At 37.2% G+C, this 120363-nt stretch overlaps 7 protein-coding genes across 12 annotated transcripts in view; 2 read left to right on the top strand and 5 right to left on the bottom strand.

Moving 5' to 3' along the window:
* Positions 1-329: 329 nt before the first annotated feature.
* On the bottom strand, positions 330-6024 carry ube2c (ubiquitin-conjugating enzyme E2C). The gene is made up of 7 exons (XM_052130449.1): positions 5925-6024; positions 5227-5345; positions 1306-1333; positions 1123-1209; positions 813-1017; positions 611-670; positions 330-489 (listed from the first exon to the last, which is right to left on the bottom strand). Exons 2-7 carry the CDS (start codon positions 5325-5327, stop codon positions 452-454), a joined length of 519 nt encoding a protein of 172 aa, XP_051986409.1. The 5' UTR covers positions 5328-5345; positions 5925-6024; the 3' UTR covers positions 330-451.
* Positions 6025-6372: 348 nt separating this feature from the next.
* On the bottom strand, positions 6373-16424 carry LOC127646658 (deoxynucleotidyltransferase terminal-interacting protein 1-like). The gene is made up of 13 exons (XM_052130451.1): positions 16048-16424; positions 11345-11415; positions 10915-11011; positions 10720-10818; positions 10572-10640; positions 10422-10478; positions 9370-9431; positions 9246-9291; positions 9086-9144; positions 7908-7968; positions 7753-7824; positions 7285-7340; positions 6373-7179 (listed from the first exon to the last, which is right to left on the bottom strand). Exons 1-13 carry the CDS (start codon positions 16120-16122, stop codon positions 7062-7064), a joined length of 942 nt encoding a protein of 313 aa, XP_051986411.1. The 5' UTR covers positions 16123-16424; the 3' UTR covers positions 6373-7061.
* A 4915-nt stretch (positions 16425-21339) lies between these two features.
* Positions 21340-44616, bottom strand: LOC127647044 (mRNA (2'-O-methyladenosine-N(6)-)-methyltransferase-like). The gene is made up of 16 exons (XM_052131109.1): positions 44119-44616; positions 42370-42512; positions 42022-42146; positions 41756-41893; positions 40063-40202; positions 34902-35056; positions 31618-31765; positions 31432-31515; positions 31097-31196; positions 30856-31018; positions 28740-28915; positions 28513-28599; positions 28197-28381; positions 25436-25529; positions 25147-25322; positions 21340-23104 (listed from the first exon to the last, which is right to left on the bottom strand). The coding sequence occupies exons 2-16, from the start codon at positions 42491-42493 to the stop codon at positions 22837-22839; spliced, it is 2163 nt and encodes a 720-aa protein (XP_051987069.1). The 5' UTR covers positions 42494-42512; positions 44119-44616; the 3' UTR covers positions 21340-22836.
* A 7286-nt stretch (positions 44617-51902) lies between these two features.
* On the top strand, positions 51903-71823 carry LOC127646084 (phospholipid transfer protein-like). 4 transcript variants are annotated; one of them, XM_052129540.1, is made up of 16 exons: positions 51903-52107; positions 55379-56374; positions 56499-56598; positions 56710-56835; positions 61843-61998; positions 62098-62161; positions 62500-62563; positions 62680-62771; positions 63962-64138; positions 64227-64286; positions 66466-66630; positions 66740-66807; positions 69559-69601; positions 69692-69755; positions 71170-71246; positions 71343-71823. In XM_052129540.1, the coding sequence occupies exons 2-16, from the start codon at positions 56347-56349 to the stop codon at positions 71412-71414; spliced, it is 1356 nt and encodes a 451-aa protein (XP_051985500.1). In that variant the 5' UTR covers positions 51903-52107; positions 55379-56346; the 3' UTR covers positions 71415-71823. The 4 variants fall into 4 exon arrangements, with proteins under 4 accessions (XP_051985500.1, XP_051985497.1, XP_051985498.1 ...); XM_052129537.1 differs by having other exon boundaries at positions 51913-52107; positions 55379-55502; positions 71343-71820; XM_052129538.1 differs by lacking the exon at positions 51903-52107 and adding an exon at positions 52230-52329 and having other exon boundaries at positions 55379-55502.
* A 178-nt stretch (positions 71824-72001) lies between these two features.
* ctsa (cathepsin A) lies at positions 72002-84690 on the bottom strand. The gene is made up of 15 exons (XM_052131173.1): positions 84581-84690; positions 84052-84212; positions 83732-83843; positions 83135-83185; positions 81740-81826; positions 80789-80944; positions 80393-80484; positions 80217-80301; positions 80037-80128; positions 78901-78979; positions 78678-78826; positions 76803-76878; positions 76630-76719; positions 74949-75050; positions 72002-72841 (listed from the first exon to the last, which is right to left on the bottom strand). The coding sequence occupies exons 1-15, from the start codon at positions 84602-84604 to the stop codon at positions 72758-72760; spliced, it is 1440 nt and encodes a 479-aa protein (XP_051987133.1). The 5' UTR covers positions 84605-84690; the 3' UTR covers positions 72002-72757.
* Positions 84691-87398: 2708 nt separating this feature from the next.
* LOC127646899 (nuclear receptor coactivator 5-like) lies at positions 87399-104376 on the top strand. 3 transcript variants are annotated; one of them, XM_052130851.1, is made up of 11 exons: positions 87399-87545; positions 93229-93491; positions 93693-93800; positions 96030-96087; positions 97578-97787; positions 97903-98015; positions 98210-98339; positions 98450-98649; positions 99533-99737; positions 102376-102461; positions 103506-104376. In XM_052130851.1, exons 2-11 carry the CDS (start codon positions 93329-93331, stop codon positions 104078-104080), a joined length of 1848 nt encoding a protein of 615 aa, XP_051986811.1. In that variant the 5' UTR covers positions 87399-87545; positions 93229-93328; the 3' UTR covers positions 104081-104376. The 3 variants fall into 3 exon arrangements, with proteins under 3 accessions (XP_051986811.1, XP_051986812.1, XP_051986813.1); XM_052130852.1 differs by lacking the exon at positions 93693-93800; XM_052130853.1 differs by lacking the exons at positions 93229-93491; positions 93693-93800.
* Positions 104377-107243: 2867 nt separating this feature from the next.
* slc12a5a (solute carrier family 12 member 5a) overlaps positions 107244-120363 on the bottom strand; it is a 217604-nt gene continuing 204484 nt past the window's right edge. The window contains 5 exon segments of the mRNA XM_052130177.1: positions 107244-114013; positions 115612-115745; positions 116171-116361; positions 118480-118605; positions 118706-118813. Coding sequence (XP_051986137.1) covers positions 113922-114013; positions 115612-115745; positions 116171-116361; positions 118480-118605; positions 118706-118813 — 651 coding nt within the window. The 3' untranslated portion in view covers positions 107244-113921.

The raw sequence follows: 120363 nt of genomic DNA, 5'->3' as shown, positions 1-120363 counted from the left end.
TAAATATTGTCAAAATGTTTGAGTGTAAACTCATAAATCTACAGGTTTAAGTCATATTTGGATCCCATATTATGGTCTCAAACATTTCGACCCCACAGTAGATTATATTAACAATTAGCATAATTCAACTCTGATTTGAAAACCATTGAAATATATATATATATTTTTTAAGATACACCAATATATTCTGACATGTGCAATAACTACCTACACCACAAACCCATTATATGTTGAATGATCCTTTATTTTGCATATTTACAATTTAAGGAACATATAAAAGGAAATATGTTTGACACAATAAGTAACCAAGCCTAATTTTTAATCAGCATTTTATTCAAGCAGGTTTAAGACAACATAGAAATAATGTACATACACAGACCCATTATCAAATTTACATTATGAACAAGAAAAGACATAAAACAAGGAGGCAGAAAAAGTTTAATCTTTATGGTTAATTCTTATATGTTGCACGCAAATGGGCTTTGAAGGCTGGAAAGAAAGCAATTTAAAATGCATTAGTTTTTGCACAACTCAAGAGACCAAACCATGAATCGATAAGAAGATTAAGTAACAAAATGTTGCATTTTTAAGAAATGGCGAGACTACCAACCTTCCTGGTCATCCCATAGTTCAGCAGCTGCAGAGTTCAGTGGACTATCATTGTTGGGCTCTAAAACAAGGAATCATAATAACCACCATTCCAGACAAAGAAATAATTTACACCATGCGATCACAGTTGTGCAAATCAGACATCTTGTTTTACATACTAAGAGAATGTAGTTCACCTTTGAAAAGTCACAATCACAGCTTACCTCCTAATAAACTCTGAATAGACAGTAGTATGGAGCGGACGTCATATAGAGCAGACCATTTGTCCTTCAAAATGTCTAAGCAGATGAAACCATTCTCATCAACATTTGGGTGGAAACAAGGGGTGATGAATTTCACCCGGGGGGCATTGTAGGGGTACCCGCTAGGAAACTCAAAAGAAAGTTTGTACCTCAAACCTTCATAAACCTAAAAGAAAAGGGGGTGTGGAAAAGGTAGATTCGAGCAGGATATATTTAGCATATAAGGATCAACAATCCCGATATCAATAACAACTGTTGTTGCAACTCTTACCGTTGCCTGAGCGCCATCTATTGTACCAATCCATTTAAAAAGATTGTCAGACTCTGGAAACGCTGAAATCCCCTTGTCTCCTGACATCTGCATTGTAACAAAGCATTTGAGTCAACAATGTTGCGCTAAAGTTAAAGACTAAAGTCAAAACATCATAATTCCTTCTGTATATAAAGAGCTCACCATTAGCGTCATCAGCTCTTGTTGAAGCCTATGGAGGAAAATAAATGCATAGAAAATGAATGTATAGTCCTCAAAAGAAAACCTTGAAATCAAAACTATTGGAGAGATACAAATATTTCCAATCATGGTTTAAAATTCCCAGTTTAACTATTCAAAGTCCAGAAACAGAAACTAGAACCAATTCTAAAAAGGATCCAAATTTGTTTATCACTCAAAAGTAAACAAATGTCCTGGGGGAAAAAACTAAATGCATTGGTACAATTTATTAATGGTGATTAATTTCAAGATATAAACTCAGCAAAAAGAAATGTCCTCTCACTTTCAACTGGTTTTATTTTCAGCAAACTTAACAAGCGCAAATATCGGTATGTAAATGTATGATGAAAAAGATTCAACAATTAAGATGAACTGACTCATGCCTCCATGCAGCATGCCTAAGGCACGTTCACACGGATGAGCAGGGACCCTGGGCATCTTTCTTTTGGTGTTTTTCAGAGTCAGTAGAAAGGTCTCTTTAGTATGTTAAGTGTTTATAACTGTGACCTAGTTTGTTCAAAATAGGCTATTTTGAACAAACATCTAAAGTATCATCATCACAACAGCATTATGTCCCACAACTTAATAATCAACTGAACTTGATTGTCATCTAAAATTAATTTTAGCATCATAATGCAATTTATATTTTGTGAAGAAGCTCAGCAAATGCGATCCGAGGTAAAGAGGGTTAGATTTAAAAGTTTTAAAATGTTCAAAAGCTCGTTTTCTGAAAGTAAACTCAGCATATAGTTTACTATATGACAAACAATAAATAGTTTTGATTTATTCAAGTTAATCCTGATTTAAATTCAGAACAAAACAAAAAAAAAAAAGTGCAGAACATTCTGAGAATGTCATTCAGCCAACCTTTTTTGTCTACAGAACAGGGCAAGGATAATTTAAGTTTGTGTAAAGAAAAGACAATTTTATGGTGGCGTAGTGGCTAAAGCACAGGTCTGTTAATCAGAAGGTCGCTGGTTCGATCCCCACAGCCACCACCATTGTGTCCTGGAGCAAGGCACTTAACTCCAGGTTGCTCCGGGGGGATTGTCCCTGTAATAAGTGCACTGTAAGTCGCTTTGGATAAAAGCATCTGCCAAATGCATAAATGTAAATAGGCCTAAAAATAAAAAAAAATCATTTGGTGATTAATTGGTTTAATTTAATGCTTTTATTTGTTTGGCAATTTATTTTATTTAATACAGGGAATTTTGCCGGCATTTTTTCAAATGTTAGCTAAACGATAATTTTATAGAATTGGGCTGTTGGTGCTGTTCCAAAAAAAGCACACTGAAGCTTTTCTCCTAGTATTTATTTACTAGTGCATTTATTTTTAATTTAAAACATCTTTTTGCACAGAAACTATATGTTGTTTGTTTTGTGGGCCAATTCCATGACTGCTGTCTATTATTTTGAATGGTGTGGAAAAGCAACTTGGCTACCACAATTAATGGATGGCTACCCAAATTAAATTAAATCGCATAGTGTGGCCATTCATTAGTTCTCCTTGTACTTGTCGATGACAGGTGCATGATACGAGATCAGTGTTGGCACTCCTGGAAGTGTCTTGACACAGATATGTTTGCAGCATCTGATCTGTGCAGGTATGCCATTAAGACCAATCCATAACAGTGTGAGTAATGCTTCACGCACAATAAATTGTCTTTCAAGGATGTATATAACTTGTCGTCATGTTTAACACAGGCTAACGATTGGGGTAAATTCTGTCATGTGACACTATATTTTTGCGTTAATGGCAATTTTCTCATAAAGTGTTTCCAAATTGGGTTTATTTGCGACATTTGAAGTATCGACATATACGTTTATGTGCAAGAATTAAATGGAAAATGTTATGTCTACACTTGTGAAATTTTAGCGATAATTTGTGTTTCCATCAGCTTTATTGGTAAACTTTTTGATGCGCTATGCTTTAATCGTAGTTAGTGAGTCGGTGTCATTTACTTGACGCCATCTCCTGGTGGCCATTTGTAACATTGTGCTTCAAGTGGATTTAATGATCTATGCCTCCCATTTTATGTTCAGTTTATTTAAGCAAAACAGGGCATATATGTATGCATGTATAATACATATACACACATACTGTATATAAGCATAAGCAACACAAACATAAATGTCAGTCATACTTTGCTATTACTCTGTATATTTTTGTCTGCGAGTAAACAAATAGGCTGTTTGTATTCTACTATTTGAGAGTATAGTAGCTTTCCAACAACATATGACACACGGCTATTTGATGAGTTTGATGTTTTTACTGATTGCAATAGCATGTACAGTGAAATATTTTTCATAAATTATCAAAGCGGACATGTCTGATTCGTCTGTAAATTTCAAAGCACTTATTCAGTTTTGGTCATAAGCCTTCGTGCATTGAAACGTACGAGTTTCTAAGCTTTAAAACAATACCCAGTTTGTGTTGGTCATGGTCCAGACTGTAGTTATTAACATTTTGACAATTATTTTGCTTGTGTGCCTGCCGGCAAGCACATCCAAGCATAAGATTTAATCAACTAGAGGTGGTGGTGGTGGTGTAGTGGTCTAAACCACAGTACTGGTAAACTGGTAATCAGAAGGTCATTGGTTCGATCCCCACAGCCACCACCATTGTGTCCTTGAGCAAGGCACTTAACTCCAGGTTGCTCCGGGGGGATTGTCCCTGTAAGAAGGGCACTGTAAATCGCTTTGGATAAAAGCGTCTGCCAAATGCATAAATGTAAATCTATGGATTACTTTTATGTGATTTTTGAAGCTTCAAAGATCTGGTCACCATTCACTTGCATTGTAAGGATCAGAGATATTGAGCAGAGATATTCTTCTAAAAATCTTTGTATTCTACTGAAGAAAAAAGTAAAACATCGGAGATGTCAGGAGTAAATAATGAGACTTTTCATTTGGGGGGAAACTATTGCTTTAAGCACCGACCACAGAGGAACATAAAAAACTATCGGCAACTATCGGAATAGATTTTTTTGCAGATAACAACCATCAGCACTGTTTAATCGGTTAAACCGATATATCGGTCTTGTTCTATACCTACAGAGGTAAGTTGTATTATTTTTTTGTTCCATACAATGAACCTGAATGGTGACTGAGTCTGACAGTCCCCAACATCTCCTTATTAGAGGTAGATCGATATCTTGGTTTTACAGATTAATCGGTGCCGATAGTTGCTTTTTGGCAAAAATCTGTGCTGATTGTTGTCGATAGTTTTTATATTGCATTGCTCATCAATAGCCCTCTTCTGCACGCACACACACACACACACACACACAAGCTAAAAAAAAAAGCTTAATTTGGTAAATACTTACATACAGACTAACGTAACGTATTGCAACGTAGGGAAGTCTTTGTCATTTCAAAATAAGAGTACTCCGTGTATTTGGGTCTAGTTTATAGTTAAAAGTCCTGCGTTTACTGCAAATCTTTATTTTTCTTTTGTTATTGGGTTTCTGGTTGCACAAACTGCTTTGTGGTGTTTCTTAATTTTGGAGCCTCAATATCCGTTCCCTTCATAGTAAGGAAAGACTAAGAAATCTATCATTCTATAAATCTATTAAAAAACAACAACTATTGGTTACCGGCCTGTTGCACTACCTTAGTTATCGGTATCGGCAAAATGCACCATCAATCGACCTCTACTCCTAGATTTTATTACAATGCAACAGAAAGTCCTGATTTAGGCTACACAATAGCCAATAAAACTAAATAAAATCTGTTTATCCATCAGGATCTTATTTGATCCCAACAGGACTGGTTGCATTTATGATTCCAATATAAATCCTATACACATTGCTTACTGAGAATGGGGCAGATGTATGCGTATAAATGCGTACAGTGCATTTGAAGGGAATATTTGGAGGATCAGACCTTTTTGAAACGGATCCTTTGGACATACTTCCGGTTGTCTCGCTTCCTTTACGCGTTGCTGTTGAAGAGGATGCGGCAGGATCCATATTCTGGGAGGCCATCGCATCAGATCTGCGGTACTTTGACAGATGTGGAAATAAATTATGTTTAAAAATATGCAAACACGCTTTATTTATATCAAGCTAAAATACGACATTGAGTTATTTTTATATGAACGAACCACGCTCCATGTCCATCTGGTTAAGATAACTAGTCAGTTTAAATCCCAAGACTCGAGCAACTAGTTTTATTGATTGATTGATTATTTCTGTCCGGTTAGTTTTTTAAATCGTTAGACAGATTTCGTGCTTTAAAGTGAGATTTACAGATGTGTCAATCAAAACATTTGGATGTAGTTTAAATGATAACATGCCTATTTAAAAGCATACATTACGAACCTGGACAGAACTAGATAGATAAAGAGATTAGATGGCCAGGAATTCACACCTATGCCACCTACAGATGACATTTATTCTACGGCAACATATAAAAACTAGTCAGCCGACGCATTGAGTTAGCAAATGCGCTAACAATCGTATCTTTTAAACATATATAAACAAATAAGTCAAATCACTTACAATTCATTAAAATAATATGTTAATAAACCATGTTTAAATATATAATGTAAACGCTATTATTTGAAGTGATATGCATATTACCGGTTCTGTTCAATGTAGTCGTCAACACTCAATGATTACTGAGAGAATGTTTTAAATCAAATCCCGCCCCCCTGTTTAAACTTACTTTCCCAAACCGAATTCACCGCCCACTTACCCTTCCAACCAATCACAAACACAGATTACGAAGCCAGTTATGGTATAGCAGCCAATGAGAACTGACGCATGATACAAACACTTTGATTTGATTGGTCGATACAACCGGATAGGCTTGTCTATAACCGTTGACTAATTTTAGTCAGGCGCAACATGTCTTCTGTAGGTTTTAATAGTTTTTTAAAAGAGGAAAGTGTTGTTATTATTAATAGCCATTTAAAAACGCGATATTCCAGAAAACCTTCTGGTAAATGCATCTACAGCCGCTGACAAAAAAAATAAACAAATAAAATAATATTTTCAAAGATATAACAGTCAGTAAGTGAGTGTAACAGCCATGGAATTTATTTAGAAAATATAATTTAAAATAGATTTGTTCAAATGTATCTTTTTTTAATACGACAAATGATAGCATACTGTAAGGTAAAAGTAAAAAAGGTGCATTGTATAACTCTGCTGCTTGAGGAAGTAGCTTTATATAAAAAAAAAATTAAGAATAAAGCAGAATATATTTCAAAATACAGAAATAACAGAAGAAAAAAAAAACAATCATGACTAAATAAATTTCCCTTTAAAGCAGACATGGCTAATAAAATTCATATTTTGCAATTCAAGTCATCCTGGCTACATAGTATCACAAGCACTTAAAAAGAAAGGAAAACCACAATAAGCCCATTTCTAAAAACCACAGCATACAAAACGTAATTCAGGCTCTATCTGTGCCCCATTAGATATTCAAGTCTTTTAAATTCATGACGCCAAAAAAAAAAAAAGCACAATTATGTTTGACAAAGAAAACAGGAATTCAAATTGTTTACCATGTCAGGCCATGTGAATACAAGTTAATGACATGTAAAATTTGGATTGGTGTATTTAAACCTCCAAAACAACCATTTCTGGACAGTTTGATCATAATGCTGCCTGCGTCTAACGTGAAGATCGCATTCAGCATATAAAAACAAACAGTTACAATTTAAGTAGATAACACTCAAGGGTCCAATGACTTTCCTGATGAGGTCAGCATCAAATGGCGAGGTCATTTTCCGATTTCTGCGATTCCATCGTCTTCTGCATCTTCTCCACCATCCATATGGGCACTAGAAATGGTTTCAGTTCATCCAGCTTCAATTCAGGACAGTCCCTAGAATTTAGAGACAGCAATAATGATGTATGCATGCTTCACCATTATGGCTCATTTATTTATCATTCATGTGGTTTGATTTAGTAAGAAAATGTGTTTATTAACTTGTAGTCTTCACTTCGGGCAAGATCTTGAATATCTTCTTCAATAAGCAGATAAGCCTGACAGGGGGGGAAAAGAAGAATCTTTATCTATCACCTTGTGGAATATCATTGGTTTTCATAGCTTTCACTATCTCTTAAATAAAAATACTGTGGAAAAACACACGCTTAAGGCCGAAACATACTCTACGCAAGTACGTAAACGCAGATGCGTGCACTTCCAACGTGTGGTCCAGATGAACATGTTTAACGTGGGCTCTTGAGTTACTGTGGTGGAAACTGACTTCGGTACTCAAGGGGGCGATAGAGTTACCTTAACTAATCTCGCCAGACCGCCCCTTGTGGCAACATTGAGAATGCAATGTGTTATGAATTGTGGTTTCACATTTCAAAACGCAACGACGTGTGAAATAGAGCTTGCGTTGCAAGACACGTCTTGCTTAGACTATGTTTCGGCCCTTAGTTTCCTCACCATCTTTCCACCTGTGGCTCTCATGTGCTGTCTCTCTGAAAGCCAGTGTTTGTCCTGAGCATCAGCTGCATACTGAGACATACAAATGTATAGCTATTACCACCCCATGAACACAGAAACAGCATAATTAGCACTCGAAAAATGGCAAAAAATACCTTGAAGAGCTCTGCATGTTTGATATAGATTCTTCCTCTTGTTCCGCCCATTCCCAAAGCCCTGAAATGAGATCCACTACCAGTATTAATTGAACAAATAGCAAAACCGAATGGTGCGTTCAAGTCATTATGGGAAGTTCGTACTTACGAATTAGAAAATCGTAAATACGATGTACTGACCCCATTTTGACCTGCTAGCGAAGACAGGAAACTTTTATATTAGCACCAATGCAACAAAATGAAGAGCAAAGCCACGCATTAGGTGTGTAGTTAATGCTTTATCTCACGATTTTATCATTCTTGTGCGACCACATTAATACATTTTCGTTTAAAAATGCCTCTTTTTCTCTACGTTTTGGCTTTCCATCCAAAACAAAGCTCTTCGAAAACGCTCTCCAAAGTGGAAACATTTCAAAATACCATCTTTACGTCGTACTGTGGACAGGGAAAACTGAGATATTCAAAAACTATTATGTTTTTGTTGTCATGTGATCCATTCAACCCAAAACAATCAGGGTGGCGGTCCATGTTTAGGGACGTTATTGTGTCTGCTATCCAATTTGATAGCACTGTTAAAGATAAATGTTACTTTGTACAAAATTAACTCGCAATTGCATTTCAGATTGTACCTGGAATGCCGATTTTTCGCATGCGCAGTAAGGGGTTTAAAGCAACCACTGTTTTCATATGTATCCGGAGACAAAACCTTAATTTTGGGCAATGTAGTTTTGTTGCAAACCCTTGTTGCTGCATTAACTAGCTAAATGACTCTTCTGCTAGGTTTTATCGTTATTGTTCACAGTACAAAACATGCATACAAACTAAACTGCACAGTCAAAATTCTCTACTAAAACAAATTACCAATAATAATTTGCTTCCACCATGATTATTAAACTGACACATCCCCAACTCGGAAAGTCGGGACTCAAGTTACTACTTTGTTGTGGCGTTCTTGTGCGCTCAACTCGTAAATAAGATAATTCCGACGTGACGTGATCGCACCAATAAAATGAAACTTTAAATCAACCGTTGTTTAAATGTGCTCCAAGATAAAGCGAGTAGAGTCACGCAAGTTTACGCCATTGTACACGTATTTTCAAAAAGTTTCCATTTCTTTACATATAAAACTTTTTTAATGCAAAAAAAATACTTTGTGCCCCTTGACAGCAATTACTTACTTATTTGCCCTGGATCCTAGAACAAATGTGCTGTTCTCGGTCAACCGAGCTGGGTCCCACTATACACACATTAACAGACATATTAAAAGGCGAAATCCACAAAACCATCATGTCGAAACTTCAGTGTTAATAAATAAGTCAAAAGGCACATGATCATTACCTTGGGACCTTCTCGCTTTATTGGCTCCGATGTTTTAGGTTTAGCTCTGCAGAAAAAAAGTTTTTGCAAATTTCAAAACCTTACAACTAGAATCTTAAATATGTGGAAACGCAAGAAAACTTACGGAGTGCTGTATGGGACCGCTCGGTCATATGATACAACTTGAGCAGGGGGGCGACCCTTTCTCTGGAAACAGATGAAGATGTCGTATTTATATATTCTTTTTTTTCCCCTCCCCTTTTTCTCCCCAATTTGGAATGCCCAATTCCCAATGCGCTCTAGGTCCTCATGGTGGTGTAGTGACTCAGTTGCCTCCATGTCTGAGTCAATCCACACATTTTATCACATGGCATGTTGAGCGCATTACCGCGGAGACGTAGCGTGTGTGGAGGCTTCACTCTGTTCTCTGCGGCATCCACGCACAACTCACCATGTGCCCCACCGAGTGCGAGAACCACATTATAGCGACCACGAGGGGGTTACCTCAACGCGACTCTACCCACCCTAGCAACCGGGCCAATTGGTTGCTTAGGAAGCCTGACTGGGGTCACTCAGCACACCCTGGATTCGAACTTGCGACTCCAGGGGTGGTAGTCAGCGTCTTTACTTGCTGAACTACCCAGGGCCCTCTATTTATATATTTATTCAAGTATTCAAGGAGTCGCAAGTTCGAATCCAGGGTGTGCCGAGTGACCCCAGTCAGGTCTCCAAAGCAACCAAATTGGCCCAGTTGCTAGGGAGGTTAGAGTTACATGGGGTAACCTCCTCATGGTCACGGTTAGTAGTTCTCGCTCTCAATGGGGCACGTGGTAAGTACTGCGTGAATCGTGGAGAGTAGCATGAGCCTCCACATGCTGCGAGTCTCACAACGAGCCATGTGATAAGATGCGTCTCAGAAGGGGCGGCAACTGGGTCTTGTCCTCTGCCACCCGGATTAAGGTGAGTAACTGCGCGCCACCACCACGACCTACTAAAGTAGTGGGAATTGGGCATTCCATATTGGGAGAATTTACAGAATGTACATAAAATAGTTATTCAAATTATTGCATGTTAAAAATGGCAATGTTGATCCTTAATATAAAAAAATGACCCCCATGTCATTATATATTATCTATTACATACACATCTAAACATTGATATTTTATAGCATTCAGGATCAAACTTTACGCAAGTCACCTTTTTAGGTACGGGACTGTCTCTCTGGCCCGAGTTGTCATCTGGCTGTCGTGAACGCTGTGAGAATAAAAACTATTAGTACTGCAATAATATAGAGTTGAACACCAGATATATTTGTAGTTTTTCAGACAAACGCTGAATAAAATGTACCTTCACTGTGGGGTCGTTACTACTAGTTTTCTGAGCAGTTTTCTCGGTATCAGGAAAAAGCTGCTTTGCCTGAAATGGAAGTTTTTCAAATTGCTTAATTTGCCACATTTTCAGTGCACTTATTTGTATAAACCGTATTGTGTTTTACATGTTCCAGGCAGTTTCGACAAGCATCTCTGATCAGCTGATCTGGCTGGACGTCCCCACCAACGTTCTCTTTCACATTGCTGGCTGCCTTCTCAAAAAACTGTGCCACAAATAGATGAATAAAACAATCGATCTTCAGACAAGATCAGAGCAAATTAACCACAGTTATAGGTACTAAATATGATCTTTTGCTCACCTTCATATATTTTCTGAACACAGCAAGGATGTCTTCATTGAAGCTGGGCTGCAGTACCGTCCGCAAAAGATCCATGGAAATGATAGGATCTGTATAACTACAAACATCGACAGTGACAGCACATTAAACACCACATAAAATCAGAATAGCCACTCTGCGTCATTAAGTTGAACTTCTGAAAGTTGACATAATAAACCTTTAGCAAATATATGCACATATACTATATATACACTGGCAGCCAAAAGTTTGATCCCGAATGCTATAAAATATAAAACTTTTGGCCGCCAGTGTGTATATATATATTTTTCCCTCTATACATCATATTAAATGCCAATATTTTTTAATGCAAGTACATTGTAGTTAAAAACACCCGATTTAAAGTTTTCATAATTACAAATTTGTCCTGCTTGAAATACACACGTGGACTTACCTGACAGTCATCTGTGAGCGTCGTCCCCTGCGATGCACCTGTCTGTGTTTGATCATAATGTTCCAGGGATTCTGTCATTCAGAGAAACAATATATTTTCACAGCATTCACGTACAATTAAATTGTCATGCTCTTGTTTGGAAGGCCACAAAAACATGCAACAACCAGGAAGTGGATATCATAAACCAGCAGCTGCATTCTTGCACAGCATATTGATGCTAGAATGGTTTGACAGCTATTGAAACAATTTAGAACAGAAATAATAAAGTTAAAAACTGTAAAAGTGGAGTAACCAGCTGGAGATATTAAAGCTTAAATTGTTGGCATAAGTTGTTTGTAAAAGCCTTTTATCGTTGTTTCTTAAACAAAAATAAGCAGTGAAACAATTTTGTTTTATAATTGTATTTATATTGGGAAAAATTTGTCAACCAAATTAAAGTCCAAACATGTAACCAACGTGCAGACTGTGTTGTAATGTGACAAAAACCATAAAGCAGAGAGGAAAACCCCTGATATTTTGACATTTTTATGAAATGGCACATTTTGGTCAGGTTGAATGAAGTAATCCTAAGAAAACGTATTGTTTTTGTTGACTAAAAATACATTTTTTACCTTAAATATTATGTTTAATTGAATGATTAAGCTGTGTACACGCGTGTGTATTTAAGTTGCACAAAGTTTTTTAACCCTGTAAAGCCTGACATATGAAACAATTGTCAGAAAATTATATATATATATATATATATATATATATATATATATATATATATATATATATATATATATATATATATTTACATAAAATGGTTTTTAGTAAGACTATAAATATAAATCAAAAAAAAAAAAAAAGCATCATATTTGATATATTTGGCTTTATAATGTATAATTCATTTTTGTGTGGGACATTTGTTATGTAAGTTTTTCTCAGCCCATACATGCTACAGTGGTAAATCTTTAGGTATAATCAGAGGACTCCCTGGGCTTTTCAGAGATACCAAAATTTGATTTTGAGTTTGGCCATTACAACTTCCTCTCCTTGCTCTATAAATATGGACAGGAATGTATCACAGTTCAATTCAGCACATCAAATACAATATGAATAAAAAAAAAACTGTTTTTATATTTTATGCACCAAACACAATATTGACTTTTAAAAAAAGGAAATTGTGAAACTTTTTTCACTGGGTCTCGGGAACTTATGGTAAGATGACATCATAATAGCTTTTAATGTAAAATAATGAGACATTTATAAATGGCAGACCATGCTGCATGTATAAAAATACACAGAAATATTAGTTCATACTTTAAACGTATCTTATAAAAAGTACGTCAACATTTTCAGTTACGTGATTTTTTTGTTTGTTTGTGGTGGGCATGAATGTAATCTAATGGTGATTGAGAGATATCCCTCAAAAGCCTGTTGTATCATATTTAATATATGGATTTCAAATTAGGGTTTTCAATAAAATAATATACACAATTTTAACCAAGCACAAGTTGCTTATATTCAGCAAATACTCATTTTATAATCATATAAATAAAAAGTAATTACATTATTTTTTAAATAAATAATAAATACTCATCAGTAACATCATATAATTATTACTGTCACTTTTCCTTTATTTAAATCAGCAAAGATTTCACATAAAAAAAACAAGTGGATGCATTTTGAAAATGCTTAAAAATATTTCTCCAGCAAGAATTGCCCGGTGACGTCCACCAGGAAGCAGCAGACATCTAGTTCATTGCAGACAACAGCATTTTCTGCTAAATATTTATTACCTTAAAGATGCAGACTTTAGAAAATAGCATATCAAAGTTGAATGGCAGCTTTAGAGGGTTAATACCTTTTACCTGATGGTCACGCCACATGACGTTTAATTTTTCTTGGTAGAAAAGTTTATAAATAATTCGTATCATCTCGGATAATCTTATTTGTCAATGACCCATATGTGTAATTTATTGGTGCGCAAAAGAATATTTAAAAAGTTTATTTATTATTCTGTGCCAGATTTCTTAAGTGCAAAATGGTTATACCAATGTTTTGATGGTTATAAAATAAAAAGATAAAGCAGTATGCTACAGATTTATAATATCAAATCAGTTATTAACCATAACATGTAGAATCCGATAACAGTTATGAGCCTAAACATTCAATTTGGAAAGAAAAATGAAAATATATTTATATGATATTTACATATACAGCTCTGGACCAAATTAAGAGACCACTCCAAAATGATCAGTTTCTCTGGATTTACTATTTATATGTATGTGTTTGAGTAAAATTAATTTTTAGTTTTATTCTATACAGTACTGACAACTTTTCTCCCAAATTCCAAATAAAAATATTGTCATTTAGATAATTTAATTGCAGAAAATGACAACTGGTCATCATAACAAAAAAAGATGGCGTGTTTTCAGACCTCGAATAATGCAAAGAAAACAAGTTCATATCCATTTTTAAACAACACAATACTAATGTTTTAACTTAGGAAGAGTTCAGAAATCAATTTTTGGTGGAATAATCCTGATTATCAATCACAGCTGTCATGTGTCTTGGCATGCTCTCTACCAGTCTTTCACATTGATGTTGGGTGACTTCATGCCACTCCTGGCGCAAAAATTCAAGCGGCTCAGCTTTGTTTGATGGCTTGTGGCCATCCATCTTCCTCTTGATCACATTCCAGAGGTTTTCAATGGGATTCAGGTCTGAAGATTGGGCTGGCCACAACAGGGTCTTGATCCGGTGGTCCTCCATCCACACCTGATTGACTTGGCTGTGTGGCATGAGGATTGTCCTGCTGGAGAAACCAATCCTCAGAGTTGGGGAACATTGTCAGAGCAGAAGGAAGCAAGTTATAACCTTGTACGTGGCTTGATTCATGCGTCCTTCAGAAAGATGAATCTACCTTATTCCAGCCTTGCTGAAGCACCCCCAGATCATCACCGATCCTCCACCAAATTTCACAGTGGGTGTGAGACACTGTGGCTTGAAGGCCTCTCCAGGTCTCCGTCTAACCATTAGATGACCTGGTGGAGGATTGTGATGATCTGGGAGTGCCACAAGCCATCAAACAATGCCATGCTGCTTGAATTTTTTCAGCAGGAGTGGCATAAAGTCACCCAATAGCAATGTGAAAGACTGGTAGAGAGCATGACAAGACGCATGAAAGCTGTGATTGAAAATTAGGGTTATTCCACCAAATATCGGGCCACCTGTGACTCAGGTGGAAGAGCAGGTTGGCAGCTGATCGCAGGATTGGCGGAGTGGTGGTGGCGTAGTGGCTAAAGCACAGGGCTGTTAATCAGAAGGTCGCAGGTTCGAGCCCCACAGTCACCACCATTGTGTCCTTGAGCAAGACACTTAACTCCAGGTTGTTCCGGGGGGATTGTCCCTGTAATAATTGCACTGTAAGTCGCTTTGGATAAAAGCGTCTGCCAAATGCATAAATGTAAATGTAAATTCCTGGCCCACATGACTGCCGAAGTATCCTTGGGCAAGACACTGAACCCCAAGTTGCTCCCAATGGTAGGCTAGCGCCTTGCATGGCAGCTCTGCCGTCATTGGTGTGTGAGTGTGTGTGTGTGTGTGAGAATGAGTCACAGTGTAAAGCGCTTTAAAACCGTTAAGGTTAGAAAAGCACTATATAAGCGCAGACCATTTATTTATTTCTGAACTCTTCCCAAGTTAAAACATTAATATTGAGTTGTTTAAAAATGGATATGAACTTGTTTTCTTTGCATTATTCGAGGTCTGAAAACACGACATATTTTTTGTTATGATGACCAGTTGTCATTTTCTGCAAATAAATTATCTAAATGACAATATTTTTATTTTGACTTTGGGAGAAATGTTGTCAGTACTTTATAGAATAAAACTAAAATGTTCATTTTACTCAAACACATACCTATAAATTATAAAAAAAACTGATCATTTTGCAGTGGTCTCTTAACTGTTTCCAGAGCTGTCTATATAGCATTACAGAAATTTAAATTAATGTCTAAATATAAAAAATATTGTGTCCAGACAGGATCATTTTCATTTTCTAACGATTATTTCGATGAGTCTTCAATTATTTCTTCAGTTAATGAGATAAAAAGCCAAATTTTATTTAAAATTTTCTTTATTAACAAATTATGGTATGCTATAATTTGTGTATTAAAAAGGGTAAAAAATATAAATGTTTATATATATATATATATATATATATATATATATATATATATATATATATCTCTATCCTGTGGTTATTTATTATATATGATTAAATGCCACACTTAAAAAGAAGTATGCTAAACATAAGGGCAAGTACAAAAAAGGACTTTAAAGTCTTTTTATAATATTTTATGCCAAATTTTCCTTACTGTAAAGCGAAAAATAATGTTAATGATTTAGAAAGTATAATATATATATATATATATATATATATATATATATATATATATATATCATGGTAGTATTTAATATTAAAAAATTCCACACAGGATGATTTTTATTACTGTACTGAATCACTGAATATAATGAGAATTACATACGATTTTAAAGATAAAACATCCAGATACAGTACATTAATGAAAATGGGAGGGTGGAAAATTCATATGAAAATAAAAGCTGAAATGAAATAAAAACTTGTAATACATGTAAACAAATAAATACAATTTCTTCATACACCCAGTTGGTCGAGATGCACGAGTTTGACTCACCACTGACTGCACCTGCTGCTCATTGACATCCTGCTGCAGCCATTCTCTGCGTCCCTCAATCCTGTGAGCACCCATCACTCACAATCAATATATTATTAAACTAGATTTGATCAGAAGCTCCAGGGATTCCTGATGTTGGTCGATCAATGTTACAGATCACTGTCGCTGTGACAGACACTCTATGCAGTTACTCCAGATCAGTCCCTTGAACTTTTACTACACATCTACAGTCAATAGTCAATCTAACGGCACATTCTTCGATGCGGCCAAATGGTTTAAAAAGTCGCTATTTGTTAAAGTTCATGGATGAATTCAATGAACTGTTTGTCGCTTCCTGAAGATTGCAATATTGCTTTGACGTAAGCAAGATTTCAATCGCGCTTTCTGTCGCGAATTTCAAAATAAAAGTGTGAGATTGACAACACGCATGCGCACGTGTATTATGGGCGTGGCCACACGGCTGAGTCACTTGCACGAATCAAGCGGCCATCATTGTTGTGGCACTGAAGATGTCGCTCATGGATGTGCGGTTAAAGCGATGATAAACATTAATTTGCTTGAAATTACTTGAACACATCATACCAACTTTTAGTCCCCCACGGCACAGCATATTTTTAATTTGACATGGCTCACTGACTGTCAGTGTATACTTGACTGTAGAGTGGTACAGTGACTGTGGTAACACCATGGCAATGAATGATTTATATAGTCAGGCTAAATTAAAAGGTATAATAAAAACGAACAATGTATACCTGTAATTTAAATTTTTTCACATTCCAGTTATGAGAATGATATTTATTTGCATTGCAGTAGGCTGCTAAGTGTAATGAAAATAATGTTACAAGGCAAAAAGTCATAATGGTCCTAAAATAGATTTTTCAGATTCACCAGGTAACCTTGGTATTTTTTGTTAGTGCCAATGTACAATCTTTTCAATCTTTTTGCAGTTGGACATTTTCGTTATTGGAAACTCTGAACATTTGTGTGAGGGTCAACCTATAGTGCCTTGTTTCCACCATGGAAAAGGGAATTATGTCTTGATATCTCACAATTGTGACCATCAGAGATTATAATTCACAATTGAGACAATTCCTCTCTACTGTGACTTTGCAGTTATATCCATATCTTGCAATTTTGACTTTCAATTACAAATTTTACGTTATTTCTCTTCTCACAATTGAGACTATTCCTCGCTATTGTGACTATATATGACTGTCACCATTGAGACCATTTCTGGTAATTGAGACAATTTTTCCGCTACTGTGACTTTATATGTTACTTTGCAATTGTGACAATTTCTTGCAATTCTGACTTCATTTACAAACGGTTACATTATTTCTCGCAATTGCCATGTTATCTCTTGCAATTTTGACTCATTGTGACTTTATAGCTCGCAATTGAGACAATTTCTCACTATTGTGACTATATGCGACTGTCGCAATTTGACCATTTCTCGCAATTGAGACCATTTCTTGTTATTGTGACTTTTTCTGGTAATTGAGACCATTTCTCGCAATTGCTACGTTATTTCTTGTAATTTTGACTCTTAATTGTGACTTTATAACTTGCAATTCAGATTGTTTCTGGTAATTGAGACTTTATATGTAACTTTCACAATTGTGACTATTTCTTGCAATTGCTGCGTTATTTCTCGCAACTGTGACTTTATAGTTTACAGTTGAGATTATTTATTGCAATTTTGACTATTTCTCACATTTGAGACCATTTCTCGCTACTGTGCCTTTATATGGGACTTAGTTGCAATTGCAACATTATTTCTCACAATTGAGACCATTTCTCGCTATTGTGAATTTATTTGGGACTTGGTCGCAATTGAGACTATTTATTGCAATTGCTGCATTATATCTCGCAACTGTGACTTTATAGCTTAAAATTGAGATGGTAATTGAGACTTTATTTTTTGCAACTGAGACTGTCTCTTGCACTTTTGACTTTTTCGTAATTGAGACCCTTTCTATTGTTAGTTTATACGTGACTTTGTCGAAATTATGTCCTGCAATTGATATATTTTTATTCTATTATTTTGTGGCAGGATCTGGCCTCCAATCAGCTATATTATAGCGAGAGATTTATATAAAAATCTAAATAATAAAATGGCAAAAATGCTCCATGGTTTCAATATTTTACTGAGCTTTTCTTATCGAGGAAAATCTTTATACCACTTCAGGTGATGAGAAATGCCACAACACTGATAATATACAGGTAGAGGAAACAATGATATAAGCACATACATATTTACATTCACTGAATCTTTGTCTTTATCAGAATAAGATAACAGGGGAGACATTCATGGCATTTTTAGAGGACATAAGAATAAACAAACGCAATGGCGACCAAATATAAATCAATCAACATGACTGATAAATGCAAATCGGTTAAAAGCCCAATATGGCAAAGCTTAAAACTAATTGAACAATTACAGACCTGTACAATTTATCTTCTTTTGTACTAAAAATATCAGGTCATGCAAAATAAAAAAAATTCTGATATATTTTTGTAAGATAAGAAAAAAAAAAAAAGAATTATAAAAATAAACTTATGGACAAATGGATGTTTTTGCTGGTTACACCTTATGCATTACCGATGCAATCGTACACAATTCTACTTTAAGATGCAAGATATATTCCTCTTTTAATAACACTTTGGTTTAGTTTAAAACAACTTCTATTTCATAAATTCTGTAATTTGTAAGCGGTTATTTAGAACCAAAAGGTTAAATTAAAACATTAAAAAAAGCATGGAGAAAAAGACATCTTTTCTTTTCAAATAAACTCGATAGCCATGTAGAAAAACAACAAACATCATACCCACGCTCTGTACAACATCTACAGTTTTGCTGGTGACAGAAAACACTCTACAGGATTAAGAAATCCAACAAGTGCCCGATGCTCAAACTAATAGCAATGTGTGATTTTTAAAATGGCATGCTGGGTGAGTCAAACCACTGGTTTAAAACTCAATACAAAAGCTATTTCTAGACTTTGCTCAAAGACCATGTAGTCCAGTGGAACTAAAATAAAAAATAAAATCTATATTTATATACAGGCGGAAGTGACAGGGTTTAATATAGAGATATTATACAATACGAATTTCTACATGCGTATAAGCATGGCAAAAAAATCCACCATTGTACTGGAACTAATTGCAACATTTAAAGCCCAATTGTAGTGAAAAATGAATAACTCTAAAAGATTAGCAGAAGTAGTTTGACACCTGCTTTTCCTGTTTTGAAATGTACATTCAAAATGCTGCCCAGTGATGCAATTTAATCTCACATGAAATGTTAACAAATTTGTATGATTAGAATACAACACCAAAACTCAACTTTGTAAGCACTTCTCACATATGAAACGGTCTTCGCTCTCAACTTGTAAAACACCTGAAACGAGAAGTAGACTAGCGGGAGAAAAAAATGAGGGGCGTATGCGACTTTTAGGAGCCAATTTGTTCGAAAAAACATCAATGAAATAATGTTTTTAATAACCATATCACATTTGAACTGAGCTAAACACATGTGAGACTTTTTGTTTTCTTCTTGCTAGACCTAAATGCTACAATTGATGTTACCCAAAATGCCAGTTTGACTGTTTATACAGGCAGAGAAAAGAACACAATAAATGTAGAAATTCTCTACAGATCAACCACTTTAAATTTGCTATTGAGTTTAGTACAATATTTTATAAACTGATCTCCTTTTACTCTTATGACTAGGCAGGTAGGTTGAAACTAGATAATAAATATTTTCCAGCTTTGTTACTTTAGCTTTTTATAATTCCATTATTTTTCATAACTAAAAAAAAAAAAGCGCTCTCTAAAAACGAATGAGTAAAACAGGGTACAACTAATGCTTCAAGAAGCCCTAACTACTAATGTATGTCATAATAAAGGCTTTTAAACATAGCTGCCCGATCACTGATCGTCTCACACCGAATCATCTAAAAAAACAATATGCATGTCGCTGACCCTCGACATTTGTGCGTCGACCCTTTGACAGCATCTTAATCCTGCCAGTGACAAAAGCACAAGGTTACAAGGTGAATCTCACGAAACCCGTTTAAAAGATGTCCGGTCATTTTTCATTTTTCTGGGTCGATTTTTTTAATATTTATAATAAATTAGCTTAAAAGAAAATGAAGCAAAATTTCAAGAATTATTTTTTTTTCTTTTGCATTATTTTCATGCCAAGCACATTTCTACAAAAACAATGATTATATATATATATATATATATAATCATTTGTAGAAATGTGCTTGGCATGAAAATATATATATATATTAATTAAAATGGGGAAAGAAATTATATTCAAAAGTGTCCAGACGCATTATAGCAATAAGAATTTCATGGGAAAATATTAAATTTATATGTGCTTAGTTGTCAAAAAAATAACACCAATGTCAAAAATCCTAAGGTCCTAAAAATTCATTTTAAGCAATAAATAAGTTTTATGTATACAAGTTATTTGTAATAACTTAGTCACTACTGTAATACACACACACACACACACACACACACACACACACACACACACACACACCATTGAGGACTTTCCATAGACATAATGATTTTTATACTGTACAAACTATATATTCTATCCCCTAAACCCAACACAACCCCTAAACCTAACACAACCCCTAAACCCAACACATCCCCTAAACCCAACACAACCCCTAAACCTAACACAACCCCTAAACCCAACACATCCCCTATACCCAACACAACCCCTATACCCAACACAACCCCTAAACCCAACACAGCCCCTAAACCCAACACAACCCCTAAACCCAACACAACCCCTATACCCAACACAACCCCTAAACCCAACACAGCCCCTAAACCCAACACAGCCCCTAAACCCAACACAGCCCCTATACCCAACACAACCCCTATACCCAACCCCTAAATCCAACACAACCCCTATACCCAACCCCTAAATCCAACACAACCCCTATACCCAACACAGCCCCTATACCCAACGCAACCCCTAAACCCAACGCAGCCCCTAAACCCAATGCAGCCCCTAAACCCAACACAGCCCCTAAACCCAATACAACCCCTAAACCCATCACAACCCCTAAATCCAACACAACCCCTAAACCTAATGCAACCCCTAAACCCAACACAACCCCTAAACCCAACACAGCCCCTAAACCCAACACAGCCCCTAAACCCAACACAGCCCCTAAACCCAACACAGCCCCTAAACCCAACACAACCCCTAAATCCAACACAGCCCCTAAACCTAATACAACCCCTAAACCCAACACAGCCCCTAAACCCAACACAGCCCCTAAACCCAACACAGCCCCTAAACCTAACCCTCACAAAAAACTTTCTGCATTTTTACATTTTCAATAAAACATTGTTTAATATGTTTAAGCTATTTAAATTATGGGGACACTAGAAATGTCCTCATAAACTATATTTATAGCATAATACCCTTGTAATTACCAGTTTGTTACCTAAAAAAAATTGTCCTCATAAACCACATAAACACACACAGACACACACAGACACACACACACAGACACACACACAGACACAGACACACACACACACACACACACACACGCCCATTAAATGAAAAAAAATAAAAATAAAGAAATGGTATTAATAAAAAAAAAATAGATAGTTAGATAGAAAGATAGTATATGTTAAACTGCCTTTAAAAGGTGCACTCGGCCATTTCTGAAAAACACAGTTGATATTTGAGCACAACTGCCAAAACAAACACACCCCTCCCCTTCAGTGCTCCTTTGGAAGCTCCGCCCTCGACTTACCATAATCTTTCGTTTTTTAGTTTATATTCGTCTGTCCTTTTTCTCTTGGTCTGTTTCTCAGCCATTTGTCCTCGGAGTTTAGAAAGTTTGCATCAGCCGTCGCTCTTCTAATGAATTTCCCTCTCGATCTGCCCCCATCCGGTGTATGTGCAAGAACCACCCCTTGTTGCTGATTGGCTGGAGTAGTGTTGTGTGAATCGGAACGATCCATTTTGTTTTGTCCCATTTACAGAGCCAGGGCTGTGAACAAATACTAGATTTTGTTCAGCCCACCCACAGAAGAGACCTCTAGAAGACTGTGAGGAGATATTTGCAGAATTTGACATAAACTGTATTGGATTCGAATTACTGAGTGCACCTTTAAATTATACGTTAATGTATGCTGACTTACTGTAATACAGTAAAAAATTATCTAATAAAAATCAGTATTGAAAATGATGGGAATTACGAGTAAACTAAAAGTGAAGCTTTTTTTCTTTTAAATTGTTTACGTGTCAAACGTCTCGTCTCGCAAAACATTTCCAGACGGATTTTGGTAAATAGGAAATGTTGTGGGAAAATGTTCCTAGTTGTTAAAAAAAAACCTAAAATCTTAAAGGAACTAAAATTCATTTTCTGTATGTTTTTTGTATACAAGTTCTATATGATGTTTTCATGAGATTCACCCTAAAAAGGCCAAAACAAGAATCAGAAACGTATAATTGTATAGCTACATTTACCAGCTCTTAAAAAGACAATAACAAAAGAGTGACCAAACTATCAATACATTGATATAAAACCCAACAATTTTGATACCATAAGTCAAGAACCTAACACATTAAATAATAGATGCAGAAGAAAGCAAACACATATGGATCTTTCTCCTTCTCACAGAAACATTTATAAGCCCAGTGCCAATCAAAGCCAACAGCGCAATATTATACCTCTCATACAATCATAGACTTTTTCCCTTGAACATACGTACATATCGCCACACGCCCAGCGCTGCTTTCTAAATGCTTGTTGTGTCTGGTGCAGTCTTGTCAACAGGACTGCTGTTGTCTTGACTCCTAGCGGAGCGTTCCTGGCCCGGTTTGGAGTCTTTGTCTCCGGTACTGGTGGAAGAGGGACCGGGTGAAGGTAAAGACTGCCCGGAGACCTTATAAGCCGCCAGGAACTCTTGGATTCTCTCCGAGGTGGGCTCCCATTTGGCAAAGCCAGCATTATTTTGCAGGAAAATGACTGCCGTTCCATGGACGGCCTTGTAGTACATTTCTTCTCTGAGAGATCCAAAGAGGAAACAGATATCACATATAGCTACAAGCATGGCCAAGCACACCAATGGCAAACATTTAGACTGAATATGGAATTCTGGTGGTGATTTTTAGCAGAGTGGTGAAGTAAGATATTCCTTTTATTACTTAGTGTTATACAAATGCTTTTAACTTTTGAACTATAGGTGGTGGGGTCAACAAATTGAGATGGTATTGTTAGGTCATCACAATGCCATATATGAAGTTTCATGTAAATACACCAAAGCATTGAAGAGATACAGCCTTAGATCCTTATTGGCATCTTGCCATTCAATTCGTTGATGTGTTACATGAGAATGGTTTGGTCTATCAAAAAGCATTTAATAACTTTTTGTCATGAGTGTCTATAGATGATACATGCAAAATTTCATGCAAATCAGACTTACGGTCTAGGAGGATTTTGAATAAGTAGATTTATTATTAAATTCAAAATGGCGGACAGGAAATATGGCCGACCATGGCAAATTTGGCATCACACAAAGAAGGTAACTACACAAGTCTCATTACAATAGGCCACATTAATCAAAGGTTACAAATATTTCTTGGTATCTTTTGATGACTAGGTGGCGCTGTCCCCAAACTTTTTGAGAACCTTTAGGACAAGGCCCCAATGACACATACCAAATTTTGCAATGATACGGCAATGCGTTTGTAGTGTAAAGAAATTTAAGGCTAAATTCACAATGGGGTATTATTCGACTTGTTATATCTCAAATAATCTAAAGAGACCAGTCTCATGATTTTAGGCCATACTATTCAGAAGTTATAAGCAAAAATATAAATCTTTCATATTTCTTGACCACTAGGTGGTGCTGTTACAAAACTGTGGAGATACCCTCAGGACATGCTTGTGATGAAATATACCAAGTTTCATGTCAGTACGCTAAAGCGTTGCGAAGATACAGCCTCGTGTCCATTTTGGTGTCCTCGTTGTCGAATTCATTGATTCGTAACACAACAACGGTTTGGTTAATCATCTGAATTTGCTTACACTGTATGACCCAAGGAAAATAGGCAAAATTAATCAAAAGTTAGAAGCATTTTTTGTATCTTTTGACCACTAGGTGGCGGTGTAAGGACATGGCTCCAATGACACATATTCAATTTCGTAATGATACGGCAATGCATTTGTGGTATACAACAACTTAAGACAAAATTCTAAATTGCTGATATGCCAACATGGCCGACATAGGAAAATTGGGTACCATTCAACACAGTATATCCCAAGGATTCTAATGAGACCATGATTTTAGGCCAACTATTCATAAGTTATAAGCAAAAATAGCAATTTTCATATTTCCTGACCACCAGGTGGCACTGTGCCAAATCTGTGCAGGTACCCCTCAGGTGACGCTTGTGTTGACACATACATCAAGTTTGATGTCAAAACGCTAAAGTGTTGCTAAGATACACCATCATGTCCATTTTGGCATCCTCATCGTTACATTTGTTGATGCGGTGCACATGAACAGTTTGGTTTATCATCATATATCACCACTAATTTTAGTCATGAGTGTCTCTAGATCATATGTGCCAAATTTTGTGCAAATTTGACGTTTGAAAAAGTAGGTTTAAAAAATTCTAAATGGCGGAAAATGGAGTGGGCGGAGATGAAAAAACGATGCAATATTTCCATCAAAATGGGGACGCCTTGATGAGAGAGGTTAACAGAGATATGTGGGGCATGACCACATAAAGGTCAGAGGAAAATATAATTTTGTTTCTAGAAAATCCCTGAGTACAAAAACTTTTTTGACTATGCATAATAATGGAATCTGAAGTAAATCAATTAAAACTTCACTTATATTTAATTGAAAAGACCAGCATGGATGTTCTGCATAACATCCCCTTTTGTCATTCAGGTTTGGAAGGACAGAAGTGCAAGTAAATTAATTGGCGTGTGAACTACTGCCAAAGGGTTTCTGGATCAATGTTTTTTTTTTCTAACAGTTAACAAGGAACAACAAATCTTTTGACTCCAGAGAATGCTGGTCTTGTGTGCGACTGACCTTTTGCAGATGTGCTGCGAGCCGCTGCGGTACTCGTGCTCAAATGCCGGCACGTTCATTTGGTGCCTGCGGAAGCGACTGGCCTCCATCCGCGTCAGAGCTGGAGTTGGGGGGTCACGCCACTCTGGCACGAAGATGACGAAGGACAGAGGCTCACTGGAGTGTTCCAGAAGTTCCTGAGAATGATGGCCACAATCCAGACAAATTTAGTGACATTTGAGACTGTAATGCCACACTCTCTTCAGAAAACTCAATGCTCCAGAATGAGTTGAACATCAAAGTCGCTCACCTCAATGTGTGTCACCATGGAATCCATGAACTCCTCACAGAATGGAGGGTTTGCCTCAAATGAGCCACTGGCTGGAGAGAAGTGGAGGAATGGCCTGTGAAGACAAACTGGTGATGACACTAGCTTTCATGAAATGTAGCAATAGCTGCACATAAGGCTATTTTGCAATTGAATTCATCGATCTGTCTGAGGGCATTTCTAAGGACACGTCAATGTACACATTTGTCAGACAGATGCTTTTGAAGCATCTCACTTTGATTGAGTTTAATGTAGTTGAAACACGTCTTGAGATTCCTGCATTCAGAATTGCCTTATGGTCGGGAAGGGGGACACGCTTAATTCAGTAAATGTTTTACACGTTTTTTAAAATAAATGAATCACACAGAATTAATGCGTTAAATCGACAACACTAATATAAACATTGTATTACCATAGTAACAAAAACATGGTACTTTTTGGTGCTTTCTGGTAGGGCTCGGCGACATATTGAATATTCACGATATAATCATGTTGATTTTGCTGACGATATAAAATTAAGCAATATTTTGAATATCGCGGTGATTCTTCATGGCTGCACAATTAATCCAACTAACATAAAAATTGTGATATGGTAATATGTGACGAGTAAATTGGAAAAGGCTTTGATTAACAGATAAACATGGTCTGTGTCACTTCAGAATAAGCATGTGATGCGCGGTTCTGTACACGCATGGGGCTTATGGGCTCGTGGTTTTAGTGCGTTTTTTGAGCAGTTCACATGCACTGTTAAAGGTAAGCGGATTCAAGCATACAAGTTATTATTACAAATCTGCACTCTCACTTAGTGTTGTCAAAAATAACGGTACCAAGTCGGTACTCAAACAAAAAATTATTTACAATACCAGAATTTCTGAAGGCACCGGGGTACCGAGTACCGGGTCTACCCGGTACCCATGCAGAGGCGGGAACTTTCGAACGCTCACAACAAGCAAAAGATGGCGACAAGCAAAGCTGCTGCGGAGCCTCAACTGAATCATGGCGAAATGAAAAGTGGAAAAAGCCAGGTAATTTGAGGCTGATGAAAAGGGAAACATCACAGATCAGCAAAAACCTGTTTGTAAACGCTGCTTTCGCAATTTTCTGACGATAGGAGGGAACACATCAAACTTAATAAAGACAGACACACGGATTTATACAAGCAAATAAAGCAGATGAGTTTAAAAGCATATTATCATTTGCATTAGGGCTGAAACGTTTAGTCGACATTATCGACATCGTCGAAAATACAAAATTGATGAGAAAAATGTTCGTTGTCTAATAGTCGTTTGATCTCATTTAACGTAACATGAAATCACATTAAACTGTAACGATATCGCGTGAGAGCAGCAGTTCACGCCTGAGGAAGAATTACACAGATCAGTCCAGATGCACTCGAAACTTTCACAGTTTATTTTATGTAGATCCCAAAGTATTAGGGAATGATAAAAAAAAAGCATGTACCGTTGTGGAATAAGCGGAGGCGGAGTTCTTTAAAGGAAACATCCCGGCGTAACATCTTAAATGCAGTAAAATTGCTTTATTAAAGTTCAAATAATACAGAAGCAGGTCATGTTAATAACTATAAACTCAGAAACTGGCATTTCTCTGTGTGGTCAGTGCCTCTTCTATGAGTTGCGCGAATGTCCCGATCTGGGGGGAGAGATTGAAACTGTACCCGGCTGAGAGAGACTCTGCCTTGGTCGCTCCTCCCTCGCGCTTGCACGCTAAATGCAGCTAGATTAGAATGCGGTTGCTCGCGACTTAATCATAATATCTACATATGTCACTATGCATTTCTTATCATGAAGAAAATTGGCAATATGCAGCTTTATTAATAAGAGACCACTTTGCACATTAGTTTGTAAATTGCTTTTTATTCATTCTATTGTATGCTTGTTTATTTAGGCTTTTTTTTAGTACTTGGTAAAAACTTAAATTAAAAGTTGCAAAAGTTGACGCAAATCTTATATAAGTGTTCAAAAATACTTTAAGCATACATTGTTCAGTTTTGTTATAATTAAAAAATAATATATTTAAATTAAAGTTTTGCTCAATGGCATATTTTTGTTCTTAGTTCTGCTGCTAATGTTTTGTTAGACTTTGTTAATAAAAGAGTGTTGTTTAGTAACATGTTTTTGTTTGGTACTGAAAATGGTATCGAGTACAGTGAAATTTCACTGGTATTGGTACAGACTACTGAAATTTTGGTACCGTGACAACACTACTCTCACTGTCAAAATAAAAGTTCCAGGTGAAGTAAATAGGACAGAAATATATTACGTTCATATAAAACAAATCTAATCCTTAAAATAATAGCAATATTTCAGTAATATATTAGAATAATAAACTTGACTGGGTCCAACAGTAATAATTTAGTATTAAGCAATATTCAACCTGGTTTCAAAAAAACAAGTTCAGTAGTTTTTTAGGAAAATACATGAAGGTAAATAATGTCCAGTTTTTTTAATATCTTTAAAATATTGAATCTGGCTGTCTGGCATTGTAAACAATGGTTCCTCTAATTAAAAAAACTAAACTTCTGAGCCATTTCAGAGCAAATATATAATTGTAGAGATATATATTGAATATTGTCAATATGTTAAAAATGTCAAGACGATGAAAGTGCCATGGAACTATTCCTTTTACATTACATTAGAAACTTTTGACATTTTAATTATCGAATTAACAAAAATAGGCAACAATCAAGTTATAAAATTACAAAAAAAGCTTTAAACAAATATACCCTCGAGATCCAAAGAAGCCGTCAGTATCTGCAAATGCGGAGCAAAACTGCTTGAAATAGCAGTTGAGAGGAGAGGCGAAGCACTCAAACGTCACTCCAAACTGTTTATTAAGAGCCTCGAAAACCGGAACGGGCAGCGCCCCTTGTAGACCGGACCCCTCATTCACACCAGAACCAAACATCACCTGAAATTCACAGAGAAACATGATATGACCATGACGCACAATCAATGCTGGTGCAATATTGATTACAAATGATAAAACAATAAATTGTCATCAAATTAAGAGCAATCCACAGATGCTCATTTGAAAGCTACCTGGTATCTTTTGATAAGGCACCACACACGAGACAGAAACTTTTCGAACTTTAGGTCATCAATACAGCTATATCGATATAGAAGCTCCTGAGAGAGAAAGATGACAAATAAGAAATAATCCAACCATATGAAGATGAAATCCACAAACAGACATGATGGAAATATTTGGTTAGGGAAATCAATAAATCTGTTGTAAGGCTTGTTTGATTGCATTTAAGTGCACACACCAGTTTGTTGAAATGGGCGCGGTTGACCTTCACCATTTCTCCTTTATACCGCAGGCAGGCGATGTCGTTCTCGAAGTGCAGCTCCACGCGGGGTTGAGGAGGGGACGGCACGGACAGTCTGACGGGATAACAATACACCAACCGGTCCTGAACGACTTTCGCCTCTGTGCCGTCCACTAGAACACAAGGACAATATTACTCAAAGTGGCTCTAAATTACTTAAATCTAGTGTAAAATAGAGGGATAGTTTCAAGAAAACAGATTTGCACATCTGACAAAATTAGCAGCTTTTAACTTGACTTTGTATTTTTTTCTCCCCAATTTGGAATGCCAAATTCCCAATGCAATCTAGGTCCTCATGGTGGCGTAGTGACTCGCCTCAATCCGGGTGGCGGAGGACCTCAGTTGCCTCCGTGTCTGAGACCGTCAATCCGTGCATCTTATCACGTGGCTTGTTGAGCGCGTTACCGTGTAGACCTAGCACGCGTAGAGGCTCACCCCAATGTGACTCTACCCACCCTAGTAGCCAGACCAACTGGTTGCTTAGGAAGCCTGACTGGAGTCACTCAGCACGTCCTGGTTTCGAACATGCGACTGAAGGTGTGGTAGTCAGCGACTTTACTTGTATCTTTTACAATAAAGGCTTTTATGACTGAACAAAAATGACTACTGAAATGCTCACTCATTGACTTCATGTCTTGATGCAAGTTACCACACAGTAACGCAATACTACCCTCATGTAAATTAGATTTCATGACAGTTTAGAGTATTATAGAGTTCGATTACCCACTCTCGATAAACATCTGATTATTTATATCCATCATCCCAGGAAACATTCAATGTAGTAATCCAGACATCACTTTATTTTCTGTATAGTCACACAGTATAAACAGTACAGATGCAATGAAAACTCAAAGCGTTTCTCCCAATGAAGTCTCACACACACGCACGTAAAACTGGTGATCTTCTTTGTATAATTTGTTGGTTTTATTTTATTTCTGTTAAGGAAATGGTAAAATTCTCTAAGTAGCTGGCTAGTTGTTTACTAATGGTGGCTCAATGGTTTGTGTGTCATAGGTAAAATCATAGACCAATCACAGGCTGCAGCACCTCCAATAGTCTCCCACAGTCCCTATACACCCCCAAAGTACCTACTCCAGAGTAGGAGCCAAAAATCTCCCAAAAACGGTTCAGAGGAACTCCAGTTCCCTATGCCTCCAACACACTACACGACTTTCAAAGATGTCGGATCGTGGTACCGTTCATATTACACAACTGTCTGTCTTGTCATGGAAGTCGTAGCGTTTTCAAATTACACAACGAATTGGCGACCAGGGTGAACACATTACAAGACATTTCACTATTGACGAATCCCCGACGACTCTGTCGTGAAACATAATTTGGAGTCCAGGCAGAGTACACGTGAGAAGTGACAAGAGATACGAAAACAAATTTTCATGCTACAATTCAGATGAAACATCAAATAGAAACTGGTGCTCCTGCCAATGTTCCACTAAACTTTCCTCCATTTCTTTGGTCCAATGAGACTTTCTTGATACCGCAGCCATGCTAGTTGATGTCCTGTTGCAGGTACATCAGGACTCCTCCCACTGAAACTTCCCATGCCCCGTTTCTTGCTCTCTCATTGGCTGTAGGTCACAGCTGCAGTTGTATTCAGTCATAACATATTTCACATTGCACGTTTTGAAATCGCAGGCAGGTCCAGATATTTAACATTCTAGATATCTAGCTGACAACGGCGACAAGTCTGCGCTTTTCTCAAATCGCTTGTTTGATAGTTCATACATTGCGATCGTCGCTCACGGGAGCGAGCTCCGATTTGCCTACAATTTCAGGCTTTTGTCGGCGATCTCCACAAAACTGTCGGCGAGCAAATATCGGGCTTAAAATCGTGTAGTGTAAACTCGGCATTACATGCGAATGCAACATAAACTACTAGTCCTGGGGAAAAGTACCTAAAATGGGCTTTAGTACATGCAGTGGGAAAGGCCTAATGACAGTTTGCTAAAACAATATTGGTTAACATTAAACAACAGGTCTTGAAGACAGCTGAAAAGTACATTTTAGAATTTAAGCTCCAAAGAGGCGGTCCTACCAGAGATGTTGCAGTCTTTAAGAAGAGCAAGGTGAATTTGGCGGATTCGGCGCACATATTCTGCAGAGATGTGATAGATCTTTGAACAGATGCCTTCAACGGAATCCTTCGCCACACTCGTGACGTGAGGGCCACACTGCTTCCGTAAGTGCTCGAGTCGATCCTAAAAATTTTAAAATGAGTTTAGACAGCACACAGATGTGAAGGGTACATGATAACATAAGAGACATTGAGTGTGTACCATGTAGTCCTCTTTGCTGGCAGAGTGGTCTCGTCTAAGCCAGTTCATGGTGTCCTCAACGTTCCATTTGACCACCTTTCGACAATCAGGAGTTGCGTTTCTGTGGGAACACACAGTTTATTTTTGTCTCAAACTCTTAGTCAACATGAAACCGCATTCACAACCCGGTAGTGTGACGCATTTCCGAAAAAACTATTTTTCGACCAAGGTGACTTCAACCAAAGAGTAGTTTTTCAGCCAACATTTTGAGGAAAGACTACACCATGAGCATGTATATATAAAGTAAACAGGGTCTATTTTGATTCCATGTTGTTTTGGAAGTTTGGAATAATTACCTGGAGTCTATCATTTTCTTTGCCGCCTCTGCATATTTGAACAAGAGTTTTCTAGCCTCTTCCTTATACTTGATGCGAGACAGCCTGTAGTTTGTAGAGAGGAAAGATAGAAAATATTATCATAGAATCACTTGAAATATATAACTGGGACTTGATGGTTTTAAGGTACACAGATGTAATTATGACCTGATTGGGATGTCGTTCATGATCTCTCGGAACATGGATGGGGAGATGACCGGGTCGCATTCACTGGGCAAGAGCGGATCACCCCCTTTATCCACCACCTTCCTCTCCAAAAGCCAGCGGTTGAAGGATTCTCGTGGCGGCTCTATACCTAAAAACAGACATTCAAGCGCTCAGATTCTGACACAAACACAATAACTGTACACAGGTTTCCTTGCTGTATATGATTGTTTGGTTTAATTGCAGGATAAATGCTAGAGATGATAGGTAATATTGTTTAACTTGTGGATGAGACGGCCTGAGGCTGCTATCACCAACGTGGTGTGTATATTTTTTAAATGATCTTTTTGAGACTTCCTAGCACATATTACATTCCCAGTCTCTGATGTCCTGTTTAACATTTTAAGTCACTTTTATCATGACTATAACATAAAACTACATTTTAAAAAAAAGGTATAAAGGAAATGTAAGTGGTGCTTTTGCCTTCGACATAGCTCAAGTGCTTCCTTCAATGGAAGTCCATGTAAATTTTTCATGCATTTTATCCTCCGACAGGCCAAAAGTGTTAGTCAGATCACTTCGAAAAAATAATAGCACGCCTCTGCTCAACATGCCACACGATTGGTGGTAATCATTCATATCTGTAGCAAAAACAGTGCATGACAAGCACGCTCCAAAGTTTAATACTTAGGGTTAAAGGTTTGTTCAAATAATAGAGGAATATTTCTGGTTAAAAACAAGTTAAGCTCAAACCGCATTTGTGGCATAATGTTGATTACCACAAACATTTAATTGACACATTTTCTTTGGAAAAGGCAGAAATCAAGGTTTTGGTGAGGAACTTACAATGGAAATCAACGGGGCCAATTCTTTGAGGGTTTAAAAAAAGGCAGAAATGTGAAGCTTATAATTTTATAAAAGCACATTATTTAGTTTACACGGGTATTATTTGAACTGTAAAGTTGTTTAAATAATCGTTTAAAGGTCATTTTTAGGGTTTACGTGTTATGTTGTTGTGGCATCCAAGTTGTCAAAATTAAAAATAACTACACAGAGGTTAGTGGTTTTAGCACAATAAATCATGTTAACGCACATACCGTTCACATCTTGTGACTATACTTTTGAAACATTAGTTGCATCCCAAACCGCACACTTCTGCACTATTAGACGTCATTTTTAAGTGCAAGTAGTGCGAGTAGTACGTTTACGCTGAAAATGCCGCAAAAAGAAGTGTACTTTAAGTACCCGGATGATGCACTTTTTCAACCGTCAAAATGGTGTGTGGAATGTTGGACACTTCATGCACTCAGCGCACCAGGCTTGCCGTACATAGCGGAAGAGGTGGAGTTACAGGCAGCGATGGTGATCTGGCAAAACTATTGTAAATTATGGAGAATATGACAACTAGCGAAACTTGTGAGGACAGCACCTTACAAAAGTTAGTTAAACGCTTAACGATCATACCATGCAGTGTGAATATGTAATAATATATATATATATATATATATATATATATATATATATATATATATATATATATATATATATATATATTATTATTTTTTCTTTTTCCAAATATTATAGATTTTTGAGTCATGAATATAAAGATGTTTTTTTAGGGTTGCTCCATTTGTCCTATATTTGCTCTATTTGTATCAACAGAAAATACAAATTTTAGACTTCCAAACATTCTTCTCCCTGTTCTTCTATTTTATATAATAAAATAGAAGAACAGGAAGACCTGCAACAGATGTCATGGCCCCCACGAACCCTCCACTGAACATCGTGTCAGTCTGAGATAACAGAGACAGAAGCATCTGAGACAGGCTAAAAATAGATAGTAGAACTGTGGAGAATTCTCCAAATCTGGCGGATGACACGTCGCGTTCTAAAATTAGAAACAATTATTTATTTTCAACAAAAGGTACAAAAACACCGCCAAGGTGCCAACGCACAGTGTCAAAATTCTGAAGTGCCATGGAGCTCAGCTGGCATAGTTTTCCATCAAATTTGACCAAATAATTATCAAATGGGCACCTGCAGGATTTAATCTGAGGGTACGCACAGAAATCCACTTAATACACTTTTTATATCTAGGGAGATTCGGGGGCAAAAAAAACAACAAAACGTTCAATTCTAGTGACTCTGAAAGAAGCATTGTTTTTTTTTTTCTCGAGTATGAGTAGCGTTCATGTACCCATCGGCTAAAACATTCGTTCCAGGAACCATTCAGAACAGAAGCTTTCTTGCGCTAAAAACGCAAAATGGACCACAACGAAAAAAGCAGAACGCAGGTGTCTTGAGACACGTTTTTATCAGTTGAAGTAGCACTCACGTGAGAGATCCTAAAAGCACAGTGAAAAGTGACGCTGTTGTCAAAAGATGCAAAAACCCATTCAGTTTGAACAGCCCCTTGTTCACGTGACCGCGCTAGCTGAAGTTTCTCAAAGTTACCTCTCAAAAAGACAGCCTTTTCTTTCAGTTTATTGTAGGTACATTTCCACTCTATTCAGTGTTGTTTGTAATGGTCTGCACGTATATAGCGCCTTTTTAAACCTTAGCGGTATTCAAAGCGCTTTACACTGCGTCTTATTCACCCATTCACACACCAATGGCGGCAGAGCTGCCATGCAAGGCGCTAGCCTGCCATTTGGAGCAACTTGGGGTTCAGTGTCTTGCCCAAGGACACTTTGGCATGTGGAGTCACAACCCACTCTACCACCTGAGCCACAGCTGCCCTGTTTGTTCTGTGTTCGTAAAGAGATACATTATATCCCTCTTGTGGCCTCCAACGCCATTACTCCAGACTGTTCAACAGAGGCCAGCTGAGTGAATTGGAAAGCATGCAAATTGGGCATCTAATTTAAATGTCAGCCAATTTTAATATATCGATGCCTCAAAAATATATAGATAAAATAACGTGCTGATCAATAATCTATATATCTATATTCTATGACATCACTAATGTATATATCAAAATGACATTGAACTCAGAAACTGAAAACATGTTCACCATAGCAGGAGTATTCGAGTAATTGTTTTGTGTGAAGTGCATTTTTAATGTGATTTTGAATAACTATGCATCACATCACTGATCCAAATACACCACTCAAAAATACTATAATCAAGTTAAGAAATTGAATAGCACCAAGTAGGGACAAACTACTTATGATAGAAAACTCTGATGCAATAAAGCTGAGCTGCAGTTTCAATATTAGCAGGTTCCTTCCGGTACCTTTGCACTCATAAACATTTCAGGTTAACACAGGCTGTGGAGGCAGACGTACCCTCCCGCTGAGAGCACAGCTCATGGTAGTGCTGCCGTAGTTTGGTGGTGAGTTGAGCTCTCTGCAGTTCAATCTCAGGGTGGGGTGGGAGATGGTCCGCTGGGGCTCGCTCTCGGATCACGGCGTTGGTCTGAATGTCCAGATCCCAGTACACTCTGCAACACAAACTTCAGTTATTCCAGGTCTACAGCTCGGCCACACGTTTTAAAGTGATACTTCACCTGATGATGTCACACAGCCTGTAATATATATTCAGAAACACCTATAACACACCTTAACCGCTTGGATTTTGGAAATATGATTGTGTATTTTTTATGAATTTTTGAAATGTTCTAATCCATATAACTTCCTGGTCATGTGTCCCGATGATGTCACACCACATGTACCATATATATAAACTATTGGACGAAAGAGATGATAATTAAAACAGCATGGGAGAGGAGAATGATTGACTGGAAAGGCAACATGGTCTCATTAAACCACAATTACGCGCCTGACGTGCTTTGGAAACGTAGGGACAAAGAAGTCAAAAAGACACTGAAAGATAACGACATCAAGTTTCAGACACTGTTTCCAGTCAAGTTAAAGGTGTTTCACAAAGATTGCACAAAGCTATATAATTCAGCTGAGGTGGCAGTGATCGACTTAGAAAAAAAGAGGCTTTCCGACCACAATCAACAATCACCCTGCCTCATTGATGGAGTGAATTCAGCGTTTGTCCTGGAGAAAGACCGGTAAAAAAACACGGAGCTCCATTCCTCTCCTCTGCATCTTATAAAGAAAACTCCTGGCATTCAGACATCCACAGGTTGAAGAGGAGTGAGTAATAAACCAAGATCACTAAAAATACAGGCACGACAAGTTCAGGTATGTGGCGTTTCCCGTAGGTCACTCCCACCAATATTTTGTCATGTTCACATTTCAAGTGTTATATAAGGAAACATAAATCTCAAGTGCAAATTGTGCCAAAATGAAATATGAACATCCACAATGCTACAAAAATAGTCATGTACATGGGCCCTCTGTCCAACATGAGTGCAAGAGGCTCATTCCACGGAGCAGTTTTGTCATCAATCTTTAATTAAGGGCCGATACAGTACGACACCAAATATGGAAGTCATGTTGTTAATTGTGTTTTGTTGTTTCTTGTATTTGAAAATTGTCCATTATCTTTCTTTTCCTTTGAGTTCACGGTCACTGTTAAGCCTGAGGGTGTGTTAAGTCACAGAAGATGTACACGTTTTAGCGATAAGAGACAAGAATATAGAAAATATAAAAATGGCATCCTTTAATGTAAATGGACTACTCAATCTTGTAAAGTTAAGCAAAATTCTGACCAAACTTAAGATAAATTTGAGGTTGCATTGTTGCAAGACGCACATAAATGAAGTGGAACACAGACAATTTAATTAGATGTGGTTTAAACACATTTTTTCAGATAATGACGGGAGATATATAATGATACGAGGCAGAGTAGAGGGCACACTTAATAACTTTTTTTGAACTTTTATGCCCCACCAGGAAGTAAATGTTCCTTTTTTAGGACCATAATAGACAAGATAGCCTCTGAATCACAAGGAACCTTCATTTGTGGAGGTGACTTTAATGTTCAACTAAACCCTCAATTGGATTCCTCAAATCCAACTCGCCAAACAGCGAGTCCAGTGAGTAAACAAATCAACATAATGATGAGAGAAACTGGATTAATTGATATATGGAGAGACTTTTTCCTATTACTCTAATCCACATTCATCAACTCAAGAATTGATTTTTTTTTTGCTTTTGGGAGAGACAAACATGAAGCAAAAACTGCGATATAGGTTTAATTGACATATCTGACCACGCTCTGATATCTCTCTCATTGAGTTTAGAGAGTAAACCAAAAAACAACATGGAAACTAAACAGTAGTTTTTTTGAACAGCAGATGAATCAAACAGCAAATTAAGAAATTGCACATTATATAGTAAATAACGACAATGGACCAGTGACACCTGCCATATTATGCGCTAGTTAAGTGGCCCACTCCAGTATAAATATCCCGGACAAATCCCCATTTATACAAGTCTTGTGGACCCTCTGTCTCTTCTTTTTGCACTGTTTAAAGAACCTCTGGGCCAATGGATTAGGCAGAACCCCAAAATAAAAGGAATTAATATAAAGGGAGATGAGCATAAAATAGCATTATTTGCAGATGATGTATTAATGTATCTAACAGACCAGCACAGTCATTTGGTGAAATAATGAAAACATTAAAACTATTTGGTTCCTTTTCAGGTTTCAAACTAAATATTGACCTTCAATTACAACCCTTCAAATGAAATTACAAAAGGAATATCATTTAAATTGACAAGGAAAATGTATTAAATATTTAGGAATATATCTCCCTAAAGATATAAATGACCTAGAAATGGTTAACTATGGACCAATTAATACAAACATTTAATCAGATATGGGATTTTTCAATATGGGATCTAGAATAGACTTTTGCTTTTGCAGTCCTTACTTCTAGATCTCCCCAAAAACAGTTTACAGAATGGGATAAATTAATTTCCAGATTCATATGCCATGGTAAAAAATGTATCAAATTTAAAATACTCCAGTTGAGTAAAGAAAAAGGTGGAGTGGCATTACCTTGATTACAGAAATATTACTTTGCAGCACAGTTAAGGCCTATTATTTGTTGGTGCAATCCTGATTATCAAGCAAGATAGAAGGACATAGAGATTAGGTGGTTTGGAGAGATTCCTACACAAAAAGTATTGCTGATAAAAGACTAATTATACATACAAATTTAAAATCAATGGATAAAAAGGTATCATTGAAAATTTGATTTGAGATCACTAAGAAATATATATAATGGAGAGTATTCAGTGAAAGTACAAACATGATGTAAATTTGACACAGATTTTAAATAATCGCTTTAAAACTTGGGCAGAGAAAGGGCTTATAGCCTACTATACTATCTATATAATAATACTGGTGGCGTAGTGGGCTAAAGTACTAAACTGGTAAGCAGAAGGTTGTAGGTTCGATCCCCACAGCCACCACCATTGTGTCCTTGAGCAAGGCACTTATCTCCAGGTTGCTCCGGGGGTATTGTCCCTGTAATTAGGGCACTGTAAGTCGCTTTGGATAAAAGCATCTGCCAAATGCATAAATGTAATGTAAATGTATAATGGGGAACTTCCAAACTCTTAAAGAAAGACAATCTTGAATCAAATGATTTCTATAGATATCTCCAATTGAGACAGCATTTTTATCATAAAATGTAACAAAACGTGTTGTGGCAGAACCAAACAACAACGCCATCATAAAAATATTTGCATCATCTTATAATTCCCAATTGACAGAGAAAATCATCTCCAGATTGCATAAATGAATGACAGGTTTAGTTGTAGACTAAACCTCATATATTAAGGAGAGATAGGAAAAAGAGAGCGGTGCTGTAATAACTATGGAAGAATGGGGAAATATCTCTAAGCTGAAATTGGTCAACCTCTCACTCTTCATACTGGAGGGAATTTTGCACTATTGGTTTTTTGTTACTCCGATACAGAATAGTAAATTCTGAGGTAATTCATTGTGTTGGCGACAGTGCGGGTCTCAAAATGCCAATCATTATCACATATTCTGGGACTGTCCAAATATATCAAGACATACACAAGGCATTGGAAAAGATCCTGGATATTTTGCTTAACTTCAAATTTGATTTGGCAACACATGGGAAAGTCAGAATAAATATATATATATATATATATATATATATATATATATATATATATATATATATAACTTGCATCAAGCATACTCTAACTAGGTTTAGTATAACATTTACATTTATGCATTTGGCAGACGCTTTTATCCAAAGCGACTTACAGTGCACTTATTACAGGGACAATCCCCCCGGAACAACCTGGAGTTAAGTGTCTTACTCAAGGACACAATGGTGGTGACTGTGGGGCTCGAACCAACATCCTTCTGATTACCAGATTACCAGTTATGTGCATAGACCACTACACCACCACCACTCCATGTATAAACCTAATTCTCCACAAATAAGCAACTGGATAAATGTTTTAAAGAATCTCTTCACTATGGAAAAAATAACATTGTCTTGAACCTTCAGAGAGACAGATTTATTCAATGTTGGATTAAATTGATTGAGTATGAAACCAATATTGAACCAAATGCATTTTTGATGTAGATTGATTACAATAACTGTACGTTCACACCAGAAGCAGCGAGAGCGTCAAAATTCGCTCTGGCTGCCCTGCCTTCGATGCTCGTGGATGCTCTGACGTAGTTGAAATAGGCGGCAACGTTTGTTCAGAATGCTTTGTTTTGTGAACTATATTTAAAGGGGCCGCAATTTAAACATCCAGACATGTCGACCATTTACTTTTTGTCGACCTATCACAAGTAGCGTATATCCTCATGAACTCTTTAAAATGTAAAAATAAGAAATCGATCGATGGCAGAAAGTAATTAAAATTATAGTTGTTTGTTATCAAAATAAAATACATTTGTAATAATAACTGTGGTCTTGGTCATATATTACAGGGAAACCAGTCATGGCAATAATTAATTTCTCCTCCATTTTATCTTCGGAACGAATGTTTGGTGGGAACCAAAGTTTACACAGTTATGTTCTCTAGACTTCGCTAGAGTGGAGCACTTCTATATTACAATAGGTTGCCGCCGAACCGCGTCACAGCTCATTACCATAATGTTGACTGCACTTGAACTTCCATCTGACGCCCACGCCGCCCAAGACTCGCCGCGCCGCTTCTCGCCGCCGAGAGAAGCTGGCTGTCATTGAAAATGAATGACTTCCGGTCGATTTGACGCTCTCGCCACCTCTGGTGTGAACGTACGGTAAGAATATTCATTGATTGATGTGACATCCTCCCTCACTTCTGTAATTAGTTTTATGTTGGGATAACAAACCTCTTAAAGTAGTACAGTATATTGCTTAAGATAACTGGATGTGAGTATATTCAATGAAGACTTAAAATATGTTGGAAAATCTATATCTGTGGAAATTGTTGTCAATTCTTTCTTTTTCACAATAAAATTTTTTTTAAAAAAAGGTGTAAATAACATCAACATCGTGATGGAAAATAAATAGCGGTTGAAAGGTAAGCATGGTCCTATACTCACACAGCGGGCCGGTATGGAGCCGGTGCAGGTACGCTGGTCTGGGCTTGTTTGTCATCTGTGGTGGAGGTCCAGGGTTTGACTCCTGGTGTGCTGGGAGAAATAGGGACTGTAGGAGTCGTCGGAGTGACTGGAATCTCAACCTGAATATGACAAATCAAATATCAGCAAACAAAAACACAATTGTTGCTGAAGGGCTATTTATTTCATTTTGCAGAAATAATCGCGATTACAATTACAGGCGCCACAATTATCTTGATTATCGTGATAAGTCAATTATAGCTGTCCATGTAGGTCTACTCATGCTACATAAATTTTTTTAATGTAATTTTCTATTTTTAAATATTTTTGCAGTAACTGAGCATTATAACCAATCACAGACAAGTCTGTTGCTCACTTCGGTGAATAATGTATTTAAAAATGTAATAAAAGCTTGGTTTTGATGCTGCTAAGAGGGCTAATGTGAAGTTGAGCATTTAGGCATGGTCTTCATTTACTGATAAATCACCTACAATGCATTAAAACCCTTGGACTGTAAATCAGAGCAATACATGCTTGATGTACCACCTGTTTTCAGCAGGGGGCAGTCAGCACAACTCCAGCTGTATAGGCAACGCACAGCTGTACAGACTACAAATCACACTCAGTGACAAAATCTTGCATTCAAAAACAGCTGGACGGAGTACAACTCCGAATTCAGGGATCTCGAGACGTGTTTTATAAGTTTCAAACTACATTTAACTTCATTAAATGTTGAAGTTATTGAAAACGTCGACAATACAAAATTGTCTATTTGTCTATATGTCATGCAATGACTGCTGGACAATTTATTTTCAGGAGATTAGACTGAAACATACATTCCTTCAGACTCGAGTCATGCAAATGCAGGTATCTCCAGACCTCCTCATACACACTTTCTTGACGTTCATATCTACAGTTTTTATTTTTACCTTCGTCTCCTGTGATATACCGGTGATTTTTTCCTCTTTTAGCGTTTCTTCATGACAGCAATGGCTCAAATGTGAGTATTGACACTTTGTGGATCCACTAATTTGTGCAAATAATTCCAGGCGCATGTGCAGTCTGCGTGTTCAAAGACGCGCGGTTAGAAAAATCGGGCTGCACGCGTTCAGTGCTCGAGCACTCTGCTGATGACTAGATTTGCATCACGCATTCTGTATAAAGTATACTTTGGGTTTAGTCTACATCCACATTAATCAGGATAAATTTGAAAGCTCCTTTTTTGTTTTTAATACACTCTTTGTAGACACTGCCGTTTTCAAAATCTGATCGTCCACACTGAAACACCTGAAAACGCTTAAATTCCCTTACTGGGCAAGATAAAAATATATGTAAGACACTTGGCCCTGCGTCATCTCCATCTCCAAATGCAACTGTAAACTTGTACAAAGTAACATTTATCTTTAACGAAGCTATCAAAGTGGATAGCAAGCGCAACAAAGCCGCTACAACATTGGCCGCCATCTTGATTGTTTTGGGTTGAATGGATCACATGGCTGCGTCACATGACAAATATTGTCATCATTTTAGAATATATAGATTTTCCCTGTCCAAACGACAAGTACATATTTTCGCCTCAGTGTGGACTGAAGGCCAAATCTTAGCGAAATTAATGCTTTTCAAACTAAAACATATTAGTGTGGTTGTGGTCTTACTGTAAGTAAGTAAAACTGACCTGTGGCCTCTTGAAACTGTTCGGCCCCCTTTGAGAAGCATCATCTGATGGGTGTCTCTTACGCTGGCCGTTTCCTAGTCCTGCTTCCACAATCGCCTCACCAGAGGCTGGAGCTGCGTTCAACCCCAGAGGATCCGACTAAAACAAGGGCGAAAAAAGAACATTTATAAATCGAAAAACCTGTCAAAATACTAATTGAGTCCCAACAGAGATTTGCCCCAAATTGAATATCCTTTACAATGAAAATTAACTGCCCCTGAACTTACAATGACATCATGTTGCCCCAGGACAGGCATCTCCCACAGCGATTGGTTGGTGAAACGGTTAAAGTAATAAGGCCGATTCTCCCTCTTACTCCAACATTTTGACCATCCAGCTTGAATCAACTCATCTAAAAGAGAAACTCACAATCAGAGGGACATGGCACAGCTGTCTAAAATGCAAAATCTTTAAGTTTTTGAAAGACTTATCACATATTCTTTGCACTGATCAAATCACCCCCATTGTAATGTATGGTTCAAGAACTACAGTAAGTATTGTATTATTAAGCTATACAAGTAACTAAGAAAGTCTTCCTCTTGATGATGTGCTCACAGATACTCATAATTACAGACCTGGCAGCTCTTGGATGGGTTTGCTGGTAGAGGGTGACAAGGGAGCAGACTCTGAAGTGGACCCGGTGGGCGACATGACCAACGCCGAGTCTGTCTTTACTGTTCCGTGGTTTTCACTCATCATAGCTCCTCATTTGTCCTGTCTTTAGAAGAAAATAGTCACACCCATATGTTTGGAATCTCAAAAACTCCATATATAGCCTATACCTGAATAAGTGCAATTAATTTTCACATGCTAAGACTTTCTGACAGTCCTACCAGTTGGGTATTTTCCACAATATGTTTTCACACTGAATGATCATGATGAAAAGTGAATGCCTGCTTAATTTGCGATATAACAGTATGTCAAATCTTTAATAATATCTGCATACTGGATTTTGATTAGGCCATATTAACATATTGAAAGAATTATTTGTAATTTATTATTATTTATTTTCTTAGTACACCATTGGGGTTCCCTAGGCCCCAAACATAAAGAAACTACAGTCAAGAATTAAAATGAACTTTCTAATGTGATTCGATAAACTTCGCAGGACAATAATGAAACGTAATAATAATAATGAAAGGGAAACGTAAACTTTAATCATCCTCCTTCGTTGGCATTACACTAAACTTTCACTGATACAAAAATAATTCAAACAAAGAAAACCACAACTCTACCATTGGAAAAATTAACACTAGCTACTGTACACCCTATTTCATTGGCACAGGTACAGTATTGTGACTTTTTTTAAACAATGTATACCTTAGTAAAACAGCGGTATCCATTGGTGCACCAACAATACATTGTAGTGCCATGAAAATACCATACATGTATATGTTAACCATTCAATGCCATTGTATCAATGTACCTCAGTATTATCATCAGATACCATTTTTGTACCAAAAGTTTGAGATTGCTAAATCTCAGAAAGACATGAGCATAGTACAAAAAAAGTACTATAGTGGTACCATGGTACAGTGACGATATCAAACGAAACCATGACAAAACCATGGTACCACGTCCAAAAAACATAGAAATACCGCGGTACACGTTGAAGTACCAATACCGCGGTACGTGAATATTGGAATCATAGGGAATTGTATATTTATACATAAAACATACTACGGTATAGCCATCTGGTACCATGTCCATAAACCGTTGTATTGCCATGGTACTTGTTGTTTAGAAAAATCACGTCTCTGACCATAAATCGCATATCTATTATATACCAAACGTTTACTGCGTTTGTCGTCGTTCATAAGAGTGCAAATGAACGAAAGAAGGACACGCATGCGCCTGCTCCGTCGCCCGCCCCAGCTCGAGCCGCCCGAAAAGAAACCCGGAGGAGGAGGAGAGGGAAACGTTCAACAAAGAGCTGCGGCAGCAGGAGCGGACGTGCTGCGAAAAACCAGGGGAAATAAAACTAAGTGGCGGAGCAAACGACTTCATTTGGGCAGGGAAAGGGGGCTAATAAACTGGGCCATCACTAGAGTTTATTAAACGGGTCATGTGTGAAGTTAAAAGCTTGCTGATCGTCGACGGTTACCAACACAACATTTTACGTGCGCACTTTCGCTTCGTGGAAACGGTCGAGAAGATGGCGCGCGCGCTCGCGTACTAGACGCCGCTCTCCCTAAATACTGCAATGTCTGTTTATTTCGTGCACAGCGCGCGCATTCAACATCAGCGGGGATATTTTTGTGCCCCGTGCATTCCGCCACCTGTACATAGGTCTAGTTCTGCTGTTTGACATCTGAATCCCTTACCTTGGAGAGGTTTGTTGGAGTCCTCAATAGGCTTTGCTCTATTCAGTCCGGACCCGCCTCCGCCTCTCCCTCCCCACCGACTCCGCCATCTTGTATCGGGCACTCGGACCCGGTTAATGCGCAGGCGCGGGTTTACTTGCCGTCTGCAGGGAAACCCGTCAAAACAAAGCGGCCATATGCAGAGAGGCAGCGGCTGTGGTGAGCTGCTTGGATGAGACATCGACATTTTAATGTCTCAGTGTGAAATAGCTCTCGTTATGTCTCGCTAAGCATATTTAAATTACCCAATTATTTTATCTAAAAAAGAAAAACGGCACAAAACCCAACTAACAATTTTTGGTTCCCACAACGGATATACCAACGTTCCCTGTTAGTTAGCTAGGAAAGTATTTTTACGGAAATATAACGTTACCACTGATCTATAGATCAGTGAACGTTACCCTAACGTTCTGTTAATGTTCCACTTACCTCCATTTTCAAATCATATTTATATTTACATATCCAATACATTCATACATCATTAATCATAAATAAAACAATCAGTCTTTATACATAATCAGCCCAATTGATCCATTGTTTAATTAAAATAATTTAATCATCATTTAATAAAAAAAAACATGAAAATATTTTACAAATAAAACCTAAAAATAACCATTAGAAAATGTTTTGTGTAAGTTAGTTTAGGTTATCCCACAAAACCCTGCAACATTCTGGGAACGTTAGTGGTTATAAAATAAAGAACCTAAAGGAAACGTTTTTAGAACATTAGCGTATGGTTCCCAAAACATTACCAAAAGGTAACCATGTGCTAACGTTAGGGGAACATTCTGTGTTTGCTGGAAACGTCCTAAATTGGTTGGCTTGTTTTAGATGGGTTTAAAAAAAATTGCTGATAAGACCAGCTGGGACACAAGCTAGCCTCAAGTATTAAAATCCCCTAAAACCAGTCTGACCAGTTATTTTTTATGAAAATGATTGCACATTTTGTTCTCTAACAGAATCCAGTAGATCTGTTCAGCTTGTAGTCCGCAAACCCAGAAGATAATTCGCCATGGGTTCCCTCTGGATTTACTTATGTGTAAAATAAGTTATACAGTAAACATGACGATATGTGGACGTTTTGTTCTACAACATAAATTACACACAGGCTTACCTCAAACGTGAATTTTAAAGCTGCCGTGCATTTTAAAAAAAAGTATGTAATTCAATATGGCTTAAAAATTTCATGTTTTAGGTAAGACTGTGTGTAATTTATGTTGTAGAACAAAACGTCCACATATCACCAAGTAATCTTTACCACAGACCTTATTTTACTCATCAGTTCAAAAATCCAGAGGGAACCCACGGTGAATTAGACTTTTGGGTTTGCCTACAAATTGACGTCACAGCTGAACCGCTCTATAGACTTATGCTGCCTTCATGTGCTATCAGAATTATCCTAATTCCCACTTCTGAAGTGTTAATTATGAGTATGTCGTGTTCACGTGCTTTGTTGTCAGAAAGAACTGGAAACATGGATGAAGCAAGGTTCATTCATACATATTTCTTGAGGAACATTTATTTTGACACCACAATACATTTCACTCAGTTTGCTTGCTGATGATAATGGAATTTTGGTCAAATACAAGCTGCTTTGGGGGCTTGGGTAGCTCGGCAAGTAAAGATGCTGACTACCACACCTGGAGTTGCAAATTTGAATCCAGTCAGGTTTCCAAAGCAACCAATTGGCCCGGTTGCTAAAGTGGGTAGAGTCACTTTGGGTTAACCTCCTCGTGGTCGCTATGATGTGGTTCTCGCTCTTGATGGGACACGTGGTGAGTTGTGCATGGATGCTGTGGAGAATAGCGTGAAGCCTCCACACACACTAGGTAACATGCTCAACAAGCCACGTGATAAGATGCACAGATTGACATACATGGAGGCAACTGAGATTCGTCCTCCACCACCCGGATTGAGGCACTACACCACCAAGAGGACCTAGAGCGTATTGGGAATTGGGCATGTCAAATTGGGGAGAACATCCAACCCCGTGAATCGTGGAATAAATTTCCACTGTTATGATGACGGTACCCATCTTTGTATTTCTTCAAAATCTGATGAGATTTCACAATTCTCCAAATTAGCAGAGTGTATCAATGAAATCAAAGATTGGATGGACAGAAATTTCCTTCTACTCAATTCCAACAAAACAGAGGTACTAATTATTGGACAAAAACCTCTAGAAACAAGCCACTAAAATATAATTTGACTCTCGATGGATGTACTGTTACATCATCTTCAACAGCGAAGAACTTAGGTGTTATATTTGAGACCAATCTGTCCTTTGAAAATCAAATTACCAATGTTTGTAGAACAGCATTCTTCCACCTCAGAAATATTGCTAAATTAAGGCACATGCTCTCTGTTGCTGATGCCGAAAAACGAATTAAGGTATTCATGACCTCAAGACTAGATTATTGTAATGCATTTCTGGGAGGATGTCCAAAAAGATCAATAAATACATTTCCAGAGTGCTGACTAGAACCAAGAAATTTGATCAAATGTGCCCCATTTCATCGTTGTTACATTGGCTGCCTGTTAAATTCCATATACATTTTTAAATTATGTTAAATACGTACTCTAAATTTGAGGCCATGGTTCTCAGCAGGAAACCGATGGAGTGCGTACTCTGGGTAGGGAAGGAGGTATTGCCCTAAGTGAAGGAGTTCAAGTACCTTGGTGTCTTGTTCATGAGAGAGGGGACAATGGAGAGGGAGGTTGGCCGGAGAATCGATGCACTCGCTCTATCGCACCATTGTCACGAAAAGAGAGCTGAGCCGGAAGGCAAAGCTCTCGATCTACCGGTCAATTTTTGTTCCTACCCTCACCTATGATCATGAAGGCTGGGTCGTGACCGAAAGAACTAGGTTGTGAGTACAAGCGGCCGAAATGTGCTCCTCAGAAGGGTGGCGGGCTTCTCCCTTAGAGATAGGGTGAGGAGCTCAGTCATCCGTGAGGAGGTCGGAGTAGAGCCGCTGCTCCTTTGCATCGAAAGGAGTCAGTTGAGGTGGTTTGGGCATCTGGTAAGGATGCCCCCTGTCCGCCTCCCTAGGGAGGTGTTTCAGACACGTCCAGCTGGTAGGAGACCTCGGGGAAGACCCAGGATTAGGTGGAGAGATTACATCTTCACACTGGCCTGGGAACACCTCGGGATCCCCCAGTCAGAGCTGGTTAATGTGGCTCGGGATAGGGAAGTTTGGGGCCCCCTGCTGGAGCTGCTGCCCCCACGACCCGACTTCGGATAAGCGGTTGAAGATGGATGGATGGATGGATGTACAAAGCTTTGAATGGTCTAGCTCCGCAGTAATTAAGAGACGTTCTATCATGCTATATTCCATCTCGTTCATTACGATCGCAAAATTCTGGCCTGTTAATAGTACCTAGAATTTTAAAAATCCACAAAAGGAGGTAGATCTTTTTCATAATTGGCTCCTAAACTATGGAATAGTCTCCCTGACACTGTTCGAGATGCAGACACACTCACTGAGTTTAAGTCTAGACTAAAGACTTATCTATTTAGCCAAGCATACACCTAATTTATCCTTCAACTCACAATTAGGCTGCTTTAGTTGGGTCTAACACTGATCATATCTGCAATAAATTGAATGGCATCTATGCTAATACTATTAAATTTGTTTCCCTGTCTCAACCTCGGGACTTCTATCCTGACGTCACCAGAACCGGCTGGATCCAGCTCCATTCCTGCTTCATGTTGGACTCCACTGCTACATGCCACTGAGTGATGATGACTAATAGCAGCCAGTGCCAGCCAAACATCACTTCAGTCTATTACGATGGACTTCAGAGGATGAACTGATGCCAACTCCAACCATAAGACATGGGATACTTCATATGCCACTGCCTGAAGCTTGGACTTAAGATAGACCTCACCGAAATTACCGGCCAGGTTGAACTGCGATGCACCTCATTAATCTCTGCTTGCATCACCTCCTTCTAATGATAGAATACACTCTTGAAATGGACTAAATAGACTATCAATTAATTGGCAACAAAACACTTCATCAGCCAATTAACAAGGACAATTGCATCTATGTGAACAACTGCAGTTAATCCAATGCTTGAAATCATGCTTGAAATCGATCATGTCTGTCGACTGGCAAGATGTACAGTGAGAAAGGATTAACATTTTGGTCTGTTCTCAACTAAAACCGATAATATCACTTCAGAAGACATTCATTAAACTTAAACGTAACATTGCTTAAATGAAACATTACCTACACCTAATGTAGTAAAAGGTAGTGTTATTGATACAAGAATAGCCTTTGCTATATTTATATAATGTCAGTGAGTAAACTTTTTTTCCAGACTAATTATAAACACACATTTGTTTTTCAGACGTTCATTGGGATAAATCCTTAGAGAGGCATCAAGGCTGGACGATGCAAAGTCCTGTCAAAGCGGACAAGGAAGGTCACCCAGAAAAGATGACATTGTCTACTACAGAAACTAATGAACTTTGAGTGGGACTTTATAAGTCAGTGAACCCAGTCAATCACACTTTTTCACACACAAACACTTTCTCACATACACACAGAACACACACACACACACACACAGACTCAAAACACACACTCACACTCAAAACAAACAAACACTTTCTCGCCCACACATGTGCACACATACACACACACAAACACTTTCTCACACACACACACACACTCAACAAACACACTCACAATCAAACTCACACAAACACTCTCTCACACAGACACGCACGCACACACACACACACACACACTGTTTTAATCTTTTCTCAGTTATTCACTAACTTACTCAGTTACTCAGTCTTTGTTTGTGTCCAGAGTTCAGAGTTTGGACAGACTTCGAGATTTGTTATTATTTGTTATTTTATGAATTTATTATTTAAATGGCTAAAATGTACGTTTATTAACCTGAATCAGCTTTGGGCTTTGTTTTACCAATTTCCTTCTAATTTGGTAGGCCTACAAATGTTTTGCAAGATCATTATTTTAATGGATGTGGTTTCTGAGGCACTGATTTGGAGCATGTTGTATTTGTATATTTGACTTCATTGTTCACACTGACTGCACTTCTTGTTTATTTACTTATTATATATTTTTATTATTTTTTAAATGGCTGATCATTTTAGTTTTTCCCCTAAATGTGCTTCAGGCTTTTATTTGTTTTTCAAGAAAGCTTAATAAAGAGAGAAATGTATTGAAAATACTCTTTATTTAGCTGTATTATTTGTGTTAAATGTTTAAGTCACTTTTTTAAGGGCTACATTTATACACTGCATTAAAACATGGTATTTTTATAGCAAGACTAAGGAATAATTCGCCACTCTGAAACCATAATCGGTGTTTTGTGATTGTGAAGAGCAATAATTAATGTGGAAATGTGAGTGATATTTATACGCGTAAAGGGCCTTTCACATGACTCGCGTCAGTGCTGCAGAATACGTTGAAGTCTATGAAGTGACGTCACACCAAAGTGTTTTTCATAATGTCTGTTTTAGTGGCCTCCGCTGTCAGTGCGGGGGGAAAACATTAATCTGCTTGCTGTGGTGTCTCCTGTTATTCATCTGTTCTCTTCATAAATAAATAAATGCATAATCTGATATATGCTCGTCCTGTAAATTCATGTTTAAAAATGTAAACTATGAATGAAAATAAAAGCTATTAAATGTCTTATTATCATTAAAATATGACAATTAAAAAAACGGTTAATAGTAGATTATGACGGAATTTTTTTACGACCCTGTCTGTCAAAATGGCGGATGATTAGAAAGTCTAACGCAAGCACTGTATGAGACTTTTTTTTTTTTTTTTTTTTTTTAATTGCCGAATTTCAAACATTACAAGTAAACACGCAACTAAGACGGACAGAAAAAAAGTTATTAAAAAGGAAACATATTGACGATGGTTAGCCTATGTGGGATAGGTGTGATTTTTTAATTGTAAAAAAAAAAGTTGGGAAACTCTGTAGCATGTGGTGTATTTGTTCTGTAGTTTACAGCAAAATTCTGCAAATATACCTCTTTTGAAAAAGTGCAAAGAAACAGTAACTGCTAATCCTTTTGTCAGTATTTTACTGTAAATGTAGTAAAATAACAGCTTAATGCTGTATTAGCATAAACTGTAGCAAACCGCTAATTTTAATGTAACTTGCTGGCAACCCTGCAGACAGTTTTTACTTTTTATTTTATGGAACATTGTTAACAGTGCAATTACACCACTATTATTTATTGTGTAAATGTATGCATACATGATGCATTGGATTAATATATAATATCTGCAATAATATTAGTGTGTCTGAACTTTAGTAACATTTCTAGACTTGGAGAGCCACACCAGTTGAGGAATTAAATTCATCTATAAATAAAGACTGTTTAAATGAAGTCTTAATGTTTTCTTGTGAATAATGTTGGGTTTTAAAAGAAAAAAACTTTCAATACTGTAACAGTCTTCCACTTTTACCACTTTTTTTTTTATGTGCACACATTTTGATAACTTAATCACATTTCCCATTTAGATATCATGTCACTTGCACTATATTAGTCACATGAAGTTACCTTATTTGCCCCAATTCTTTATTTAAGGAGATAGTTCACCCAAAGATGAAAATGCCATAATCAGCCAATCATCCTCATTGTTCCAACCCCATATTGCTTGCTTTCTTAAGGAGATGTTTGGCAGAATGTCAGGGCTACTTTGTTTTTCTGTACAAGGCAAGTGGATGGGGATTGGGGCTGTCAAGCTCCCAAAAGGGAAAAAACAAACAAACATAATATGATCAAAAATATAGTCTGTACATCTATGGACGTCCCGTGCCCCCTTAGATTTTCTTTGTGCTCCCCGCAGTCAGCAAAACGACCAAGGGGAACCAATTGCCAACCCTAAATGTCAAAGGAGGGGCTGGGGGACCATTGCCCCACCAGATTTTATACAGTTAATAATCACATCCTGCTTACTGGCCCTGGCATGAATACATTTTCACTATAAACGCAAATAAAAAGTCAGTGCTAGACATCAAAGCTCACGTCAAGTCATTCATCAGGGCTGGTGGTCTCAAAAATCAGCTTTGCTCATGGCTTTTGTGGGAATACTGGTCTTTAGAGGTTGTGAGAGTAACCCAATCGAATGACTTCTGCCAGAGTTGTGTTTAAACTTGTGCTACTCGTCTATTTAGTACAAAGAACATACCCCCTCTTTTCAAAAGCTTTAAATCTCTTCTAAAAATACCATAATTGGTGGCCACAAAAGCTTAATATGATTTGAGCTTTTTTGGTCTTCTGTGGTTTCAGCTGATGTTGAACCTTGCATTGCATGAATCATGTGATTCTATGAAACCTTGCAACATGGACTTCTAAGAAGTCATGTAATTTAAGGTTTAGTCTCTAAAAATTAAAGGGCAGACTGCTAGGATCTGTTTTAATGTTCACAAACTTTACTGCCCTGTATCTGTAAGCTTGAAATTTGGGTAGTTGACACAAAACATGTCTATGGACTCTAGATTCAATGACTGTCACACCGCAGAACACGTCAACGTCCCAATTGTATTCCTCATCAACCACCCATATCAATGTGAATTTTTATAGACACAGCAAATACAAAAGCTGTTGTAAGACAAGGAAGCAAAATGCAGATACCACAATTATTTGGTGTGCTTTAGTCCTTGGAAAATGCTTGCTTTGCACAGTAGTATACTGCCATTATCGTAGCCACAAAGTCATATGACGTCAGATGCCGTAAGGAACACCCTTTTGTCAACTTGACCTTATAAACTCTTGACTATGAGATGGGAACAAATTGAGACCAAATCAAGAGAAGGAGAGAAGGTTGAAAGAGAACCATTCGTTTGTGTTAACATTTCACTGATGTCCTGGCTGCAAGAAAACATCTGATTCTTCAAAGAGATTAAATCTGAGAAACAGTACAGTTACCGAGCCTGCATTTCCACACCACTGTAAGTAGTTTATTATTGTGAAAGGCATTTCGCAAAAGGATTTGGGGAGGAAAGAGCATGTTAGCACAAAATGTGTACAAAGTTTATGGGTTCATTTTATGCCATTGCTCAAACTGTGCCCTCACAAATGTACACATGAAGGCAAGCTTTTGTTCCTAGAATGTTCATTTTGGTTATTTGCATTGACTGGAGAAAATAAAAACAGGAAGGTTGTCCAGTTTTGTAAGTCATATAATTTGTTACCTACTAATCAAATCTGTGTTTCTCTTCCAAACTCGTTTTCTTTGCTTTCGATAAATGAAATTCTCCAAGTGTGAACAGTTCACATTATACTTTGGATGGAACTTTAAGTGTTTAAAATTAAGTGTTATTTTATGCATTTTTGAGCAAGATGAGAAAACATTACAAGGACCAATTACTACTTAGAATTGACCATACTAATGGATGCTATTGCTTGCTTAAAATTAGCTAACTAGCATAACCTTATAACATACTGTATATCAGTAATGTGTCAAAAAAAATGTAAAACTGAAGAAATGATTCATATTAGGGACAAATAAAATCACATTGAGGCTACTTAATTGGGTCATTTAAAAATAACTATTCTATTAGGTTGAAATTATATGAGCAAATTATGTTTTCTGACAAATAATTAATGAGCCAAAACACGAGAAAAAAATATGTTGATGTTACTTAACTGATTCATATGCAACCGACGTACGTGATTAAATCATGTATATTCAAAACATTTTTTCCAGTGTTTGTCACTTATTCAAAATCAGATATGGATTACACCCTTCATTTAGAAATTTAAAGGCTCTTTATATTCAAAAAGCAACCAACATTCAGAAAAATTCATATGAGTTTCCCCTCCCCCAATATTATTATTTAAAGGGATAGTTCACCGAAAATAAATATTCAGATTGTTTACTCACCCCTGTTTTGTTAAATCCCTAAATGACTTTCTTCTTCTTAGCACAAAGGGGGAAATTGTGAAAACAATTCAGAGAATAGAATTGACTAAACATGTCTGAAGAGTTTGTTGTCAAAAATCGATGCATTTCTATGCCCAGTCTTAGTTTTTTTTAACGTTTTTGGATCGGTGCCAGTTCATAGCAAAACTAGAAAACAAGGAATCAATTGCCGTCAGGTTAGGACACGGTGTGACTGCATGTAGCCTCCTCTATGTTTCTGTTTGATTTTTGAATACTTTGTTCAAAATAATAAGGCTGGACATAGAAATGCATCAATTCTTCTACTACAAACTCTTCAGACATGTTTAGTAAGTTCTCTTCTCTGTTTTGTGTGCAGCTGTGTTGTGTTCTGTTGTTACTATCACTGTGGAGGATCTGTTTTAAAATAAACAAAAAAGCGAGGTCATTGCATGAACTGTTGCTCTCATGCCCTGTCATGAACGCACACAGGAGATCAATGGTCAGTGAATGTTTTCAATAAATAATACATTCGATTTCAGTTTGTTTCTCACCAAACCTTATTGTATGCTTTTATAACAATCATGAGTCTCATGGAATCATTTATTAGTCTTCTGAATGATACTTTTGTGTTCTTTTGAATCTTGAAGAGCTGGTCACCATAAACTGCCATTGTATGACATCACTGAGCACACATTTATTTCACAATTTATCCTGTTGTGTTAAAAAAGTCATATAGGGTTATAACTACACAGGTGTGAGTAAACAATGACTGAATTAAAATTTTGGGGTGATCTAATCCATTAAGATAATGTTAGAATTTACAAAGAACTGTGTCAAATATGCACTATAGCATTGAAGCAGCATGTTAGTTATTTTGGAGATTGGTCTTATCTTATTGGAACTCAAGGGCATAGAAGTGGTATTCTTATTAAACTGGCAGAAAATATTTAGAGATGTAGAGAAGAGAAGTGGTCTATGTGACCAAGGCCTATTATTAGGATATATGTGATAAAAATACAGATTAGTTCAACTAATAATTCACTTAATCACATTAGGTTAAATACTTATCAGTTTACATTTAATTCACTGAGTAAACCACTCAGAAACACCCTAGCAACCAGCCAGAATACCCTAAATTCCACATAGCAACACTCTAAAAACACTATGAAAACTTCAGTAATGCTCTAGCAACCACCAAGAAAACTCTAGCAACGCCCTAGCAACCACCCAGAACAACCTAGGAACCACAAAGTAATGATGCTCAAAAAAGAAAAATTCAGCAATGCCCTACCAGCCACAAGAACACCCTAGCAATGCCCTAGCAACCATCCAGAAACACCCTAGCAACCAGCCAGAACACCCTAAAAACCACATAACAATGTGTTAAAAACCCTCTGAAAACTTTAACAATGCACTGGCAACCACCAGAACACCATAGAAACCACTCAGAACACCTTAGCAACCAACCAGAATACCATAAAAACCACATAGATAAATTGTGCCAAAATAAAACTATGAAAACTTTAGCAATGCCCTAGAAACTACCAAGAAAACTCTATCGATGCCTTAGCAACTACCCAGAACAACCCAGCAATGCCCTAAAAACTGCACTACATTATTTAAATTTATGTCATTATTTTTATCCATTTTCTTTCCTAATTTTTCATATTAATTCATTTTTAAATTTGTAAATTGAAAAAAAATGTCTTTCCTTATTCACTTTTCTTTTCTTGTTGTTAATTTTAAATTGTGATAATTTAAATGTATTTAAATATTATTTTTTAAGTTTTATATTTTTAAATTATCAAATTATTTTAAATTTGACTAATATATATTTATTATTTCTAAACTCTTTTATTTATTTTTATATTAAATTACATTATATTTTATAAATTTCAAATATTAATAATGCATTTTTTTTATAATAAATATAATTAATTAATAAATACATTAATTTGCATATAAATTGGTATATATGTTTGTAACCATATTATACCTCTGGACTGCTTATATAAAATATTATTTTAGAGAATGATGCAAGGATTTTTGAATGATTTTTTGAATTATTGTAAACAGTATCTTGTAAACTGCGAGTTTTATACCATGAAACACAGAGAATATCAGTTTAGCAATCAAACGTGGTATTAATTCAGGGCAAAGACAAGTAAACATGTTTACTTATTTATTTTTTGCCAATTGAACAAACAGTGTAATTTTCATACAAGTGATCATGAGGCGGTACAGCTTATGAGAAAATGAATAAATTCTTGGTCTTTTTAGTCAGTCTAATTGTTTGCATCATAGTTTTCTCTTTCACTATAACTTGTTATTTTCAGGCCTACTGAGGAATCATGGGACTATTTGAAGTCTCCATCGTCTTACTCCTGACACTCATCACAATGACCTCAGCTGAACCACCTGGATGCAAGATTCGTATTACTGCCAGAGGCCTGATGATGTGTAAGACATCTGACAATACTCATACTGTGATCACATGATAGTTTGGTTCAACTTTTAGGATTCATTTCGTCCATATCTACACAATCTTACTTGACACGTTTACACAAAGGTTTCGCTTACACCATTCAGAGTTGACAGATGAGATTGATTAGGCCATAACCGTATTAGTTCCTCAGTTGTATCAGCTGCTACCCTGGACTAAAAATTCTAAATTTGGTATGTATCATCTAGATATATCCCTAACAAAAGTTATCAAAAGAAATGTCATTAATTTAATTGTTTATTAGTTAGAAGCCAATATGTTTTTTGGTGTGGCCCATAATGACTAATTAGCCTGTATTTATGACCACAACATCTAAACTTAACAGAACTTAGTACACATGAACAACATGACATTCTGAGGGCGCATGCCAAATTTCATTCATTTTTGATGTTAGGGGCGCTGTACAGTAACTGTTGTCAAAAAATGGTAAATGGTCTGCACTTATATAGCGCCTTTTTAACCTTAGCGGTATTCAAAGTGCTATACACTGTGTCTCACTCACCCATTCAAATACACACATTCACACACCAATGACGGCAACAGCTTGGGGTTCAGTGTCTTACCCAAGGACACTTCGGCATGTGGAGTCCTGTGGGCCGGGATTCGAATCACCAACCCTGCAATTAGTGGACAACCCACTCTACCACCTGAGCCACAGCCACCCCAAAAAAGTTGACATTTGACACCAAAACAACTGTGTCCACCAGATCTATTCTTTCATATTTGGCTATTTTGAATGGATTAGGATGGCTATAGGGCAGGAACTCTTAGAATAAGGGATGGAGATGGGGAGGTGGAGGGATGCCGAAAGGATTGTCACCAGGGAAAGGTAAGCGGCAGCTTATATATTCTACAGTTAATTGGTTGATTAGATGGGCAAGTTCCTCCAGAACATTCTTTTATTAACTCATTTATAAAAGTCTCAGATTGACCTCTGTTCGACCCGTTTTTAGTGAAGTCCCAGACAAAGAAGTTTGTAGAAGAAGAGTTGAGTAACATCACTATGCCAGAGATGAATGGATCCCAGGGCCGTTTCCAATACACCATCAAAGAGTATGTTGATCCTTTACACTTTGGATACCTAGAACTAAAATCATCTATTTTAGTGCTATAGACTTAGAGTTCATATATCAGGCCTTAAATTATAATCTAATGTTTGTTTAGTGTGAAGATAACAGAGTTGGACCTGAACTCTGACCTACGATTCCAGCCTGATGTTGGGCTGCTCTTCGAGGTCCAGAACTCCTCCATTACCCTCAACCTCCAGAGACGCATCCTTTACTGGTTCTTGTGAGTCTCAAATGTTCATTCCTTTGGATTTGGTTCTCACTCTTGGTGGCAAGCTGCTGCTGCTCAGAATAATTGTCCTACTAATAAATAATTGACCTCTGTTGGAAGGATGTTAGGCCTTGGATGTAGACCCTAGAAAAACAGAAACTGTTTAGGACCTTTTTAAAAAAGTCATGACATTATAGTACGAGTGTAACATTCTTTCATGTGTCGTCCAGATTGGGGTGGGACATATTGAAGGGCTTATCCCTTTAAAATCACGCTTGTCAGCGTAGACATGAAGGCAATGAAGAAAATTTCAAAATGAAAGACACTTAATTTTGAACTAATTGATGGTTGCAAAAGGAATTCAAGTATGAGCATTAGCACGACCGAAGACACTCGGAAGCAGGATTGCCAACTGTCCCGTATGAGCTGTGACATCCCATATTTTTGGCAAAATTAAGATATCCCCCCTATTGTCTCATATTTAAGTGGCGAAACACTCACAAATATGGGACACTTTAGCATTTTAAGTGCTTTAGTAGTCGCAAATAATGCTCATAACCATGTGGAACTTCATCCGACCGTGTTAGAATCCTCCTTGAGCATGAAAAAGTTTTCAACCCTTCATGGAAGAACCTTGATGTGCTACTTGCTATTGCTAGTTGTACACTACCAGTCAAAAGTTTAACTGCCTGAGCAAACTGAATGTTTTTTTTTTTTTTTGCTGGTTCCGCTAGTGGCTGAAGCTTGTTTTGTGGAAGAACACAACTTCGGGACAGTTATGAGAATGAATCTATATGTTCTTTGTGTTCATCCCGCCTATTGGCTGAAGTTTATTTTCTGTCACAAAATTGTTATAGAAACACTGGACTTGAGAATTCTGATGGCAAAAGTGTCATGGGGGCTCTCGTAGGTGTAGATAGACTGTTTGAGTTTAGAAGGATGGGTGACGGTTGGCACAGTCATGCATGTTTTACTTTTTTCTGTTTGTTTGGTTCTGTGGAAAGTTTGGGGTTTGATTGTTGCACTAATGTTGCAATGTAGTCTTTATAATTTTGTTTTTGACACACAATTTATTTTTTCTAATATGTCAAAATGTCAAATGTTAGGATGAGTGGATCTCCACAAGGAATATGAATATTCTTTAGTGCTGGCTCAAGTAAGAGCAGGGGAGTCATTACATTGATAAGTAAACACCTACAATTCAAATGTTTCAAACAGAGTAAAGATAAATTAGGAAGTCATTATTGTTTAAGCAGAAATTCAGTTTGATTTTGGCTAATATTTATGCACCTAACGCTGATGATCAGGGCTTTTTTATAGATCTTGAAGGGATGTTGCAAGCCGCTGAAACACCTCATGATATAATATGGGGAGGAGACTTTAATCTATTGATGGACTCGATCCTTGATCAAAGTGAATCAAAAGTGTGTAAGCCCCCTAGAGCAACGTTGACGCTTCACTGGATGTGTAAAAATCTTGGTCTTACAGATATTTGGAGACTTTTGAACCCATCTGGTAGGGACTGTACATTATTTTAATCAGTCCATAAGATTTATTCTGTAATTTTTTATTTTTTTTTTATATCTAAGTACCTCATTTCATCTGTTTTTGATTGCTCAACTGGAAACATCTCAGATCACGTCCTGGTGAGTTGTGGAGAAAAATAAATCATATTTAGCGCTTTAATGTATCCCTTTTGCTAAATCCTGAATTCCAACAAATGTTATAGGCTGAAATCAATGTTTATATGGAGACCAACTGGTCCTCAGTATCTTCTGTGTGCACTTAAGGCAGTTCTTAGGGGTCAGATCATACAGTATTCATCAAAAAATCCAAAGCACAGGAACTCATGGAATTGGAAGGGAATATTAAAAGTGCAGAGGCAGAGCTGAAGCGCCGAATGTCACCTGATGGCCTCAAATAATTGACCCGATTGAAATACAGATTTAATAACATTTTGTCATAGAAGGTGGAGTTTTGGCTATTTAGGGCAAGACAAACCACAGGAAGCACAACGGGACAAAGCAGGTAAGCTTTTGGCAAGATATATAAAGTAGAGAGTCTTTTTCTACCATTCCCTCAGTGAAATCGGCTTGTGGTGAAGTTTTTACACCGGCCATTGGTATAAAAATGCTTTTAAATAATTCTATCTTGATCTTTATAGTTCCATATCTTTGTCTACTGATGAAGATATTAGAAACTTTGTGGCACCATTAGAATTTCCTAAACTGATGACTGAGCAAAAACATTCTCTTGATTCTGAGATAACCTTGGAGGAGCTTGGTGAGGTAATTAAGACCCTGCATACAGGAAAGGCTCTGGGGCCAGATGGCTTTGTCGCTGAATCTTTTAGATCTTATGCTAGAGAACTGGCTCCACTTTTGTTAGAAGTTTATACGGAATCATTAAAGAATGGAAAGCTTCCACCAACCATGACACAAGCCCAGATCTGCCTGATTCTTAAAAAGGACAAAGATCCAAGCGAGAGTAAGAGTTACCGTCCACAGCTAGACATACAAATATTGTCAAAAATTCTGGCTAACCGGTTACGTAGTGACATCTCTTATACATATAGATCAGATGGGGTTTATTCGGACCGCAGCTCTTCAGAAAACATTAGGCGTTTCATCAATATCATGTGGTCAGTGGCGAATGATCATGCTCTGGTCGCTGCCATCTCACTTGATGCTGAAAAGGCATTTATTATGGTAGAATGGGATTATCTTTTTAAGATTTTGGAAATATACGGGTTGGGGAATACTTTAATTGGATGGATTAAGTTACTTTATACACCTATAGCGGCGGTACAAACAAATTGATTAATTTCAGATTATTTTGCCCCGGCAGGGCTGCCCTCTTTCCCCATTATGGTTCTGTCTTGCCCTGGAACCATTAGCAGCCACGATAAGAAGGGAAGATTCCAAGGGTGGTGGCAGGATCTATGCCTTGCCTCCACAGAATTATTCATTCCTTTTCTAAATTTGCTTGATACAGAGTTAATTGGTATTAATCCGAAGCTTTGTCTCTGACAGCATACTGCCCAGCGACGGCTTTTCAGCCAGGGGTCTTCCAGTGGCCCAAACAGGGCATTAAGTGTTTGGGCATTTTATTCCCAGCAAATTTGTGTGATTGAGTTAATTTTGACTCCTTAATAAAAAGGTTTTTGAGCGATGTGGGCATGTGGGCTTCATTACATTTATCTATGATTGGGAAGGTAAATGTCATTAAAACAAATTGTATTCCAAAATTCAACTACTTGTTACAATCTCTCCCTGTAGATGTCTGCCTCTCTTATTTCAAGCAATTTGATAGCATAGCGAAGTCCTTCATTTGGAATGGTAAACGTCCCAGATTACATTTCAATAAACTACATAGGCCGATTGACAAAGGTGGGCTAGGCCTACCCAAGATTTTTTTTTATTATTATCATTTGGTCGCTTCCACCTGAGAGAGCCCTGCCATGGTTTTGTATTGAAAAGGAAGTTCTTGTCCCTATTTCGCCATTGCAAAGACTTTCTATTGAAATAACTGGAGAAGCTACACCCCGTTATCTCGCATTTGCACTCGGTATGGACAAAAGTGTTTAATTTGGATATTTTATTTAAATGCTGCTTGGTGCATATGGCTGAACCCAAAATTATGTATTAATAAGTCCCCTTTCTGCTGGTCAGAGTAGATTGTGAGGGCGGTTAATACACTCTGTGACCTATATGAGAGTGGAGTGTTGAGATATTTTGAAAATTTGGTTCTACATTTTGGGATAACCAGATCTCAGTTTTATACTGTAGGTATTTACAGCTGTGCCACCTGCTCTGTACTATTTTTGGGAGTAGCATACACCCCAAAGTGGCAGATACTCTGGGAGAGGTGAATACTGCTTTTGGAAAAGGTCATGATGCATCAGTGTATTACTCCCTGCTAATTCAGAGTCTGGGGTACGGAGCTTTATCAAGAGATTATGAGAGAAAGATTTAAACTTGGTATTGAAGGAGTGAGTGTGGGCTAGGATTATAAAATAAGTCTACATCTAGAGATGCAAGATTTTACATAGATTCTATTGGACCACTCTAGATTGTATAGCCTTGGTTTTAAAGACACACCCACATGCTGGCGATGCAAATCGGAGGATGGAGATACAACCCATGTTTTTAGTGGTGAGTTGAGATTCATGAATTTTGGTTGAAGGCTCAGAGTTTTGTGTGTGATTTGTTGGGCACTCAGGTTTGTTTTGCCCCATACTCTGTGTTTTGGGTGATGGGGCGGTCATCGATGTGGGTAATAAACACATACAATATTGGGTTCTGACCAGTGTAATGATTGCCAGGCAAATTATTTTAAGGGGAGGGAGGTCGGCTGGTAAGCCCTATTTCAGGAGTGGTGCATGGATATGGGGTGGGTGGCAGCTTTTGAGGAAGTGTCATTTAGAAGACTGGGTAACTTAGTTTTGCTTGTTGGGAAATGGGGCAACTATTTGGAGTTTTTGGAGGGCTCTCAGGGAGGGGCAGTGAAGAGAGAGGTATAAATGTGTGTGATTATATATATATATATATATTCTTTTGTTTGTTTGTTTGTTTTCCTTTTTTGTGTATATACTCATGTGTGATACAGGAATGTTTGTTGAGGGTCAGGGCAGGGTCGGGGATTTGGAGGGGTAATTGTGGGGTTTAAATGTTGATTCAATGGATATATGTTTTTCTTTTCTTTATTTCCTCTAGGAATCAATTAAAAATGTTAAATATGAAAATGTATCTATATGCTAATGCTTAACTTTGTCAGCATTTATGAGTACACTAGCATAAAGACCACCTCAAAGCAAACAAGCATGTACTAAAAGCCACAAAACCCAATTCTGATTTTATGAAATTTAAGTCAACTTTAATGATTGAGAACTTCATATTGTACTTCGTGTTCAATAAAGCTGCTGCATGATGTAGTAGTTTTCAGCAGTGATGCGCAAGTTTCGAAGACACTCATCAAGATGAGGTGACCTCACTGATGTAGGTCTTTTCTATTCATTAGATATGATGAAGGAGCAATCAACGCCTCAGCAGAAGGTGTTAATATCTTCACAGCTCTCCATCTAAGCAGAGACCAGGAGGGCCGTCTGAAGATCTCTAATATCACTTGTGATGCAGCCATCGCCAAGATGAATGCCAAATTTAGTGGGACCCTTGGGTACTTGACTCCATATACCAACTTAACTTTGAATTTGATTTGATATTGTTGAGAACTTCTCAGTGATAGATATTCTTATGTACCACAAAATGTTTACAGGAAGGTTTACGACTTCATCGGAGCGTTCCTGACTACTGGAATGCGCTTCGTCTTAAATAAACGGGTTTGTTGTGGTTTTTATTTTTATATCTGCCATTCTCCTGGGGAAAAATCAGCATAAACCCTCAACTAAGATGGTTTGCTGGTCTTATTTAACCATTAAGCTGGCTAGACTGGTCTGTTTTGATGGTTTTAGAGGGGGTTTTGGCACTTTCAGCTGGTTGGGAGACTAGGTGGCGACCATCTAAACATCAGTGTCGCCGGATCCGGGAGACCATCTAAACCAGGTTAAACCAGCTAAGACCAGCAAACCACCATAGATGTTTTTTTTTATGTATAATTTTAACAAGATTGTACTCTCAACATAGCTAAAAAAATTACTTTTGCATATCTCTGTGCCAGATTTGCCCTGCCTTGGATCATGCAGCACTGGTTTTGGTTAACCAATTCCTGGAAACCATCCCAGGTTAGAGAACATTGTTGACTCTTGGTGAAAACAAACAGACATCTTGGTCTGCCCGACATATCGAGACATTCATATAAGAGATGTGTATTAATGTGAATGTGTTTTCCCTCATACAGTCCGCACACAGGTGAACCGTTACATTGGAATCGATTACTCACTGTTGAGTGACCCTGTAGTGACAGAAAGCAGTCTTGATATGGATTTTAGGGTGAGTGACCAATTACGAATTTGAAATGAATTAAGTAGTAAACATTAATTAAAAAAGAACTATGGAGTGATGGAATCAGATGGTAATACCATGGTACACTGATGCAGTACCATAGTACTAAATGATTATATACCATGGTATTTACATGATAATCCACTACATGGGATACAATGATATTACCATGGTACATGTCCAAAAACATGGTAAAACCATGGTACTTTGATATTTACCATGGTACTGAGTGAATACCATGTTTATGTACCCTGGTATTTAAAGGATACCATGGTATTACCATTGTACATGCCCAAAAACATGGTACTTTGATATATGCTATGGTACTGAATAAATTACAACGTGATTTACATGGTGCCAAGGTACGTCAAAGGATACTATGGTATTATCATGTTACAAGCCCAAAAACATGGTAAAAACATGTTACTCTGATACATAGCATGGCATTAAATGATTACCATATTTACATGGTACTCCAAGTTACTACATAGTATGCAAAAACTTGGTACTTTGATATATCCCATGGCATTGAATGAAAATAATTTTATTTAAATGATACTTCAAGGTATGTCCAAGGATACAATGGGATTACCATGGTACATGCTCAAAAACATGGTAATAACATGGCACTTTGTTTGATGATTACCATTTTCATGTATACTTGGTACTCCAAGGTACTTCATTGGATACCATATTACCAATGTACTTGTCCAAAAATATGGTAATACCGTGGTAAACTGATACGATTTGACTAAATGATTACAATTCTATTTACATGGTAATCCAAGGTACTTAATGGGATACCATGATAACACCACCGTACATGTCCAAAAATATGGTAATACCATGGTGCTTGGGTATATACCATGGTACTGAATGATTATGTTCATGTTACTTACATGCTATATACATGGTACTTCAAACGATACAATTGGATTACCATGGTACATGCCCAAAACCATGGTAATATTATGGCACTTTGCTATATACCATAGCAATGAAGGATTACCACATTCATGCACCATGCTATTTAAATTGTACTCCAAGATCCTTCAAAGAATACCATGGGATGTGTCTCAAAAAACAATGTAAAAATATGGCACTTTTTAATGTACCATTGAATCATGCACACAATTAAAGGTTTTATGGCTTCACTTATTTCTCTCTGGTCTGTTTAGGGAATGTTTTATGATCTTAAAAACGAGAATGATACCATAGTGAACTACGCAGTGAATCCCGTCATGAGTGAGTATGACCGTATGATCTATCTAGGACTATCTGAGTATTTCTTCGACAGTGGACTCTACTCTTACTACAAAGGTGGACTGTTCCAAATGCAGATAGCAAATGGACGGGTAAGATGTCAGTAGGTTTCTAACAAGTTTCAAATAAATAATAATAATAAAATAACAAAACAACAAATATTGTTTAAATAATTTTTAGATGTCAAAGGATTTGGAGATGCTCCTCAGAGCTACCTACTTTGGTACAATCATGATGCTGGTGAGCAACATTTGTGATATTTTTATAACTTCCTTCAATGCTCAGAGATCCAAGCATTGACATTCATAATGCAGTTTCTTTTTTCCTTCTTGAAAGTGTTTTTAGGAAGCCACTATATATATATATATATATAAAAAGAAATGTCCCTTTTTCAGGACACTGTATTTTAAAGATAATTTTGTAAAATTCCAAATAACTTTACAGATCTTTATTGTAAAGGGTTTAAACAATGTTTTGCATGCTCATTCAATGAACCATTAACAATTAATGAACATGCACCAGTGGAACGGTCGATAAGACACTAACATCTGACAGACGGTAGGCAATTCAGGTCACAGTTATAAACACTTAGGACACTAATGAGACCTTTCAACTGACTCTGAAAAATACCAAAAGAAAGATGCCCAGGGTCCCTGCTCATCTGCGTGGACGTGTATTAGGCATGCTGCATAGATGCATGAGGACTACAGATGTGGCCAGGGCAATAAATTACAATGTCCTTACTGTGAGATGCCTAAGCACTTTTCCACTGCACGTTACGGTTAGACTCATCTCAACTCTACTCTCTTTATGTTTCTGAGCTTGCATTTCCACTGCAGTTTAGTGCCGCAACAATGTGGGTGGGATTATAGGCTGATTTGCATAGTTGCGCCGCCTCTACTGCCGTGACATCATCTTAAACACGACACAAACTGACCAAAACAATAACACAACCGCTAGCTGTTAGCTACTAGCTCATTGTGCTGCATAAAGCAGTTGTTGCATGGTGATTTTCCACACGTGTAACAGTTAAATTGGCCTGGTTGTTTTAGAAGCTTTCCAGTAGCTGATCAACTAAATAAACTGAAGCTTGCAGTCAGAGTATAGAGTTAACTTTACAAAACATACCATCCTCCATCGTGGCTGAGTCCAGGGCACTCTCCCTCCCATTGCTCGCTGGTTTAGATAGCTTCCATTTGGTCGAACCACTTCCACTTTTAATTTTGTAATTTAAAAAAAATAAAATTCCCCTACACTGTTAGTAGATCCGGTGGTAGCCGTGTTTGAAAGTCACGTGAACAAATTATACTGTTATCGCTATTGCTAACTTTAAAACTAGCAGGTTGATGTCGCGTGTCGGAAATCCAGTGACGCTGGTAGTGACGATTCTCCCTGACCAATCAGTGATCTGCAGGATATTGACGTCACATTTAGTATCGGCTCGGCTCGCTTGGAACCACGACCGAGGTGATACTAAAAAAAAGTATCAGGTACCAGGTACTATCCACAGTGGAAAACCCCCAAAAAGCAAGCAGAGTCGAGTTGAGTCGAGTTGTACCGTGCAGTGGAAAAGCCCCACAAGACAGCTCTACAGGGAGACAGGAAGGACAGCTGATCATCCTCGCAGTGACAGACCACGTGTAACAACACCTACACAGGATCGGTACATCCGAATATCACACCTGCGGGACAGGTACAGGATGGCAACAACAACTGTCAGTGCTCAGACTGTCCGCAATAGGCTGAGAGAGGCTGGACTGAGGGCTTGTAGACCTGTTGTAAGGAAGGTCCTTAACAGATATCACCAGCAACAACGTCGCCTATGGGCACAAACCCACCTTCGCTGGATCGGACAGGACTGGCAAAAAGTGCTCTTCACTGATGAGTCGTGGATTTGTCTCACTGGGGGTAATGGTCGGACTCGTGTTTATCGTTGAAGGAATGAGCCTTACACTGAGGCCTTCTTGTAATTACCACAGAAAATAAGTTCAACTCATCTCTCCAAAAGAAATTAATGCACTTATAATGGAAGTCTGAAGGGTATTTTTGGTGTCCTTGCGCACATATTGCAAAAATGACCTGCTTTACATGGTCATGGCAGGAGTTGAAAGACTGGATTTATAACATTAAACAGACAAGGTTAATTACACATTTTATTACACTAGTCTTACATTGACATGTACAATGTTAAAGTCTAGTGGCTATATGTACAAAACAAAGTGCATTTTAATGTTAGTCTCAGTGCAATGCCTTGCCCTGTAGACTTCCATTGAAGTGCACAACAGTTCTTGCGCTTTATTTTGTGGTAATCATCAGTATGTTGCATATGTGTTTCTTTAAAGCACATAAGATTACTGTTAACCTGATGGCTTTGAATTCATTGCACATTTCATTCTTTGCATTTTCTCTGCTTTGTCAGAACCCGGCTCTAATGGATCATCCTCTGTCGTTGGAGATAGAAGTCACCGCTCCCCCTCAATCCACCATCAAGACCTCCGGTGCCAGTATGGCCGTCAACGCTAATGTCAAAATTTTTGTTCTGCCACCTGGAAAAACACCAGTCCAGCTCAGCAGCATGACCATGGCAAGGAAAAACTAAAATACACCCTTGTTACACAATCCATTGAATGGCTCCATAATGAAGTGATGTTATAAATTTCAGCGTGTATATAAATATTTTGCCTTGTTTTTAGGAAGCCAAATTTAATGCGAAAGTGTCAATGAAGGGCAAGAACCTGGCCATCCATTTAGATCTGAGAAGGTAAAAATAACACATAAATCAGTGGTTTTCAATGTAACAATTATGGGTTTTGACAGCAGAAATAAAACGATGCTAAATCCTCCCTACCCTTAAACCCGCATTGTTTAAGCAACCACGTCATTATGTGGTGTTTCTATAACACTTTCGGCTCACGTGTCTAATGGCACTTTTCCACTGCACGTTACGGTTCGACTCGCCTCAACTCTACTCGCTTTACTTTTCTGAGCTTGCATTTCCACTGCAGTTTAGTGCCGCAACAATGTGGGTGGGATTATAGGCTGATTGTCATAGTTGCGCCGTCTCTACTGCCGTGACATCATCTTAAACATGACACAAACTGACCAAAACAATAACACAACCGCTAGCTGTTAGCTACTAGCTCATTGTGCTGCATAAAGCAGTTGTTGCATGGTGATTTTTTTTTTAACAAAATTGAAACAGTTAAATTGGCCTGCTTGTTTTAGAAGATTTCCAGTAGCTGGTCAACTAAATAAAGTGAAGCTTTGAAGCAGAGTATAGAGTTAACGTAGCAAAACGTACCATCCTCCATCGTGGATCAACGCCAGTCCAGGGCACTCTCCCGTCCATTGCTCGCCGGTTTAGATAGTGTCCATTTGGGCGAAACACTTCCACTTTTACGTTTTTTTTACTTTTCCCTACACTGTTGGTAGGTCCGGTGGTAGCCGTGTGCAGCCAACAGCTGAGACACTTCCTCAGGAGACATTTTTGTTTTGCTCATCGCTAACGAATGGACCGTCTGCACCTTGTTTATTGACCACGGCGAGGTTTTGCGCACAGCCATTTATTTTTTCACAATTTGAAAGGTGCGTGAACAAATGACACAGTTATCGCTGTTGCTAACTTTAAAACAAGCGGGATGATGTCACGTGTCGGAAATCCAGTGATGCTGGTAGTGACGATTCTCTCTGACCAATCAGTGATCTGCAGGATTTTGACGTCACATTTAGTATCGGCCGGCTCGCTTGGGACCTCGACCGAGGTGGTACTAAAAAAAAAGTATCAGGTATTCAAAAAAAACAAACAAAAAAAAACGAGCAGAGTCGAGTTATACCGTGCAGTATAACCCCTGAAGCCCCATAATACGTAGGCTTAACCTCGTGCGACCCTGTGTGTACATGCCCTGTATTTTGGCTTTGCTATATGCAACACATAATTTAAATTCATTTAAACCAACTGATCTCAGTTCAGGACACTTTGTGCTGTAAGTAAATTGTTAAAATTTTACACTAAAAAATGCTCTTAGACATGTGACAAAACAACATGGCACTGATCACAGTGGAGTTTGTCTTTGGGAGAATTGCAAACAAAACTACATCTGATAAGAAAACTAAATACGTTTTTTCATTGAAACCTCTTTGTTTGAGTCTCTAATGTCATCCGATATTACATTTTTGTGATTTATCGCTATGCAACACCATGCTGCTGAACAAAATGCACACTAATGTGTACTTTAGTGCATTTTCTCCTTAGAAATCCTATATTTACTGAGCAATACCACATTGAGAATCAATGGCTTAATCCAAAAGCTGGAAAATGTGGCTTTCAGTGGCTTTATATGGAGTTAGGATGAAAATAATGTGCATTTCGAGCTGTTCTGAGATCAGAACAGCACACTAGAGGTCAAGTCATTCACTAAATAGGGAGCATCTTATAGCTCTCTATGCAGCTAAATGCATTCAATCCTAAAATCCAACCAAAAGTTCAGTTTCAGCTGTCGCTGTCTTTTCTGCTTATGGCAACCCACTTCGGCATATTGCGGCGCCGTTTTGCGGCCCTCTTCAGCCAACAAACATTGTTACTAACAAACATTGTGTAACTGGTTCAGGATGAGCAAATAGGAGGCGGGAACCGGCTGAACAGTATATGTAACTTTTAATGACATAACTGAACTTAAAACAAAACATACACACACGGCACGCCTGCGTATGTCCTTCTACACACGCCGGACTTAAAAGTTCCTCACTGCTCGGCAGACATCAGCGGTTCCCCTGATGCCGGCAGGCAGTGACCCCTCTTTCCCCAGGATGATGGCCGCGGCAGCTCCTCTAGCGGACGGCAGCAGCAAGGGATCCACAACAACGCATCCCTCCTCCTTCTCCGGATTCGGCTCCAGTGTAATGGGTAAAGGATGGGCAAGGAGGTGGGAACCGGTAGAAAAGTCAATGTATAGTGACACAAGTTGACATAAACTCAACGTCTCTCCCAGGGTTCCAGAGAGGCTGGGAAGACCTACCGGCAGTAGGATGGCCGGAAGGGCAACACCTCCCTTCCAGGAAGGGAGGGGAGTACATCATGCCGGAGGTTTCCCCAGCCTGAATCGGGAAAGGAGGAGAGCATGGCCAGGCTGTAACCATGGACGCCCGGCACTGAATCATCCCAATCAGTGAGAGAGGGATAAAGAGGAGCCGGAGACGCCAGTTCGAGAGGGAGAGAGACACACACGCAGGCGCTCTGTATGTGTGCGTCTACGCGTTTTATGTTGTTTTAAGTTGAGTTTGTCATTAAAGTTTATGTTGACCGTTCTGCCGGTTCCCGCCTCCCATACTTTACCCATTACACATTGTAATGATATTTTGTTACGGTCTTGTGTCGCCATTTGATGTCCAGTGTAAAATCCCTTAAGCAAAAACCAGTTGAGAACCTCCGATATAAATATTGAACTATATTTAACATTAGATAGGCATTTAATGTAGAAATGTACCAAGAACTGATATTCTTTTTTTTTTTCAGGTTCAAAATCTTCTCCACTCAATCTGCTTTAGAGTCTTTAGCCGTAAGTGCCATTTTTATTAAATATTTAAAGGTCACGTTAATGCAAACAGAATAAAATGCTGATAGCAAATATGAAACGTTTTGTTCTTAGCTGATTCCCCTACAAGGTCCCCTGAAGACTATGTTGCAGATATCTGTGGTGCCACTCCTTAACAGTGAGTAAAACGATTATTATTGCTCAAATTAAAATGCACATACACTCACCTAAAGGATTATTAGGAACACCTGTTCAATTTCTCATTAATGCAATTATCTAATCAACCAATCACATGGCAGTTGCTTCAATGCATTTAGGGGTGTGGTCCTGGTCAAGACAATCTCCTGAACTCCAAACTGAATGTCAGAATGGGAAAGAAAGGTGATTTAAGCCATTTTGAGCGTGGCATGGTTGTTGGTGCCAGACGGGCCGGTCTGAGTATTTCACAATCTGCTCAGTTACTGGGATTTTCACGCACAACCATTTCTAGGGTTTACAAAGAATGGTGTGAAAAGGAAAAACATCTAGTATGCGGCAGTCCTGTGGGCAAAAATGCCTTGTTGATGCTAGAGGTCAGAGGAGAATGGGCCGACTGATTCAAGCTGATAGAAGAGCAACTTTGCCTGAAATAACCACTCGTTACAACCGAGGTATGCAGCAAAGCATTTGTGAAGCCACAACACGCACAACCTTGAGGCAGATGGGCTACAACAGCAGAAGACCTCACCGGGTACCACTCATCTCCACTACAAATAGGAAAAAGAGGCTACAATTTGCAAGAGCTCACCAAAATTGGACAGTTGAAGACTGGAAAAATGTTGCCTGGTCTGATGAGTCTCGATTTCTGTTGAGACATTCAGATGGTAGAGTCAGAATTTGGCGTAAACAGAATGAGAACATGGATCCATCATGCCTTGTTACCACTGTGCAGGCTGGTGGTGGTGTAATGGTGTGGGGATGTTTTCTTGGCACACTTTAGGCCCCTTAGTGCCAATTGGGCATCGTTTAAATGCCACGGCCTACCTGAGCATTGTTTCTGACCATGTCCATCCCTTTATGACCACCATGTACCCATCCTCTGATGGCTACTTCCAGCAGGACAATGCACCATGTCACAAAGCTCCAATCATTTCAAATTGGTTTCTTGAACATGACAATGAGTTCACTGTCCTAAAATGGCCCCCACAGTCACCAGATCTCAACCCAATAGAGCATCTTTGGGATGTGGTGGAACAGGAGCTTCGTGCCCTGGATGTGCATCCCACAAATCTCCATCAACTGCAAGATGCTATCCTATCAATATGGGCCAACATTTCTAAAGAATGCTTTCAGCACCTTGTTGAATCAATGCCACGTAGAATTAAGGCAGTTCTGAAGGCGAAAGGGGGTCAAACACAGTATTAGTATGGTGTTCCTAATAATCCTTTAGGTGAGTGTATTTCAAACAATATTTCTCTAATATGCCTTTCTGCTGTTAGTGGTTATAAATGTGAAAGTGCATGCAAAAGTAGCTTATCCATTTATTAAATTCACCCCTGTGTGTTTTCAATTTTCAGTACATCTAAAGCTTTGTCATGTGTTTTTAATGTCAGATTACACCAAGCAAGGTGTACAGATCCCTCTACCAGATGGGATGGACTTCATTGAAGAGGTGGTCGAGTATCACAATGTAAGTGGCGAGCTAATTTCAACATTTAAGCGTGTTGTTCATTGCAAGCACAATTTCTCAACCATGCATACTTAATTTGCATCTTTAATTTTACAGGGCTACATCATCGTGGGTGCAAATCTACATTTCAGATCAGGTCTGAGAGAAATAATCGGGTTACACCGATAACAGGAGCGAAAGAGCCACATGAACATTACCGCATGCGTTCACAATACATACGCACAGATCTTGAAGTTGGGAGCAACGAGATTCACGTTCTAAAATGAATGGACTAACCTAACAAAAGCTTGATATTTGTGAACAATTATTTTTGTTTTTGTAATTCAACATCCTGTTTTACTTTGAGATACAGGTACGTCACATTATGGGTTGTTATGCAGTCTCTCGTTGACTTTAAAATTATTTGTATTACTGTGGTATTGAGTGTGCACATATTCGATATTTTGATTTTATTTTTAAATTTTATGACCTTATGTTGAATAGTTTATTTATGATGAAATCAATTTCTGACTCCAAATATACACACACACACACACACACACACACACACACACACACACACACACACACACACACACACACACACACACACACACACACACACACACACACACACACACACACACACACACACACACACACACACACACACACACACACACACACACACACACACACACACACACACACACACACACACACACACACACACACACACACACACACACACACACACACACACACACACACACACACACACACACACACACACACACACACACACACACACACACACACACACACACACACACACACACACACACACACACACACACACACTTTGGTTGCATCTCAAACATTTCGGATGACTGAAATGTGATTAAACTTGATTCGTGCACCTCTTTTTTTTAAATAAAAATCAATTTGACTAGAAATCACCAAAAAAAAAAAAAAAAAAAAGCCAAAGTTTATTCTGTTGGGAGCACAAACGTACCACAGTTCGTACAATAAATTTATTTGAAAAACCATTAAGCAAGTGAGAATAAAATGACACCAGAACAAAAAGGCAACAATTAGTGCAACAAGGCATTCATTGGTTCCATTCATGAAAATTCAATACAGCTGCAAAATATAAAAAAAAGGAAAAAATACAAAAAGTTACAATTTCACATTTAATAGACACAATAAGCTAAAACTGTGCAATAGACTGCTTACGGTCTGCATCCACTCATTTTGTATAGATCTGATTCAGTTTAAATGGACAAACACTTAAACAGCATCTTAAACTGAAAGTTCCTCGAACACTCCATTATGATCTAATTATCCAATTCAGAAGAATAGCAATTTAAACTACATAGTGTACGGTGGATAATTTGATCCGTTTTTGACGCCAAAGTGGTAGAGAAAACAAAGTGACAACATAATACAGTCAGTGGTCCAACTATGCAAACCTTTAACTGGTGTCAGTGCAAATCTGGATTTAAAAGACCGCAAAAATTCCTGAGTGTGGACTAGTAAGGTTGCTTGGTGATGAAGCGGGTAAACATGGTGAAGGCCGCCATGGGTTTATCAGTGGGAACCATGTGGCCCGAACCCTGAAAGAATAAATGAATTGATCAGTTCAACTTTTGCTTTTTGCATTTCACTGTTTCAAATGAGGCAAAACTTAAATTTACTATAGGAGGTATTTAAGTTATTTTTCTAGTGAGCTGCCTTCTAAGGGGGCGTTCACACAAGATGTACTCTTGCATTCCTTCTGTGCCATTTGTTTTTATGCTGCTTTCAAATGCACCTGTTAAGCTCCTATGTCCAAGTTCATATTCATCATTACGACAAAATATTTAAATCGGAAACAAAATATGGCGGAAGTCAAACTAAAAAAAAAAAAAAGGATGGCAAAAGCTTGTTTCTTTCTGTTATATCGGTTGATAAGCCTTAAACAAACCTGCTTATCTTTTACACAACTTATACAAAGCAAAACATAAAGGGTGAGTTATTAGCTTCATTACTTAACTTATAAGATCGGTCATATAGTGGCTTGAAAAAGTATGTGAACCCTTTGGAATTACCTGCATTTATGTATAAATTGGTCATAAAATCTGGTTTGATCATCCAAGTTACAATAATGAACAAATACAATCGGTTTTAATGAACACAACATTCAAACATCCACAGTGCAGGTTGGAAAAAGTATGTGAACCCTAGGCTAATGACTTCAACATAGTCAGGGGTAGGCAAACCTGGCATCCAATTAATTAAACAAGATTGGAGGTGTGGGTTAAAGCTACTTTGACTTATAAAAAGCACTGAAAAATTGAGATTAACATTCACAAGAAGCATCTGCTGACGTGGACCATGCCTCGCAAAAGAAGAGATTTCAGAAGACCTATGATCAAGAATGGTTGCTTTGCATAAAGCTGGAAAGGGTTACAAAGATATCTTGGAGTTTAGATATTCATCTGTCCAACGTTAGACAAGTTGGAGATGATTTAGTACTGTAGGTACTCTCACTAGACATGGCTGTCCAGCCAAGAGGAGCACAAAGGGCACACTGCAGAATGCTCAATGAGGTAAACAAGAACCATAGAGTGACAAAGACTTGACTGAATCATTGGAACTGGTTAACATCTCTGTTCATGAGTCTACTATATGGAAAACGTTAAACAGCTATGGTGTCCATGGCAGGACATCATGAAGGAAGCCGCTGCTTTCCAACAAAAACATTGCTGTGCGCCTGAAGTTTGCCAAAGACCACCTTGACACTCCAAAATGCTACTGGGAAAATTGTTTGTGGCCCGATGAAACTAAGGTTGAATTGTTCGGGAAGAACACGCATCACTACCTACGTATGGAGTAAAAAGGGCACCGTATGCAAACATGAAAACATCATCCCAACGGTGAAGAATGGTGGAGGGAACATCATTATTTGGGGCTTCTTTATGGCTTCAGGGCCTAGATTGCTTACCATCAAGGGGAAAATGAATTCCCAAGTTTACCCGATAACCTACAGGATAATGTCAGGGTGACTGTGTGCCAGCTGAAATTCAGTAGTTGGTTGATGAAGCAGGACAATGACTCTAAATATTAAAGTAAATCCACTACAGAATGGCTATAAATAAAAGAACATCCACTTTTGGAGTGGCCCAGTAAGAGCCCAGACCTTAACCCAATAGAGATGGTGTGGAATGACCTCAAGAGAGACGTTAACACCAGACATCCTAAGGATATGGCTGAGGTGAAGTTCTGAAAAGAAGAACGTTGTGCAGGTCTAATCCGCAGCTACCGGAAAAGCTTGGTTGATGTTATTGCTGCCAAAGGAGGATCGACCAGTTATTAAATCTAAGGGTTCACTTACTTTTCCCACAGCAATGTCAATGTTTCATGGGATGTGTTCAATAAAGACGTGAAAGATTATAACAGTTTTTGTGTTGTTAGCTTAAGCACATTGTGCTTGTCTATATTTTGATGAAGAGATCACCACATTTTATGACCAATTAATGAAAACCAGCTAATTCTAAAGGGTTCACATACTTTTTCTTTCTACTGTATGTATAAAAAAAAAAACCTGCTGTCTAGGTAAGCAGCTCACTAGAGTTTGAAATAGAGCCGTAGTGTCTATGCACTGATTTCTGTCTGATCAATGGAGGTTTTTCATACACTAGTGTTGCGAGCATTTATCCTGCGACTGGTTTATGATCTTACCTTCACTGTGAGGAAAGAGAGGTTGGAGAATTCCTTGACGAAGCCGCCCACCTGCTGAGTGTCACCATTGAAATAAATCCAAGTTCTGCGCTGCACCTGAACCTATCGTAGAAGACGACAAAGAGATTTTTGATTACACTATAATATAAAAGGCAAGACATTTTGGCCTAGGGTCAGTAGAGTGCAACAGTACCCGCCCACTTTTTCAGCGGTCTTTGTTCTGGAAGTATTGTACCTAAAGGGATTTAATAAAATCCTTTATATAAAAGCTCCTAGGCCAATCACAACATTACAAACATTGATTCGAAGCAAAAAAGTTTTAGAAAATGGAAAGATACAAGACTGTGAACATGACGTATTCCTTGAGGGAATTAACTATAATCCCATGAAGTATTGCAAATAACGTAAACGAATTAAATTGATGTATTTGCGCTTGCACAATTATCAGATTGGTGGATCTCTCTTCACAAAAAAAAAAAAAAAAAAAAAAAAAAAAAAAAAAAAATCAGCTATAAAACACATTTAAATTATTATTTTTTTTTTAAATAATGCAGATTGATGGCTTCAGCATAAGCATTTACCATCAATTAACAACCTACAAACTTACGGTTCTAAAACACGAATGGGATATTTAATTCTGGAACCAGACTGTTGCGCTCCATCCACCAATGGACTGTTTTTGCAAGCTTTAATCTGATGGGCTAGCATTATGCATTCTTTGGAGTCAGGGTGCATGGGTTTAAAATCTGCCTGCTGGAAAACGGTAAACATTTACAAGGTACCGGACTGATACAAGCAATTTCTAGAAAAAAAATGGTTTCTGGATTTGACAAAGATTTCCAGGTTAGTGGCAAAAGATATTAAAGGGTTAGTTCACCGCCACCCCAAACAAAAAAATCCTTTCATGATTTACTTACCTCCAAGCTACTCCAGATGTGCATGTCTTTCTTCTCCAGCAGAACTGAAAATAAGATTTTTACAAGCACATTTCAGCTCTGTATATCCATACAATGTAAGTGAATGGGTGCCATCAGGCTGCTGGGTGTTTGACAGTCCAAAAGTCATATTTAGGCAGCATAAAAGTAATCCACACGACTCAAGTCGATCAATTACTGTCTTCTGAAGCCAATGGATAGGTTTGTCTAAATATGATTTTGGACTGTCAAACAGTCAGCAGCCTGATGGCACCCATTCACTTACATTGTATGGACATACAAAGCAGAAATATGCTTATAAAAATATTAATTTCGGTTCTGCTGCAGGAGGAAAGACATACACTTCTGGGATGGCTTAAAAGGCAAGTAAATCACGAGAGCATTAACATTTTTGGGTGACCTATTCCTTTAAGAGTTTCAGACCACAAACTCAACACAAATTCCTCCTTTCTACGGTGTTGCCTTTTAAAACTGTAACAGAATTTGCAAAGTCATTATTTGAAACAAATGTACCACTTTGCTTCTTACATGTGTATTACTATGGTACAGTAGCATCAATTTCAAATTAGTCCGTCCATAAACATCACGTAAAAAGATCACTGTGGTTGGCCATTTTATTTCAATTAAATCCTTCCCCTCTAAGTGGGTGGTTCTTCGCCAGATTAAACTGCAATGTGGACCAGACTTTATGCTGATTGTGAAAACTATGACTTGCTAACAGAATTTAAAAGTGGGCTAAATCTCACCTCTTGCTGGAGTGATTCTATAAACCACTCATCTCCAAGGAAATTGCAGGCCATGTCAACATCTCCATTGTACACCAACACACGGTATCTCTGTTGAAAATATGTTGTAGAAATTAACAAGGACTGGTAGAATTGGATATACTTGATTAATCCTTTAAAATCCTATGACTCACGAGTGCTCCAAGAAGCTTAAGGTACTGTTTCTTCACGTCCATAAACAGTCGATTATAGTTCAGATTGACCTCAGCGCTGCAAGAAAAATCAGGATGATTTCAAATGAAGGCTCTCCATTTCTTCACTCATTTGCATTTTGCTGATTCTCAAACCAAATTCAGTCCATGATGTATAAACATTTATACATTTATACATTGAACACTTGGTTCGATCAGTGGTCCATTTACACCTGGTCTCAAGATGCATATTGGGTCATTTGATTTAGGAGGTCGACTGAGATTGGATTTCGCCGATACCGGTAATTAAGTGGTGGGAAAGGCTGAAAACTGATTCATCTTATTTTTAATATTTTTTTTATTTGATGTTTAGAAGTTACATTTCTTAATATTTTCTTACTATGCACAGACACAGCAGTAACAAGATTACAAAATTAATAATAGATTTGTAAAATATCTTAATAATAATAATAATAATAAGATAAATAAAGATTCGGTACATAACGCAGGACTTTTAAAACAACCGAAACGCAGCGGTGAATCTTATTTTGAAATAAGCTTAGCCCCATTTCAATGCTCTATATAAAAGTATTAATCAAAATAAAATAAAAAAATTGTGCATATATATATATATATATATGGTTTTATGAGGAATAAGGTTTATTATGAGGATATGGGGGTACATTTCCATACTTGCATTTTTCTTTGCATGCCCTCGCTTTAATGTAGAACACTTGATAATCTAATAAAAATAACAATATTTACACACTGAAGTGAGGATAACAATATGGATGTATATTGTCAATGATGAAAGATTTAGATACAGCAAATCCCCACCAGGTGTCAGTGATATATTTTTTATTTTACTTCTAGAAGCCGCTGTTATACTGTAGAACCAAGCCATTCTAACGGTAGAATACAGCGCCTGCTACAGAGAAACACCGATCGGCATACATTTGTGCAAACAACCGATAGTTCCAAAAAACAACCAACAACACAGATTAATCCATAAAACCGGTATATAGGTCTTCCTCCACTTTGTGTCTGCTTGACTCCTTGTGTTGAAAGCAATTATCGGCACAGATTAATCGGTAAAACCGATATATCGGTCTTCCTCCACTTTGATCACAAGAAGTCAGGCGAAACACAAAGCAACTATCGACACCGATTAATCGGTAAAACCCATATATCGGTCTTCCTCCACTTTGCGTCTGTCTGACTCCTTGTGATGAAAGCAACTATTGGCACAGATTAATCTGCAAAGCCGATATATCATTCTTCCTCCACTTTGATCACAAGAAGTCAGGCGAAACAAAGCAATAGTCATCACCAAATAATCGGTAAAACCGGTCTTCCTGAATCAGTGCAATGAAAGCAATTATCGGCACGGATTAATCTGTAAAAACGATATATCGGTCTGCCTCTACTTGGTGTCTGCCTGACTCCCTGTGATGAAAGCAATTATCGGCACAGATTAATCGGTAAAACCGATATAACGGTCTTCCTCTACTTTGATCACAAGACGACAGGCAAAATATATGGAGCAACTATCGGCTCTGATTAATCGGTAAAACCTGGTCGTAATGAGTCTCATTTGACTAGTGTTGGGATTTCAATGGGAGGGTCTCAAATTTCATGAAGACACACCTCACTATGCCATTGTCTTACTGCATTATGGAAGCGTACACAAAAAAAGGCAAATAAAAAAAAAAACACTTTAGTCATATGCATTAACTTTATGTCCTTTCTAATATCATAATATACTTTAAAAAAATATTTTGTTTGAGTTGATGGCACAACGTTGAACATAAATGAGAAAATTATCTTTTTTGGGTGAATTCTTACTTTAAGATTTTGAATAAAATTAGCTGAACAGACCTGCAGATGACCCAGTCCAAAGAATTGGGTGAGATGTGGAGGGCAGACTTCACTAATGGGTTATTCAGGTACAGGGTAGATGGGGTGGAGTTGGTGCATGGAGGATCAAGCCTCGTAGACTTAAACAGGGAGACCACACCTCGGAATTTCTGAGCAAAAGAGAAGTGTTCATGTGATTATCTATATAGTTTTCAGGCATCAACACATGAGCTTGTTGCATTACCTGATTCCACGCTTTTGACCAGTCATAGTTGATGAAGTGGTGGCCCAGGTCTCGAATTACGAACTGCCCATTTTCAATGCTGGATTCAGAACACATAACAAAAATGACACTCTGAACTTAACTCCAAAATAGCTGTATTCCACAATTTTTTTAACATTTAACCTTGACCACAGTTGATTAAAAGCATCTGAGCAAAAATGGCTGAGACAAGCTCAAGAATCATTTGTTTACGGATGCCACTTGGTTTTGATCAAAATTACTGGCAGTGACTCAGTTGGTAGAGCGGGTCGGCCACTAAATCACAGGATTGGTGGTTCAAATCCCGGCCCACATGACTCTACATGCCAAAGTGTCCTTGGGCAAGACACTGAACCCCAAGTTGCTCCCAATGGCAGGCTAGCACCTTACATGGCAGCTCTGCCACCATTGGCGTATGAATGAGTGAATGAGTCGCAGTGTAAAGCGATTTGAATACCGTTAAGGTTAAAAAGGCGCTATATAAGTGCAGACAATTTACCATTGCCATTTTATAGAGCTCTGTGTGAGTGCCAAACACTGGTTGGAATAGTGTATAATCTTAGTGCAGTGTGCCAATGATTAAGTGCTGGAAAAAGGACCTCTTAATCATATTTGTTATGCAAAAAACAAACCCAAATGGGACTTTTGTGATAAACCGCATTAACACGACCCACTGGAATGAAGCATCAGCATTTCAGTTGAAGTATTGTTACGTGCACAGTGCCAGAGCTATAAGAAAAACAAGATGTTCTCTGCAAGCGCTTTTAATGTCAGGTCGTCATTTTGATTTGTATAACGCTTTTCACCACGCACATCGTTTCAAAGCAGCTTTACAGAAAATCATGCTTTAAAAGGAAAATGAAACATATACATATACATATATATATATATATATATATATATATATATATATATATATATGATATATAGATGATTCGCAGAGTTCAAAATGGCACGAATCATCAAAATGTGGATAAATTCCAGCACTCGCAAAATATCATGCAATTAAATATTTTAAATCGACAGACAGAACTAGTCCGAAACTTTTGGGCCCACTGTAGATTCATGTCAAAGTGGGTATTTCAGAGTTCAGATTCATTCAACAGGTCCATACTCGCCTTGCTCTCTGTGGAACACCTCCCGCACATGGTGCATACAGATTATACATGTTCAGTCCTGACTGGTAGACAATAATTTGTACTTGATACACCTGAATATAACAGAAAGATAGAAAAAAGACAATAAGTGAAAAAAATAAATAGCACATGTTATACGTCTCATGTAAATGTTTCACTTACATTAGCAGAGCAGTTCATATCCTCGTTATTGTAGAAGTTACATACTCCATCTTTGCAGCAAGATGTCTGCAGGGCATTCCACAAGCTATGAAACAAAACTTATTTTTTTTACATTTTCTGAAGAACATTTGATTTGTGCCTGATTATCACTTATTAGGTGACACAAAATACTGTACCTGGTCCCAAGAAGTCCATGGTAGTATGCAAAATAGACCAAGGAATTGTCATTTAGTTCATAGCTTGACAAGCCGTTGCCCACAGCAATACCCTAAAAGACACATCAGGATACAGAATGACATAAAATGAGACCGCAAACTAAAAAAATAAAGCAAAATATATAAATATTCTTCAGAAGCAATACTGCATACGATATCAAGACTTCTTTTTAGAGAAAATATCTTTAAGTTGGCAAATTATCCCCCCAAATATATATATATATATATATATAAAACATTTACTTAAAGCAAAATTAGGTGGTAAAAGACAAAAATACTGATTAAGAAAATGTTTCAGCAGAGCAGGACAAAAGTATTTGTTTTTGGGCAGTAAAATGAACAGGAAGTTCCTCCTACCTGTAAATTAATGCTCTTGTCCTCCATGACGATCTCAGCCAGTGTGGGAATATAGATGCCGGCGTAACTCTCTCCAGTTAGGAAAACCTCATTATTACCATACTCCGGATACAACTGGAAGAACGCTTTCAAAGCCAAGTAGTTGTTCAGGGCCACCTGGAAAAGCCAAGGAAAATACAATTACTATCTTGCTTATTTACATAATGGTTTAGTGGGTGAACACAGATCAATATTGAAGTCCTTTATACTATGAATTCCCCTCCCCTGCCCAGTAGGTGGCGACAAACATGAAAAATGTGAATCACCAAAACTAAAAGAACTCTTTAGGAGAGAAGAGTGCTTAGAAGGGCTGTTTGAAAATGGAGATTTATAGTAAAAAAAAAAATGAAATAAAAGTCTTAAATATTAGTCGGTTTCTCACCAACACCAATCATATCTCTTCTGAAGACATGGATTAAACCACTGGCGTCTTATTGATTACTTTTATGATGCCTTTATGTGCTTTTTGAGCTTTAAAGTTGTGGCCACCATTCGCTTGCAATGTATGGACCTACAGAGCTGAAATATTCTTCTAAAAATATTTGTTTGTGTTCTGCAGAACAAAGAAAGTTAGACACATCATATTTTTGGGTGAACTGTTCACCCAACATTTTATTTTGTAATGTGACACATTGCTGAGTGTCAAAAAAATTATGGTGTAAAGTGATTATGACATTAACTGGCATTACGATGTGAAATATTGGCAGGATTTCAGAAAGGCTGCATCGGCTACAATAGTAGCCTAAAACAACAGCCAAAATGGCTTTTTGAAATGGCGTACACTGATGAGCACAACCAGTTTATTTTGAAGTAAATATGGTCAATTTTGATTTCATGTTGACTTTGAGCAAATTGGCTTGCTATAGTGCCTGTGGCAAAACCTGTAAATGTAAAATCCAAGTTGAATCATACCTCGGTGTCATTAGTTGTGTATCTCTTGTCATCAGAGTAGGAAAACCCGACACCTGCTGGAGACTCCAGGTATAAAACATTTGCAATCTGAAAGAAAAAAAAAAGACCATACCATATAGAGTATATTTACACTGATCAGCCACAACATTAAAACCACCTGCCTAATACTGTGTAGGTCCCCCTCGTCACAATTGTACGGGGCGGTAATCTGAGTTACAGTAGGCTTTATCAGTTCAAACCAGTTTGGTCATTCTCTGTTGACCTCTCATCATCAACAAGGCGTTTCCATCCACTGAACTGCCCCCAACTGGATGTTTTTTTGTTTTTGGCACCATTCAGAGTAAATTCTCAAGACTGTTGTGTGAGAAAATCCCAGGAGATCTGCAATTACAGAAATATTCCAAGCAGCACATAAAGCAGCAAATTTTCTTCCAGGATAACTTTGTTTGATTCATGCGTCCTTCACAAAAGACGAATCTGCCCGATTCCAGCCTTGCTGAAGCACCCCCACATAATCAGAGATCCTCCACAATTTCACAGTGGGTGCGAGACACTGGCTTGAAGGCCTCTCCAGGTCTCCGTCTAACCATTAGACGACCAGGTGGAGGATCTGGGATGATCTGGGGGCGCTTCAGAAAGGCTGGAATCAGGCAGATTAGTTTTAGTGAAGGATGCATGAATCAAGCCAAGTACAAGGTTATCCTGGAAGAAAACGTCCTTCATTCTGCTTTGACACTGTTCCCCAACTCTGAGGATTGGTTTCTCCAGCAGGACAATGCTCCATGCCACACAGCCAGGTCAATCAGGTGTGGATGGAGGACCACCGGATCAAGACCTTGTCATGGCCAGCCCAATCTCCAGACCTGAACCCTATCTGAAAACCTCTGAAATGTGATCAAGAGGAAGATGGATGGCCACAAGCCATCAAACAAAGCTGAGCCGCTTGAATTTTTGTGCCAGGAGTGGCATAAAGTCACCCAACAGCAATGTGAAAGACTGGTAGAGAGCATGCCAAGATGCAAGACAGCTGTGATTAAAAATCGGTGTCATTCCACAAAATTGTGATTTCTGAACACTTCCCAAATTTCTTCCCCATTTGGAAGAAATTTTGTCAGTACTTTATAAAATAAAACTAAAATGTTCATTATTCGCAAACACATACCTATAAATAGTAAATCCAGAGAAACTGATCATTTTGGAGTGGTCTCGCTGTGAATTTATACATAGAATAATTTGAAACCTTGTGACTGCTTATAGGAAGTGTGATGGTTTAGACAATGTAAATGCTGTGTAATATGAAAATTGGTTCTACTTCCTTGTTTCACAATATAGAAATTACTTTGTTTTGAACAGAAGTGAAAAAGCAGTGCTAAAGTGTTAAAACTGAATCTGTACCTTGTTCCAAGAATAAGGATTGTATTCTAGAGTGACACCATCATCCTGGATCTGTGGAAAAATAGGACAGGTTCATGCACGCAGCACACACAAGTAGTTTAGTTACAAGGTTCCCACACATTTTGACCGATGAAGTACCATTTTTCCAGGTGTTTGTAATCCAAGTTGCCTTAACATTTATTCTATTGATATATGTTGTAGGGTTTTTTCCAAAATCCCTACACAAAGTCCCATTTTATCAATTGTAACTACTTATCAAGCTACATCCAACAAACTTGGCACAGACCGTCAGACTGTTCTAGAATAGGGCGCCATTTATTTTTTACATTTAAATTGAAGTGGACCATTAAAACTCCAAAAATTCCATAGACTTACATTGACGGAACGTTCAAATGAGTCAACGGAATGTTCGTTAATTCAAACTGCAATTGTAAAAATCCAAATGTAAACAAACACAAACAAGGTCTTTAATCTGCCTTTAAGGTGAAGTATGTAATTTCTGCAAGACTAGAACAACCAAATGGAATTCCAAAATACAGAAGACCCCTAAAAATACACCCTATAAGTGTCAATCAATCCAGCACTATGAATTCTCACCAGAAATGGTCCGTGCTCTGTGAGAAAACCATCCAAGGAGCTGCATCCTGGTCCTCCGTTAAGCCACAGAACAACCGGACTCTTCGCTGGATCTTTCTGAGACTCAACAAACCTGATAAAGAGCGACAAAAGACATTCATGCTTTAGTAACAACAATGAACGGTGAACTGTAAAACACAAAATTCGAGTAGACGGTGTAAAACGTCAAGCAAGGTGAAACAAAAAAAGATATTTTCAAATTTTTGTACAATTATTATACATGCAGTTCGAGACTGCAAACGCCAAAAATCTTCTTGTGGTACTGTAAATGAGTTACTCACCAGTAATGAAGGTGTTTATTGTCCGCCACATTGAAGTATCCAGAATAATGCTTGAAACTGGGCTGTTTCGGAAGTCCAGGCAGATATTTGATTTCATCTGCATCTGGAGCTCCAGAAACCTCCAAAACACCCAAAAGCAAACAAACCAACACAAGATGCATCTGAAACAGAGGAACAGACCACAGTTTATTTAAACCTGCATTCCCAAACCTTGTAATACAAAGAAACTTCCTGGATCATAACATTACATATCAGCCTCAGCTAAAGGTTTTATGAGAAACAATGCAAATTTAGTGGTTTCAGCAGGCAACATCAAAATGGAAAACTTTATGAACTTCTGTGTAATTTTAGCCAGAGTACTATACAGGAATTGAAGACTGTTGCACTTTGACTTACCTTACCTTATTAGGAAATAAACAGGCATAAATACTACTACTACTACTACTAATGATGATGATGATGATGATGATGATAATAAATAAAAAAAAAAACCAGTGAAATAAATTTTCTTTCACTGTACTAGTCTTACCTTTCCAGGTGTGGAAATAAACATGACAACCCGCTGTTAAACTCTTAAATAGACAAACACACTCATGTGACTGCAACTCTCCCGTGATCGAGTCACATGACGTTCACACGTCCAATCTGTCAAAATAAAAGTTTTTTTCTTTCCTTTTTATAAGGAAATAAATATATGTGGGAATAAATAAATATAAAAATAAATGACCACATAAATAAAATAAAATAAATAAATAAATATATATATATATATATATATATATATATATATATATATATATATATATATATATATATATATATATATATATATATATATATATATATATATTTTTTTTTTTTTTTTTAAATAAATGAATAAATAAATAAAAGTTAAAAATAATAAAAATAGTTAAAATAAATACAGAAAATAATAAAGGAAAAAGTCCTACAATAATAAATTCAGGAATAGATTTAATTAACAACTAATTATATTTGTTTTATCAAGACATTTATTCCTTTTTTTATTTTCTTATTATTACATTTATTTATTTATTATTTTTGCATTTATCTATCTGTCTGTCTGTCTGCCTGCCTCCTCTATCTATCTATCTATCTATCTATCTATCTATCTATCTATCTATCTATCTATCTATCTATCTATCTATCTATCTATCTATCTATCTATCTATCTATCTATCTATCTATCTATCTATCTTTCTCTCTGTCTGTCTGTCTGTCTGCCTCCTTCTCTATCTATCTATCTATCTATCTATCTATCTATCTATCTATCTATCTATCTATCTATCTATCTATCTATCTATCTATCTCTCTGTCTGTCTGTCTGTCTGCCTCCTCTATCTATCTATCTATCTATCTATCTATCTATCTATCTATCTATCTATCTATCTATCTATCTATCTATCTATCTATCTATCTATCTCTCTGTCTGTCTGTCTGTCTGCCTCCTTCTCTATCTATCTATCTATCTATCTATCTATCTATCTATCTATCTATCTATCTATCTATCTATCTATCTATCTATCTATCTATCTATCTATCTATCTTTCTCTCTGTCTGTCTGTCTGTCTGTCTGCCTCCTTCTCTATCTATCTATCTATCTATCTATCTATCTATCTATCTATCTATCTATCTATCTATCTATCTATCTATCTATCTATCTATCTATCTATCTATCTATCTATCTATCTATCTATCTTTCTCTCTGTCTGTCTGTCTGTCTGCCTCCTTCTCTATCTATCTATCTATCTATCTATCTATCTATCTATCTATCTATCTATCTATCTATCTATCTATCTATCTATCTATCTATCTCTCTGTCTGTCTGTCTGTCTGCCTCCTCTATCTATCTATCTATCTATCTATCTATCTATCTATCTATCTATCTATCTATCTATCTATCTATCTATCTATCTATCTATCTTTCTCTCTGTCTGTCTGTCTGCCTCCTTCTCTATCTATCTATCTATCTATCTATCTATCTATCTATCTATCTATCTATCTATCTATCTATCTATCTATCTATCTATCTATCTCTCTCTGTCTGTCTGCCTCTATCTATCTATCTATCTATCTATCTATCTATCTATCTATCTATCTATCTATCTATCTATCTATCTATCTATCTATCTATCTATCTATCTATCTATCTATCTATCTATCTATCTGTCTGTCTGTCACATATGGATCTACAAAATTCCCAGATAGTGTAAAATGTTCTAGACAATTAGAAAATAATAGAATACAATACATTCTCTTATATTTTATTTGTTCACATATCAAAGAGATGATGCAACAAATGTAAAACAGGATTCTTTACTTTCAAGCTGAAATGTGTTGTACTTGCTATAGTTTACTTCCATGTTGCTTCTTCGTCAAATGTAAATCAAATCAATCACTGAAACAACACACTACTTGCTTTTGCTAGTCAGTTATTTGTGGTTACCTTGAGTAACAAATGTCATGCATAATATGTATGTGTACATGCATATGGGATACAGATAATTAAACAATATTGCCATAGTAGAAATAGATGCCCTGTGATAGTAAACTTGAATTTAAATGAAATAATATAATTTATAGAAGTGGAAATAAGTATCTCTATTACATATCTTGGGTCAATAAAGGCGCTATACACTTTTGCTAATTAAATGTATTTATTTATTTTGCAATTATGCAATTTTTTTCATGTTAGACAATTCATAGGAGAAAGATTGGTGAATTCGAAAGAAGTGGGGGCATAATTAAAAAAAATGATGAGGTAAAGGAAGTAAAAGTTAAAGTTAGTCAGTAAGTTTTTCCTCATTAAAAAAGTTTAACTCCTAAAGATATGAATTGTAATTTTGCAATATATGTAGGAAATCATGACCACATTACATTAAAATGAAGACTCCAGTCATATCAGTAATCTTATAAAAGCTGTTTTATTCTACATAGAGAGGGTCCGCACATGGGGGCTTCCATGTTAGAATCACATGACCAGCCGAATACTACTTGCTTAATCTCATAATATAAAAAATATATAATTACAGGTAAATAATATGTATTATAATATATTCAACTATGTTAACATTTTTAAATGTGGGTTAACATCACGAGGAAAAGCTGTATTCAGAAAACACTTCATAATATTATATTAAATTCCTTAATTTATAAATATGCTATTAAATATACCTTTAATATATAATTATGATGATGTTATATTATTATTAAATTATTTTAACATTATGAGGAAGTAAGTTAACATTTCAGGAAACACGCCATTATTATTTTTTAAATATCTGAATAGGACTTTTATTTTGAAAATATTCCCCTCCCATACTGTTTCTAAGCAACACGTAGTTCCGCACAGGATCGGGCAAGATTGCGGCTTTTTATTGTTGCAGTGAGTCGTTTTCTTAAATTATTCGGCCAAATTACCTCAAACAAGACGGTGCAGAATTAAAGCGGATCTTTTCCAGCTTCCCATTGTAACGGTAAGACTGCGTCGATGATCCGAAAAAACTCCTCTTGGAATTTTATATTCTGCAGCGTGTATTGGTATAAATGCAAGCTAATGGACTAGTCAAAACGGACTAGTGGAGTACAATATGTTTCTTTTGTACGGATTTAAGAGAAACTGAAAGTAGTCCTGCTTAGACGAATAAAATATAAGATTAAGAAGTCGATGCCTCCAACTCGAACGCGCTTCGCCGCGTAAAATCATCGCAGCGCGAGCTCAAGTAAGCGGTTTATCTGTGCGGCTTTATTGTGCAACATGGCGCGTGTTTGATTCCTGGACTGGCCGACATGTGCGCGGTTTCTCACAACAGCCTTAATATGGAAATGATATATAAACCAGATGCATTTCTCATAGGATTAATAGGTCTTTTGTCGTTCGCAGTACCATTTTCGCATTTTCTTAAAGGTAATCTGTCGCCATGTGGCGTCACTGTTCTCTTACAAAATGGCTGTCGATGCTTCGTACAATCCCTCTTTCCCATTCTGCCCATTTTCATTGGCTCTACCTGATGATTATAGTAGTTTTATTTTATAGAAAAACCTGACAATGGGGGGTTGATGGACCGTGTATTGCAGTGTGTGTGTGTGTGTGTGTGTGTATGTATATATATATATATATATATATATATATATATATACATACACACACACACACACTGCATAATATATTATTATTTTTTTTTTTTAACGTAGTATTAGTCCGGTTTTGTTTTGACCCTCGTGAGACAATGAGGAGAGGTGCAATTGCTGCACATATTCTTTGGCTTTTTTAATGTCATAAACTCGGAAATAATTGTCAGTAATTATAGGTAGTCAATGAGTTGTACTGCATTAAGGCATGCAACTGTAGTGGCTTTTTATTATTTTAAGTCAAAAGTTGCATTTCTTTTTTGTATTTAGGATGTCTCATTTGCTTTAACCCTTGTGCGACCTTCGGGACATTTTTGTTTTTTTCGATCATTTTGGCTTTGTTAATCCTAACGGCATACATTTTCATGTGTACACAAAATAGTTACACTCAGGACCTTAAGGACAAAAATGTCCCCATTAAAACTGCCATATTTGATCACCGTGCCATTAAAGCATAAAATCATGAATTCTGTGATATTATGCCTTCATTCAGGAGCCCTGGCTTCAATATGAAAATTTTGTATATTTTCCACCAGATGACGCCATGTTTGGCCTGTGGAGCAAATACATGCTTTTTACCTATTTTCTGTTTGCCTTATTATAGAGCACTGCAGACCAATTTAATAAATGATGCAGATAAAATTGTGTGTGTGTTTGAATGTATGTCAAAGTTTGTTTTGAATGTGTTTGAGACATTTGTGTGTGTGTAAAAACAACAACAGTGGCATTATGTGAACAAACTGGCATTTAAAGGGTTAAAATCCTGAAAATTCATGAATATTTGGTAGTTATGATCAGGACTGATGTTGTTGGTTAAAAAAAATTAACTCATTGCAAGTGGAAAATACTATTAAAATGTAATATTATTATGGCAGTTTATTGACGTGGACATTTTTGTCATCTAAGGACCTCTGAGTAACTTTTAAATTGATGCACAAGGGTTAAAGTCCTTTTAAAACAGTGCACAATATGAACTTCCACTATTGTCATATTCAGGATTTTGTTGTTCTATTAAACTGACTTTATTATCTTGGGCTGGGTATTGATACAGTTTTCCCGATTTGATTCCATTTCTCAAGCTCTCGATTTATATGGATATATTTCTGATATGTCCATTTTCCTTACATAGTAAATAAATGGTCTCACAGCTAATTCTGTAAATTATACAGGGAGCATTTTAACCTGGTACTTTACAAATTATATTTTCATCGTTTTTCATTATTGGTCAGTTAAGATTTAAAAAAATTAGCAAATATGTTTTTTTTCTTTGATATATTTTGTGACGTGTAATGCATCATTTTTTTTTACTATTTATAAGTATTTAGGCTACATTGATTTGTAGAACACAAGCTAAAATCGGTACCGTCTCTTTAAGAAAATCGTCAGTTCAATCCATCCATCTTCAACCGCTTATCCGAAGTCGGGTCGCAGGGGCAGCTGCTCCAGCAGGGGGCCCCAAACGTCCCTATCCCGATCCACATTAACCAGCTCTGACTGGGGGACCCCGAGGCGTTCCCAGGCCAGTGTGGAGATGTAATCTCTCCACCTAATCCTGGGTCTTCCCTGAGGCCTCCTACCAGCTGGACGTGCCTGAAACACCTCCCTAGGGAGGTGGACAGGGCGCATCCTTACCAGATGCCCAAACCACCTCAACTTACTCCTTTCTACTCAAAGGAGCAGCCTGGCTCTACTCCGAGCTCCTCACGGATGACTGATCTCCTGTCAATGAAGTTAAATAGCCTTGAGCTAGTGGCTAATCAGACATTTTTAGTCGCAAAATTTGGTGGAGAATTGGAAAATTATTTACTCGAGTTGTACATTTGTGCATAAAATATTGATCTTGGGATTTAAGAATTGATATCGAGATCGCTATGCATCGGAAAAAATGTATTTTTACCCAGTCCTATTGGCATCACTTTTTTCTGACTTTTTATAATTTAGGAGTACAGTACATAAATAGTAGGCATACCACATACGATTACATAATAATGTTCTAGTAACTTATAATTGCATAGCCTAGTACAATATATTTGTGATACAAGACTTTGATGCTAAAAACACTGTTTCACTCTCCAGGGTCAGTATTTGCAAACTGTTAGATATTTACGTGGTAGCCATTGAAAATGGGCAGAAAGTGTCAGTGGTTTTGTAGTATTAGCATAAGGAACTCATTGGCCATTTTTTGCGACTTAATAGAATCTCTTCGGATTCGCAGATGGCGAAACCTAAGTGGGGCGCAAAGTCTACAACAGTGGTGACCTGGTCGTCTCCAACTACCATTCTTGAAACATGCAAATTAAGGCGTGTGTCAAGAGTAACTGCGGCTGTTTCGTCGGTGTGGGTGTCGCGTTGTCAAAATAGTGAATAAATACCCTTCGGCTTACCCTTTCAAGGCTCAATTCTTGACTCTTGTTGGACATTTAATGAGTCACGATGGGCAAAATTTTCATTGACTGAACATCGTTCATCATTTTCTCCAAGCGTCTTTGGACCTTAGCATACATTCGTTTAAACATTTTTATTTTAAACGTGGAATAAAGCACCATATATTGTATCAGTATGGTCGCCTGAACTACATCTGTCTGTACTTGGTTTCTTTTCATCATTAGCTTTCATCCATTAATTGATGACAAATATTGTCGTGGTCCGAGAAAATGTTCAAGGAATTTTTGGGGAGCATTTTCTATTTATCCCCATAAACCATAACTACTTTTTCAGGTGTATTTGGTGGGCAGCAATCAAACGTTTTATCGTTATCTTCAGCAACAACAACAAATACATTCAGTGGAAATCTGTACCCTGGGAACACATGATTGAGATGAATTCTTGATTTTTCCTAACAGTTTATTTTCTTTGTCTTTACCTACAAAATTTCATTAAGAACAGGGAAAAACTGCTTCATTATAAAGCACATTGTGAAGAGAACATGTTCGAGAACGTTACGGACTACTCCAATGGCTGAAGCCCAAAGTATACTTGAACACTTACCGTATGCGTACAGTCGAACACTCAGCATTTCTTGACGTGCACATCCACTGTTCTTGTTTCCACCTTAGTCTCCTGTTGTTCACCAGCATGCACATAGTCTTTTATTGCACGTGTGAAGCAACGGCCCAACGGTGAGTGTTACCACCTTGAGGACACTTTTATTAGTGCAATTAATTCCAGGTGCACGTGCTTACATGCGCGTTCAGAGGATGGGACATTAGAAAAATCGGGCCGCATGCGTATAGTGTTCAAACACTCTGCAATTGACCATTTACAGCATTTCATCTGTACACAGACTAGGGCTGCAACTAACGATTAAAAAGTGACATTTTATTTCCTTTTATTAAAATAAAATATATATATATATTTTTACAGTCTGTAAGGATATGGTTCGATTTACAGTACTGAACTCATCATTATTCTATACTCAAAACTTTGAACAAAGCCTGAATCATGATAAATTAAGTTTGAAATTATTATTACATTCAGGACAAATGCAAAACGCAAAACAACTCCTTTCATTATTTGTAAAACTTTGTAGATCAAAAAGTAATTAGAGTAAAATGATCCATTGGGGATGAAGTGGCACTAAAAATCAGTCCAGCAGAGGTTAGTGGTGACACCAGAATAGAAATATTAATAATTCTGCCAAGCTAAAAATGTATAATTGTTACATATGTTTGTGCTGTCACTGAATACATACATTTTAAGTATTTTAAATTATTAATATAGGTTTTAAAATAGTATTGTCACTGATTTCATTTTTCTAAACTATTCTTTCCAAAAATGTGCTTTTATATAGTAAAATAATGTTTGCCATGGTGTAAGTTTACATGTGAAATCAGATATTACATTATCAGGGCCCTTAGCATTATTATACATTATGTTCAGCATTACATACAGTTTAATATAGTACAATCATCTGTAAACGCAGTGCAGATTCACTCTCGTGCTGAAAAGTCTCATCCCGGTGTATATTGTATTACATGCGCTTGGATGATGAGAAACGATCTATAACAATTTAAACGCACACTTTGACCTGAGACATCAGTGTGACATCATTGAAAGCTGCACAATTGATTACATTGAACTGAAAGCACGATATGAAGTTGCACGAGTTTAATCAAAGTGATTGCGCTCCATTTATCCATTGCGATCGGTTTGATGCGACTGTGCGCATGCTCGGTGAAGTTTAATGGAGACTCTCATATGGAAGCCTATAAACAAAGTTTTGCAAAATATGTGGAAATACACGCCTGATTTTGAATTCATAACATGTACATATAATTAAACGGAAAATAGCAATAAAAATTTAAGTCGTGCTGGAGAGAAACAACTCTTCAGCGAATCAAACAGCACAATCAATCTTTCAACACACATGATGCAGCAACCGCTCCACATTAAACTGTATGCTTATTATGATCTCCTTTGAAGCGTTTAGAAAGTGCTCTCGTGCGCTGAACAACTTAGGTGGTGATTTTTCCTCGTCACCTTGTCTCCGTTGTTTTTCAAATGAGTTTCGTCATGCAACACATTTTTCACCGGGCTGTAAAGTGACATCACCGATGGAGCTTCTCCGTGCTCACTTTATTTTTCCAACTATTTGATAATGAAATTTGTTTATGATTTATATTAGCGATAATAATAGATTTTATCCATTCGTTGTTTCAGCCCTAACACCAGACGCATAGAGTTTGCAAACCTTAAGTATACTTTGGGCTTAAGATGGGAGTCAATATCAGCTTAAAAAAATCTTGGAGTAAGATTTGGCTCTCTAAGCCAATTTAATATTTTTTTAAATATAGTGTAGCTAAATTATCAATACGCACAATGTTCTTCTGTTATTATTTTAGCTATGAGGTAGCAAAACACTGTGTGTGTGATCAGAACTGTATAAAGAAATTCTAGTTGTTGAAAAGCTTCTCAAGTTTATCTTTTATAGTTCTTAAACGACTGCTGCAGTGTTTAGTTACTTTGTCCAGACATTTTACCTTTTGGAATTTCTCTTTTCTTCCATGTTGATGCATCGTCAATTTCAAGACCTTGGGGGAAAATTAGCTAATCTGCAAAATAGTGTTGTATCTAGAATCAACTGCAAGCGTTCCTTAACCGTGCAGCTGAACCTAAAGCTCGTAGAGGCATGTCGCACAGAAGAAGCCGGAGTAGTTCGCCACCATCGTTTGGCACCAACAGCAATGACCCCCGTGACCTGGAGCGAAGGATTTTTGTCGGAAATTTGCCCACTGCTCACATGGCGAAGAAGGACATGGAGGATCTGTTCAGGCCATATGGCAAAATACAGGGTTAGTAGCGTACATGTATCAAAGACTAATATAGAGGTTTCGTAAAATATCGAATTGTACGGTGCTTCCTTAATTTGTGTTCTCTACAATTCTTCAGACATTGGTCACGTTTTTAAGAAAGTAAGGGACACTAAGGCCAACAATCCACCAACAAAACCGCATTTTCGTGCATAAAACGGAAATGATTGTTCCTTTTTGCAGCCTTGTCCCTGTTTCGTGGGTACGGATTTGTGCAGTTTGAACGAGTGGAAGATGCTGAGGCCGCTAAAGCTGGACATAACGGTCGAATTTATAGAGGTTATAAACTAGGTAAGGTGTGATATAGTGCTTGAACACAGAATTTGGGCCTGTTTACATCACCAAATGTTTTTCAAATTTAACTTAAAAGAAATACCTTTTGATGTTATGTATTTATAATTACAATTAATGTAAAATCCAATCCAAATATATTTAATGTCTAATCAAAATATCTAATTGTTGTGAATCCAAGGCTGTAACCATTTCTTGAACATTGGGGGGGCTTTTTTTGTGGGCGGGGCATGATGGGTGTTGAGGTCACAGATATAATGGTACTCGGATAATGGTATCATTAAAATACCATAAAAGTAGTCCATACAACACCAAGCTTTTCAATGACCCCAGAAATCTTGGAATAATGTGCACCACTCATTTGGACTACTGTTATGATGTTTTTATATCAACCTTTAATAGTTTTTGTCCTTTATGAAGCTTGACCGCTCCTGCTCACTTTAAACTGTTATTCTATGGAATAAAGCTGCTTAAAATATCTATTTTTATGTTGCAAGATAAAGTAACAGCATATGCGTTTTGAACAACATAAGGGTTAGTAAATAAGTGAATAAAAGTACATTTTCAGGTGAAAGACTCAAAATAAAACTGTCTCTTATAAAAAGGTGAGCCTTAAAGAGATGCTGTACAAAATTCAGAATTAAAGAAATGTAGTAAATCTTAAATTGACTGTTAATGATTACCTAATAATATTTGCACTGAAAATATGACTGTCTTCGTCACAACCTAAAAACTCAATGGAAGCCTGAAATCACAGTTCGCTTTAAACGCTTTGTGTTTAATTGATCATTTTCTGAAAAGCTCCTTCAAACACCTGCCAGATTACCACATTTATTCAATTCCTTTACAATGTACACACATTGGCTCTTTATCTTAAGCCGGATATGCTGAAAACTACTCCGTTATTGTTTTCACATCCACAATTATGAATGACATCCGAATCACGTACTCTACATGACATATTTTCAATTCAAAACGTCAAATTTCACCAAATGGTGAATAGTTTGTACCATTAGAAATTACTTTTGGTTGGTACAACATTTTTATAATAAAACAGTGGTAAAATTGTACATGTTTAGTTGGATACTTTCATCTTACATGACACTAACACTCTTAACCTGAACTGCTTGCTGATGCATGCCGCTTCATCGATTTGATTGGCAATTATTGGGGGGTCAGACAATCTGGCTATATCTGATTATTGGGCGGGACTTGTCCCCCTCAATGTTTATTGAGGTTACGGCCCTGGGTGAATCCATCCATCTATCTATCTATCTATTAAAACCAAAGGTCAGAGATGATAAATGCTTACAGTACTTTTTATCTCCCCTCAGCATTTTGTGTGTGTATCTTTGTGGTTGTATCTTTGGGGATGTTAATAGAAGTTAAATCAAATTGACACAAACTAATTCGCGTACAAATTGGCGTGTTTTGTTTTATGCAATAAAGCCACAAATCCGATGTTCACCCACCTCACTTGTCTAAAATCTCATAACAAAGGAAAAATCTCATTATTTTCTGAAATTTTACATTCATTGTAGTTGACAAACAAATTGCTTCAAGCTTCAATTTTTGTACGTTGTATGAAAAATTATCCAACTTTTTTCAATTTTATTGGAATGTAAATGTATCAGTAACTTTATCTGTACATTTAAGATACATCTGCAACACTGTTACCCATTTTGCTTTTTTAATTTGATACATTTTATTTAATGTTTATGTCCGTGTAATTTATTGCTGTAAAATAATAATTTTACAAATCAGGATTTTAAGCTGTATGGAAACCATATTTTGGTAATAAATAGAAAAGCAGTGGCTCATGTAATAAGTGTGTCCTGAGTTGGACAATTATTTTCTAATGGTTTGACTATTTGAATTTGAATTTGACTTTTATTTTTATTTTAAGAGTTTCAAGCCCTATTTTCTGCCATTTTTCTGCCAAATTGCCAATTAATGTTGGTAGGCTAGGACTAACTTTAATATTAAGACTAGATGGGAATCTCAATTATTTAAATGATTGAGCACATGTTTATAGACAACCTTCACTGCTTTCTTTAATGTAGTATTTAATTAGTTTACTACAGTTTATGTCATTTGGAAATACTGAGACAAAACTTTTTATTTTGCATAAGTTGGAGAATGTTGATTCATCCCCTCAGTAAAAACGGGTTTGGTTCTGAAATATTTCGTCAATTGTTATGTTGAACGTTTGGATTGGTTTATTTTCAGATGTAAATATGGCAGCGGAGAGACGGCAGAATAAACCCAGGTCGAGCCCTCCACGCAGGTAAAGTATCGCTGGAATTCTTGCTAATGAAGATGACCTCAATCGAACATTCCGGTAAACGTTTTTTTCCTTCAACAATGGAATCCATCCAAATGGCACGATTAAAGCACTGTCGTTGTGTGCTGCGTGGAATCGGATTAATTTATATTCCTCGAGGCTCTTCGGTCTTAGTTTTATTCTGTTTATTTTATTCTGCTCTCGCTTTTTTTAGTTGTCAGAATGAACTGAAATAAAGTTGAAAGGGTCATTTGAGTGCATTTCCCTTTGTGTCTCTGTCTAAATGGTGTGTTACTCATTCTGTTCACCTGCTACGCACTATTTTCAAAATCGTCAACTGAAAGTCAATCAACACTTCCTGCTGGAGTCTTTAGGGACACTCAATTTAATGTTCTTTAAAACGTTTTATAGTTATGCTGCGTTGACGCAAATTATTCTTACACGGGTGGGATGTAAACATTTATATGAAGAAGAAAAAACTCCGATTGGAGTTAGTTTATTAAACTCTTTGGTTTGAACAATCAAAATGTATGGTCAGGAAATAAATAGTTGTTACTTTTGGAGTGTATTTCTTTTTGGTCCAGTCGTTATTTTCTCCATTTTAAAAGTTGAATTCGTGAGCGGCTAATAATTTAATTGGCGTGGAACAAAGTGCTCTATGTTGTTTTCTCGGAAGCAATTAAAATAGAAAAAAAATTAAATACTGTTTGGCCTGAAATTGCAATATTTTACTGCCAAATAAAATGTTGTTATAATAAATACTAAAAGCACTGATGAGGAGAAGCATTTTTGTCATGTGGAACCTGCTGTACATTTTTCGCAAAATCTTTGTCTACGGGTTTGGAAACTTCCCGGAACTGACACTAATGCCCATGTTAGCTTAAAAAGGCACAGCGACCAACACTGAGACCAGTAACTGTTCTGTTTGGATGGAAGTCAACGGAGGAGATGCCTCAGTACGCTGAAACTGATATTTTCATAAACTCATCACTTAATAAATCGATTGCCTGATCGCTAATCTTCAGCATGTTTGCGATGTCATTCGTTTTGGAGTTTGCAACAAATGATTTGCTGTTGTATTAGAGAAGTGACGTGAATTTTGCGACTGGTAGGATCTCATTCACTCATTTCTGTGGTCTTTGCCAACGGTGACACACTGACAATGTTTCACCGATGTAAGAGCTATTGTATGTTTGGCTTACAAGGCGCACGTTAAACCTTGTTTACGTTGTGATCTTTCTCAGTGATACAAACACAAATGTTATTTTCTCATTAAAATCTCTGGTAATGCCTGAAAAAAAATTATTTGTTTTACAAATGCTTTATTTGTTCAAGGTGTCATTTGTACCATTTAAGTAATGTAAAAATGTCTAAAGCGTTTAACTAAAATAACATATTTTATGCTACAATTTAGTCCCAAGTTTTGGTCAAAAAGTGGTCTGTTTCTGTCTTATTGTTGGCATGTGTTGATTATATTCTCTTTGTCTGTTCAGGCCTGCCAGTGGTTATGGGGAAAGTCGAGAGCCCCGTCCACGGTCTCGGTCCCCAGTCGGACGAGGTTCTAGAGACCACCGTGATGGCCGAGAAATGAGAGAGCACAGCCGTGAGCCGCGGCCCGGTCCACCTCGTGAACATGATGCTAGAGTCCCTGGTGAGGAACGATACAGGGGGTCAGAGAACAGGGAGAAAGATCCTCACTACAGGTGCATAAGATTTACTGTGTTGGTTTTTGTTTATTTTCTTTGTCAAAGTTTATATTGTATATAGGTTTTCCTTGTACAAAAACGTAATCTGAACAACATTTCTATGTTTTCACAGAGAAGAAGGTTATGACCGTTATTACCGCGGAGAGTACGACTATTATCGGAAAAAGGATGAGCCATACACGGACCGCTACAGAGAACCCTGGAATGGCAGGAGAGAGCCAGAGGGTTAGTGTTTGATGTTTACAACCAGTCTAAAGCCACCGATGTGTCCATCTTATTTTGAAGTTATTTAGGGAGCTCTTCATAAATTCTTGGCCCATTTTGTTTTGTTGACAGTTCTTCAGTGCTGTTTGAAATATAAGTGGTTCTCACAAAACACCCCAATGATGAGACCTAAGTGTGTGGTTGTGAATTTGCAGATGAGCGTGTTCGTCCGGAAGAGCGCCGGAGGAATGATTTGTATCGTCAATATTACGAAGAGCTTCAGAGGCGCTATGATGCTGAGAGACCAGTGGACTGTTCCGTTATAGTCGTCAACAAGCTGCAGAAGTGAGTCTCTTCACTATGTTCTTAATGGAAGTCCAAGTGCTGATGAAGTGGAAATAACAAATATTACAAACTTGAGTGAAGCAGTAAATTGGCTCCATGTTTTTGCGCAGGGAATATGCCGAGACGGTGGGCCGAAAGGTTCGTGATCAGGGTATGGTGGTAGATCTCATCTTCCTCAATACAGAAGTCTCATTGACTCAAGCTCTCGAGGATGTGAGTCGGGCTCGTACGCCCTTTGCCATCATTATCACGCAGCAGCACGAGGTGCATCGCTCCTGTACGGTCAACATCCTCATTGGAACCCCACAAGGTATATGATCTTCCACAAAGAGTTTGATCATTGATATTAATTCACTTGCCATATTCCTTTCTTTTAAAATGAAATTATGCGTTGCATATAGTGAAGTCAAAATACAGTGTCCATGCATGTGAACGCAGGGTCGAACAAGTTTAATAAGCCGACAACGTATGTGGTCATGTAAACGCATTAACGACTTTCATTTATCTTTGTACGGTCATAAACGGCATAAGAATAAACTGACACAGGTAGGATTTTGCCCGTAACCCCAGTTTCGCAATGCATGTAAACACATTTGCCGACGTTCTTACCGGCTTATCCAGTGAGCGTTTAATGTCAGGAGCAGAAATTAACTTGATTGTTTCTAATCTCACGTAAACGCGGTTTTCTAGCTTTGTATGAGGTTTTTTTTTTTTTTTAAATAAGCTGATTTTTGGAAGTTTTCAGCATATTACCATGCATGTAAACGGGCTCATTGGTTTCTGAATGACAAAATTACGATTTCTGCTAAGACTTGGCTCATACATGTTAAGTAGGTTTGGGAACCAAACCCTGGTCCTTGTTTGGAACCATTTCCATTTGAAATGCCAGAACCATATTATTTTTATGAATTTGGGTTTTGTTCATGTTTGCTGAATGCGCAATTTTGGGCCAATGATGACTGAACACCGTTTCGCCGCTATTGAATCTACAGCATGAAACGCACATTCACCAAACAAATGACTCCTATGAAGTGATGGAAGCTACCATTTGAGACTAAAGGACACTAAATATTTGCAAACTACTCCAATCAAATCCAGTGTTGAATTTTAGTCATTCTTCGCAGAGATGTACATATGGCACTTAACTTTGAATATACACTATTTAACTAAACATGTATTTCTTTATGCTGCAGAACACAGGAACATGCCTATGCAGGATGCCATGGTGCTGGTGGGCCACAACTTTGACACTTTTAAAGCGGAGCACCGTGCCAAAGAAAGAGACGAGATTGCCAGGAAGGCAGCTAAGATGGCCGATGACGTGTTGATGAGGGAGCTTGACCGAGAGGGACACCCGGTCTCCGTCCTGACTGCAATCACACTGCTGTCAGAGGGCAGGTGGGTCAACGTATACCTTACCATTTCTTTTTTTAGAGAAGTGTTTGGTAATGTTTCTGTAGAAATATCCACAACTATTATTCAAGAGCATTTCCTAGAAAATGCCATAAATAACTGCTTTGCTGAATTATACAATGGAGTTTGTAAATAGTTTAGCTCACTCCTATTTAAAAGACTGGGGAATATTCTAATATTCCACAAAATATTGACGAGTGTAATTTCTGCCCTCCTAAATGAAATTGCAAAAGTGTCAAGAGTTTCCATGTCTTTGGAAAAATGATCAATTTGAATGGCTTACTTGCAGGGTCCGGTATAAACTTTTTAGCCCACTAGCCAAGGTGGCTGGTAGTTGAAAACATTTACCAGCCATTTTTATTATTATTATTTGTATTTTATATTTTTATTGCATTTTACAAGTGTATTTTACAGACAAATAAACAATACTGTAAGCATGTTTAAAAGTGAACTGCTTTTTTAACCCTTGTGTGACCTTCGGGACATTTTTTTCTTAAATTTGTGTTTTTTCTAGATTTTTGGCTGTCATAAACTTTGCCAAAGGTTGGCATTTTTTGGGGGAACTTTGAAATTGCAACCTCAGTTCCTATAATATATCTATAATACACTGTGTACACAAAATAGATGCACTCGGGACCTTCTGGGCGGGCATAAATGTCCCCATTAAAACGGCAGTATTTGATCCCAGTACCATTAAAGCATAAAATCATGAATTCTGTGATATCATGCTTTCATTCTGGAGCCCTGGCTTCAAAATATATATATATATATATATATATATCTTTTTATATTTTCCACCAGATGGTGCCATTTTTCTCATATTTAGCCTATGGAGCAAATACAAGCTTTTTCCCTATTTTCTGTTTGCTGTATTATAGAGCACCACAGGCCAATTTAATAAATGATGCAGCTAAAATTGTGTGGGTGTGTTGGTATTGATGTCAGTGTGTGTTTTCAATGTTTGTATTGAGAAATTTGTGTTTGTAAAAAAAACAACAGGGGCATTATGTAAACAAACTGGTATTTAAAGGTTTAAAATCCTGAAAATGAATCAATATTTGGTAGTTATGATCAGGACTGATGTTGTTTTAAAAAATTAGCTCATGGAAAGTGGAAAATAATATTAATATTATATTATTGTGTCCGTTTTTTGACGCAGACATTTTTGTCCTCTAAGGACCTCTGAGTAACTTTTTAATTGACGCACAAGGGTTAAAGAATTGTATTATTTATGAAATATTTATTTGCCAGATAGTCCATTTTAGAATAATTTTTCAGATTATTCACTTATTCCAACAAAACTAAATATTGTTTTTAAACTACATGTTGTCATATGGACGAACAGTAAATAACACTGTAACAGTTCTTGGTTTATTAATTGAATTGAGTCAATTAATTCAGTCAACTCCAACTGATTCATAAGTCTTTTTGATTCACTAAAAAGAGATTTACTGCTAACTAGGGATTTCCTCTTGCCAAATATTATTTAGAACGAGTACTGATACTTCCTTTTCAGTACTCGTCGATACTGATACCTGTTTTTCTTTTCAGCATATCAGCAGTTTATTTCAATGTTATCATCAAAATTGCCTAAAGTTAATTCAATTAATACTTTAATAAAATGAAAATAGAACAATTCATTTTCAACATAATACTGTTATTTTTATCAAATGAGGTGGTGTTAATCAGAACCTAACCAAAATACAACATTTGAGTTAATTTTGTCAAATAAAGTGCTGCATCACAGGTGTAAGATATTGCATAAATATAATAAATTACTATTGATTTATTGTTAGTAGTAGTATTAGGCCCTAATCGAACAGGATTTGTTTTATATGGGGACGTGGGGCATTGTAATAATTACCAGAGTTTCTCAGTAATTTTAATCCCGTGCGAATCGTTCATTTCAGGAATTGTCACGTTCAGCCCCACGTTTCGGAACATAAAATTACATAATGTGAAGGGATTGTCCATATTTTTAATTTAAGAGTAATATATGATTACAGGCTTGTTAATGTCACCAGTTATGCTGTACTTAGCCAGATATTCCAATCAATTTCTTCTAATAATCACAGAGACAGTATATGCTCATTTAATATTTCCTACATAATTAATCAGCACAGTATACATCTTTTAGGTTGTGCGCGTGACAGCAGTGTGTAAATGCTGTAGACGCCCTACAGAAGTTTTCACCTCCGGAAAAGCCGGTTGCTATGTGACTCAGTGATATTAAAGTGCAAACGGCTGCTATTTAAATAAATAAATATGTATTCTGTATGAAGTGTATTAGTGCTCTGCTTGTGGTAATCTGCTAGAGCAGCTGGCTTTAACACAACACCGGCTCTACACATACAAGTACATGAGCGTGGTGTCCCTAAACCACATTTGGCACTTGCCATCGGTTAATTCTGGACCCTGCTTACTTGTAGTTCTTCTAATCGGGTTAAAAAGATCATAAACCATCAAAAATGCCACACTAGAAAACTGAAGAAAAAAAAGAATGATCAGATTTTTACATTTTTAGGTGGTACTATTTTTATATCTATTAATGCAAATTCATAAATCTGTATGCTTGCTCAGTCTGACTGGGATTAATATGGTGGATTATCTTTGCATCTCTCAGGTTTATGACTCCAGAAGAGTTGGCAAGGCTAACTGACTATCTGAGAGATAAACGTGAACGTCTTCTCAGAGGAAGCACTGAACCTGGTGAGTGACATCACTATTTGGAAGAGATGTGTACTTATTTTGTATATTAGGTGTATCAAGCTACATAATGCTGTATTGCAAGCGTTTTCAAACTTTTTAATATTAAGGAGCACCATATAAGATGATTCCCTAGCGCGAGACCTGCTTCCTTATACCCAGCATTTTCATCTATAAAAACCTTTTATGTCATGTTTGAAAAACAGTGTTTTTTATGGAGCCCCTTAGAGGATGGATAGAGCAGGGTTTTTTTTTGCTGAAATAGTTTTGCGTTCCCTAGCAATATATTTACTATGGTTTTACCACAGTATATTTTAACTTTAATATTCATAGTGATAATACAGGAAAACAAAAACTGTGGTACTAAAAATCATAATTTTGTGGTTATGGTTTTACTATACAAATTAGGGCTGTCAATTTAACACGTTATTTCAGTGCGATTTAAGTTTACCAAACATTTACGCAATTAATTGCATGCCCACGGACCATAATAAGGAAGATTCTGGAGTAATGCAAACTTGTAGTACCACCTGTTTACTCCAGAGGGCAGTAAGTGAAATTTCAGCTGTATGAGCAACACAGTTTATACAGTGAAGAAACACTTCAGTAGGCAGAACAACACAAACATGCGTTACGTTCTTGCATTCAAAACACTCGGGAGCGCAAATGTGAACTAAGGGATCTCAAGATGTGTTTAAAGATTGAGTATTAAACTATATTTATCTTGACACAGTGACCTAAACATTTTATGTTTATGACGCAACAAACCCAATACATCTGACGTAGGTGTAAATTGCCAATTTCGATACCACAGCAAATATATGATAATCTGCTATTGAACACTCCTTTAGCATTGGGATGCATTGCTTAACTGTTTTTAAGTAGGGCCCTTATGAAATCTGTTATATTTTTTTATAATAGATAAAAATATAATTAAATGAGATATATATATATATATATATATATATATATATATATATATATATATATATATATATATATATACAAATCTTAACTTTCTCTTGTTTTTTTACCCCACCTCTCTAGGAACACTCCCCCCAGCCGCCACTCATGAGGCCGCTCAGCCAACCCAGACTCTGCCTGGTTCAGCACAACCAACATATTCAAGTCTCTCCATGCATACCCACCTACCCACTGTGCCCACCCCTGTCTCGACCGCCAACCAACAGCAGGAACTCCAGGCTAAAATCCTAAGTATGTTCAACAGCGGCACCGGTGCTACTTCTGCGGCCAATCCTGTTCCAGTACCCCAACTGCAGTCCTACACCTCCAAACTTGGCCCTCAATCCACCGGGCTCCAGTCCTCGCTTGCCACTGGCATGCCCAAAATAGCCGCCATCCAGCCACAGGGTATGATAAACCCTCGCACTTCCCTGAGGCCCCCTCTTCCTCGTTTGCCGGGCCCCCCGAGGTCGTCAGCCACCTCGGGCACTGGGATTAACTTCGATAACCCCAGTGTGCAGAAAGCCCTAGATACGCTCATCCAGAGCGGGCCCATTAACCACTTGGTCAGTATGGGAGGCTCGGGGCAAGCATCTAGGCCAGGGCAGGGGATGGATCAAGGGCCACCATCCATGTCCCACTATTCTCGTCATTACTGAAACAAAATCTCACAAGGACTGTGATTGCTCTGAATTATCATAAATATTTTTTTCCCCCTGTTGTCATTTATGATAAGAAAAAATCTTGATGTGTGTTTCCTGTAAAGTCAGAGTTGAAGTCATAATTTTCTGGTTTTACGGTTTTATTTTTCCTTTTTTGTGTTAGATGGAAACCTATTCGGTGCATGATTGTAATGCTGCATCTTTTGGAATTTGAATATTTCTGTTGTTTTATATCAAATTTGTTCACTGTATATACCAGCTAACTTCTGACTTAATAAATTCATTTTAGATACAGATATTGTGTCTCTGATGTCACTATGAAAGTATGATTCATACACTATATTCCTGTCTTTGAAAATCATACGACTGACCAAATTTAATTTGTTGTTTGATTATAATCACCCCCTCTAGCGAGCTGTATACTTTACAACTGTTGTGACTTGACCATTGCTTCAGTTTAATATGAGACCAATCTAATTGGTTTACACTGGGATGCAGAAATCTTAATGAGCCGGCCTTGAATCATAAACCAAGATTTGATTGAATAATCACTGTTAAAATGGTAGTCATTTATTGCATTTTGTGCTGACAAATCGAAGCCATAGAAAGCACTGGAAATGTAAGATAAAACTACATTGTTTTCTTCATGTACCATGAAACACAATATATAATACTAATTTTATTTGTATCTTTTTAAAATATCAAACTTGCACTGACACAAAAAAAGAATCCCCTCAACACTATTTCTGCTATATTTACAGGACCACCCATTCACCCATGTCTATGGTCCCAGATCTATAGTGTGTACATCATTGTACACGCACGCATTCAACTGAAAACACATAGCAATACCCTACATGGCAATATGACCAAATATCCCAGAAAGGACTAAAATAAAACATCTTGAGAAAATTTGAGAACTCTTTCCCTCCACTACATTCCCTTTCAAATGAATCAAAAACAAGCCTGAGGGATTCTGCCTTTTTTCCCATATATATGCTGATCTAGAATCAGTTCATCTCATTTGCAAACATTCTGATTAGCATTAATTAATGGGTAGATCAAAGTGATTCATTGGCTCTCAACTGTTAGACCTTTGATAAAATTAATTAATATAGGCCTAGTTCTTTAGCCTAACTACAGGCTGTTTTTCCTTGCCATGCTGTTGCAATGCAGCACATCCAGTAATAATTAGCCTAACTACAGGCTGTTTATCGTTGCCATGCAGCATAGTAATGCAGCTCATCCAATTAGAATTAGCCTAACAGTAGTTTTTGTTGTCATGCAGCATAGCAACGCATCTCATGCAGTCAGAATTAGCCTAACTGTAGTTTTTGTGCCATGCAGCATAGCAATGCATCTCATCCAATCAGAATTAGCCTAACTGTAGTTTTTGTTGCCATGCAGCATAGCAACGCATCTCATCCAATCAGAATTAGCCTAACTGTAGGCTGTTTTTGTTGCCATGCAGCATAGCAACACATCTCATCCAATCAGAATTAGCCTAACTAGTTTTTGTTGCCATGGAGCATAGCAACACATCTCATCCAATCAGAATTAGCCTAACTGTAGTTTTTGTTGCCATGCAGCATAGCAACTCATCTCATCCGATCAGAATTAGCCTAAATAGAGGCTGTTTTTCGTTGCCATGCAGCATAGCAACGCATTTCATCCAATCAGAATGAGCCTAACTGTAGTTTTTGTTGCCATGCAGCATAGCAACGCATCTCAGCCAATCAGAATTAACCTAAATAGAGGCTGTTTTTCGTTGCTAAGCAGCATAGCAACGCATCTCATCCAATCAGAATTAGCCTAACTGTAGTTTTTGTTGCCATGCAGCATAGCAATGCATCTCATCCAATCAGAATTAGCCTAAATATAGGCTGTTTTTCGTTGCCATGGAGCATAGCAATGTAGCTCATCTAATTCAAATTTAGAGTCAGAGCAGTATGCATTAAGTCAAATTAGTGAACAAACTCGACACAGATGTTCAGCAAGTCCAAATATGTCTGAGCTGGATTCAAAATATTTTTTAGATTTTAGCGATTATCCACTCAAGCATTTTTTATTTATTTTTTGAGTCTGTTTAGTTTGAGTGGTAGAAAACTAGAATTTAAAAACTGGGCTAAATATTATATATATATATATATATATATATATATATATATATATATATATATATATATATATATATATATATACACACACACACACACACACACACACACACAGACAGCCAAAAGTTTGGAATAATGTACAGAATTTGCTCTTATGGAGAGAAACTGGTACTTTTATTCACCAAAGTGGCATTCAACTGATCACAATGTACAATCAGGACTTTAATAATGTTAAGAATTACTATTATAATTAGAAAATTTGTTTTCTGAACGTGTCTTTTTCTTTGCAATTCTTCCCATAATCCTCCTGAGTCTTCTCTTTACTGTTGTACATGAAACTGGTGTTTAGCGGGTAGAATTCAATGAAGCTGTCAGTGGAGGACATGTGAGGCGTCTATTTCTCAAACTAGAGTCTCTGATGTACTTATCCTCTTGTTTAGTTGCACATCTGGTCTTCCACATCTCTTTCTGTCCTTGCTAGAGACAGTTGTCCTTTGTCTTTGAAGACTGTAGTTACACCTTTGTGTGAAATCTGATTTTTTTTTTTGGCAATTTCAAGCATTGTATAGCCTTCACTCATCAAAACAATGATTGACTGATGAGTTTCTAGAGAAAGTTTCTTATTGCCATTTTGACCTAATATTGATCTTAAGACATGCCAGTCTATTGCATAGTGTGGCAACTCAAACACAAAGACAACGTTAAGCTTCATTTAATGAACCAAATATCTTTCAACTGTGTTTGATATAATGGCAAGTGATTTTCTAGTACCAAATTTGCAATTATCATGATTACTCAAGGATAAGGTGTTGGAGTGATGCTGCTGTCTAGATTTGATAAAAAATGACTTTTTTTAAATAGTGATGGTGCTGTTTTACATCAGTAATGTCCTCACTATACTTTGTGATCAGTTGAATGACACTTTGGTGAATTAAAGTGCCAATTTTATTCCAAAACAGCAAAATCTGTACATTATTCCAAACTTTTGTCCGCCAGTGTGTATGTATGTGTGTGTGTGTGTGTGTGTGTGTGTGTGTAAAAATTAACCATATACAATGCAATTCTAGTAAATTAGTTAACATATAGCTGCCAGTTTGTGTATTTAAGGCATGACTACAACACTGGTATAAATAATAATGATTTTACTGCTAAACGTAATGCACCCTCAATCTTCTTTTATTATTCATTAGAATGACACTTTTTTTTTAATACACTAAAGACATATGCAGGTTAACATAAAGATACTTTGGTAATCAGTTCTTCTTTAGATTTTAACTGTGTGATCATAACAATAAAAGCAAAATGGTCTTTTTTGTTGTTAAACTAACTAACTAAACTAACTATAGTAAAAATAGACCCCTTTAACCAATCAATATTCATTCACACTAATATACTAATTGATCCAAAGAAATTGTTGTATAGAACAAGAACACCAAACATCTTGTAAAAACACATTTACAATTCAAATAACTTAAATAAACTGGCGTGAACATAATACGGTGTATCACAAAACATTTAATTTAAACTGAAATATATATATATATATATATATATATATATATATATATATATATATATATTTCAGTTTGTTCAGGATACTGTGCATGCGTTAAACAGGACAACAGGCCTGGCTCTATTTTAACTGTTTCACATGGATTTATTCACATTTCAAAATTTGTCCTCTTAAAGGATTAGTTCACTCAAAAATTAAAATTCCATCATTATTTACTCACCCCTGTGTTGTTATAACTCTATATGACCTTGTCTTTTTCTTAACACAAAGTGAAAAAGTGATGTCATACAATGGCAGTTTATGGTGACCACCTCTTCAAGCTTCTAAAGAACACAAAAGTATAATTCAGAACTCTAATAAATGATTCCATGAGACTCATGTCTTGTTCTGAAGGAATACAATAAGGTTTGGTGAGAAACAAACCAATAACTAACGTATTATTTATTGAAAATCTTCAACGACTGTTGGTCTCCTGTGCGTGTTCGTGAGAAAGACACGTGAGCTTTAGAGCTCCCTGCACGAGAGCAGATCACTGGAGCTGCTCACAAGCTCATGGGCGTTCAAGCGAAAACTCATTTTGTTTCAATTCAACAGGACCACCAGCGATATTAACAACAGAAAACACAACATGAACTTGAAGAGGTGGTCACCATAAACTGCCATTGTATGACATCACTGAGAACAATTGTTTTTCCAAATTTTTCAGTGTTCATGCAATGTTACTGGAATGTTTCACAAAACAAATACTAGCCTTAAAAGCTTGAAGTGACCTCAGAGGTCAAGGTATGTTATGAGGCTAGGTTAATTCAATGAATACTCTCAAAATGAAGCGAGATTTCCATATTTTGGACATCTATTGGCATGGGTCAGTCTCAGTAGGTGAGAAACTTTAAAACTAAACTTTAGAGCCCTTTTTGTTCCAAAATGTGTCTGCTCCCAAGAGAACGCCTCAATATTCCTCAATATTCTCTTCTTGCTACACCTGAGCCAGGTTTTATCATGTAATGCTGAATAAATGAAAAGGATAACACTGAAAGTACTTTGTCCATTGTCAGTTTGAATAGAGCCAAGCCCAGCAGTGGAAGCGCTTGTTCATAGTCTTTAATCAATTTTTTTATGATTGTATTTATACAGTGTTCACATTTCAATACGGTGCTTGTAGGTTTGGAATGGTGGAATGATGCATGGTGAAAGGAGGGTTTATGGGAGGAAGGGTAAAGTAATGTTAAGGAAATGTCACCACATCAATTCAGTGACTTGTATAAGAAATATATATATATATATATATATATATATTTTTTTTACATCTACATATACTCTTTTAATCATTTTCAATAAATTTAAATAAATGCTATAAATTCATGCCAAATAAACTGCAAACACACATTTTGACAGTATAATAAAATTTATATTTCCAGGTAGTACGTTACTGTGGCGAACAAATCTGTTCTTCACCATACGGCTGCTCCTCTAAATTAAATGACTGCAGTTCACACTTCTACCACTAGAGGCATCGGCGCTGAAATGATCTGGCATGCTCATGACTCCGGCAGCTCAATTGTCACTGTCACCATGGACGTAAAGAACGTTTACTCTGTATAAAGTGCATTTCTATCTCAGCCACCATAGAACAGATGTGACGCACACTTCTCTCGCATACTAAGCATGTTGATGAACTGCATGGTCCAGGACTATTCAAAGAGAAGCAGACTCGTGGGCAAACTAAAAATGTCAATTGAAATACCTCATATGTTCCATTTCCCATCAAAATCAATATTGCACATTACCGTTGGAAAAACACTTTTTTTTTTTTTCAGTGTATGAAAAGCATCCTAACAAACACAACAAGAAACAACCCTGTAGCTACAGTGTCTCAATAGTGATATTATATACAAAGCCAAAAAATGACGCCTACAATGCGCATCACACACCGATAATCACGCTAATCTAATTAACATGATCTGTGTACCAATACACTACACATAATAATGCTATACATACACACATTTTCCCTTGATACCTCTGGGCAGGCATTTAGCCGTTTTGCCACTGCTTAAAAAAGTCGGCAATTGGCAACAGTCAGAAAAAGCTGCCTTGACGTTTCACCAGGAACGGCTCTTTACGTCTTTTCACACGTTACATAAATCATCTAAAACAAATTCTCCAACATACACCATGCAGACAGGAGTAGAACGATACATTTCGCAAGAGTTCGCTAAAAACATCTTCAAACTAACTAATCTTCGTTTGTTCTCAAAACGTCATCAGAGGCTCAGTCTATGCAGGCAGTACTTCATTAAACTACATTATGTTTCAATGCATGGTTGCGGTTCGTTCCGATTTAGTGTGCTGAAAGTGAACGTTGTTGCCGTCAGTCGAAATTACAACCGTTCGGCCAAAAACAGAATTTAAATGAGATAAACACAACATGATAAAGCTGATTATATAAGGCTGAAGTCTTCAAAACTGCTTGTTTTTGATATAAACGCCAGTATACGTTTGCATTCGCAGTGTCAACCCCTCCCCGCGATTACCTTGTAAATATAACTTTAAATATTTTTTCTTTCACTCTATGTAAACGCACATTTCAAATGAATCTATTCATACATTAGCAGCAGCATTCATGTTATGAGAGGTTTAAAACATAAACTTAACTTTTTATTGTAATTTCTGTAAACGATATACTTTCTCACCAGTGATTCAAGTATTTACGTATGAATAAATATATATATTTATATATGAAGTTGTTGGTATTTCAATCTGAAACTGAGTCAATTCAAACTTTATAAATAGCCTATATCCCTACAAAAATAATGCAATGAATATATGATTTCCCAATTTTACATATTACGTTCTCAAAAATACACTTTCTAACCTAAACTAAAAATTTGATCTGGTTTTTAGCCTAAATGAAGGCTGAAGAATGAATTTGCGTCTGTATAATGATATGACTGTATGATTTGGCTGATGTATTACAGTTGCACTGCATAGAGTTTAGATTTATGGACTTTATTCAATCCAGTTTCAAATCTATACTACCCTTTCTTCTCTAGTTTCATAACAGCTCAATCTATTGCCACATTAAAAATGGTGAAATTACCGTAATTACAGCTCTGACCTCAAAATGCATTCATATGCAGCTTTGTTACCGATGACAGCAAAACACCATATTCCCACATAAATGTATCTCTTGCTAAACATTTACCCAATAGTAACGCATTATGACATCAAGCAGAGGTTGCTACCTAACAACCTTTAACTGTTGAAACCGATCAAATGGGAGAAGTCAGAGCTTTCATTAATATCGCAACATTTAAGCCTTTCATCCACCGTAAATATAGCATTTTGAAAATGCTCTCCATTTACTGCATACTTTGGAAAACTATTACGTTAGTAACCCAAAAGCAGTGTTTTCAATTTATGGGGCTTTTCCTCTGCACGGTACAACGGTACAACGGTTCGATTTTTTGGGGGTTTTCCACTGTGGATAGTACCTGGTACCTTTTTAGTACCACCTCGGTCGAGGTTCCAAGCGAGCCGAGCCGATACTAAATGTGGCGTCAAAATCCTGCAGATCATTGATTGGTCAGGGAGAATCGTCACTACCAACGTCACTGGATTTCCGACACGCGACATCAACCTGCTAGTTTTAAAGTTAGCAACAGCGATAGTGGTATCATTTGTTCACGTGACTTTCGAATTGTGAAGAAAGAAATGGCTGTGCGGAAAACCACGCCGTGGTCAATAAACGAGGTGCAGACGGTCCACTCGTTAGCGATGAGCAAACCGATCAAGTCTCTCAGGAAGTGTCTCAGCTGTTGGCTCTGCTGTTTTAAAAAAAAACCGTAAAAGTGACTACAGAACCATCAAGGAAAAGTGGAAATGGTTTGACCAAATGGACGCCATCTAAACCGGTGAGCAATGGGAGGGAGAGTGCCATGGACTCAGCTACGATGGAGGATGGTACGTTTTGTAAAGTTAACTCTATACTCTGACTGCAAGCTTCAGTTTATTTAGTTGACCAGCTACTGGAAAGCTTCTAAAACAACCAGGCCAATTTAACTGTTACACTTTTGTAAAATCACCATGCAACAACTGCTTTATACAGCACAATGAGCTAGTAGCTAACAGCTAGCGGTCGTGTTATTGTTTTGGTCAGTTTGTGTCGTGTTTAAGATGATGTCACGGCAGTAGAGGCGGTGCAACTATGACGATCAGCCTATAAACCAATGCTGAGGAGGCGCTTAACTGCAGTGGAAATGCAAGCTCAGAAAAGTAAAGCGAGTAGAGTTGAGGTAACGTGCAGTGGAAAAGTGCCATTAGAACAGATTAGTAAGGATGAGGCCTAAGAGTTCAAAATTTGCAGTTTTCACATGCCAAAACTTGTAATTATGATCATTTCGAACTGGACGCAGCATCATATTTTATCTCTCTTTTTAAAGTGACGAGGCATCAATTCTTTAATTCTATGACAAAAATGCACATTTTCATGAATATGGCACGAGTGAAATCTACATTTGGCAAAAAAAAAAAGGTATATAGCTCTGACACTAGAAAACAAATTTCTGGCATATCCCACCAAGGATAATATAGGATTTTGTCTGTGAAATAGATAATTTATATAGATTTATCTGTAAATACAATGAACATAGGAGGTCTTTGTTTTGCAAAATGGGGAAAAATGGGTAATTTCCATATGCTCAAGAATGCAACTCATTCACTTGCTCACACAAACATGCACACACACGTTCATTTAATGAATCCATCGACTCACTAAATCATTTGTAACACAGTGGCTGTCAGTGCAGGTTGAGTGCTTGTAGGGGATGGGAAGTTCGGTACTACAGAGTACACTTTAAGCCACCATAGCCACCTGTAGCCACAAAAAAGATCCTGAACCTGTAAGATAACAGCGTTGTTTTTGCACCAGAAGCTTCGGTTATTTCACAATAAATATACTACATCAATATGTAATAATGCCTTATACACTATTTACACCACTTGGAGTGGAGTAATTTTTTGTTTCATTTTTGTGTAGGGGGAGGGGGTGGGGTACTCTTTTTTCTGCTAATTACAGCTTCAGCTACACTGATAGACAACTCTCGTTTGCCGTTTCGCTGTCAGACAGTAAGGCGCACACCCTGTCAGTCTAATTTTTGGCACATATCGTGTTTACAGTCGGCAGGGGGATAGCTAGCCACTTTAAAAGGAAAAAGGAAAAAACAAAAGGGATGAAAGAGTTTGATGAGACACAAAGGCAGATAAAACAGAAGGACTTTGTGTGGAAATATACATACAGTAAACAAATCAATCTTAAAGTCAACATGAAATGGCATTCGCAACCTATTTTGCATTTCTGTAACAGGATGTTCAATGAGAATGGATGGGCACTGAAAAATAAGAGGGCTTGGTGATGTCAGCTGAAACGTAAAATCGTTTCAGAGGCGGAGCACTGTGATGAACAATTATGAATAACGTGCACCGATAATAGCAGGAAGGTGTATTTAGAAAGTAAATAGATTCAGTTTTGATTTCATGTTGACTTCAAAATTGGTTAAGCTTGTTTTCTCAGTAAACACTCTTTTCAGAATTTCAATGCTATTGATGAATTTCAACTCGATGATGAGGGTCGAGTTCAAACCTTGAGAATCTTTTCCCAAAGTTCAGGAGACAAGATGTTGAGAAGATCCATTACTACCAAAGCAAAAATTTTCTGCAGCATTCGTTTGCCAAAGTCGTGAACGTCGAATCCATCTTCATTAACCCTAGAATGTCATGAACGCATCCTCTTTCCCAAAACAAAGAACATTAAAAACAAAACAACAATCGAACCAGACTTCTCCTGATTGGGTGAGAATGGTGATTGACGGTTGACAGTATTGCACATGGAGGAAAGCTACAGCGAGGGGGCATCGACCAAATACTTACTGACATCAACAGTGCATCATCGTTAAATAGTAATCACAGTAATCAGTGGATCACTGGTCCACCACGAAATAGAAATGAAAGAACGCCAAGATCGATGTTTGGCCAATGAGAATGGGTTTGCAGACCAGTCGATGTGAATGTGTCTCAGTTAGGGTAGTTTGACTGAAGGGGGCTCTGGGATATTGCTTGGGAAACACTGGGTAGTTTCTTGTGTGTTGGGGTTAGTGTAGGGGCTGGGAAGTGAGGGGCAGTTGTAAAAGGCGGCAAATGGGGTCAGTTTTTAAGAGTAGATGGTGATGACCTCGCGGCCTCCACCACGCACAAGGAGGACCCGGTTGAGACCTTCGCTTAAAACCTCCATGAATTCCATGTCTGATTGATGGTGAGTCAAGGAAATTAGTGGTAAATGCATTTGAAAATATACGTGACCACACACACAGACACAGACACAGACACACACACACACACACACACACACACACACACACACACACACACACACACACACACACACACACACACACATCTTGACTTCAAGTCCATTGACTGACTGTATATATATATATTGCATAACTCATAGAAAAATGGTAAAAGCTTGGTTTAAAATGCAGCTAGGCATTGTTAGCATGTTACAGCATGTATCTAGGAGTTGCTAGCATGTTTTATCATGTAGCTAGACAGTGCTAGCATGTTACTATCATGTTTTATCATGTAGCTAGTTGTTGATAGCAAGTTTTATCATGTGCCTAGTTGTTGCTAGCATGTTTTGAACATGTTTTAACATGCAGCTTTGCATTGCTACTTTATTTTAGTATGTAGCTAGGTGTTGTTAATATGTTTATAACATGTTTTAAAATACAGATAGGCATTGTTAGCATGTTACAACATGTATCTAGGAGTTGCTAGCATGTTTTATCATGTAGCTAGACAATGCTAGCATGTTACTAGCATATTTGATCATGTAGCTAGACAATGCTATCATGTTGCTAGCATGTTTTAGCATGTAGCTAGGTGTTGCTAATATGTTTATAACATGTTTTAAAATAAAGCTAGGCATTGTTAGCATGTTACAACATGTATCTAGGAGTTGTTAACATGTTTTATAATGTAGCTAGACAATGCTAGCATGTTACTAGCATATTTGATCATGTAGCAAGACAATGCTAGCATGTTGTTGGCATGTTTTATCATGTAGCTAGGTGGTGCTAGCATGTTTTGAGCAGATTATAACATGCAGCTATGCGTTGCTAGTTTGTTTTAGCATGTAGCTAGGTGTTGATAACATGTTTCTAGCATGTTTTCAAATACAGATAAACATTGCTAGCATGTTCCTGCATGTATTTAGGAGTTGCTAGCATGTTTTAGCGTGTAGTTGTTGCTTGCATGTTTTATCATGTAGATAGGCATTGCCAGCAAGTTTGAACATCTAGCTAGGTATTGCTAGAATATTGTAGTACGTAGCTAGGTATTGCTAACAAGTTTTAGCATGTACCTAAGCATTTCTAGTATGTTGCTGTCATGTTTTAGTATGTAGACAAGTGTTGCTGGCATGTGTGCAGGTTTGGTAAATGTAGCTTGAAAGCTCTAGGAGTTACAATTAGAAAATGTGTCTCAAAATAATAAAAGGCTTTAATAGTAGATCAGAAGGTTGGCTTTTTCAATCCAACCTCAAAATATGTTTATAGTTGGAGGTTAAAATCCACAAAAAATATTCTAATTTAAGAAGGTTTTGAATTAGGGCTTTCAAACCAACATACAAAACCCCTGCTAGAGAAAATACATATTTACACCATTGGACTTTCGACTCCAAATCTTATCCTTACGGAGATCTAGCCAAGATCTTTCTGTCTAAGCGGGCAGTCTAAGGACCAGATTTTATGCCAGTAGTCTGGCTATTCAAGACTAGCATCCTCAAGACACAGAAACACAGTGAGACAAACATACGAGCACAAAATGTTATCATAGGATACAGTTCTCGTCACCGGTTTTGTTTTTAGGTGGTCCGGGCATGTTGAGTAGAACTAGTTTGGCCTCCTGCGATTTTTTAACGATGACTTCATTGAGTCGGAGCGCAGTGTGCATGCGCCTCACGTTGAACTGGTTTCTAAAGGCAAAAATATCAACAATTAGTGAATCAACGTCACTGTGTGCAAGTGTTTGTGAATGCGTGTCGAGCAGAACTCGAACTATACTTACAGATTTTCCCACTCTCTGTGGCATTTCAAAGATAAGAAAGACAAGAGCACAAGAAACAAACATAATTTGAAACTCAAACTCAAACAATAGAGAAACAATAAATAGATCTTTATCAGAACAAGTAGTCACTTTCTCACTAGAGGTTTCGGTGCACCCCAAAACCTTGTGAACATTTAATTAAAGTCTATGGGATTTTGCCAAGATATATAGATATTTTTAAAAATACATTTGTTCACCATTTGTTTATATGCATTAATAAAAATGTTTACATTGAATAGACCTAATCCTATCAATAATCATGCTTAGAGAACGTCCCACCCTCTTTGCACTCACGGTTTCATGTTGAAGAGATCTTTGATGGCCTCTGGTGTTGTGACTCCGATCGGTTTAGCCTGCTCGCCATCACACTTTGCTTCTGTCCAGGTCATCTGTACGGCCGTTCCGGGGGTCTCGGCATCTGCGGCGGGGGACTGAGGGGTGGCAGGGGTCGGGGGGTTGGTATTCTTGTCATGAATCAGCTGTTCCTGTTGTGGAGGGGACACAGGGACAGACTGAGAGAGACAGGGCAGGACCAGCACATATATGGAGAATATCACGACAAAGAAAAGGGAATTCAATTATAATTATTTCTTTAACTTTTAATAAAATAAAATTTAAATAAATGATTTTCATTTATGTATTAGCCTACTATTATTACATGTATTTTTTCATAAATGCTTTTATTATATGTCAAAGAGAGAGAGAGAGAGAGAGAGAGAGAGAGAGAGAGAGAAATAATAATTGAAAAAGGGATTATGAAAATCATTAAAATAATAAATTACAAATAAATTAAAATGTCAACTTTATAATGTATAATTTTTTAAATACACTGGAAAGAAATATACTTCTTTGAATTAATTACAATTTTTATTATTTCAATTATATTTATTTTCTTTTAAATTTAATGAACGTCAATATTCAAACTATTGCAATGTTGTATGTTAACAGTGAAGCACTTTTCAAATCAAAATGTAATAATTACAATTAGTACAATAAAAAAAATAAAAAAGTTATTTTGAAAATAATAAATAAATAAATTAATTAAAATGTATTTTTCCTTAAAAATAATTATATGATTTTCTCATTAAAATAAAAACATAAAATTAAATATATTTTTTTAAATTATATTTATTTATCATTTTGAAATTATATTATATATGTTAATTGTATTTGTTTTCTTTTCAATGTAATTAATTTATGTATTCATGCTATGGCATTATTATATGTTATCGGTGTAATAAAGAGTTTATTTTTATTTATAAAATCAATTTTCATTAAAAAGAAATTTCTTAAATGAATCATAATTCATTAATATATTTCCTATTTTAATGTTATGTAATATTTTCTTTTAAATGTAATTAATGTCTATATTCATGCAATAGAAATATTTATAACAGTGTAATAAAGCACTTTTCAATTTTAAAATTGCATAATTTTAATACAATAAAAATAAATAAATGAAAAACTGATAAATAAATAAATTCAAATGAACTTGTGCTTAAAAATAATTGTATATTTTCTTTCATTAAAATAAACATGCTTTATAATTTAAAAATAAATACTTTATAATGACAATTTCTTTTCTTTTCAACGTAATTAATTTCTGTATTTAAGCAATGGCATTATTATATAGTATCAGTGCAATAAAGCACTTCTTAAATTGAAATAATGTTTTTTTTTATTCAGAAAAAGAGAGTGAGATAAATAAAACTAACTTCTAGTTAGTTAAGAAATAGATGTAACTTATTACTACATTTCCTATTGTAATTTTATTGATTATTTGCTTTTTCTTTTAAATGTAATTCATGTTTGTCAATATTATATTTTAACAGTTTAATAATAAAAAAATAAAATACAATTCAAAAGCGGTTGAAGATGGATGGATGGACAATTCTACAGAGCCCCTTAGAGGACAGGGGAATGGTTTGCGTCCCCTCGCAATAAACGTACCATAGTTTTTCTACAGTAACCATATTTTAAACTATAGTGATAATACAGAAAAAACTGTTTCACTACAAATACCATGGTTTTTGAACTAGCAACGCATAGCAGCATGTTATAACCTGCTCAAAACGTGCAAGCAACACCTAGCTACATGATAAAACATGCTAGCAACTCCTATATACATGCTGTAACATGCTAACAATGCCTAGCTGCATTTTAAAACATGTTATAAACATAATAGCAACACCTAGCTACACAAAATTATGATTTTTATTTTTACCATAGTTTTAATTTTCCTGGTTTTATGGTTTTACTATGAATATCAAGGTTAAAATATGGTTACTGTAGTAAAACAATCGTAAATGTATTAATAATTAAAATATAAAATAAAAGAGAGAAAGAAAGAGAGAGAGAGTGAGAGAGAGAGAGACTTCTGCAGTGTGTATTACTCTAAAGGGCATCCAAAATGAAGTGACATGAAAAACGTTCAAGTCAAGATCACACCATCATCACACCAAGACTAGTGATGTTGCCATCACTGCAATGAAACACCATCAACACAAGCATACTGCAAACATATTCATTAACACTGATGTTTAGGGATGCCATTATAATCATACAAAGGAAATAAACAAGACTGCAGACTCTGTGTCCTGTACCTCCTCTTCTGGTTTCTCCTCTTTGCTGCTGGCGACCGGCTCCTCAGTGACGCTCAACTGCGTGGTGACCACGGCCGGGTTCTTACGACGGATCGACCCACGAGAGCTATCAGTAATGCTCTGAATCTGAAGAGAGGAATTATGGAAATTATTTAAAATGGTGAATATGCTGCCATGGGCTGCTGTGTCCGGTAACCTTGCGATCGGTTTGAGGATGTAAGTTTACCTCTCGTTCACGCTCAGTCTTTGTGAGGTTGATCTGCTTGAGTATCTGAGAACGCTGCTCCATCATCAGTGTCTTCTCATACGTGTACGCGGAGATATCACTGTCATGCTGAAGATGCGTGAGATACAATAGGTATTTATTTTACTATAACTTAGTTAATATTATTATTACTGATACAGTGCATCCGGAAAGTATTCACAGCGCTTCGCTTTTTCCAAATTTTGTTATGTTACAGTCTTATTTCAAAATTTATTAAATCCATTATTTTCCTCAAAATTCTACAAACAATACCCCATAATGACAACGTGAAAGAAGTTTGTTTGAAATCTTTGCAAATTTATTAAAAATAAATTAAAAAAATCACATGTACATAAGTATTCACAGCCTTTGCCATGACACTCAAAATTGAGCTCAGGTGTATCCTGTTTCCACTGATCATCCTTGAGATGTTTCTACAACTTGATTGGAGTCCACCAGTGGTAAATTCAGTTGATTGTACATGATTTGGAAAGGCACACACCTGTCTATATAAGGTCTCACAGTTAACGGTGCATGTCAGAGCACAAACCAATCCATGATTGTCCAAGGAATTGTCTGTAGACCTCATCAGTAACCACGTATAGAGGCACAGATCTGGGGAAGGGTACAGAAAAAGTTCTGCAGCATTGAAGGTCCCAGTGAGCACAGTGGCCTCCATCATCTGTAAATGAAAGTTTGGAACCACCAGGACTCTTCCTAGAGCTGGCCGCTCGGCCAAACTGAGCGATCGTGGGAGAAGGGCCTTAGTCATGGAGGTGACCAAAAACCCGATGTTCACTCTGACAGAGCTCCAGCGTTTCTCTGTGGAGAGAGGAGAACCTTCCAGAAGAACAACCATCTCTGCAGCACTCACCAATCAGACCTGTATGGTAGAGTGGCCAGACGGAAGCCACTCCTCAGTAAAAGGCACATGACAGCCCACCTGGAGTTTGACAAAAGGCACCTGAAGGACTCTCAGACCATGAGAAACAACTTTCTCTGGTCTGATGAAACAAAGATTGAACTCTTTGGTCTGAATGGCAAGCGTCAATTCTGGAGGAAACTAGGCACCGCTCATCACCTGGCCAATACCTGGCCATCCCTACAGGTGGTGGCAGCATCATGCTGTGGATGATTTTCAGTGGCACGAACTGGGAAACTTGTCAGGATCAAGAGAAAGATGAACGCAGCAATGTACAGAGACATCCTTGATGAAAACCTGCTCCAGAGCACTCTGGGGGTCAGACTTGGGTGAAGGTTCATCTTCCATCAGGACAACGACCCGAAGCACACAGACAAGATAAGACAGGAGTGGCTACGGGACAACTCTGTGAATGTCCTTGAGTGGCCCAGCCAGAGCCCAGACTTGAACCCAATTGAACATCTCTGGAGAGATCTGAAAATGGCAGTGCACCGATGCTCCCTATCGAACTGATGGAGCTTGAGAGGTCCTGCAAAGAAGAATGGGAGAAACTGCCCAAAAATAGGTGTGCCAAGTTTGTAGCATCATACTCAAAAATACTTGGCTGTCAAAGGTGCTTCAAAAAAGTATTGAGCAAAGGCTGTGAATACTTATTTAAATTTGCAAAGATTTCAAACAAACGTGTTTCCCATTGTCATTATGGGGTATTGTTTGAAGA

This window comes from Xyrauchen texanus, chromosome 7, assembly GCF_025860055.1.
Source record: "Xyrauchen texanus isolate HMW12.3.18 chromosome 7, RBS_HiC_50CHRs, whole genome shotgun sequence".
NCBI lineage: Eukaryota > Metazoa > Chordata > Actinopteri > Cypriniformes > Catostomidae > Xyrauchen > Xyrauchen texanus.
Note: the sequence above shows the minus strand (reverse complement) of the source record. Positions and strands in the feature narration are given on the sequence as shown.

What these genes read in the sequence shown, in the direction of transcription:
- ube2c (XM_052130449.1), bottom strand. Translation starts at nt 5,327, where the DNA reads ATGGCCTCCCAGAATATGGATCCTGCCGCATCCTCTTCAACAGCAACG. An exon ending in AAAGGATCCGTTTCAAAAAG is followed by an intron (nt 1,334 to 5,226) that starts GTCTGATCCTCC and finishes TTTCCTCCATAG; the next exon opens with GCTTCAACAAGAGCTGATGA. An exon ending in ACTATGGGATGACCAGGAAG is followed by an intron (nt 490 to 610) that starts GTTGGTAGTCTC and finishes CTTTCTTTCCAG; the next exon opens with CCTTCAAAGCCCATTTGCGT.
- LOC127646658 (XM_052130451.1), bottom strand. Translation starts at nt 16,122, where the DNA reads ATGGGTGCTCACAGGATTGAGGGACGCAGAGAATGGCTGCAGCAGGAT. An exon ending in CGCTCACAGATGACTGTCAG is followed by an intron (nt 11,012 to 11,344) that starts GTAAGTCCACGT and finishes CGATGTTTGTAG; the next exon opens with TTATACAGATCCTATCATTT. An exon ending in ACAGTCCCGTACCTAAAAAG is followed by an intron (nt 9,432 to 10,421) that starts GTGACTTGCGTA and finishes ATCTGTTTCCAG; the next exon opens with AGAAAGGGTCGCCCCCCTGC.
- LOC127647044 (XM_052131109.1), bottom strand. Translation starts at nt 42,493, where the DNA reads ATGATGAGTGAAAACCACGGAACAGTAAAGACAGACTCGGCGTTGGTC. An exon ending in TGGGGCAACATGATGTCATT is followed by an intron (nt 41,894 to 42,021) that starts GTAAGTTCAGGG and finishes CCCTTGTTTTAG; the next exon opens with TCGGATCCTCTGGGGTTGAA. An exon ending in GCTCCATACCGGCCCGCTGT is followed by an intron (nt 35,057 to 40,062) that starts GTGAGTATAGGA and finishes TTTGTGTTGCAG; the next exon opens with AGTGTACTGGGATCTGGACA.
- LOC127646084 (XM_052129538.1), top strand. Translation starts at nt 55,394, where the DNA reads ATGGGACTATTTGAAGTCTCCATCGTCTTACTCCTGACACTCATCACA. An exon ending in TGCCAGAGGCCTGATGATGT is followed by an intron (nt 55,503 to 56,498) that starts GTAAGACATCTG and finishes ACCCGTTTTTAG; the next exon opens with TGAAGTCCCAGACAAAGAAG. An exon ending in TTCCAATACACCATCAAAGA is followed by an intron (nt 56,599 to 56,709) that starts GTATGTTGATCC and finishes ATGTTTGTTTAG; the next exon opens with TGTGAAGATAACAGAGTTGG.
- ctsa (XM_052131173.1), bottom strand. Translation starts at nt 84,604, where the DNA reads ATGTTTATTTCCACACCTGGAAAG. An exon ending in TTATTTCCACACCTGGAAAG is followed by an intron (nt 84,213 to 84,580) that starts GTAAGACTAGTA and finishes CCTCTGTTTCAG; the next exon opens with ATGCATCTTGTGTTGGTTTG. An exon ending in ACAAGAGCATTAATTTACAG is followed by an intron (nt 80,485 to 80,788) that starts GTAGGAGGAACT and finishes TGTGTCTTTTAG; the next exon opens with GGTATTGCTGTGGGCAACGG.
- LOC127646899 (XM_052130851.1), top strand. Translation starts at nt 93,329, where the DNA reads ATGTCGCACAGAAGAAGCCGGAGTAGTTCGCCACCATCGTTTGGCACC. An exon ending in TTATAGAGGTTATAAACTAG is followed by an intron (nt 93,801 to 96,029) that starts GTAAGGTGTGAT and finishes GTTTATTTTCAG; the next exon opens with ATGTAAATATGGCAGCGGAG. An exon ending in CCTCATTGGAACCCCACAAG is followed by an intron (nt 98,650 to 99,532) that starts GTATATGATCTT and finishes TTTATGCTGCAG; the next exon opens with AACACAGGAACATGCCTATG.